Below are 144179 nucleotides of genomic sequence, written 5' to 3'. Positions count from 1 at the left end.
TCCTCTCTTACTGGTTTATCCCACTCTCAAACCTCACTAGAAGACAGAAGGCAAGGCGGCACCCAATATTCAGTCTTTAGAAAGCAGCACCTGAGAGCATGCCACTGCACTCCAGCCCAGGCGACAGAGTAAGACTCCATCTCCCAAAAAACAAACAAAAATACATCTGACAATAGCATCAGAACAGGACATACTCTGATTGTGGTAAGAGATACAAGCTAATAATGGGGTATAGAAAATGCTACCCCAAAATATGACACTTTGAAAATTGAGAAAACAGCAGAAGCAGGAAGAGTACTTTCACCTCCCCGCATCCTTCTTCCCTGAAGCAGGCCATATAACATAGCACAGTCACATGCAGATCCTCAATGCTTGAATCAAAATGGATGTATGTAAATCAGAATTCTCTTAAACTCCAGGTGAATTTTTTCTTCTACAAGACTATTCACCAAAATATTCCCTCCTTTCTCCCTAGTTGACCTTCATGTGACAGATGTCCTGCCCTATACTCAGAGGGAAGAAATGTAACACAGGGATGCCAAAAAGAATCTGAACAAATGAGCCTTGGTAAGTTCACCCCAGTTTATTACCTTTAGATCTTACCCTTTGTGATTCTCCAATCCTGTTTCTGCATCACTGTCCATAAAAATACAAAAATTTCCCTGTTCTTTTGAGTCTTCATTTCTGAAGACTCCTATGCTGTATAAAACTCATATATTAAGCACATGTATATGTTTTGGTCTTGTTAATCAGTCTTTTGTTACAGGTATCTCAGCCATGAACCTGGTAGTGATGGAGAAGACAGTACATTTTCTCCTTTGTAGTTTCCAGCATTCTGGGTGAGCTTTCCATTGCTCCCAGTATCGGCACTGAGGTGAGTAGATTTCTACATGGGCTTGTGTTGTCTAGAAGGATTCTTTCTCTCCATCCATCTTTCTCTCCCTGCCCACACATAACCTCCATTGCACTCCTTGTGTATTTCTCTATACCTTTAGGATGAGACACGTGGCCCTGTGTTCTAAATATTTACCTAGCTCTCTCTGCAATTAGAACATAAGCTTCTTGAAAGCACAGCCAATATCTTTTATTATCTTTGAATCTTTTGCCCTCGCACCCTATGTTATCTTTAGAAGGCAATTATTTCTTTAATTGGATTGTGGTGATTGATTACAACACTTTGAAAAATAAAAATCACTGTTCATATGTGGGTTATTATCTTTGTGACATTTAAAAGCAGAGTTGAACTCCTTCAACTTTCTTTCTGGAATGAATTTTTGTATGTCATATTATCATTTAAATGTAGAGGAGGAACTAGCTATTTCTTAAGAACATTTTGGTGAATAGTCTTGTAAAAGAAAAAATCACCCTGGAGTTGAAGAGAATTTTGATTTACATACATCAGTTTTGATTCAAGTAGTGAGGATCTGTATGTGGCAGGATGGGAAAGCTGGGAAGCACAGATTTTGAGACTGGAATGGAATTTACTATGTATTTTTAAAATACAAATTTCATCTTTACATGGTGAGGTCCATGTTGTGATGATGGAAAGCAAATCTGTATCTTTGTAACCAGGTTTCCATTACAATGATCTTAAAACCGCTGTAAAATAGAAGTGCCATGTGAAAAACATAGGAAGAAACAAAGTCACACATAACTTCTCATTGTATAATAATGACTTTCTTATTTTTCTGAATTTATTCAACATCAGCTTGCCTTGAATAATAACAAATACAAATGTTTCAGGGATGCAGCTTTTTTTCCTTCTTTTTCCCTGGCTACCCCTCATCAGACAATAGGAGTGAAGTGGTAGAAGGGAGAGAGATGGAGGGAAAAGTGATTAGAAATTGTGGGGCAGTTAAAAAGGAGGCCAAAAATAATAACATTCAAGTCTAGTGGAACAGATATACAACACTGGTGGAAGACAATGTTTGCATTATTTTTTTTTTCAGTAAAGACTGATACACAAGGCAATTATTCTCTGACTCATTCATTCAACACATAATTAGTTATTGAATAATCAGTTGTTTGGGGCATTAGGCATAAAGAAGTAGACAGCATTTGGCATGGTCTTGTGGAGTTTATTGTTAACCTGCTAAGAGGGACACCTCCATTCTGGTGGGTGCTGGAGGTAATTCTGCAACATTGTCTAATTCATTTATTCAGCCACTTTATCTGTGAGTCCTCCTACACATCTCATAAAGAATGATGGGGGACAAGAGCTAAGCTGTCACTAGGATTCATCCTGGAAGAGAGGGTCCATGTACCTAGTCAGGTGCCATAGCAGCAGTTCTCTAAATCCAAGACATGGCACGGGGATTTCTGGGGACACACATACGTGGAGAATGATGATGTTTCAGTTTAGTCTGCCTAGTCCTTCTCCTATTTGAGGGGTAGGGAAACAAAGTCACTATCTTCTTGTAAAGGCATTTTTATTTATTGTAATTTTTGAATATTAATGATTGTTATAAAATTTCTACTTGATTACAAAAGTTACAGTGTCCTATGTCTTTATCACAGTCCCATACACCTTTCTAAAGAAATAGGAAAAGCACAGTCTTTTACCCTCAGTATTTTCTCTTGTGACTGGACCTGCAGTCTCAGTCAAAAGAACATTTTCTAAAAGGACATCCACCTCCACGCTTTGAGAGTATCTGATGTGCTCACACTGACATGCTTTAGTTTGCTATTGTACTTTTTATACTTAGCTAAGCCCACTGCCCTCTCTTCCAGTGTTTGCCCCTGGTAGCATCCCGCTGAGTCCTTCCCCTTCTCCCACTCACAGCAGCAAGACTTCCTTCTTAAGCTTACTGACAAGCCGCTCAGACACTGGAGCCGATCCAACCCTTTCCTGCCCCCTTCCAGGATCTGTTTCCAAGTTTTTCCATAGTAGTCACTGTGAGCACATACTGAGCTGGTGCCACACCTGCAAACATTTCTTTCACAGTAATCAGAGGCTCCAGCCCTGCTTTCTCTCCAGCTGGTGACAAACATTATAATGATAAGACCCTTCTGTTCACTCTGTTTGACTTTACCTTGACTCTTAAAATATCCATCAAGAATTGCAGTTCTTTAAAATGAGAGTGGCTTGATGCCTCATTGTTCTTAAAGGTGAGTGGTTTCTAAACCAATGAAAATTGAGTAATGGCAAGGAGGAGGGGGTGCAGTCAGAGCTCACTAAAACTGTGATGCATTTGAAACATGCTTCTAAGAACAATTGGTTATCTCTGTTGACAAGGAGTCAGTGCAGGGTTAATTTTCTCGCTGTCTTTGTTCTGGCTGTTCCTAGTCTCTTGATACTTGTCCAATAGGATATAATTCCAAAGCTGTTATGCTTGATCATGTTTGTTCCCATATATATCCAATTCTTAAATTCCCCCAGAGAGGTTGATCTGAGTTTAAAGTGAAATATGGATGACTCCATCCTTTAGCCATATTCCCTATTGCTCTCAAATTAATGCTGCTAGCTGCCAAACAACACAGGCCTTGTCTGGTGGTATTCTAGAGTCATAGATTGTATTCTACGGGAGACTATGAGAGTCATAATGAGAAAACAAAGGCCTAGAGGTGCTGAAGTATCTGACCAAGGTGACACAGCTACTTAGTGATACCCCCAAGAAGGCAAGTCCTCTGATCCTTAGACCAGGGCTTGTCCTCTCTTATAGATTGCTCTTTCTTTCTAGGCATCTTATTTCACATTACTTTAAACTCAAACAGTCACATTCTCCCATAATGATGGCAGAGGGAAGGGCAAATGTCCACTTAAGACTCAATTGAGAAACATTCGCCTATGCCTGACTCACATATGGAAAGAGTATTTTATTACATGCCTAGTGCAATGCAATTAAGAGCAGAGTCTGCAGGACCACTGCCTGGGATTACAGACCATCTTCATCGTTTACTAAGTATGTAGAGCAAAGTGTTCAACTTTCCTATTTCCTCTGTAAAATGGGGGTAAGAATAGTACTTCTTCATGGTTATTATGAGAATTAAGTGAGTTAATCCATGAAAAGAGCTAAAACAATGCTTGGAAGATGGTGAGAGCTGCGTAACAATTTATTATGATTACTATCCAATGAAGACTTTTGCATTATGAAGGCCAAGTGGAAAAGGCAGAAGGAACTGGAACTCTTAAAACTTCACAAAATTTTTACCTCTACTCTTTCATTTATCTGCCTTGAGCTCTTCAACTGTTACTCTTTTTCAACTAGATTGGAATCCTGGAATGCATGTTTGTTTTATTTTTTTCTGTTTATGTACTTCAGGACCAAGAGCTGCTCTGCCCTAACATGCATGCTCAGGAGATGTGTGGTGAATCAGAAACTATGGCTGGGAGAAGCCAGAAACACTTAAGTGATTTAAAGTCAAAACAAAGCACTGAATAGAAAAGAGTGCACATATTTTGGGGGTACATTTCCTTTTTGTTAATTATAAAAATTCATTTATTCAGCAAATATTTATGTGTTTAGAAGGTGCTAGACACTATTCTGCATTGAAAATAATGAAGGCCACAATTTGTGCCCTCATAGTACGTATTTTAAGGACCTGGACACACAACAAAATAAATAAGTAAATTCAACATGTGTTACAAGGTGAAAGTGTGATGGAAGTAGGTAAAGAAGGAATTGTGGAGTACATTCGGAAGGGTTGGCTTAACCAAGATGGGGAGGGAAGCAGGATCTCACTGCAGACGGGCATTGGAACAAAGTCTTGAAGGGAGTTTACAGAATGGATTATGCAGGTTAAGGCGAGACCCAGTGGGGAGGCCTGGGTGAAAAACAGCTTGGTGTAGTGAAGGGACAGCAACCAATCAGCATGGCTGGGACTCAGTGACTGAGGGCAAGGGTGATCAGAGTGAGGTCCAAGGGATAATGGGGGCCTAGGCCATGTCAGGACCCAGGGGTCATTGCTAGGCAAGTGAACTATTTGGAGCAGGCAACAACATGACATGCATTTAAGAAACACTCTAGCAGCTACTTTGAGAATATATTGTGCTAAGGACTTTGCCCACAACTTCCCATTAAATGACCATAACAAGTTACAAGGTGGATTACGTTTTCTAAGAGAAAAACTGAGTTATGCCGAAAGCTTGTAGTGGCAGTTCGGGAACTCAAAACCAGATAAACTTATTTCCAAATTTGATAGTCTTAACAATAAGTTCTTGTTGCCTCCTAAATTCTTTTAAACCTTAGCTATATTATGGCTCTAGAAGAGCTTTTACTCCTTCTATATTTTACAGCAATCTCCTTCTCTTTTGTTTTCTTAGCATTTGCAAATTAGAGAAGATATGTTTACTCCTTGCACATTCTAACTGTATATGGAAGCCAGGCATCTGCTCTCCAGAAAAGCAGACTTGAATCACATGAATTGATCTGGGCTGTGCTGAGATTGTCCCAATGGTAATATGGGTCAAAATCACAATGACTGGCTGAGGGTTTAGGGACATATAACATCCACCTTTCCTAGAGAGGCAGTGCCATTTTAGAAATAGGTTGTACTCCAAAATAAGTTATTTGCTTGAAACTCAGAGGACAATTTTCCACTGATACAATGGTAGGTGCTTAGACTGGCACACAAAGCCTTTTTAAATAACAAGGTCCCTGTGCCGTAGTAGCTGGTGCCTTCATCGTTATTTCTTGAGACTCCAATTCTCTCTCATCCCTACAATCCATTGTCAAATAGTTTTTTTCTTCAACTATATTTCCAGTTTTTCCCTATATTTAAGATGCTATGGATGTTATTATGTTTACCTATGTTCTTCAAAAATTCCTCCATTTTTCTTCCAGTATCTTCCAGCTTTAATTCTTTTTCCTAAAATTTATCTCACAACAGATGATTATCTGTTGATAACAGGATTTGGTACAAATCCAATATTAACATTTTAATCTATCTTCTGTCTTATTATCTACTCCTCATTATATTCCAGTCAACATTAATTGTTCACTTTGTCCCCAATAAAAACCACACTTTTCCACTTTTATGGCTTTTTAATACTATTTTTTTCTTTTAAAAATATTCCTACTTCTATCAACTATCAAAATCACAACTGTTTTAGTCAAGGCAGGCTCATACTCCAGACAAAAAGTTCAGTACCTAAACACAGCAAAAAGTTTGTTTTTCAACCCATAAGAAGTGTGCTGTGTTCTGGGCCTCTCTGCAGGGCATTGGCCTTCTCCTGCTGGCACTGTGATGTCAAGTCCTTTCATACTTGCTTTGGCCAAAAGGGTCTGACAGGGGCAGCTACACACTGGCCTGGGAGTGACACACATCACTTCTACCTACAACCCACTGATCAGAGCTACCCACATGGTGCCACCCAAATAATATATGGGGTGGTCTCAGACATGAGTCCTGTTGTGTTTTTGGAAGAAGAGAACACCAAATAGAGATTAGCCCTAAGTTTCTATTCCGTGGAGGCCTACCATGTCTCCTTCAATAATACTAATAAATTCATTTGTGAATATATTTTCTACTAATAGAAAGGCAATGCCTTTTAACTGCATTTGAATGAATCTCAAGGAAGTTTATTCAGGATCATTAGAAAAGCTTCACTTTTTCATTTTTTCTCAGACCTGACCAGATATGCGGTAACAGCAAGAGAGTTAGGAGTCCTTGTTTCTAAACTTTCTTTAACAGCTATTACCTGGAGATGGTCATAGCCTTAGAAACTAATAAGGGAAATCTGATCCGGATTGGGTATTCCAGGAACTCTCAAAAATAGTTTGTTGTTAAGGAGAGACAGTTTCTCCCATGAGAACAAGAATACGGTTTTCCTAATTTTTGCCTTGATTATGGATTATAAAAGAGCCTAGCTTTCTACTACATAAGGGAAAGATAGCCTTTTCTAAAGTAGAATTCCAAATATTCCCTAAAATGTCATAGAAAATGGGAAAGGTACCAGAAATAACATCCCCAAGAACAGCATCTTTAATTAGAGTCCTGCCCTGTACGGAGGACACTAAGGAGAGGCATATTTTCTTTGCCTGTTCTGGAAGTTACACAACCAGCTAGGTTATTTTTGGAACCTGGCTGAAGGAATTTGGGGGAAAGTTTTTTTTTTTTTTTTTTTTTTTTAAATATATGAAAGGACAATGAGGACGATATGAGCCCAGATATTCCAAACAGAATTTCAAATGGAAGCTTCTTTGTCCTTCTAGCACTTTGAACAGAACTCTAGATAGGGCATTCAGGTTCCCAAAGCACAAGATATTTGAGATTTGTATCGAGTTTGGGACATTAGGCCCATGTTATAACCACCTGCCTTAATCCTCTTCCCAGTTAGCTGAACTATGAATTCTGAAGTCAATATGCATCTGGAGAGAAACATTCAGGTGCAATGTCAACACAGTATGCATAACAAATATTCCTTGATAAGAATTTGCCAATGTGCTCTAGAAACAGTAAAGGTGGTATTGGAGTCTACCCTCATTCCATAGTGCCCTGACGTGTTTAAAAAAAAAAAAGCATAATGGCCAGTGGAATAAAAGATGTGGTCACAAACTATTTAATACTAATACATTTATCTTTGCTTATCACTTTAACTCTGTTGTGTCTTATAAGGAAAAATGGATATGACCTCTGGCAACTCATGAGACATTTTATGTCTACTCCAGTGGATTTCAAACCTTTTTGCATCATAGACTTCCTTAAAGAGCTAATAAACTGGGCATGGTGGCTCACTCCTGTAATCACAACACTTGGGGAGGTGACAGCAGGCAAATCATTTGCAGTCATAAGTTTGAGACCAGCCTGGCCAACATGGTGAAATGCTGTCTCTACTAAAAATACAAAAAAATTAGCTGGGCATGGTGGTGCATGCCTGTAATCTCAGCTACTCAGGAGGCTGAGACAGGAGAATCACTTGAACCAGGGAAGTGCACGTTTCAGTGAGCCAAGATTATACTGACCAACAGAGAAAGACTTGTCAAAAAAAAAAGGTGATAAGATCTTAGATCTTGTGGATCTTCTGATAATATCGTAGGAGTCCTCTACCTAAAAAGATGCAAGCAATTTGAATACATTTTTAAGAGGTTCACAACCATCTAAATTGCCAACTGAGGTTAATGGAACTGAAATTAAAGACCTTAATATCTACCATTGCCAGTTACTGCAATCACTCTCACAATAATGTCTGAAGAAATAAAATCTAATACTGCAAATAAAGTTAGAAAAACAAGGTCTTTATATTTCTAAGGCTCCTGTAAAACTCCCAGAAAAATAGAAAGTATCATCCCCAAATGTATACCTTCCACAGCTTCTCACAACGGACACCTATCACCTGTGAACTCAGAGAAATTTCGAGTCGCTGATCCAAACTAAACCATCTCAGGAAATCCTCTAATGGGACGTAGTTAAGACCCCTCACTCTAGTTATAACTACTGGTCTCCTAGTTCTCTTTTCAAATCTGCTTTCTTGCCAGTCAGATCAGGGGCTTGTCCTAGGTGGACTTCAAATTCTAACTCTCACACCCCTTGTAAGCCATTGTTTTATTTTGGTGCAGCTCATAAGGTTACGTTTTTGCTTTGCTGTTAACATCTTTTATCATGCACCCTAAATTGAGCTTCAATTATTCTCTAGACCTGCAGTCCAGAAATAAGATTCAGCTGTCCAGCCCTATAACCAGGATATGCCAGCCAAGGCCTAATAATAACAAGCTTCTTGTTGTGCCTAAACACAGCTCCTGGCCTTTGCCTAGAACTCTGCCTGGAACGTCCTTCTCAGGATGTTTGGCTTCTTTCTCACTTTAATCACATTTGGGGGTAGTTGGAGGATTAAGTCCAAGAAAATTTCTGAGTTCATCTCATCCAAACCAAGTAGAGTCTACTTCTCTTTTCTTCTGTAATCTCTTTACACTCTGTCACAGCACTTGTTAAGTCATGTAAATGACTTGGTACGAGTCTTTCTTTCACCTCATGGTGACTTCTCATGTGCAAGACTCAACTTGTTCTTCCCTCTGTTCCCTGAACTTACCATAATACTTGGCACTTCTAGGCACTGACAGGCATCTGAACAATGAAACAGGCATGTTTCCTTCCAGACATGTTTCCCACAGCTTTTGTCCCCTATCCATTCATATATGCTCCCTGATGATGATGTCTTAATGGGTGATGGAGATGTGAGCCTTTATATACTGTACCTTTTGTGGTCACCTTATCATTTAGAGAACATCTCTACAACTTGAGAAGCTGCCATAACAATGAATAATTGAAAGTGGCTGCCTTGAGTGCGTGATAGAAAAGTCTCAGGAGAAAGAGGAGCTGTGATTGGTCAACAATGTCACCTGGAGTCTCTAAAGTATGAAATGGCAAACCACATGTCACCATTTATTTTTCCATAAAAATGAAAAAGTTTTATGATAATCTCAGCACAGTTTTTCTCTTCATCTACCTGTTGCATCTATGAGTCATCCAAACTATCCTGTTTAAGAACTATGTTGAGTCAGGACATGAGTGAAACAGCATCACTGATGGCAGAATCAAAAGCAGAACTTGGTTATGCCACATGGATGAGAAGAAATGTCTAGATCTCTATTATCCTGTCATCCTGTTACAAACAATAGGCTTGTCTCCATAAACTGTATATTTGACCATGATCAGAGAGTGCTATGGTTTGAATGTGTTCCCCAAAGTTCATGTGTTTAATACCCAATGCAACATTGTTGAGAGGTGTGACCTGTAAGAGGGGATTAGGCCATGCCCTCCTGAAGGAATTAATGCCATTATCATGTGAGTGGGTTTCTGATAAAAATATAGATGAGCCCTCTTTCCCCTCCTTGCTGTCTCTCCTGCATACGCTCTCTTGCTCCACCTTCTACAATGAAATGACAGCATGAAGGTTCTCACCAGATATGGGCCCCTTGATTATGAATTTTCTAACTTCCAGAATTGTATGAAATGAAGTTATTTTCTTTATAAGTTACTCAGTCTCAGGTATTCTGTTGAGCAACACAAAATTGACTAAGAAATGGAGGAATGCATGTTGACAGGGCTAGCTTTGCACTGTACAGTTGAGGGATGAAGTTTATGAATCCCTGACTCCCAGTGAATCCCTAGAACTGCACTGTGTAGTTTCAGGAGGTATCATTTATAAATGTGGTAGTTAGAGAGATTTTCCTGATTAGCTGCTTTAATATACAGCCTGTAAGGAAGAAGAATATCAGTTAGGGACTTCACAGATACCTCAAATAAGAAGCCTGTCATAGGAATTGTTTCTTATTTTTTTCATTTTCCCCCACACTCTTTGGGAAGCTAACCTCATCCCATTATATCTAACCAGCTATCAGAAAGTCAATAGGATTCACTCAGCGCATCCCTGGTGCTCTGAGTATATTTTCAAAGACAAGGTATGTGGTTCTTAGAAATAACCTATAGTCTTGTTAGAAAGTTGCTAGATCCAAATAAAACCATTACTATAACATATGGCAACAGAAAGTGAAATTATAATTTTTGTGGCACAGACTCTTAGTGCTATGGAAACTCCAAGTAAGAAAGAGACAATGTGATGGAAAATTCCAGAAAACAAAACAGAGCATTATCTGCAAGTAGAATACAGAGAGGATTTCTGTGAAATGGAGTCTTGCGCTCCATGGTGAGATTTCAAAGGCATATGGCCCTACATAACTGGTTCAAATTCAGGCTCTTCTCTGAAACTTTAAATGAAGAACAAAACTTTCTAAGTTCCATTTTTATCATCTGAAAAATGGTTCCACTAATAATGTATTCTAGATCTGCTGTGAAAATAAATGGTTTAGCAAATGCAGTTGTCCCTTGGTATCCATGGGGATTTGGTTGCAGATCCTCTCACAGACACCAAAATCTGCAAATACTCAAATGCCTGATATAAAATGGCATAGTATATGTAGATAACCTGTCCACATCCTCCCATATGCTTTAATTAATCCCTAGATTATTTATAATACCTAATACAATGTAAACACTTTGTAAATATTTGTTACACTGTATTGTTTAGGGAATAATGACCAGAAAAAGTCTACAAGCTCAGTATAGACATAATTTTTTTGAGTTTTTTTTTTATCCACAGTTGGTTGAATCCATGAATGCAGAGTTCACAAATAGGGGGAGTTGACTCTATGAAGTTTATAGCACAGTTTCTGATGAATAGATGATGTTTAATCAAATTAGTACAATTTCTCCTGTTTTCTAGTTTTCCTTTTCCCTCACTCCCTCCCTTCCTTCTTTCCCTCCTTTCTTTTTCTTTCTTTCTTTTTTTTGTTTTTTTGTTTTTTCTGTTTACCTGTGGAAGAAAATTCCCCATTAGTCTGGGGATACACAAGTGTGTAGAAAAACACTAACTTACACTGACAATGAAGTGCAATTGTTGATAGTATCATTTCTTCATAGCAGAAGAGATGGCAAGAGGGAAGAGTATGCTGCACTGAGCACCCAAAGGGTGGGACCCAATAGGGATTCAAAATGATGTGGACAAGTGGAGAATACTGACTTTCCAATCTTGTCTGTGGCCAGCAATTCTTAGAGGATGGATGGCAGTTGGGTAGAAGCCGAAGAAGTTGGAATCATTTCCACCAAAGCTTACAAGTAGACAGTTAGAAAAGTAGAGTTTCTGTTAAAAATCACACTGAGCCAAAATATAAACAATAGAAAGATAACTAAAAGCCCTAACTCTGGATAACACCCATAAGTTCCTAAAGTGAATGTTCAACTACTAGACACAAGGGTTGTTTTCACTCTAAGGTTGGGTAGCCTGCCCAATATATTTACCAAGCCAGCTCATGAATAATTCATTTATAATGGGAACCAAAAACTCTAGAAATCTCATCTTAGAAAAAAATTTAAAAGTATAATAGTCTTTAAAGAGAAAGAAAGGAAGGAATGAAGGAAGGAAGGGAGAGAGGGAAAAAGGGAGAGATGGAGGGAAGGAGGGAGAGAGGAAGGAAGAGAGAAATGTTATTCTAGGCAATAAAAATTCCAACATAGTTGTAAACTTTCCTCTCAAAATAACTCAATATAGTAATTCTAGAGAACTTTGTTTCCTTCTTCCAGTATCTAAGGATTGTGTGCAAGCCAATAATCATCTTCGACCATAGAAGGAATTCCTCTCCTCCTTCCAACAAATCACAGATTAATTTTACATACAATTAGAAACGCAAGCGAGGGGCAAGCATCTCCATCAGCCTATTGCAGTCTGTATGTGCTGCAGTCAGTGCTACAGTTGCCACAGTGGGAAACTCCCTCCCACGTATTGAACAAAACAATGATGTATAGACACATAAAGGAGAAACTGTTCTTGTTGGAAGATTTCATCTGTCCTAAACCAGTAAGAAACTGTGAGAATATGCTATTTCCCTCTACTGCTTTGGCAATAGTGAGACTTCTCAATCAGAAGTTAAAAATTCATGGCATTTTTGCAGCAATTACTTGGGAGATGATTTTGGATGGCACACTCATTGACAATATAAACAATGGCTCAAGAGAGAGGAGGAACAGCATCTGGGTTAGCCTGGATCTGCAAGTACGATAGAGGGTGAGAGGGCTGGAATGGGAAAGGGACCTTCTTGTCCTTACATAAGGTCAAGAGAATGAGGAATAGAGAAGAGGAGATTGATCTTATTGATACGCTTTTTTGAATTGTCTGTCTTTTGCTACTCTTTATGACTTATCCATCATCAGACTACCTACTTTGATGACCGTAATGCCAGGCTTTGGGACACAGAGTCTCTTTCAAGTAATCTGTTCTCTGATCTCCTTAAATATGTATATTTTTTAACCTGTTCCAGTGTATGGTTGAGAAAATGTAGAAATGGTTCTTGCTGCAGATGGTATTTTCCTTTCTGTACAAAAACTGACCAACTGCCTGCTACAGAAGTATCTTCAAATCATATTTTCAGAAACAGGAGGGCAGTTATAACAAACATGGCAAGTGTTGGAAGGGAGATTTTACATATAATATCTGATTAGTTAGGAACCAACTACTGCACTGGAGTAACTATAACTTTAGTCACTACTACTTTCAATTTTATGAATGGAGACAATGAAGCACTTGAGGGATATAGTTACTAAATCAGTTATTAAAATTCTATTTTTTCCCATAACATTAAAAGGTGACTGCACTTCCTTTAAAAATGTCCAAACTTCAGCGAACTAAAAACATGGCCATAGGACAAAACCGATTGCTACTATGGTCTTGATCCAAATCACATCAAAATACATTTAATTCCAGTCTCTAACAATTTGATTTAATTTGGCACATAAGTGGTTTTGTCACTTTTGTAATTTTAACAAACTCTAATTACAATTTTGTAGATAGTGAATGATAATGGAAAGTTATAATGTTTTATCATTTTATAAATATATTATGAAATTCCCTAGTTTTAAACTTCCCATTCTATTTCTGCAATCCTGGAAAATGATTTATGTTTTGTATTTCTACTTCCCATGACACAGAAATAAAACAACACATCTTGAGGTCAATATATCCTCAGAAAAATGTGAAATATAACTCAGATTTAGGTTGTAATTCACTATCATCCAGCCCACTTTATACATGAGACTTTTCTAATGTATATTAATATCCCAAGATCATTCAGCTATGTAAAAAAAAATTAACAGCTTAGACTTATACTGAGATTATGTGCCAGATAATATTATTAGAATTCTGCACATATTAGCTCATTTTACCATGTAATTCTCATAACACTGTTATGAAATACATACTGACATTATTGATATTTTCATGTATGAGGAAAGAGACACAGAATAGTTAAGTAACATCCCCAAGGTCACACAGCATCTAAGTTGCCAGTGCACAAACCCAGACCACCTGGCTCTGGAGTCTCTGTTTTACAATGGCTTCACTACCTCTCAAAATGAAAATGAATGTCATAATTAGCTACATTATCATACTCATTTTCAGTATAGTTTTCTTTAGGAAAGAATTTCTAAGAGCTAAATTAAGTCAGCTTTCAAATAACCTGTAAATTGAACTCCTTGGTTGATAAGCTAACCTGTCCAGTGCAATTGAGATAAATTCAGTTTATTGCTCCTTACTGCATTTTCCCATCCTCAAATCATCTATTTTATTTTGTAAAATATTGCCTTAATTTTTTTTTCCTAAAATTTTCTTAGGCTTCTTGCCTTCGTCAATGTCTCCTGGTATATATTCCAGAGGTGGGGATTGATTTCTACATTCGCCTACACAAACCATAACCTAGATGATAAACAAATTTAAGGGTGCATATGATTAAATTTCAAAAAGATCGGCACAATAACAGACTTTCCTGTTCAGAAACAGAATAGATGACCTAACCTGGTGTTCCTTAAGGATGCTTCTTGGTGAAATCCAGACTTACATGAAATCCTGAGAGGTAGGTAGTATCTAGAATTGAGAAGAGAGAATATGCTGGATTTAGAAGACCAATCCAAGGTTGTGCAGATCCTTCTGCCTGGATATTCATGTGCCACTTGGGCTGCAGAAGCTGAGATTTGCTGCTGAAAAGAAGTAGGTGACTGTTATCTATACTCTCTGCTTCCTTCTCTGAACACCCACTTCTCTCCACAACACAATCTAGAGTTGTATCATGCATGTTCTTCTCACCTACAGTTGGCTTGCATTTTAGCCCCAACAATGCTGTTAACCTACCCCTAGGCCTAGTTGTCAAAATTGACATAAATAAATACATAAGTCCTGGGCCACAGGAATTAGAGCTCGTTGGCACACTGAACAAAGCAAGGTAGTGATAACTTTTGATTTTGCTCTGGGCAGAGGCAGTAGGAATGGTGAATCCATCCTACTTGATTGCTCATATAGGCAATCAAAGCCCACATCTTCAAATGCTGAGACAATTGGATAACTGCAGCAGGTGGAAGCTGATGAAGTGTGGAATGTATGTGGGGAAATGCTGTGTTTTCTGTTACCAAGAGGCCTTGAACCGAGAGGCCCTTGAAGAGGGATCAACATATCAGATGATTTTTCTGAAACATTTCTATGATATGTGGGTGTTTCTGGTGGTCCAGTGTTTTTCATATTATCCCTTGATTCTGACCACGGTTCTTTTAGATACTCTGGGTGTTGTGAGTAAGAAATTTGGCAGCTTAATTTATTATAATAATGTATGTGTTTGATCTTTCTTCTTAAATGAGCCCTGTGGCTCTGCAACTGGTACATAGAGTATTTATAAATACGATTAATATAGTGTCCACTTTCTGGAGCGGGATCAAACAAAACAAGAAAAATAACATTACGTCAATGAAAAGCAACTGTCTGGACTGTGCATTCAGCCATTTATGAGAAATTGGGGCTTTGTTGCCCTTATTCCATGGATGTGTAGACCAGGTCTGTGAAGCTGTGGGAACTTTGAGTTTCAGTTGGCCCAGCTCTGCATTTTTAGGTAGTGGATGTCTATCTAAGAGGAATGCTCTGGAGTTCCAGCCATGTAGATAAACTCTTTAGCTGCAGCTGACATTTCTTTAGCTGCCAAAGTATATTTTGTACTCCATATCTTTATGGAAATGAGTGAGCACTGTGGTGGGTCAGTGAAATTATTTATGTATTATTGTCCTTACTTTTGAGTTGCTTGAAATTTAGAAGGTAAATGTGGTAGGAACAGAATGTGTACTCCCCTCTATGGCCAAAATCCAACAGGATAAAATAGCAATATTGGTTTTGCCAAGAAGGACTGGTAAAGTCATTTCACATGCTGAAAGGACTGCAGATACTCTCCTGCAGAAGAAGGCAAACAGCAGGTGAGGAAGACCTCTTATCAACAGTCTGTTTTAGTGCATTATAAATGAAGCTCAAGGCCCTGCTCAACCAGCTGCCCAAGTATGGATGGGCCTTTTCTAGGGGGAGCTTGAACTAGAAACATCTATTTCAAAATTACCAGGGTCAAAACAAGTTAAAAATGACCTGGGTTAACCCCATAAAGAGTACAGGGACCATTCTGTGACAGGTCAAGGGAAATAGGGAAAGAACAGAAGAAGGAGGGAGAAAGGACAGCATGGAGAGGCAGGGAAATAACACTCTTTATCTCCATCAATCTGATTTCCTATAACATCTGATCATCTTCAAGGGAGAAAACTTCGCAGAAAGCCTTGAAGTATGTATAATCAAATGTCAACATGCAGCTAATGTTTCACAAGCGTGTTTAGTAGATAAAAAGAACACTTATAATGCCATCTTGGATGACCATGAAAAGCACATTAGTAGTCTTCAAAAATATAAAAAGATACATAAATAACAAACAACATTTTATGAATAGCTGACACTGACAATTGTTAAGCAGATCTACCTACTTCAAACATAAAGAAACCTCTATATCTAATAGTTGAATTTTTTAGAAAGAGGATACACAGTGTTTTCACCTACAGATAATAAATATTGAGAGTTATAATGAATTACTAACACTGACTAGTTGAAAAGGCAGGTAGCACTTACTTTTCTTGGCCAATGAGCTTTCCACTACACCACAATGATCAACTAATAAGACATGCAGGAATAATTTAGTGAAACAAGAATAATTTGACCTGGCAAATGAAAAACAGTGGCACAGACTCATAAAGGGATATTGATTCATTTTCTATAAAATTATAAATAAATGACCCTCCATTACAGTAAGAAAATTTTGACCAGATAGGAGAAAGTAGTTTCCAGAATTGAGAATATACCCTTAGACTATGACACAGAAATATATTTTATGTAATAGAAATGGTTCTGCAATAGTCTATCTGGGGTAGTTAAATCTAATCTTGTTTAAAAACAAGGTAAAGAACTGGTTGATCTTGTAAGCTACTAACCAGCTCTGTGAGCTGGAAAAAGTGAAAACATGACCTTCATGAAAATCCCTGTTTCTTTTCCTACTTCTCATTGGCAATGGGACCCTGGGAGGCTGGGGCACATGTTGTTCCAGCAGAGGTCATGCTGATGACATTTCTATGGATTTTTTTCTCTTTCTCAAAGAATCAAAGATACAAGTGCTAGGAAAGACCTATTGCTCCCTTCTTTTGTTCTCTAGAGACTTTGCAGAATTGCTTCCAAAGTTCTTTCCTGCAATGTCCAGTCAGGTTTTAAATAAGACATGGACTATCCTTCAGTCCTCTGGAGAAGATTTTTGTAATTTATTCCATCTTTTATTTAGGATATTTTTTTCTCAACACAAGCTTATTACAAAAAAAAAAAAAAAAACAAAACAACAACAACAACAACAAAAAACCATCCCATTCCTCTAATTCCCCTTGAATTGGTCAGTAAACTGTTACTGCCACCAAAAGAACCTAATCATGTTGAAGGCTTTGTCAACTATCCAGGTGGCAAATGGAGTTTTGTCGACTTTGAATTTTCAACTGCTGGATTCAGATGGCTTATTTGCCATGATTTCTCTAAGACACATGGGTTCCCACAATTTAATAAATACCAAATAGTCACTCAGGCTACAACCTGGATGGAGTGTCTGAGGTAAGAGGAGAGATATACTACACTTAGCATCAACTCCATTCTCAGTTTTCAGGTAAATGCCACCCTGAAGAGTCCACCTTTTTCCTGCCCACAGGAACTAAGGTTGTTGATGAAAACCTGTGTCTCTTGAAATAAATATTTTGTTGTAAGTAAAAGGAACAAAATCTATCCTTTAATTTATTTGTGCTCAAATAAACCTAGCTGATCAGCACAACACATTTGGATGTCTGCGTGTGTGCCTGTGTACTTATATATAGTTATATATTTTGTTTCTTACTGAAGGAACGGTTGAATAGAACTATCTGGTTTAAAGGATGAGCTTGACTGATTACTGTAATTCATAGGGCCTTAATTAGCTGCACAAACCATTAGCTACAATTAGACTATTATAAAACACTTGATGCGCTATGTCAACCATGGGGCCTCATTTATTCTTGTGGCAGGGATCAGGAAGGGGGAGGGCAGGCACACTATCCCGCCAAGCATGCTAATAAAGAATGATTTTTGATTTAAGATGTTGCCGATAGTGCCTCAAAATTAATCTCAATAGCTGTCTAATTTGTGTCGGTGGATGGTATATTTATTGTAAAATGACACCAAAGCTAAATGAGTTACCTGAAGCAGGAGTGTTAATGTCAATGCCTGGAGATTGGAATCCATATGCTGGATTACAGCAAGATGCTGGTGCCGAGGGCTCCCAGCGGACGGCTTGGCCTCATCTGTCTCAGAAAGCTCAACAACCTGACTTCCACTTTATGATTCTTAAATACTAATAATAAAAGAGAAAGAGAGTAAAAAAGAGAGAGGCTATCTGGAACACAAAGAGACAGAGAAGAGAGGTGAGAAAGGAGAGAGAGAAAAAAGACTAAGAGAGGAATTGTTACAATATGAGCTTCCTAGTACCAAGCTTAGCTCTAGGTAATTATGGAAATGAAGATAGCAGAGCCCAAGCTGTCTTTTGGTAGGTTTTTTTGTTAAATAAGAAAGAAAAGGGACATACTAATGGGTTACAGTCTTCTAGGGGGCAGAAGTAAAGAAGAAAATATTGTCTTTCATTCTAAGATGTTTTGATAGTAATATTTCACATTTACGTAGAGTTTTGAACCTTCAAATTTCATTCAAGTTCATTGGAACTTCCCAGCCAGTGTGAGAGTCAGCAGTGGCTGATACAGAAGCTTTGATTCAAGGGGGCCAGGAGGATAAGTGCCTGGTCTAAGGTCACGTGGTCAATTATATACAGTGGTGGCACTGAAATTCAGATTTCCTAAGTTGGAACTCTACTCAAAACATGTATTTTCAAAGCGGTTCCCATAACTGGCAAACTTTTAGAATTCTTAAAGAAGGAGAAGGAGGGGAAGGAGGAGGAGAATGGCATTTCTTGATCTTCCCCACATTTTCTGTATTAGAAACTGGAAGTGATGGTGAAGGCAAGGAGTCCTTATTTTCAAAATTCTCCCCAGATAACTGTGATGAACCACCATATTTAGAAGTCACTGCCTATACTAGTGGTTCTTTTTTCAATGTGAGTATATGTCAGTTTCAATCCATTGCTAAGTCCCACCCTGAGCATTTCTGATTCAGCAGTTCTGGTGTCAGAGACTTTGAATTTTTAATCAGTTTCCATGTAATGCTCAAGATGCTGATGGCAGAATAACATTTTGAGAACCACTGGCCTAAACAAATGTTTCTGAACACTGGTTGCACATTCAGATCACTTAGGAGTATTTTAAACATTCAATGTCTAGACTGTGTCTTCATCCAATTGTGTCAACAACTCTGGGATAGGACTCAGGTATCTGTGGTTTCTAAAGCTCCTCAAATTATTTTAATATGCAGCCAGGGTTGAGGATGTCTTTATTCAAACCAGCTTTACTGAATTCAATTCAATTATCGTGTATTATAGGCAAGACATGTATTGATATACTCTATGTAGTGACTCATATTACAAATTAATACTTAAGTTTATAGGAGTTTTAAATGTTATTTTTGCTGATTAAGTATACTTTCTTTTCACAAAAATAAAATAAGAGAACTCAAAATGCCAGCCTAGTTCCTGAACTGGCCTTTTTAGCCAAAATAGTTTTTTTTTTTTTTTCTTATACTATGATCAATGAGATCATTGTATTCAAATATCTCATGGCAATTTAAAAAATGTAGAGTCATGTCTCAAACCATCTGAATCAGAATCTGTGGAGTTTGACTCGAAAGACTGCATTTTCAGAAGTTCCCGGAATCACAGTGTTGGTTTATATACCAACACTGCAATTTGATGAACTCAAGTTCTGAAAACATCTCTTCTTTTGTATATTAGAGATGCCTTATATCTTTAATACCTTTTTTCCATTTCTAGTCAAAGTTGTCCCCAAATATGCTCTTTTTTGTGTGTGGACCTTATGAATAATAATAATAAGGTGTGTAGACCTTATGAATAATGTAAACTGAAGTTATCTGTTGCCAGTATGTGTTGGGATGGGGTTAGCTGCAACATACATAACTCAAACTCTAAAATATTATAATAATTTAAATGTAATAAAGATTATTTCTTGCTATCTTAATAGTTCAAGCAGGCATTGCTAGCAGCCTGAAGTTTTCCTCCATTGATGACTGAGTAACTGAGTTTTTTGACAGGTCGTGGTATCCCCATCCCTCAGGGCTTCCCTATTACCTTCACCCAGGCAGAGCAGAGGAAGGTGCAAGGGAGCAGGAGTGTGGTGGGACCACATCCAATGCATACCTTGGCCCAGAAATAGCACCAACGCCTCTGTGGCCACAGTCAGCCATGTAGGATATCACCTGCAGGTACAAAGAATGAGTCAAACACACCAAAAGAAACTGAGGCTAAAGAAATAAAGATAAGGAACTCAAACATTATCTTTTTGACCTTTAGGAAAGAAATCAGGCCTGATGCTAGATTTACCTTCAAACTTCAGAGTCATGTGAACCATTATTATTATTTTTTTTTTGCAGAAGCCGAGTTGGATAACTTTTCTATCACTAAAAGAAGAGCTAATAAAACAAAATAAGAAATTTTAGTTTTCCAGGAAGATGACATAGATTAAGGATCAAAATATAAAATAATAATCAATTATTTAACATTTCCTTTTTTCTTATTTTGCTGCCAATAATGGTCTGTGCACATTATGGCAAAACTCTTGACTACAAAGTCAGGTTTCTCTGAAGTCCATGTCAATGTAAAGTCAACATTTCCTCTGCCCTTGGTGAGATGCTGACAAGAGAAACCACAAAGCTAAGATGAAGATATGCTGAATCTCCTTGCATTACACCTGCAGTTCTGGTCATAGTACTCAAAGTAAACATGGTGTAACTAGAGAGGTTTCAGGGAAAGGGCATTGAATGATCAGGAGAAGTTTGGGGCTGTCATGGCTCGATAATGACTGAGATATGCAAGGCATGCTTAGACAGGACAGAGAGAAACATGTGAAAAAGCGTAGTGTGTTTGTAGGCCATACTTAACTGACAACACTGTATGCCCAACATCAAACCACTAGAAGAAACACTGACTCTACCATGGCCCCGGCCTCAAAAGCCCCATATCTCCTACAGAAGATGATTCTATAATGTGTCAGATTGCAGAGTGTGAGGACATTTGGACCTGCATTTGAAATTTAGCTCTATTCCATTTTGGTTACTAAACTCAAGCAAGCCATTTAATTGCCATGAGAAGAGATATTTTTTTTTCATCTGTAAAATGGGAATAAAAGTAAACTTGTCATATGGGTAATCTCATTCGTATTAAAGATATTGATCCTTAAAATAAGATCAACTTCTATTAATAAGAATGGCAGTAATCCTTAAAGCTTGAGATCTAAGTTTTATATAAAGTAGAATCATTAAGATATGTAGTGATGAACTGATGAAATGTGGTATTCAAAATGGGGGATGTATTAGCCCATTTTCACATTGCTATCAAAAACTACCTGAGACTTGGTAATTTACGAAGAAAATAGGTTTAATTGACTGATAGTTCTGCAGACTGTATAGGAAGCATGACTGGGAGGCTCAGGAAACTTACAATCATGGCAGAATGCAAAGGGGAAACAAGCATGTCTTACCATGGTGGTGCAGGAGAGAGAGAAAGCAAGCAGGGAATTGCCACACACTTTTAAACCATCAGATCTCATGAGAACTCAGTCACTATCATGAGAACAGTAAGAGGGAAATCCACCCCCATGATCCAATCACCTCCCACCAGGCACCTCCCTTGGCATGTGGGGACTATAATTCGACAGCAGCTTTGGGTGGGGACACACACCCAAACCATACCCAGAGAGGACAGGAAGAATATCAGCATCAGTTTTAGCATTCTACAAATGGATGAGTTCCTTTAAAAAAGCAATTTTTTAAATCTTAACATAACACTTTAATGATCCTTCTGATAAAAGACACAATTCTGAGAATAATGGGCTATAGGGCTCATAAAATGGAATTAAGATTTTTAATAATGTGTGGGTAAAGCTTTGACATTTATGAAATTCATTAAATATATATACAGACTGCTTTTCCTCTTAAAAGTTGTTTAAAAAGTCTTTGAGGTAAGAGTAGATTGGCTTCTCTGATGTCTGTTAACCTCAGCGTGTCCAGTGAAGACTATTACCCTTAAACAGGAAGCTGTTTCTTCAAACCCAATTCACTTCACAGGTATAGAGGGTATAATCTGCTTCTTTTCTCTTTCCTCTGAATATATTTTGGTACATCACATAGTAGCATATGTTTATATAAGATATCATACATATGAAATGTGTAGTATGCATATTTTAACCTTTGTTCAATTTATATACTAGACAGCAGGAAAAATCACTGGAGCGCCACTCTGGGATTGGCAAACTGGCCTGTTTTGGAGGATTTCTATGCTGAAGAACAGCAGGATAGCTCCTTGCTCACACATCCTCTAAAGATGTTTTTTATAAGAGTCTATAACAGTGAGTCAAAGAAATAAAGCAAATTGTTAGAAATGATCTATATTTGATTACCTTGGTCATCATAAAGAAGAATGAATATCAGCCTGAGACACAGCACTGCTGCTTAATGTGATTGGAAAGTATCCTTGAGAAGATAATCCAAAGAAATCAAAACTAGAAAGGATTTTAGAGGTTATTAGTTTGCTACTCAACTGTAAAACTGAGTAAAGTAAGGCTTAGAATACTGAGAGGATGTAAGCCTCAGTTTCCTCAGTGGTAAAACAATAACACCGTATGAAGTCAGAGATGATTTGTAATGGCAAAGTGATGGCACCTTAGCTTCTAAACAACATACAGAAAGAAATTTCTGGATCTTTCCTTCCTTCCTTCCTTCTTCTTTCGTTCTTTTCTTTTTTCCTTTGCTTGCTTTTCTTTCTTGCTTGTTTTTCTTGCTTTCTTTCTTTTTTCAGAGTCTCATTCTGTCAACCAGGTTGGAGTGCAGTGGTGCGATCTCAGCTTAGTGCAACCTCCGCCTCATGGGTTCGAGTGACTCTCTTGCCTTAGCTTCATGAGTAGCTGGGACTGCAGATGCCCACCACCACGCCTGACTAATTTTTGCATTTTTTTTTTTTTTTTTTGTAGAGACGGGGTTTCACCATATTGGCCAGGCTGGTCTCAAACTCCTGACCTCAAGCAATCTGCCTGCCTCAGCTTCTTAAAGTGCTGGGATTACAGACATGAGCCACTGTGCCCAGCCCACTGATCTCCCATTCTTTCTATTGACCAATTTTAATATATAGCCAAGCAACTCGGTGACTCTTGTGTTAATCAAATCTAATATAAGTAAATCATAATTTATTTTTTAAAAATGGGTAATTTTTGTTTGCTTTACAAAAGGATACATGACATGATTTCTTTAAATTATAAACTCATCTCATGTATGCAAAATATTTAGTTACACAAAATCTTTTAGGAATATAGAGATTCTGTAAAATGCAGGTAGTCCTGGGAATGTGGGAAGCAATTTACATTCTGTGAGGGAAGGAAGAAGCAGCTCACGACAGGAAATTGTTACTCTCCTGGTAATCTTTTAAATATGAAAGTCACCATAAAGAAATCCATATTCTATAACATTTCTTTTCTCCTCTAACCTCTCCAAATTGGAAAAAAAAATACACTAAACAAGATAGTGGAACGTGTCAAATCAGCCTTAATTTTTAGCCTCTGCTCAGAAAGAATGGCACCACTCTATAATTACAGCTAAGAACATAATCCCAACTTCAAGAGATAACATTTAGAAATAATACTCCACTGGATGAGGACATCTCAGCTGTAAATCTAGGTTTATCGAAGGCCACCCCACAACCATCACACAACGTGGGAGCCTCTGTCGATGAACTACAGAGATATTGCCAAAGATGGGAATTATCAGGTTGTTCTGTGCAGAGCCAGTGGATCTGCCACTTTTTAAGTGCTGATACCTGCAGCCACTGAGAAAAGAAAGGGCAAGTAAAAAGGCTAGGTGAAGAAAATACCGTTCTTCTTTTCAAGGCTGTGCTCAGGCCTGCTAAGTTCCTTTAATGCAATATTTTTGCTTCTCCTTGTTCCGAAAGAAAAAAATCCCTTGGATCCAAATTTATCACAATTGAAATAAAAAATGTAAAAGATCAGTATAAAACATTTAACAGCAACAGTTAATAATGTATATGATAACATATTGCACTAATATATTGACAAATGTGGCAATAAAGTATTAATGTGATTATGTATCATCAAATATACCAGACGTTCATCCTTTATTCTGCTCCAGTTTAAAAACAAAGCAAATCCTAAGACTATAAAGTGGAGATAGAATCTCCAAGTGTGATTTCAATTAAGCACATCTCCGAGAAACTCTACCCACAAGCTCCTAAGGAGGCAGGTTGTCAGTTTGATTGTGACAAAGTGCTTTTAGGAGTGGTGACAAAAGCCACAGGAAAATGACTTCTATATTTCAATCCAAATCTAGAAATCAGATCTGGCCAGCCTTGGGCAAAACTGTAAAGTTTGTTTTTTCACAGTAGCCCCATTTTCCCTATTTGGGGTTTGTTTTCTCCATCCACAGAGTTATAATTTGTTATGGCATGTTTTATGTATTAACTTAGCTGGGCTACAGACTGCCTTATACAACTGAACACTAGGTGTTGCTGAGAAGGTATATTGAAGATATAATTAAAATTCCTAATTAGTTGACTTTAGAGGAGAGAGCCTGGGTGACCAGATTCCACCAGGGGTAAAACCTTAAGAGCAGAATGGCAGCTTCCCAGAAGAAGAGAAGGAGATGGGGGTCTTAGGAAGTGGAAGAGAAAGGGAGAGGGGAAGGGGAGAAGGAGAAAAAAGAGGAAGATGAGGAGGAAAAGAAAGACAAGGAGGAGAAAGGAGAAGGAGGAGGTAGAAGGAGGAAGAGGAATAAGGAGAAGTAGGAGAAGAAGAAAATTTGTCTGTGGTCTGCAGCTGCAGGTGATTTTTGAGTTCCAGCCTACCCTTCCTGACAGCTTGCTCTACAGATCCGAGCCTTGCTTAGCCAGCCCCCACAATTATATAATCCAATTCCTTGCAGCAAATCTCTTAATACCTAGCTCCTACTGGTTCTGGTTCTCTGTTTGAAACTCACTGACACACTGTTTCAAACACCCATTGTTACCCTTAATTGCCTACAGAACTTCAATTATCAGGGAATAATTTGTTCCCAGTTACCCTGACATTGGTACACTTATGAAATTTGTCCTGTGCAAAACACAATTGTAAGCAGCCATGAATAGGCAATGGGTTAAGGAAAGTAAAAACAAGCATTACATCACCCTACTTCAAATTTATATCATAGAGGCAAGTTGTTAATAAGTTAGGCTAGTCATGAAATACGATTTTTAAGAAAGTTGCAAATATGCTATTATTTTTCATTTTCCTTTCATTCTGGGATTTCTCCTTATAGAGGTAAATTACTGAGGATTATAAAAATGCATAATATAAAGTTATACTTTATATATGAAGTTATTTTACTCATATATTTATTTATATTTTAGCCAGGATAGCAAGGCATTAGTGGTAATGACCTTGACCTCCAAAATTGTTTATGTTAAATCATAATAAACTCCACAAAATAAAGCAATAAATACCAGGTAGTCCAGACATATGTTTAAAATCATTCCACATTTACTATTTATGGTAGATTAGTTTATTATTCCCAAGTTTTCAATCTCTTCCTGTTAAAGATTTAAGCATCTGCTTTCTTTGTCATGTGACCTGGACTTAACTCCTACCAGGTAGGCAGTGACTTGTATGAATAATTGGCATGTTTTTCCACCTACTGGTGATGAGTTGGCTTTGACAATGTGACTTACTTTGGCCTATGTAATGTTAGCAGATATGACAGGAACAGAGATGCTAAATTACCTTTTACGGTTTCCTCTGTTTTTTTGTGCTTCTGCAGTCCATTGTGAGAGCACATCTCAGCTTGCTTTTGGTGAAGGAAAAGGAAGAGACACCTATAGGAGTTCCACATCACCTCTGCAGCCTGCAGCAAAGCCTTTGTGAACATAGCTGAGCCCAGCCAAGCATAGTTGGAATCAGCTACCCATGAGCAAGAAGAACAAATACTGTCATTGTAAAAGGGCTTGTTATTTAGCTTTTCAGCAGCAATCCTGATTAATGGATTGTATATATTCTGCTTTCCTTCATGCCATCAATTAGGAAAAATATTAGTTTAGTTTTGTGTTCATTATTTTTGGGGATATCTGAATCAAGATTCAGCCCTTAAGACAATTTTAAAATAAGTTTTCAGAAAAATAGCAGATAAAACAATATAAATAACTATATTCATATATATGTATAGATAGTACATTGGCTCTTTATTTCGAGGAATTCAGAGGATGCTCATTTGCAGCTATTATTGGAGAGAAAAATGCTTTCTTTCATTTTTGTTTTTCTGTACTCAATTTCCTTCTTTTCTTTCTTCCTAATTTTCTTCTTCTTCCCTCCCTTTCTCCCCCTCCTTCCCTTTTTTTCTCTCTTTTTTCTTCCTTTCTTCCCCCTTTTTCTTTCTTTCTTTCTCCCATATATATGGGAGCTGTTTAGCAGAATGGGATACCAATTCTATTGTTCTTGTATCTCCTTACATCCTCCTGGATTATAAAAACATGAATAATAAAATAAAATTTCAACTTATTTAGAAGACTTCTTTCAAGCCATGTCTTCTGTGCAGAAAACTACCTAATAGTTGAAAGCACATAGTTCTCTTCTTCTTGTCCGTTTCTCTTACCATTTGCCAGCAATTACCACTGTGTCCCTATAATTCCGGTATGGTTGATGAGGCATAGTGGGGTTAATAGAACACCATTTGCAGGACTTAATTGAGAGTTAGTCCTGAATTAGCCAAAAACTGTCTATTTCACCTGGAAAATGTTATCTACCTCTCTAGGCCTTAATATTGTCACCTAAGAAAATAAAAATTATAACAATGCTAAGCAGAGTTTTAACACCATTATACAAAATCAAGGAAAGTAGGATTTACTAAACATTTACTCTATGTCACCATATAGTAGATACTTCCCCATATATTAACTTGTGCTATTAATAAATTGTCATCTACTATTTGTAGATAAGCAAATTGAAGCTTAATAAGTGTCGAGAGTCAATGAGAAAGCAAAATCTTGGGCCAGGGTTCAACCATGCATCTGTTTGAATCTCATGTCCATGCTTTTCAATCATATCCACCACCTTTTTAAAAACAATTCAACAAGCTTTGCCTCAGTTTAATGTGATTTAAGACATAAGTGTTTCTGGTAAAATTTTGAGGATAAGAATAGCAACCCCGGAAGACACTGGACATTAGAATATTATAGTAGCAGCCTCCTTTGGGCATTTACCATTAATATTCACTGAGGACAATAGTAATTTCTAGCCATTATCCTCAATGCACCTACCACTTTGAAGTATAATATGTGGCACAGGTATGGCATCTGGCTGATTCACCATCAATAAAATAAAAGAGTTGTTTGCTAACAGATCCATAGAATGGACATTCCTTTCCATTCACATTTTAAAATACTCTATATGAACAACTGAACAGTTAAATAGCCTTCTAACATAAGGCAAACCATCTTAAGCTGCTTTGTAAGTTCAGCCATTAAAGCTGCTTAGACTAGAAGAAGTAACTTAAAAGTTTCACCATATAAAAAAAGTCCTATGCTGAGCAGGGCATAGTGGTACATGCCTGTAGTCTAAGCTATTCAGGAGGAGAATAGCTTAAGCCCAAGGCTTTAAGTCCAGCTTGGGCAACATAGTGAGGTCCCTATCTCTAATACTGAAAATGGAAAGAAAACAAAAAAGTCCTATGTTTATTCCAGCAATTTTTATCTTAACTTGAAATTTTCAAGAGTCTGGTGAGAAATATTTGCATACGTCTGCAGCTATCATTTTTTTTTTCCTGGAAGATCTGAAATTTCAAATTTTAATTGAACCTAGGAAGCAAGAAAGTCTAAACCCCAAAAAGAAGGGGGAGAGCTAAAGAAATACACATTAATAATAAAAATCTCTTTCTCCCTATAGTACTCTTATCTTTGGAAAATGCTGGTGCAAATTATGGAAAAGGCAGTCAGAATATGGGAAAAAGAAAACTGGGCTTAGTGTCAGAAATAAAAAAGAAATTGTGAAGACAACATCACCTTTTTTTCTATTTGATATTGGATAAATAATCTCGCCATCTTCAATCTATGTCAATGATAGCTTCTCATTCTTCTAAAAAGTATTGCTTGGAGAATAAATAATATTTATCTGATTGCCTTTGTAAAGTGTTATTAGAAATACTGTTCCCACAGCAGCTCAAATTTTTTTGTTTTTATATCAGGAGAGCTGTGACTCATGGAGATTCAAGGTTTTGTCCAAATTCTAACCCAGTGTTAGTGATATAGGCAGAGCTAATCTCAAGCCTCATGGTTGGTGAGACCATACAGCCTGTACTTTTACTCACCCAACAGATCCTTTATTTTGAATATGCCCTTAGTAGATTCACGTTTCTGAGTTCTTCAATGAAAAGTGAATGAAGGAATATTTCAATCCAAGAGTTCCATAACATTAGTTAGTGTATATATATTTTATCAGTGTGCTTGCTCTTTGCCAGCATATAAAAATTGTTAAGCATGATGCAACTGATACAATGAGGCCAGGTGCCCCACCATTCATCTTCCCATAATCCTGGTTATTGCTGTTGTCCTTAAGACATGGATGCTTCCCTGAAAAGATATTAAAGCAATAGTTTATAGCTTTGAAGACATTTGTCCAGTTCTTTATTTTATTCCTGAAATGACCTGGAGATCATTGCTTAGTTGCAAGGAGCCAAGAGACCTCCAACTAACATAATTTGAAGAATTTGTGGTCTCTTTACTCTGTGCTTGGAAGACAAATAGAGCATCCCATTAGTTAAAAGAGAGAGACTGCTAGTCAAGACCAACTTATTTAGCATGGTAAGTGGAGGAGATAGGAATAACTTAAGCATACATTTTAAATATGTAAGCACATTATCAAAAGGAAAGAGGTATATTAACCAAATTTGTTAAAACTCATGTGCCTTTAATTTAACTTTCTATTTAACAGGACCAAAATTAGCATAAGCTTTTATTAGTAATAGGAAAATTATAATGTAATACACTAATATTGGTTATATAAAATACAAAGATGCAGATGTCTCACATGAGGGAGAGAGATGCCCCAACACATTCCATACCCTCTTTGTGTTTTACCTGGAAATGATATCTAGATATTCTTTGGTTGGTGTCATACTTTTATCATATGAGAAAATATAGGTCCTGAGAGGTTAGCTGATTTGCCCAAAATACTAGTTGGTAATTTTGTGACCAGTGCACCCTTGCCTCATTCCTCCAGGTAGCCTGACATTAGAGTTAGACAGATATGTTTTGATGTTCCCCATCATGGTCTCTTGATCAAGTTATTTTACATGTCTTTGCCTTGATTTTCTATAGCTGTAAAATTAGCATAATATGCCCTACCTCATAGGCAATAATAGAGCTTAAAGAAGGGATACTCTGTGACAAGTGCTTTTATTACTCTATGGCACATCATAAAGGTTTGTTCCATGGTAGCTCTTAGGAGTTTTCTTTGTTTCTCTTACTCTACTAGGCCAACTCAGACACTTGTAGACTCTCACGGCATTTAGAACAGACAACCATTTTATTGGCCATCTTTTCATATTGCCAGTGTCTGTGCCCTTGGTATCCATGGTAGTCACTTAGAGGCAGGTTCATCCTTTCTATTCTTTGCATGCTAAAATTAGTGATAGAGTTCTTGAGTTGGATGATGGAATGAATGAATGACTTTCAGTTTCAAATACATAGTAGGAGCTCAGTAAATGTTTTTGTATATAAATCAATAAATATAAAGTGGTGTATTTTCCTTGTCTTCCATACCTTAATATAATTTTACGTTATGTCTTTTTACCTCACAAGCTTAGCACATGGTAAGCCTTTAATTAATGTAGATGGCATGATAGAATGAGTGAGTAGATTAATTAAGGCATGACATCTGTAGTCCCATTTCTCTTATCTTTAGGAAAACACTGACAATAAATATTCTTAAGCCAAAAAAAAAAAAAAAAAAAATCAGGAGGCAAGTCAATGCATTCTATCAACTTAGTCAATTCTTAGACTGACTTACGAGAACTTCAAATGGGTAGCATATGAGGTTGAGACAAAAATAACTAGGCAGCCCTTTGTTTTAAAACATCCAGTTTAATTTAGTATTACTATATCTCTAGTTCTTAATCAGTGCATCTTAATTGGAGATGTTCAAGTGGTCCAAATACTGCTATGGGGAATATTTCTGAAATGTTTGACAGATTTCAGAGAGCCCTAGGTTATCATCATCCATAGAACATTTGATCCTAATGAGTGAATATGTTAGAAATATTATTTAAAATTATTAAACCTGTTCTACTTCATTATTGATGGCATTGCCACACAGATCCACTAAGACCCTTATCTTAGAACACAATATGCATCTGGGCATGGAGATTGAAGACATCTTTTCCTTTTTATTCATGGTTCTTAATACACTCTTTGTTCTCTTCTACCAAATTTTTGTCAGTATAATTAGAAATTGATTAAAACAATGGCATGATCTGGTCACAGTGATGAGTTGAATCAAAATACTTTGTATTTTAATTGTTTTTTTACATGTAATACCAATATCACTCATATTCAGAATAAACAGACGACTAGTGATAGAATTTAAATGAATTGAAAGGACTTCCTGCTCAAATATCTCCCTATTTCCAGGCACAGTGACTGACATTACTAAAAGTTAGAAAAAGTCCCTTCAGTTTTAAAGGCTTCCCAGGCAGGGAGATACCCCTGTTGAGAGGTGGCTGCTTTGAGGAGGGTTAACACCTCAAGCCATTATCAAGCATTAACAACCGAGCCAAAATTATTTCAGCCTGCACTTTCCATTGTGGGAACTGCCAGAGAAGAGCAAGGCCCCTTAGGAGAATAAGGCAGAATAAATATCACTGATAGGGATACCAGGGAGGGCAAACAGCATGTTGAATACTGGCTGGATGGAGGCATTCTGAAGCTTCTGTCTCCCTTGCAATTATGCTGGGATCTGGTCAGACTATCAAGGTTGTCCTTGGCCTCTCAGAGGAGGGTATATGAGTCACATCTTAAACATAAGTTTTAAAAACACAAAATCTTGTTTCCTAGGCTTGTGCTTTGCAGGTTTCTAAATGAGAACTTGGATTTCATCTACACAGCAAAATGAGAGAAAAGTCAGGCAAGTGACTAAAGGACACCAGGTCTATATTGCCTTCTGAATGAACAGGAGAATGAAATTTAAAAAAAAAAAAAAAAAAAAGAAATTCTGGCCAAAGAACATTTTGTTTTTTCCTTAGAATAAATAATTGATGTGAAATATGAGTTAGCCTGAATTATCTGGATAATTAATTCTCTCTGTTTTCCACTAATTTGTCAATGCATACAAAGCCTGAGCGTGGATATACTTAGCATTTCCATGCTTTAGTTTAGATATCTTCCTTATCAATCTCTGAATAGTTACTCAACTCCCCAACTCCTTCTGTCCTGCATGCACAGCCCATGCACTCCTGTGGGGAATAATTATCTCATTGAAGACCCTTTCTGTAGTTTCTATTCTTATCAAGGGGTAGTGTAAGATGAAATGTGTCTATCAATTTAAGGAAACTTTTTTCAGAGAATTTTAGGCCAAATGCTACTTATTTCTAGAAGCTTGTCTCAATTCCCCAAATCTACATCAATCCTTCCATCTTAGACAGGGAGGCTCTGCATTCTAATATGGAGACTACTGAGGTCAGTCTTGAAGAACAGATATCTTGTATATCTCTTAAGTGAGATATACAAGCTGAAGTCAGGAACTGGTAAGAGGATATCTTCCCTAAGATAAAAACAATTTTTAAACGTAATGAAGAAATTTTTTTTAAATAAAAGTGAGGTTGTTAGAGTTATTGAGTAATTTTGAGAACAAATATATTGAAAAGAGGTTTTATGAAATATTTGTTGTTGCTCCACCAGACTTTATACAAAACATCCATTTCCCCTCAGTGTGCCTTAGCCTTCATACTATTTTAGGGTTGAAACACCCAGCTCTGCTGCAAAAGCATCATGTAGCACGGAGGCTGCAGATGTAGGATGTGGTGACAACTGGGTGCCATGTGATATCTATTTAGCTCTGTTCTGGGTCACTCTCACCTCCTCCTCATGCCTCATGAATGGTTCATATTTTATACATGTTTACAGCCCCATTATGGTTTGTATATTTATTTCTAAACTGTGAATGTCCATGAGACTTTTGGCAAAAATTAATTTCTTAATGGAAAAAGGCTATACATGAGCTTCAATTGTATGGAAGCGATGGATTTGTGCTTTCTGAGCTGTATTCTGCATGCAGCGTGTGTTCAGGAACAATGACTTAACAAAGCTTATCCTATTTAGTGGGCCTTTCATGGCTTGGAAGACTCTTCAACTCCTGTATCATTTGCCAGTGCCACTATATAAACAAATCATGAAGGTCATTCACTGCACAATTCCAGGTGGTGCTATTCTCTTTTTTTTCTTTTTAGACAGAGCCTCACCCTGTTACCCAGGCTGCAGTGCAGTGGCGTGATCTCGGCTCACTGCAGGGTTCAAGCTATTCTCCTGCCTCAGCCTCCCAAGTAGCTGGGATTACAAGCACACACCATGACACCTGGCTAATTTTTTTGTATTTTTAGTAGAGACAGGATTTCACTGTGTTAGTCAGGATGGTCTTGATCTCCTGACCTCATAATCCACCCCCCTCGGCATCTCAAAGTGTTGGGATTACAGGTGTGAGCCACTGCACCTGGCTATTCTCTTAAACTATTAGGTGAGTGGTGCTGCCTGGAGCTAGTACTTACTATACACAGCATCACTGAAAGAGGTGGCTCTGCTGGAAGCTGTTCTCTTTATCAAGAGTGTGTGAGTACTGTTGCAAGGAGACAGAGAATGAAGAGATTTGTTAGAAATATACTTTTCTCTCTTTCTATTCATGCCTGTATTTGATTTATCAGTACTATTTACATCTACTACCTGCTTAATGCTGTGAAAGACATTCCAAGAATGTAAATGAATTATAATGTGCTAGCTCTCTACTCCAGGAATTAAATGATACTGAGGCAGTTCTTAAAAAGTAAGAGCTTCAATCTCCTGGTTTCTTAATCTAAGGCATCCCTGGAATTCCTTGAAGCTTCATTAATATATAGGATTTTCTGTTCCTTTTCAAGATGCTCCAAACATATGCAGGATTCTAAAACAGTGGTCTCCAAAATAAGACACATGCATGGCAGCAGGTACCCATCTCTATCCAGAGAGATGCAGAAAATAGAACCTCTCTCTGTAAGCATTTCAGTTGATAAAAACAAAGACAGTAAACTTCATAAATATTTACTATGCAAATTGCCACTTGTTCTCTCAGTCTATCCATACACTTGTCACATAGAGTAGGTAATGTGTTCTAAGAGAAAAATTGAACTTTTTCAATTCAAACGGGGTGATGAAGACCTCAGTGCTTCACTACTTTTCTCATACTCCAATGAATTATAATTTGTATCTGTCTGGTTATGTGTATTTAGAGAATTTACTTTTGATATTAATTAGACTAAATCTTAAACTGGACATGAGGCTTAAAGTAATTTCAGAAAAACTGCTGCAGTTTGAAGATAGTATCACTGATGTGTGTGCAAACAGAACTTGTCTTGCCTGGTGCCTGGCTTTTCTCAGACGCGTAAAAAAAAAAAAAAAAAAAAAAAAAAAAAAAACAGGAAGAGGCTAATCAAATATAATAAGAAATTGGCCTAAACTTTAAAGGGATCAATAACTCTTTAAAATATGGCTTTATTCTAGTAATATTAACAAGAACCTTACTCTAAGCATATATTGTCTCTTCAGAGACTAACCGATCATAAACATAAAAGCAAATTATCTATAATATAAAATCAAACCTCCATACTTTTTCAGCAGCAATTTAAATAAAGCCTCTTACCCATTTGTTCAAAGAACTTGCAAATAATGAATATAGAAATAAACAAATAATATAAACATAAATACAATAAATCTGTATATATTGGAACTGTATTCTCACAATTTAAAAAATACTCTATTTTGTTTTCAAATCAGTTTAATCTTTCTCTTTCCCATCTACGTGACAGGGCATGTTTAACAAATAGCATAACTGAGACCACTTCTAATCCTGGTTGCCCTCTCTACGATAATGTTCTGTTATGACTTTTTCATCTCGCACTAATGTGCAAGATTTAAAGACTTTCATTAATGTGAGCTCAGGTTAGCCTTTTTTAACCTGCTCTAAAAATGTTAACATGAGCCACAGTGGGCTACCAGCTCAATAATCTTCCAGTTGTCCCAAGCTCCAAATGGCCCATTGAGGCTCTATTTGTTCCAGTCTATTGGTTAAATATGTATTTGTGTATTTTTAAAAAACATTTAATTATTTACCTGAGAGGCTTGAACAGCTTTTCTGCTAGGTAAAGGCAATGGGAGACAGTTGAATGTTAGAACCATTTAATTTAAATACATTTTAAAAAATGAAAACAAATTAAAAGGAAAAATCTTTTACCTTTAATTTTGCTCTCCATTGTGTAAACCGATTGAAGGCACATGCTCTGCATATTAAAGTCTGTTATAAGAAGTACCTGTAGAAAATCGTATTTACTCGTGGGTCAGTGACCATATCCAAGTTCATTATTTTCTTCTCTTTTTTAATATCAAGAGTAGTGAGATCATATTAAGAAGTCATTCTAACATGCAGAAATTACTTTCTGAGTTCAGTATGTTTAATTAATTTCTATACATACTGAAAAAAACTAGGACAATCTAATAACAAATCTAAACTCTTACATATTTAAATGTATTTAGCCAATATACTCACTCTAGATATCTATTCCTCCAGCCATCACTTTTCAAACTCTTGAAAGAATTTAGATTTTTATGTTAATACATACACACACCCACACACAAACGTAACACTGCATATGCTAAAGACATCATGTTGAAATAATCCTGGAATAGCCTCAAAAGCAAATCAAGAAGAACCAGTCACCAGAACAAAGTATTCCTAAGGGACCTAAGCCCAGCTAGGAATGCTTTACCTATGTATAAAGAATTAAGATAAATGGGTTAATAGGCTAGGTTTGAAGAACTCTGATTTAATGTTCTGTAAGAATCACAACAAACATTTTTTTGTTCATCTTTGCTTTATTTCATCTCTTTAAATGTAAAATTCTTGTACAAATGATAATTCCACTAGTGCACCCTAAACATTTAATGGGCTCAAAGCAAGGGGGCCATGTATCCTACATCTACTATAAATTTAAAAGTTATAAATCAGGCTAACAAAATATTAAATAAAATATGCTATAATTCCTTATCTAGACAAGTGCACCTTCATAACAACCTGGAAGGCAAGATTAAATTTAAAATTCTCAGATTCCTTGAAGTTATGTGCCTAAACATGGAGGCATGAGGAAAGTGGCTCTTGGCTGTCCTCCTATCCCACCTGCCTTTTCTTCCCATGCCCAGTTAGTCTCACACTGCAAGAAAACTCTCCAATTTACATGCCCAACCTTTTGGAAATATCTCCCTTAAGTGCCCTATGGCTACCTTTCAGGTCTAGCAGTTTGCGCATCCAAGATACTATCCAACTTTGGGAGTGAAAGACCTGGGAAAAGGTTCTTCCACTTCCTAAAAGTAGACTGAGGACTATTTAGAAAGGGAATTCCATGGTCTCTAAAATTCAGAGCAGGGCCTAGAAGGGAGATTAGATTTCATGTTGGCATGTCATTCTAATCTTACAGCCTCCCTATCTTTGCCTGGGCCTAAGGTCTTTATCATTTATTTGTATCCTTCATGGTGCTTAGCACAGAGACTTGCATAGCACTGCTTGGTAAATATTGATTGATTGACGATTATTTGATTCATGTTAAGTGAACTTTAAAATTTATTTATTCACCAAAATCACCTGTCTAGAAAATGAAACCCATAAGATAAGTATTGTATGGATTAACCTCTTTGCAATCATCTAATAAAATGAATAACTTATTTTATTTTATTGTTACATGATCGTTTTATCTTTAACACATAATTGAAAGCTTTACGTAGGAAATGTGGAAAGTAACTCACAATCTTCCAAGTTTCAAGTTTATATGAAGCTTAGGCTTAATTCTTTGGGAACTTTTTAAGATGGTGTGGTCATTTAAACGACTGGAAGAATTAGAGGTGTCTCCACAACTCAGGGACTAATGGCTTCTCTGAAATATCTGTTACCATGTTGATTGCAATGCCACTGCTTTTCCATCTCTTTATAGAAAGAATCCTAAAAGAATGAAAATATTCATTTAACCACAAAATCACCATTGAAAAACTTACTGTATTTTATCATATGTTTTCCTAAAAAAAGAAAAAACTTAAAACTTGATCATCTATTTTCTCTGTTTGGTCTAGCATCTACCTTGGACATTTTGCAAAACATTTTTTAAAATGTGATTTTCAATTTTGGACACTGGATACTTCCTATAAGAAATCACAAACATTTTTTTTTGTCCAATTCTCTGTGCTCCTGCTTCTACTCAATCTTGGTCAAAGCCCAAAATGAGAGAGATGTGAGAAAATCTAAAACTCAAACTCCTTTACTGAGAAGTTAAAATGGATTATTCAAACAGCAAAAAAATATGTCTATTGGATTTCATGTCTTTAAATCAATGGTTGAATTTTAATGTTTCATATCATCAACACATAGATATATCATGGATAAATAATTAAAATTGATTAATATCCTATTTCCAGAAATCTCAAACAATCAGTAACATCTCGAATGGTGAATTATAATTCTCTTTACATTAACATTTCTAAGCCTGGTGCTAAGACACAGGGCAAATCAATAAACCACTAGCACACATTTGTGGAGCACCTATGTGATGCCAGCTAGTAAACCACACTATCACTATAAGGAATTTAAACAGAATAGGAACTTATACACTAGATAATAAAACATACATAAAATACCATATTTAATGGTTGCTGTGAGCCAATGAGGTTATATTAGTCTTTCACTAGAGTAAGTTTTATGTTTCAAGTTGATCCGTGGCATATGTGCATTTCAATTTAACAAAAAAGTCCTATTATAATATCATTTAAGTATATGTTAGTGTATCAATATTCTGCTTGAGTCTTGTTCCTGTGTGAGATGGAATACTTGTATGAATTAAAAATTACTTGAATTTTCTAATGGCTCTAATACGACTATAATCTCTTTCTTCAATACTTGTTAAAAACTTTTTGAAGTAGAATTTAGCATAAATGTGATGCATTTGCTATCTATTTTTCTCCACTAAAGAAGATTGGCAACATTCATGTCACATATAATATTGTTTAAGAGTCTCTAATGATATATAAGCTAAGATATCCTAAGGTTGAAAAAAAAAAAAAAAGACACTTCCAGGCTTTTAAAACAATGCATAAATGCTGCTGGTTTTTGATTCCTTAATGTACTGGTACATGTCAGTTCTCCCCTCTTTATGTGTCTTTGAGTGCATCTCACTTCCTCTACCACCTTTTGCAACATAATAATGGTTAAAGTGTTTCACACAGTCCCTGGCATCTGTAAGAAACATCTTTCTTTCTTTCTCTCATCAGCCCAAAAGTCAAACATTTGCCCATTTTCACACAGCTCCCCCAGGGATGCCGCAAGAAACAGAAGGATGAGATGATTTTCTCTTTTGTTTCCTAAGTGTGGCAAAACCCTTTCTGGCAAAGAAAAGGGGTGGAAAGATAAATGAAATGTCAGGAAAATTTGCTGCTTAGCTCAGGTCATCAGTTGAGAGAGAGACAACATATACATTCACATGCTCTGGGTCTTTGCTGAGGTTTACATAAAACTTTATGCAGCTATTCCATTGCTTAGTGAAGGCTATTAGTGATATGCATTTCCTGCACATGAATGGAAGGAATTTATATAATACCTCATTTGGCTTCAGTAAGGCAATGTTTTTTAGAGCTTTCCAAGTCTTACAGAGTTTACTTGTTAGTGCTGAAAGTGGTCCTGTCTTGGCCTGGAATCAAGAATGACTTTTTGTCTGCCTCTTGACCTACCCACAAATTAAGGTGGTGATGCCTCATTTAGATGGCATGATGTGGCTTCAAAAGAGGGCCAGACATGCAGCGCTGTACTCCAGCCCATTCCCACCCTCTTCCTATTATTGCAATTACATTCTGTGAAACCAAAATACCTCAACTTAAGTAATCCTCTGCTGGGGTGCTTTCCAAAACATCTTTTTCTAAGCACTAGTTCCAGGAAACACAAATATACCACAAGCTCTTAATAATTTAATCATTCTCTAGATAAAGTTTCTTTATTATGTATATGGCTTTAGAGTACTGACATTAAGCAAATTCAGAGCCTGGTTTTATTTGTTATATATAAAGAGGTAAAAATTAAAGCTCCATTTGTGACCCTGTGCATAAATTATGTGGAGACCACCAGGTGGGATTTCTGGGCTATCAAAGTTCTAATGCCAAAAACATCTCTACCAGCTGAAGTACAAAGTACATACCATTAAATTTTTGAGTTGTGTCATTAACTAGAGAAGACAGATCTTATTAAGATGTAATCTTGTTACTCAGCAATAAACTTATTACTGCTTTAAGCACACTTTGGTAAATTAACATAACTATATTACAAATATGAATATTTATCTTGGATGACCAATAAAATGAGGAGAGTTGGTCTGCCTATCTCACAGTGGACATATTGGGAGCCCCAGAAATTGCCAATCTTGAGGTGGACAGAAATGGTGAAATATAGAAGAAGGGATGACATCTCACATTGGAGGCGAACCATCTTGCTCTCTCTAGGAGAATAAAGGTGATTCAGTTACGCAGGGGTTCTGACCTAGGATCCAGTGTAGGTCTCCATAAATTTGTTGAGTTAATAATGATGCTTTCTGGGAACTTCTTGTTTTCAAGGATGGGCACTATGAAGGCACCAACTGTAGCAGAGGACATGCCAATAGACCAGAGGCAATAGCATCATCACACAAAGGTCAGGAGATAAGCCCCTCAATAATATGTATGCAGAGATTAAAGACTATTGGGAAATGCAGTCAAAAAAATATTAAGTGTTCTTCTACCCTCATCACTCTGTTAGAGAAAAAAAACAAAATCTTGAATGGGCTGAGCTAAGATTTTAGCAATTGTGTCAAGGTGGACCTCTCCAAATAGAAAGTAACTTTAAAAGAGATCTAGTATGTATCAGTATTTCATGCAAATTCAGACATAATTCTTTTCTGCTTCAAGCCTGTATTCTAATGAATGATACAGACCAAAAAACCAAATGCCTTCAAATTAAATCCCATATAGTTAAAAAGAAATACAGCTGGAAAAAAAAATGGAGTGATAGAGAATAATAGAAAATTGATTTTAGATGACATAGTCAAGAAAAATTTTATTGACAAGGTAACATTTAAGTTAAGAACCAAAGATTTGTGAATATCAGGAGAAGGACTCTGAAACCCTAAGACAGGCAACACATTAACATAATGGAGAAATGAAAAGAGCAAATTATCGGAGGGTAGCAAGAAAAAGGAAAAGTGCTGAAAGACAAAGTTGGAATGAGATATAGGACCCTATCACTAGTTAAGAGTGTTGGAGTCACAGAACATTCAAAGTCACTCTGGGTGTTTGAGGGGCATTGCCCAGTCAAATTTACATTTATAAATAAATACTTAGGAAAAGTCAGGGTAGGCAGAAAAGCAGAGGGATGCGGTTAGAGCTTTTGTTGTCATCCAAGGGAGTTGAGGTGTGTGGACTAACATAGTGTAAGTGAGGACATTCAAAATGATGGCAGATTTGTGATAGGTTTAGAAGTGACAGGATTGGCTGCTGTGTTAGGGAGGGTAAAGAAACGGAAGGAGTGCTTGAGAACAATGTTTCATCTCTGGTGAAAAACTAAATGGGAGGAGATGGGCAAGGAGTTTTTTGGGCGAAAGGAGGAGGTTTAATTTACATATGTTTAGACAGAGATGTAAGGGAGGCAGTTGTATGTAAAATTCTGTAGAAGGTCAATAATGAAGATAGTCTTTATTTGTTTAAATCTCCCTGGATTTTCTTCTGCATACTGGTGGCTATAAAGAGAGAGTTTTTGCTGGCAATGTTATTTATTTAAACATTCATTCATTCATTCATACAATCAAGACCACGTATTATTCAAGGCCTTGAGTAAGGTGCTGTGAGTGTAGGAAGATAAGAAATACACCCTTAGAGGTTAGGATGTACTAGGATGTGCCAGCTTCCAGCACTGCTTATGGGTTCCAGAATAACATGATCCTGGCTTTAGATCCTCATTTACTTTGGCCAGTAACTGAGCTTGGCCATTTGCTGAGCCCCATGTCCCTCATCTCTAAAAATAAGGACTCAAATAATTTAATTTAGGGCATTTTGAACAATGTTAATGTAGTAAACTTGGGCAAACAATGACCAACACAGGCATTTCTCACTGAAAAATGGTTGGTGGTGTTTGCAGAAACATTTGGTTATATTAATTTAGAGGTGTGTCAAATACAGACACTGGCAAACTGGAAATTATCCAGAAAAAAAAATCAGGGTATCAAAGGATCTCAATCATAGCATGGCAAAAAAACCAAAAGACACTAGACAATCTGCTTTGAAAAAAGAAAGTTCTAGGGATATTTTGTGGCAGCATTAAAATGACATTTTGTAATAAGCAGGAAGATGAGATGTTCTCATTCTAAAAGCAAAGTTAAGGCACCTGGATGATTTGCTTTATTGGCTAGTGAATTCCACAACAGGGCAGTGTTCAGGCAGAGCCTAATAGATATTTAAGTGAAGGTATAGGGCCAAAAATGCATATAAAAGGAGGCTGGAAAAAATGACCTCACAGTTTCTTTACTTTAATCCTAGTGCTATTTCTATCAAGGAGTTTACAAACAAGTAGAATCCTTGTTTAGGATAAATGAAATGAAATGCAAAGCAGCAAGAGATACAGTGTTTTCAAGAATTTTCCTTCAAATATAGCAAAAGTCTTCTTTGCAAGGAATTCTTAGAAAAACCTCATTAAATTTGAGCTCTTTTGATAAAGGCTGGTCCATCATACATCCTTTTTTTTTTTTTCCCTGCATTTTTCTTTTTCCTTCAGTTAGATCTTTAAAGCACTTTGGTGGAACAAAGACTTCTCTAGTTGAAATCTACAAGCATGATTTAAGGTTGTATTTTTATTTCCAGAAGAGAGTAAATCGCTTAAATTTGGGATAATCTTGGGAAAAGTACAATGATAATAATGCTCATCAAGCATCTAGATGACTTCTGAACATTTAGTAGGCATCTGAGTGGCCGTTTCCATCTTCTCTTCCTGCTTTTGAGCTCACGTTCCATGAAGTACATGCTAACGTTTACCTCCTTGGAATCCTCTGGTTTTACCTAGCTCATTAGATAAGTTAATAATATTTAATTGTCTTTTAGCTTTCAATGTTTTAGTATTGTCTCCCTTTTATATTTAAGAAGGATTAAATTATCCCAATAATTCAGTCAGCTGTGCTCTCCACATTTGATATTTGGACATGTGATCTGATAAATTACTTTGTGCCCCTTCCCATTACTGAAGACCACTCTTTAAAGTGAGTCATCCCAATTAAATTTACAGAACATATCATGGCTTATAGAATTCATAAAAAATAATGACATTAAGATAAATCAGGATATATGGCCCACACTTCATATCCATTACAGACAGACTGTATAAATGAATATAGTTGGGTATGTTTTCAACATGGATTCAAGCTATGAACTAAACTCACCATCAATTTTGCGAAAGGTTTTCCCAATTCCATGCTGCAGCAACTTACGGAAGGACCAACTTATAATGAAGTCCCGGTGCTGCTGCCTCTTGTCCACCAGGAATTCAGATCCTGGGCAGAGGCCATTATCTTCCTGAACTATCACCCAACATTCTGAGCAGAAGGTTCAGGGCACATGAATAATGCCACACTAGGAGAGGAGTGTCTGTGTTCCCAAGCTTACCAATTCCCATATGCCTCCCTGTCTACCTGTTGTGGCAGAGCTGCAGCAAGAAGCCAATTATTTCAGAAGGCTTTTGTTTTGCAGTAAGGCAAGTTCACTGACTGCTGCACATTAATTCCTGGTTGTGGATATAATGGCCACCTGGTTAGTTTTGCCTGCAAATGTCAGCCTACAGGAAAACAACTCTAATCCACAATCTCTAACACTATTAAGCAGAAAAGATATTAAGGCTTATATTGGACCTTATTTGAGAGGGATTATGATTCAATCTAGTAGAAGTTTTCATAACGAGACTATCTGACTTCCTTTCATGGTACAGCAGCATCTTGCATTGTGAGAACTCTAGCAACGAACAGTGTGCAATGGAGAAGACCCATAAGTGAGCTTGATGATGGAAGATAAAAGGCCTTTACTTAAATATCATCCCGTAGAAAGAATTCCTGTTGAAAAGAAGACAGAATCTCAGAATCCTGAAGAAGAACATAGGTCATTTGAAAATATTTTTAAGATTATACATGCTTCAATTTGTTTTTTTGCTATTGACTCTATCAAGCTCCAGTTAGGAAAACAGAAAGCACATCAGTTATTTTAACTAATAGCGTGTAATAGAGCAAGTTAATTTAAAAAATGCCAAAGTGGCTGGGCATGGTGGCTCATGCCTGCAATCCCAGCACTTTAGGAGGCTGAGGCAGGTAGATCACTTGAGGTCAGGAGTTCAAGACCAGTCTGATCAACATGGTGACTAAAAAAAAAAATAGCCAAGTGTGGTGGTACATCCCTGTAATCCTTAGCTACTTGGGAGGCTGAGGTAGGAGAATTGCTTGAACCTGGGAGTCTGGGAGGTAGAGGTTGCAGTGAGCCAAGATTACCACTGGACTCCAGCCTGGGTGACAGAGCAAGACCCCATCTAAATAAATAAATAAATAAATAAATAAATAAATAAATAAAGTGCTGAAGGAATGAAAAGACAGAAAGGGAACACTGACATAACACAGAAGTAGGCACTATATGGAGCAGCTTCTGCTCTTAGATCTTACGGAAAAAAAAGTTTGAGGTTGTTAGACTCTAGACAATGAGAGGAACTTACAGAACTGGAACCAGGCTTCTGAGGAGGAGATACTGCCTCACCGCTGCCTCAGAAGCTGGGAGAATGCCCCTGGCAATGCTGGGATACAAACCTCCCAGGAGCATGCTGGAATCTCTAAAGAATCACAGTGGGACTAGTCCCAGAAGTGAAGGCAAAAAATATGAATTTAAAATAAACCGCTATTGCAACCAAAAACTGGTGTCAGAGTATGATCCTAGAAACAACAGCAACAACAAAAAACAGCAAAAGCTTCTTCTCCTCCAGCCTTTATGTCTTTCTCTTGGTGCCACCTAGGATAGTAGGAAGCTGGGTATAGAGATGAGAGACAATAGTGTAAGAGCCGGCACAGGAACCTTGTTAAATTTACTGTGGAACTTCACTTAACAGAACCTCAAATATTTTTCGATACAGGCATTGCATTTTACCCATGTGGAAAACAAAGCAGAAATATGTAACCTGACTGGCTCAGGTATTCAAAACCACAGGCTCATTCTACTGTCATCAAGCCTATGGCTCTTTCTTCTTATCCAAGCTTCTGTACAGAACCCCTTTGTTTGGTGAGAATTCATGTGATAAGACTGACGAAGAAACAGTTCACTTTACATTTTGCAAGCAAGATGCCAAATCTCCAGACATCTGCCTCTTTTGCGGGTCCTCTACACTTGTAAATAGACTGTCTTACATATTGCAGTCAGTAAAAGCTTGCTTTCTATTTTGAGATATAAGAAAGAATTCTGAAATAGTCATCAATGTACTTTTATACCTATTACCATTTGGAGTGTTGAGGCAGAAGGGCTGAGAACTTCCTGCCCATTCAATTTGATAAGTGGGGAACTTGAGTCTTTAACACTCAGGCCACTTACATGAATCACTTAACAAGTACATGAGAGGGAGATGGAGAGTAAATGGCCTATCAGAGGATCAATCCATACATTTAGTTCTCGTGCCATTGTACTAAAATTATTCTTTTGTTTTTGACATTCTATTTAAAAAGTCCATTAAATCATAATGCCCAAAGTAGAGAAAAATATCCCTCTGTGCTCCTGTGTAAAGTACAGACAAGTATAAAGGATGTTTAGGAAGTTTGGCTGGAGTTTTTTCTTCCTTTTTTAGTAGAAAATAATATCAAAAAGTTTAGAGTTATTAAAAAAGAATATCCCTTTCTACCACCCAAAAAAAATGTGACAAATTGGAAAAGAAGCAAGTGGATCCAATAACAAGGACAGGGTTTTTTCTCTGTTTGTCCTTTCCTTCAAGTTAATACTATTTACAAATTCCCTGATTTTATGATAGAGACTTTTTAAAAATATCAGTAGGTCAATAAATCCATGCTGTTAATAGGGTAGTACTTAAGCCTTTATGGGAAGGTTTTCTTTGGATGGTATATTATTGCTATAAATGCTGCAACTGAAGAGATTTTACCCACGATTGGTACTTTTAACATGTTGATCTGTCAAACAAATAAGGGATTTTTAGACTTTTCTATTCAAAATAAGAATTAGTTGGGTTGAACTTTATGATTTCTTGAAATTCAAACCATCTTCCTTGCTATTTTCTGTTCCTCCCCATGTTTTCTGAGGTGTTGGTTTTCATATCTGGGCCTTGTTATTTACTTTATCTTTCCCTGGAATGTCTCCACCAACACTCTCTACCTAGCAAAAACTCCACCTTATAGCCCAGTTCCTTTATGATGTCCTTCCACATAATCCACTTTAGTTTCCCTAATCCATTGTCATCTCCCTTTTTAGAAATTCTCAGGAATGGTACGCCTTGTCATTCATTGCTACTATGACCTCATGGCTGTCTAATGTGGTTTGCTGCAGGAGCTCTGAGTGCCTCAATAACCAAAGGCAAGATTTTCTTTCCATCTCAATCTTCCATTTCTCTTTGTGCAGCCTGATCAGGTGGAAAGAGCCAGGTATATTCTGAATGCTTCTTTGCTTGAATTACCAGAGTGCAGATAACATAACATGAACAATTTCCTGCTTTTGTACAGCAATTTACAAATTCCAGAGCAGTTCTACAAACATTATTTTCTTGAATAGTATGGGAACCATGGACAGTAAAAACTCTTATTTTCCTATAATTAAAAAGAGATACTGGGACTCTGATTAAGGAAATATCCCATAGTTATAGTCAGCAAATGAAAACCTAGAAATAGATATTAGAGTCTCTAAAACTAAGTCCAAAAGTGTTTTGATTACACATTTTAAGATATATTCCTCGGTCCTTATTGGATTAATTCTAAATGAAAGAAGGAAAATAAGAAACAAGGCTATAATTATTTTAAAAGTTTCTACAGATTACCTTCGTCAGAACATTCTAGATTTTTTAATTTAAAATTGAGCTCCCCAATTCTCCACAGAAACCTGGTGAATTAGATCTGTTGGAACAGAGCCTAAGAATCAATAGTCTATATCAAAATTTACTGATATGGAAAACCTCAGCGATTGAGACAAAATGTCTGGGCGGTTATAATTTACTACTGTATGAGTCCAAAAAGTGAATGAATATTTTCCTTTGCAACTCTATCACTTAGAACAAACATTCTGAATTTCTATTTTCTCAATATTCCATCTCCTCCATCACTTGCAAGGATTATTTTCATGAAATGTATATAAAATAGATGTACAATGCCTCGTAAAACTTATCAATACATTTAATTGTAACCATCAATCCCTAAGGTATGATTAAACGTCATAAGTTAGAGGGCAAAGCATACAGCATAGAGCAGAAAGCCACAGGTGACAGAATATTATATTTTTCCAATGCAAGGGACATGTTATTTTAAGAGCACATATCCATTATTAATAAAAAGTTTTCTACTTTCTCTTTGTATATATATGTGCAAAGCCAAGTTGGACTAAAACTAGCACTGTTACTAGAAATGCAGCTCCTGAGACATGGGGAATCCTCATTTTGTGAACAAATTCAGAGAGAAGGTTCTACTACGATCATGGATGCATGGAAATGCCAATTTGATGGGAAATAGCTCGGGTGTGCGTGGAATGGGTTACACATAGAATGCAGAATGTCCAGGGTAGTTAACTGTAAAGCAAAGACAAGACAACACAGGAGAGAAGAAGACCAAGACTACAACAAAGGTCCAAGGGCATCCTGAATATCTCAGTGTAAGATAATTCATCAGTAACACCAACACTCATGAATGCATTTGTAATATTGTTAATATGTCACTTTTTAGGTGTCTGTATGTGTATACACACATAGATACACATAGAAATGTTTTTTGCTTGTTTCCAAAGTTATAATCCATTCAACTACTCTTTATCAAATGCCTATAGTGCCCCAAAATACAGTTTTAGCCCATTATTTTTCATTAATATCTTCTTTCCTGTTATGTGACCTGCATTGTGTAATATGCTGTATAGACGAAAGCAGGTTGTATTGGACTACATAATTCACTCCAGTTCCAATCATGTATACAATGCTTATTTGGGGGTTCCAACCCAGTAACAATCGTGGCTTCAGAATGTGTTGTTTCCAGAGTCTTCTGACATCATTCAGGCATGCTGATTGTACGTCAAATATGTCAGGGCTTAATAAGGCTAAATCACATATAAGCTCAAGTTCCTCTTTGCTAGTATGTTTAAACAAAAATAGCCACGTTATTTCCAGATCCAATCAGACCACAGGAAAATCTACCACTTCTTGCCAAGTAGCAAAGGACAGGTTGGTAAGAACAGAGTGGGAAAAAAGACAAAACTTACTTTCCCTCTTAAAACAAACAAAGCAAGGAGTCCAGTTGGAAGGCAAGTGGCAATGCTTTATGGACTGGGATAAGGCAGATGCCAACTTCCCCATGGCTTGATCCTGTCTAATCAGACAACAACACTTACTAATACTAGACAATACTGACTGTATTAGTTAGGATTCTCCAGAGGAAAAGAATAAATAAGGTGTGTGTATATATGCTTGCGGGTGTGTGTGTTTATGTGTGTGTGTGTATATATATAGAGAGAAACAGAGACAGAAACAGAGATCTATCAAAAGGAATTGACTGACACAATTATCAAGACTTCAAAGTCTCAAGATCTGTAGCTGGCAAACTAGAGACCCCTGAGAGCCTATTTGTAGCTCTGGTTTGAGCTCATAGGTCTGAGAACCAAGGGAGCGAATGATATAGTAAGGTCCAGTCCAAAAGCTGGCAGGCTTAAGAAGAGCTGATGTTTTAGTCCTAGTTTGAAAGCTGGAAAAGAGCATTGTCTTGGATAATGTAGTCAGATAGGAGAAGTCACCTCTGACTCAGTCTTTTTATTCCATTCAGGTCTTCAATTGATTGGATGAGGCCCACCTACTTTAGGGAGAGCAATCTGCTTTAGATTCGATAGATTCTAATCTATCTGTAAATTCAAATGTAATCTCATTCAGAAACTCAGAAACACCCTTGTAGACATACACAGAATAATTTTTGGTTAAACATCTGAGTACCTTATGGTCTAGTCAAGTTGGCACAAAAACTTAACCATCATACTGACCTGGAAGTCAAGGTTTCAAGCAAATTGGAGACTTAGTAATTTGCTATAAATCCCCACTCAGGACAGATATCCTTTTTTTTTTTTTTTTTCTTTTTCCTCTGCAAGTGAATGTCATCTAGATTTTGCATGTACATCTCACATTATACTTTCTCAGGTGGACCATTATGATTTGGAAATTTAGACAGAAATATATATTAACATTTGATCTAGTCATTTTCATATTTCTATACCTTTGTTCAAATGCTTCTTTAGCATGGAATGGTTCCCGAACTAAGTCTTTTCCTTTGAGTCTTCTGTCATCAGGCAGTTACCAAAGCCTCTGCCTTCAGGGAGCTCACTCTAGTAAGAAAGGCCAGCAATCACTGCACAAGGGAAGAGCCATTAAATAAAAATGTGCAAACAGGTAGCTAAAGAAGGCAGGAGTCATTGTGACCAGAGTTCCTACATTCCATTCTTGCTGTAAGCAGACTGACTTGATCTAATCACTCTATGAACTAGCACCCTGTGTGCATTTTATATTGCATTAGACACTGGATAGAAACATAAATTCTGAACTCGGATGATTATAACACAGGTGGAGAGATGAGAAAGACGGCATTGCAAATGCAGCAGGAGCTGCCTAAGATACATGAGAAGCAGTCAGTGGGTGGTCAGGCTGAAGGATCTGGGGAGGAGGAAGTCATCAGTGAATGCAAGTAGTTGAGAAGGACTTTGTGACTTCATCCTTAAAGGATGGGTATTGTTTAGCTTCTTTTGAAGGAGAAGTACAAATTTCTAAGAAGGAGAGTCTATGTAAAGGAATGAAGGTGGGAATGAGCAGTTCTCTTCAAGATCTTTGAATGGTCACACTCACTAGGATGCAGGCTTCTGAGCTTGGAAGGTAAATTACTCACAATTAAGAAAATGCCTCAGTCCAGACAAAATCAACCTCCAAAAAATTATAAGAAAATTCTGCAGAAGTTTCTTGGGTCTAGGGATTTAAAGTATTTATTTACCCAGACTGTAGGAGTTGTTCAGACAGATATGAAACTTGCCTTCACACAGCTGTCCCCCTAATGGGCTACATCAGGTCCCCAGTGGCTACCTCTTGGGATGAACAAAGATTTCAGTCTCTTTCTCCACACCAATTTTCACACTCCCACTGCCAAGGGGGGGGGGGCAATTAATGTTGCTGCTGACAGTTATTCTACTTTGGGGCAAGGCCCTTGGGATGAAAACTTTCACTGGGCTACCTAAGAGTCGGATCTGAATTTGCAGGAATGAGCTACTGGAAAGGAAAAAAAAAAGCTCTAAAGAGCTTTTGGCATCTTAGAAAATCTCTAGAATTAAAGGAAAATCTCTTTTTACCTTTTAAATTATTTAAAAGCAATTATTGAGTATACAGCAAGTGCCCATGTCCATTCTGGATGCTATAGTGTGGACATAAAAGAAAAGCAAAAACGTAAAAAGAAGATATGCAGCCTGCTTCCAGGAAATTAGAATTCCAATTTGAAGAAGAGGTTAGTGATTATAATGCTATGACTCAAACAGGGTAGGTGCCTTAAAAGTCTTTGTTAAATAAGTCATTGGGTAGAATACAAAACAAGCATGTAAGAGAATAGAACTATGTAAAAGATTTAAAAGATCCTCAACAGTTTACTTAATACCAAATTGTTAACACTGTCCCCACTTCTTCTCTTATATATTTTCTGGTACTGGTTCTCTCTTGTTATATGAACATTTAAGTGATGAAAATATTGCACACATTCTTTCTCCCCCCGCCCCTGCAGAAGCCGCCTGTACGAGTGTTCGCTATGAGAAGTAGATAAGGACAATTAGTTTGTGCCTCACGTCTAGTTATCATTCAGCTGAGCTGGCTGCTGAAGCTTCACGTTTGCACGTAACACTCCTGTACATATCTCCTTTTTTAATTATTTCTACAGGTTTTAATTTGTAAACTGTCATGTGAGATTTGGGGATGCATTTTGCCAGAATAACTGATATGATTGCAACAGCAAATTACAGCTATACCTGAAGCCTTTTTCAGACAAAAAATTATTACATATTTCTAGTGTTGGGGAGGAAAAGTCTCTAGACCAAGCTTCTAAGCAAACACAACAATTCTGTTCTCCTGGAAATTGATATATTCAATTAAATGCTCACAATCTGGTTAGCTTTCAATAAACACCATTTAAATCCGAGACCCTCACTGTTATAAGCATGACGCCAGGTAATGAAGCTTGTATCATTGTTGCTCTCAAGATTTTCATCCTGTAATATGCAGCTTTCAAAACTCTTATCTTTGAGCTCAGAAAGCAATTTGGCTAACATTAGAGGGCCCTTGCAATAAATATAATCATTATTTTAATTTGATACTCCTTGTAGTCAAACCTTTTTATTTATATTCCACTGAATTGAGAAGAGGTGGGACTAACATTTTTTAAAAAGTTTTAAAACTCCCTTTTCCTTATGGAAAGATTGAGAAATATGACATAGTTACAGCAGGTATGCTTAAAAGCACAAGAGAACAAACTATTTTTAGAAATGTTGATTGTTAATAAACTCTGAAATTTCAGACTGTCACAAGCACAAATGTAATTAGAATTACTTTTAGTAATAATTATAAAGATAGATCTGCTATACATTCAAATATATGTAGGTAGGTACATATACGTGTTTATGTGTGTGTATACATACATATACATGCTAATTATAAATAATTTTAAGCTAAAGAATATTACATGTACAAAATAATACTAATGATTTCTATGTCAGAAAGATTAAGGTCCAGTTATCATAAGTACTTGAAAGTAATGGAATTGAATCAAACTGTCCACAAGTCTGACTTCATTAATTCACGATGTCTTGCCCTCTAACTAGAGTGAATTGATGTTTTTGTTCTAGTGTATTTAATCAAATGCTGAAGAAGCAAGACAGAAGATAGGATGGAGAAGGAAAAGGGAATGCAGACAACTTTTACTTAATATTTTAAGTGTGAAGTCACAGCTGTCAGTTCTTATTGACATTTTCCCATATTCTGCTTAATTAGTGTCTTTATTGCCATAAACGGAGTCTGTTTCTTCTTGCTAAATAAAAACTGGGAGAGAAAGTTATTTAATCTGAAATTTTGTCTTCCTCAAAAAAGATGTTAACCAGTAAGTTTAGCATGCTCTCTTTTCTCATTGTGATCTGCTAAGCATTTTGGCATACACATGTTTATTCTAAGTAAGGAATCATGAACAACCTTGAGATTCACACCATGGAATTGTCACTAAAGGCACACCATTAGAAGTTTCAAGCAAGGTCATGGATTCATTTCATTGTCATTTTAACAAGGCATCTCTGACTTCATGACGGCAAGGAGAACAGCTAAAAGTCTGGGTGCACCTGGCATAGGTAAGTTATTTAATGCTTTGTAAAAAAACTGAGGGACTGAACCAATACTGAGAAAGTATTGGAAATGATGGTGAAGAAACATATTATATATATGCTTACGATTCATAACTAACAAGATTGTGACTCAGTGTATGCAGGGCATGAGATTTGAGTACTTATTTGTTAAGTTTCTGGTTGTTCTAACTTGAGACACTACGTAGACATCAATGCTTTACTCATATGAGAAATAAAGAAAGTCTTGTGTAAACCTACCATCAAGACTGAAAAAGTTTCCACTTAACCTCTGTGCCCTACCAAGATTGCCCAGGAGCCCAGAGGCATGTTCAAGTACTGATTTCAATCAGTGAGTACTTATTGTATGCTAGAGACTACATTATGGAATTACTTATAAAGCAATAGCGACCAACAAACGTAGACGGTTAGGTACTTTTAATTTTTCGTATGGATAAAACAAAAAGAATTGTAGAAATGTGTTCAGGGGGTACCAGGATCAGGAGGAGCTTCATGCAAGAGTTGAAATTTGAAATAATTTTCAATACGCTAAGAGGAACAGCCTCCTAAGTAAGCATAGGCCCACAAGCAAAGGCTGTGTGGTACTCCGGGCCAGAGCAGAACTTTAAATCAGGGGACACCTGGGCATGGCTTCTGGCCCTTTCTTTCTAAGCGTCCCTGTTCTGGTGTCTGTTATGAACAGAAGCTTCATAAATAAAAGCAGAACAACAGTGTCTTTAGTGTGATTGCTGCATAAAACACCCCACCAAACAGAAGCAAAGACGGGTTAGCCTATTCAAAAGAGAAGTCAATAAGTCCATGAATACAGAGGAGTAAAGGGCCTGAGGCTGTATAATTATGATATATGCACTTTTCAGTATGTATGTTATATTTCAATAGAAAGATGTAAAAAGTATTCCAGCGTGGATGATGAATTACATGGTCTCTAGGAAGGCAAGGACTGACACTTACAGATCACCATATAGTTTAGTACTTAATGGAAGAGGCTAATTTTCCTAACGAATTAGCCCATTTTCCTGTCATTCCTTCTCTTCTATCCACTACGGTTCAAACCATATTTTATGATCAGAGCTTAGTAAATGCCTATTGAATTGACTTTTACTACTTTAAACATTAAAAAAAAATCTGGAAAATAAGAAATATAGTAGGATAGTTAAATACTAAAATCAAATTATTTCAAACATTAATACATGGAGCTACTTTTCTTACCATGCTGTATTCTAAATTTTACTAAGGTGTCCATGAGGCAATGATTTGTTTCTTATTCCATCCATGTTCCTCTGCTTAGATCAACAATACTAGAAATGTCTCAAAAAAGTGCATTTTGTGAGTTTCCAGTGACTTACTTGCCCACTCATCTCATTATCTGGCAGGCTGTTTGTCTTTCCTTTTTTCTCTCATCTAACAAATGTAAAACCTCCAGGGTTTTCTATACATATCCTTTTTGAAAATGTTTGTTTCTATTAGTATGTGGGTGCATGTTTCTCTAAAATATAGCCAGAACCCATTAGAATATGCTGTCAGAGTCAGTGGTAGAATTTTGTGTCATTTCCCTTTCGACTTGAAAAATAGCATTTTGAAAAAAATATTTTTCATACATGACATTTTTCTCCCTATTCACTTTGATAGCACCACCTGCTTCGGGAAATATATATTTTCCACAAACCACTCAAATGAACTAATCCATTTTCACTATGTGTCCTTTTTGGCAAAATATCTACAGAATTTCCTTTCATAAAGATAAATTCTGTTGCTTTGCTTCTATCTTTTTTTTTTTCCTATCTCTTTCTTTATAAAAGCAAATGATTTTTTTTTCTCGTATGGAAATACACACAAAAATGGAATAGTAAAAACAATTAAAACCAATGAGTGAAATGCTAATTTTGGACAAATATATTTTAATCTCTCTCTCTTTTTATCACTTTTTAAAAAATTTGTAAATGAAAAGTTGAAGGCAAATGTCCCTCAAGTTTTATTTTCTAAAGATTCTGTGATTTTTTGCTCATGCTATTTTACCTGGAAACAGAGGTATAGGTAACGTGGGCTTCTTGATGTTCTAATGCTGGTATGGTCAGGTGTTATGTAATATGTGCAACTAGTGGTACCATCAAACTTGTAGGTAATTTTCCCATGTCAAAAAGAAGTTGGGATCCTCTTTTTGGAATTTTAGGTCTCCTAATTAAGGAGAAGGAATCAAGAGATGGGAGATAGGGTAGGAATCAAGTAGACTGTATTTCTTACAGACCGTGCAAAGGGGTTAGTCATTCATAAAGTCTTCTTTGATAAGGATGCGCAGATGGTCTCCCTGGGAGCCTACTCCCAGGCTGGATTCCAATAACTAAAAATTCGCCTAAAAGTTTTCTATTTAGAGTGGAAAAATGTCAAAGGAAAAGAAGCCTACACCTCATTGTGGACTTAAGGTTTCTGAGTTTTAAGTAATGTATTTAAGAAAAGGGCAAATCTCCATTTACCTTGAGATTTGAGAGGATTAATTTTAGTAAAACTACCCTACATTATGTACATATGTGTGTGTGTGTGTGCAGTTTGTGTATATGTATGTAGATGCACATGTGTATATACATATATACAAACATACATGTATACATATATATATATACACACATATGTATTTTTATGTATACACATACATTTTAATGCATTTTATCCATCAGTAAAGATGGATACAAGTGACACCTTCTTTGGGTATAGAGCAGAAATTGTAAGTTCTAGATGGATACAGAATGAGCACATAATATTACACTTGACAAGTCCATTTTTAGAATCATCTTGTGGTGCAGAGCCTACTATCTCATAGGCATTTGGACAATTTTAATTCTGGAATACCAACCAATGCTTGGAAAATAGCATAGAGGCTTATGTTTAAATCTAACATTGCTCAGGTATTTCCTGTTGTGGTGACATGAGCAGCATCACTTCTGATAATGTCCCAGCTTCCTGGTAAGGGCAGTGGAGAAGGAAAGAATGAGGGGGAAAGTGTCCACTGAGCATTTACCCATGAACATGCTAAGCCTTTTATATGCATTGCCATTTTTTAAATATCACTACCTCAGAATGTGGGTGTTATTATTAACTCCACTTCAGGAAGGAAGAGGTATAAAAGAGCTAAATGATAGTCTCAAGGTCACATGTTACTAAATGTCATACACTGGAATTAAACACATGCAGCTTGACCATAAGACTTGAGGGTATAGCAACTTCTCCAAACAGCTTTTCTTTTCCCTGTTTCCTAAGCCAAAATCAGTGTTAGGGAGATTGACTTCCAATCAGGATTTTGGAGCTAATTTCAACATGGGTACCATTAATCCCTCCATTGGACAACTTCATGCCCACTTGCTTATTCAATGCTATTGGCAGCTAGCGAAGTAGGGCCCCAGCTGTGGTACAACACAACTGTTCAGTGGCAGGCTTCTGTTAGAACTGTGATCATTGGTATATTTTAAAATGCACTGAACCACGCATTAGAAGTCCTGGGCCCTATTTTTTTTGCTACCGTGAACTACTTTGATGACATTAGATAAGGCATCTAATTTCTCTCATTTGGCTTTCTCATTCATAGAACATAGAAATAATATAACCCCCACTATTTTCAAATGAGATGTTTTAAACCAATGACAGAGAATGTGCATAATCAAAGATAGCAATTTCTATCAGTTATGATCTCTGTTTTACCAATGAGGTAATCAACCAGAGAGATAACTAATAAGGTAACAAAGCAAATTAGCAGTAAATATAAGGATGAAAGGTGGTGAGGGTTATGAAGAACAAATCTTTTAAACTTTTTTCTTTTTTTTTGAGACAGGATCCTGCTCTGTTACACAGGCTGAAGTGTAGTGGTGTAATGGCACATCATAGCTCCCTGCGGCCTCAAATTCCCAGGCTTCAAGCAATCCTGTCAGGCTAATTTTTTTTTTTTTAATTTTTGTAGAAATGGCATTTCCCTATGTTGCCTAGGCTGGTCTCGAACTCCTGGGCTCAAGCAATCCTCCCACCTCTGCCTCCCAAAGTGGTGGGATTACAGGCGTGACCCACAGTGCCCAGTTAATTCCTTTGAACTTTTAGTTCAGTGCGTCATCAACACATCATATTACTCACTGAAGCCTGTTCTATTTCTGTGGGTTTAAATGAGAAAACTGGCAAAACCTATGTTCTAATCAACTATTACCAGTCCAGTCACTTTTCAAAATATTTAACAAATGTTAGAAGATGTAATCCTCTATGGCTATCCAAAAGCAGAATTACTTTAATTCCTTTAGGTGGAAAGTTTGTGGTACTCTAACAAGACCTTAACCTGAATGATTTCCTGCAGTTTATACACCCCCACTTTTTTTTTTTTTTTTTTTTTTAGCTTAGACCGAGGTTAGTTCGGTTCTGGGATGAAGACACCACTGCCGCTTGCTGTTCTTGAATATGCCTCTAAGTGGGATTTTCCCAAGAGCTTTCCCTTAAAGAAAAGCAGAACAGAGGGCTGGTTTTAGAAGTGGCTGCTGCACCGCATGGGAGAATCACAGCCTCTGGGGACAGGTCTCACCACAGGCTATTATTAGAACTGAGCTGTGAGTTTGCAGATGGAAAGTGAGACTCTGCTTGCATATACATGCACACTGTGGATGCCCAGGTGTCAACGAGTGAAAGAACTCGCAGATGACTCCTTGAACAGCATCTGTCTTCCTCTGTTCACTGGGAAGGTGTGCTACCACACTTCTATCTGCTGAGCTTGAGGAAAAAAAAAATTGTTTCAGAGTAGGCAGTTGCTGTGGAGCTACAGTAAGACAGGAGCAGGGGAACATCTCAGGGTGAATTTCCACTGAGGCAAAGCAGAAGACTGGGGAGGCAGAAAAAGCATTAAACAGACTGACATGACAACTGGGTTCTTGTGTGCGTGACTGTGGCCAGATGACTACGTTTGTACATTCATCTGGAAAATGGACAAAACAGACTAGACCAACAGAATTCTAAGTTCCTTCCTAGAACTAAAGCTATAAATTCATATATCATCTTGCTATATATTAGAGTCTTTATATTGGTATTCAGACTTTTATCTACCAGTGGTGGCACAGACACCTCCTAATGCAATCCTTAGTCACCCAATATGTCTCTTTATCTTACCATTTTTGTCAGTTTGATGACTGCAAAGGTCCTTACCAAATTTAGGATTTTCCAACCCTTTGGTCTACAATTTAGCAATCGTGCATATGCTGTATGTCAATAAAGATAGTAACTATTTTCTTCTCCCATATTCCTTACTTCACAGCAGTTGAATCCCCTGGGTTCTTCCAATTAGTAGCTCAAACCTCTCTCCCTGAGTTTCCTCGTCCATATAAATACCCCCATTGTTACTCCCATGAATCACCTCCCTTGTATCAATTTAACTTACATGGACAAATTATATTATATAAGGGCTTTCTCTTTGTCTAAAAATGTGTATTACTACAATTTCAATAGCAACCATCATAGGCAAAATAATCTATATATCAAAAATATTGCAATAAGCTATTAAACCCCTTTTGGATCCTGTCTCTGACTCTTATTAACTGTGTGACCATAGCTAAGTCACCTAACCTCTCTGGACTTAAGTTTTCTATTATGTAAAATAAGAATCATGAAAGAATCTAGTCCATAGGGAATTTGAGGGTGCACATGTGCATGTGTGGGCAGACATACACACACACACACACACACACACACACACACACACACAAGTTCATCTCTAGTTGAGAGAAAAAGAGCATATGCCTCTTTTTTCCCATTATTTTTACACTTATGAGCATATGCACTTTCCTAGACACATTTGAGAATGGAATACTCTATCATGATAACTGTGAAGCACTGAGTAAACCACAAGCTATATCATCATCACTAATAATGCCTAATTATCATTAATCATGATGATACTGGTACAATTTATTGGCCTAAAAGTGAGAACTAATATTTTCTAAGTAATATTTCTTACTTAGGAAATTGGAAGACATTGGAAGAAAACAGAAAATAAAACACTAATCAAAATTTTTATTGAGTGATTATGAAACCAATAACCAGACAAAAGATCCATGTACTGAGAACCAAAGAAATAAGAAAGGCCAAACTGTGACATTGTTTATGTAGACTAGAAAAAGATTATTCATAGATTCCAGCACTAGATGGGGCTTCTCAGAAGGCATCTGGTTCAGGGTCCACTGATCATGAAGGAGATGACCGGGAATGACAGTGATCCAGGAATATTAATATTGGTAGTCAGGTTACTTATTTTACCTTTAAAAAACAAATTCTTGTTGATTTTCAACTTTTCAAGAAGACCAGCAGAAAAGCTTGATGGGAGAACAATACATTTAGTATTGTTATTAGTTTGAATATCACTGTGGTTTCAGGACTTCTCATTTCAGTGCTTCTGCACTGAAAGCAAAGTGATATTCAATACTGACCAGTAGAAGATATAAATAGAGTGGTCATTGATTATTTTTAAAGATGTAGATCAGACATGTATGTAGATGAGTGTTGTCCTTTAAGGTAGTCACATGGGGAGGACTTGTGTTTCATTCCAAAGATGTGGCTCTTTTCAAAATGTATTCAGTATCTCTATGAAAATGAATTTGAAACTGTGTTATGATCCACCAAAGAAACAGCTATCTTATTACTCAAAGTTACTTCTTCCTCAAATATTAGTTTTACCCAAGTTTTCCAGATTTGCCTCTAAAATGACTTCTGGGTATTTCTGAAAGAATAAATCCCTCCTACTGAATAATGATTGGTTAGCATAGAGAATATTCTAGCAAATGTGACACATTTTTTCCAGAGTAAATTTCTTTAAATATTTGGTGCAGAAACAGCATTTTTGGAAATTGCATATACATTTTCAAAGCAATTTTCTTAAGATTTTCTCTACTGAGAGAAAATATATGTAAGTACTAGTGTAAGTGATGCATATCAGCCCTGCCTTCTACTGGTCTCCTGTGAACATGCTAAGCCTTTTATATGCACCGCCATTTTTTAAAAATATTACTACCTCAGAAGGTAGGTATTATTATTAACCCCACTTCAGGAAGGAAGAGTAATAAAACCTAAATGACAGTCTCAAGGTCACATGCTAAATAAAATAATTTGGTAGTTTTTGTCTCAACAAGTAGAACAGGAGCTTTCCTATGAGGCAGATTGCCCACTGTATATCTACTACAGTATAAGATGTAAATAGATATTAAGCACTTATCAGTTGGCTGGTTGATAGCCAAGTTCCTCTAAATGAGTAGCTATCATTCCTGGCTCCACATAATTGGGGTCACCCAGATCCTGACTGCTTTGGTCTTGCATAGAGCCCTGGAATAAATATTTTTAAAAATCTTCCAAGTGATTTTAATATGCAATCAGGATAAATAATCCCTGAATTTCCATAGAAATTCAAGTTTCCATTCTGTGGCCCCTCAAATGATTTCTTTCTAAATCTCTCAAGGGGCCTCAATGACTTTTAAAATTGTAGAGATCAAAATGGTAGTAGCCAGTCATCATTATTTAAACATGAGAAGGTAGATAGATTGAACTATTCACTCAGTAGTTTTCGTGAAACAAATATCATAAAAACAAATGACAACCCTCACTGTTGCCACATCCAATAGATGAGCAAGCACTCTTGACTCTGCAGTGCAAACATATTCTAAATCTGCCCACTTCCCTGAACCTCTCCTACTTACCTATCTCCAACCCCAGATTGAAGCTCTCATGGTCTCCCACCAGGCTATCAAACTGGTTTTCTAACTAGTCCCCTTACATCTATTCTTGAACATATCAGTCCTTTCTTCATAGACCAACAAGTGATAATATTTGGACATACATCTGATCAACATGACCAGCTGATACCCAGTTTGAAGCTCTTAACACTAGCTGTGGGCTCTTCCTGAGACACCCTACTTTCATGCTCTTTCAAGGTTCCCTTTCTCTCGGAGTTAGTCACTCTTCAGATAACCAAAGCTGATATGGTTCTCTAAGACCCGTAACTTCTCTATGCCTTCACTCTATTTGTTTACTTAGCCCTGATTATAATTATTTATTGTTCTCTCCCACATCTTCCCCACATTACTAAAGTTTTTGAGGTCAGAAGCTTGTTTGATTTGATCTTCCAGAGATTCCATTGCTTAGTACAGGGCTTGGATCTTGGTAAGAACTGAAGAATATTTATTGAAGGAAATACGTAAGAAGGGATGAATGCATTTATATTTTGGAATTCAAGTAACTGAAGACACTTGACTTCCCTGGACACAGGTCACCCCTAGAAACATCACAGACAAATATAAATGGAAATGGGAATAAGAGATACTCCAGGGATATGACCTGGCCACTTGCCTGGTCTTTCCTGCCAATTTCCTCATCTCTAAACCTATCTCTTTCTTGCTTCCACATCTATAAAAAATTTCATTTTTACTCTGTCATTTGCATTGGTATTTGGTCTCTCAGCAGTGGTTTTCAGTTTCTCCACACAGATATAACTCATTTACAATGAACTGCATGGGGTAGGATTACAAATCTCTATTATAGCCTAGGACAAAAACCAACAAGGCTTCCTTGTTTTTCCATTATGAGGGGATTCCACCACTAAAAAATTTTAGGCAAATTGAGCAAATTTCCTTAATGGAAACTGAATATTCATAATATTAACATATTCCTAGTGCATTCCAGAATCAGAGGCTACAGGGAAACAACTTGGGTAATCCTAACAGTTCAGAGAATGGCCAAATTACCTCTCTGATATTGCCTTACATTTAGTGTTTTCCTTCCATGTTCAATTTCCTTATTATAAAGGAATAAAAGGAAAATGTGTGCTATAGAAACAGGAGGAGTTTAGTCTATTCCTAGACTACAAAGACAAAATAATATTAACTGCAGATTTGTGTAATTAATCACATTTTCCAGCACATTAAAAGTATTCACTCATCTAAATTTATTTTGACACTATGGACACCTTGGGCCCTTATTAATCTATATATAGCCTCTCTTTTTACTTGTAGGATATAGCCAGAGCTGATACTGAGCCAGTCCGCCTACCTATAACTTTATCAGATCTTTATGGCCAATATCCATTCTGAGTGGTTGAGCAGCCCTTATGATTGTTAAATATTTTGACTATCACCCCTTGATACATCAATCAAGAGGTATTTGTGAAATAATACTATGGACAGCATACTGAGGCAGCCACAGAAGTTAATATAAAATAAGGCCTGGCAGCTGACCTTGATGAGATTATAAATTAGAGCTGGACACAGGATATAAACGTGTGCTTTTGCACATGTACATGTGTGTGCATACACACAGTTCAGTGGAAGGCATGAAGTAGCACATATATCAGTCAAGTGACTATGGGAAGAGAGCAAATTCAGTGCTCTTCTATTCTAAAAGTACTTTCTGAGCCCCTGTAAAGTGCAAGGCACTTGGGACAGTGTTCTAGGGACACCTGGATGGTGAGACAGTCTTTCTCACTCTAGAGCTCTGGGTTTAATAAGACAATAAGGGCACAGAGGCTTCAGAATGAGCATAGGCAGGTATGTCAAGGACAGCTGAGTGAAGGGCTGAGGACTTTAGGTGGGTCCTGAAGAATGAGTGGGGATTTCATAAAAAGAGTATTCTGCCAAGAGACTTACAGACAAAGAACAACTTAACCAAAGGAGTCAAAATAAGGAAGTACAAAGCTTGACTGGAGAAAGTGATTATTTAGACAAGAGTAAGGAAGCTTGTTTGAGATCAAGTAGGACATAATATATAGATTTCAGAAGCTCCTAGAAATTAGGCTGAGTTTAGACCTACAAAGGGAAACCTCTAAAAGATAGAAAAGTGAGAAACAGGGCCAGACTTGAGATAAAAGATCATTTCTAAAAGCTTATGCAAAAGTTAGTTTTAGCATCTTTTTCACTAGAATAGAGTCCCAGAACTCTTCACAGAATGATCACTGACGTCGGCATGATGAGCTCCAGATGGCAAAAGTGGAGAGATAGCAATAACTGCTGTGAGACTTTCAAGTCTGGTTTTAGGATATTTGGCACATCGTGGAACGTGCTAATGTATAACTCAATGTTTAAATTGTCATTTGCTATCCTTAATTTTTAAGGACAAAATAGGGGTCTGAAGCAGGAGATTTTAGAAGTAATATGGGAGTTGACAGACAAAGAAAGAGAACATTAGCCTGGCATGGATAACTTATGTATCACAAGTTACATATTTTAAGTAAATGTTCACTGGATCATTTAACTTGGCATTTATAACTTGCGTCAAAAATAGAAATTTTGTTCAGTGTGTAAGGTACAAGGCTTATCATCTTCTACAGAGAGATAGAGAAAAACCTCATCTAGGCAAGAGCAGGAATCTGCCAAAATTCTTTGACTTTGAGAAGGTTATAGGCAAGGTTGACAGTGTCAATGCATGCAGCATGATTTATCATGAGCTCCAGAAGGCCCTCAATAAAGTTCCACATGACAGCCGTCCACTGAAGGCAAGAGCTAAGGAGATCTAGGGTTGAGCATGGAAGTGAATAAAGAACTAGTTTTTTTTAAAAAAAAAAGAAGATTAAAAAAAAAGCTGAGGACAGAGATGCCGCTGACATGATGAGCTACATTGCCTTCCAGATAAGTTTGATAATAGCTAAGCTTTTTTATATAATTGTGTTAGTTTTTGGAGTTGAGAGTGGCATCTCAAAATGTTTATTGTGATAGAATTGCAGAAACTGGAGGAACTAGGTGCTTAATAGCCTAGATAAGATTAATTTCAAGTTAAACTGCCCCTAGCCTGGTTACGTTTTTACAGATTGAGGCAGTATTTGATCAGAAAGGAGGCAGAAAATAAACACAGTGAATCAGTAAGTTGGCTATTTAAATGGTAGAAACAGTTTCAACAGCTAAGATGGGGCTAATGAACCTAAAGAAATGGGGAAAATGTGTATTAGGCTAGGAAGCAGGATACCTGAGTTCCATTCACCTGTGAGTGTTCAAACAAGCCACTTAACCGTAGTCTATAAATGAACAAGTTGGAGCTAATGATTTCTGAGGTCTCTTTTAATAACAACACTATATAAGACAGTGTTGTAATTGTGACATAAGAGATTAAGTATTTACCTTGAATGACCAGAAGACTGAGGGATAAATAATTTAATTTCACAGTTAGAGCAGAAAGAGACCGGCTTCCAGCCCCAAATCCACATAAATAGTACATAATGGATATAATAATGAAATAAATGTCAAGCATTTTCTGTAAATTAAAGTTGTTTTTACTAAATTATGAGCCATATTTTTTGGATGTGTGCTCTGAAACAAATTAATACTGCTTGAAAGGAGAAAAAAAACAGAGATGCAAGTGTCTCAAATATATTGGATACATAAAAGCTGGAGTAGGCATAATCGTCTTGCAAGAGTTCTTAAATCTCTGTATATAAACTGTTTAAAAGTAAATTAAAATTATTCCTTAACGAAATACAAATCTGAAGTCACTTGAATAACTAATCATTTTATGACCCATGCAGTGAATTTTTAATGCCTACTTCTACCTGATTATTTTAGATATGTCTGTGTTGTAAATTAAAAGCTACATAAATCATTAATGTGTTGATACAGATCAGTGAACTGCTTACACTATATGTGATTCCTTAGGACATACAATGTTTGATTCAACTCCCTCCCTTTCAATTATATGGCTGCCAGGCTCTTTTTCTCTATTCATTTTTTGCAAGGTCTTATTTGGTAGGGCTGCATTCCAGAGTCTTTATCACTTTCCCAAAAGAAACAATGTTTTCAATCAAAAGGGGCTCTCCCAGCAAAAAATGAAAGGGTCCTAAACCTAAGAGTGTGAACGCAGAATCTATGAGGGAGAAGCTTGCTTTTATTTTTGTTTTTGTTTTAGTAATCTATGCTCCCAAGAAACTGTAGCAACAAAACATAACCTCTGCACCTTTCTTTAGGTCACTGCAGGCTTTTTACCTTGAAAATGTCATGCCCTTTCTGTACCTCGAGTTATGAGGTTCCTATTGCCTAGTAGGAGGGCCTTCATTTTCCTCTTCCATCAACCCAATGATTATATCTTTTACATACACTAGTTCTAGATTTGCATCTTGTATGATGCTGATTAATCCCACCTATAATTTAAAAGAAACTGCAATTCAATCAGAGCAAGTTTTGGATTAAGTTGATAAAGCTACTGCTATGAGAAATATTTTTTTCTAGATGCTATAGAGACATAAAGATCAGTAAGACATGCTCCCTACAGCATGATGGCAAATAGAAAAATACAAAAAAGTAGTCAAAAAATGGCACATGCCAAAAAAGAACATCAAACAAAGTGCTACAGATACTTAATTGAGGAAAAGTTAATGAATTCAGACGATGAGTAAGAAACTGCCTTGGATACAAGAGGCAAACAAACAAGAAAAGGCAAAGGCAGGTGTTAAATGTGACTCCAGCACAGGGTATAAATTCAAAAATAGTGAGAGTTTAATTTACAAAAAGTCACATTGAAATATACTGAAATGTCTCAGATGTTGGGGGTTACCAAAAGTAAAAAGAAAGTTTTTAAAAAATGTTCTTGCATTAATAAAGCTTACATTCAAGTAGATAGTGACAAGCAATCTAAACAACTAATAAGTAGAGATAATTTATCTTGTGTTGGCAAAAATAAAGGGTGAAGGGATCATAATGCCCCAGATTTTCTATTTTAGGTATTTGATTTGAGCAAAGGCATAATTGAAGTGAGGAACCAAGTTATGAAGAAACTTAGTTTTTGGTTCTTGTTTAAGAGGTATATGAGTTATCTCTCTAGTATACTTTTAATTTTTGTTTAGATGGCATTGTATGCTCCCTTGCCTCCCTCCCTCCCTTTCTCCTTCCCCTCCCTCAATCCATCCTTCCATCTCTCCCTCCCTCCCTCCTTCCTTTCCTTCCTCCATCCTGTCCTTCCTTCTTCCCTCCCTTCCTTCTTCCCTCCCTTCCTTCTTTCCTTCCTTTCTTCTTCCTTCCCTTCCTTCTTTCCTTTCTTCCTTCTTCCCTCCCTTCCTTCTTTCCTTCCTTCCTTCTTACCTCCCTTTTTCTTTCCTTCCTTCCTTCTTCCCTTCTTTCCTTCTTTCCTTCATCATTTCCCCTTCATCCTTCATTCTTTCTTGCTCATTGTTTGTCATGTAACAGGAAGCATATTATGGTAGACAGACAGCATAATCTACCATGAATTCTGAAAGATTGATGTGAAAATGGGAAGCACTCTAAAGCTCCTTTCAGCCATTGTTTTAATCAGAATTGTATATGAAAATTTAGCTGTTTTGGAAAGCTGTCAGCTACCTTAAATAAAGGAACCCTATGATGAACTGATAAACTAAGAGATGAGAAATATTGACAGAGAAATAAAAATGATAAAAACAAACTATGTTAATATCATAGACATTAAACTTACAGTGTTTGAAATAAAAATTGCACTGATGGACTTGACACTGTACTGAAGATAGCATAAGAAAAGATCATTGATTTTTAGTGTATATATATATATATATATATATATATATATATATACACACACACACATATATATATCTCAACATAAATTATATTTCTCAAAATAGAGAAAAGCAAATTAAAAAAAAAAAGTTAATACTGTTTCAAAGACCTATGAGACAATAGCACACAGTTTAATATGGATGAATTTGAAGTCCCAGAAATAAATGAGAGAAAATGGGCCAATGATATTATTACTTTCCCATATTCTGACTCAAAACTTTAAGCCCTGCAGTTCCCTATCAAGTCTTGGAGACGTCTCTCTCACCCACCCTTCCTCTTTACACTCTCTGCTTGCCCCAGTCATATTTTAACAAAAGATGTTGATTCATATTATATTAAAAAACTCCTGGAACTCAAAAATTAAAAGAAAAAGAATCCCATAAAATGATGAAAGATAGAGATACTTCAGAAATAAAATATATAAATGGTTAAGAAATACATTAAAAATTCTTGGTGCTATTACTTATTAGGGAAATAGAAAATAAAACTACAAGTAGACACTAAAATAATCTCATATAATGACTAAGACTAAAAAAATAATAATTGACAACATCAAAAGGCGTCAAAGTTGTAAAACAAAATAAAGACCTATACTTTACTGTTTGGAATTTAGAATTGTACAAGAACTTTACTAAAAGTCTTGTGGCTTTAGTTAGGTTCAACATGTATATATTACAAAAAAATTCTGCTCTAAGGTATTTACCCAAAACAAATGAAACGTGTCGATTAAATGACATATAGCTGAATATTTACAGCAACTATATATAGAAAAAGGAAAAAAGGAATTAAAATAGCACACTAGAAAATATCTACCCAACACAAAACGGAATTATGAAAGAACAAATGTAACATAAGAAAAATAGAAAACTAACAGGAAATTTACCAACATACATCCTATTTTATTAGTAATCACATTTTACACCAATAGACTAAACATGCCAGTTAAAAAGCAGTGATTGGCAGAAGGGATAAATATATATGACTTAAATATATATTGACTACAGCAGACACCATTTTAGATTCAGAGACACAGATAAGTTGAAAGTAAAAAAAGAAAAAATATATCTTGCAAACAATAAAAGAGAGCTTCAGTGGTTATATTAATACCAGAAAAAATTGAGTTTTGGGCAAATATTGTTGATAGAAATAAAGAAAGACCATTTATAATGATAAAAGAAGAATTCATCTGGAGGAGATAATAATTATAAATAAATAAATTATACGTAATCCAACGTAATATACCCAGAAAGACACACACAGTCATCTTAATGGAAACAATAAAAGCATCTGACAAAATCCAACACCTTTTCTTGAAAAAGGTATTTAACAAACTAATAGAATAAGGGGGCCTCCTAAATTTGATAAAGGCCGTCTATGAAAATCTCACAGCTACAATCATGTTTGTTGATAAAAGACTTAAATATTTCTTTTTAGATCAGGAACAAGACCAAGATGCCCACCCTACTTACTTGTATTTAACACTGTATTGAAAGCTTTGCCCAGGGTAATTATGCAAGAAAAAGAAACTGAAGGCATTCAGAGTAGAAGGCAAGAAGCAAAATTATCTTTATTTTCGAATGACATGAACTTTTTCATAGAAAATCTTAAGTACCTTATAAATAAACTACTGAAACTAGTAAGCTAGTTTAGCAAGGTTAAAAGATAAAACAGCAATATATAAAAATCAGTTGTTCTTTGTATCATAGCAATGGCTCTCTAAATAAAAAGGAAAGGATTTTATTTAAAATAAAATGAATAAAATATTTACTAATAAATTTAACAAAAGAGGAAAATGACGTATATTGAACACCACAAAACACTGTTAAAAGAAATTAAATAAAAGCTAAATAAATCAAAAGACATCCTGTTTTCATGAACTGAAAGGCTTAAATTATTAATATGAAAATGTTTTTCCAAATAAATCCCTATCACTATCCCTGCTGTTTTTTTTTAAAGAAATTGATAGGCTAATTATAAAATTAATATGGAAATGCAAAGATCCCAGAATAGTCATAACAATCTTGAATAAAGAAAAAAGTCCTTCTCAGTTGGAAAATATACTACAAAGCTACAATAATCAAGACAGTATGATACTGGAATAAGGACAGATATTTATGTTAATAGGACAGAACTGAACTTTAAGAAATAAATTCTCACATTAATGTCAACTAATTTTTGATGAGTGTACCAAGTTTATTTAATGGAGAAGAATATTCCTTTTGACAACTGATGTTGGAAATCTGGATATCCAAATGCAAAATCTTAAGTTGGATCTCACATCATATACAAAAAGTAACTCAAAATGGATCATAGACCTAAATATAACAGCTAAAATGATTAAATTCTTAAAAGAAAAATACAGTAGTATGTCATTGCTCCCTTTGATTTTGCAAGCCTTCTTAGACATAACACCAAAAGCACATGCAACAAAAGAAAAAAAAATGTACTTCATCTAAATTTAAAGTGTTTATAATTCTCCTAAACAAAATATATGATTCAAACAAATCAAAAAAGTGGTTTCCTCTTGGTGAGTGTTTCAACAAAAATAGCGTGAAGGAAATTTCTAAGGTGATAGAGATGCTTTCCATTTTGTTAGGGGTATGTATTATACTGGTGGATGTATTCACTGAAACATCAAATTGTACACTTAAGTTTGTGCTTTCCTCTGATTGTAAATTTTGTATAAAAACAAAGCTGTACACACACACACACACACACACACACAAATATAGACAGTCTCCAATTCACAATGATTTTATTTAGTTTTCTTTGACATTAGAATGGTGCTAAAGCAGTATAGTCTTCAATTTACAATAGGGTTACATCTTAATGAAGTCATTATAAGTTAAGGATCTCACAGCAAAACATTTGTAACATCTGTATTGGGTCTAGTTGATAAGTTGGCTTTTTGCTGTGAGATTTAAAAAATTTATAATCTACTTTCTGTGTTCTAGAATTGAGAAACAAAATATCTTGAAGTAATGGAAGAGGAGCGAATATGGGAAGAGCAAAAGAATGCAATTTGTAATGATAGATTGGAATTAGAGGTATCAGTATAAATTTATGTTTTAATGTATGCATGTAAAAATACAATTATGCAGATAAAAAGAGAAATAGATGTGTATGTGTATGTGTGCCTTCATGTATGTGCATCATACACATAGCTTTAAGCTTTAGCTATGTCCGTTGAAAAGCCAGGGTCTAGAAGCAATGACATTTCAGTAGTAACAAGCACACTTAGCACTAGATTTGGGTTTCTAAATTCCATTCTCCATTAAATAAAAAAATATCTAATGGGAGAAAAATTATAATACCAAGGCTGGGTCAGGAAAAATACAAGATAAAACTTGAATATTGTATTGCATCAGACAATAAGGACATACTCAAAACACAATGAAAACGTTTCAAAATGACATGAACGTGATGTTGAAGAGGCTCACAATGGCCAGATCTCAGAGAATATGAGTCAAAATGTAAACTAATCATGAATTTGATTAAAAACATATATAAGTTCCTTGTACTATTCTTATAACATTTTTACAAGTTTAAAATTATATCAAAATAAAACTTTATTTAAAAAATAGGCAAGTTTGAGGTTTGATGATGAGTATAATCACAGGTAAAGGATATTCAGAAGAAAGAAGTTACTAGGAGGAGAGGACAGCTGTGTATGAGACTTACATAATTAATTAAATGTTTATTATTTCACTCAGTCATTCCACATGTTTAACACTTATTAATGCTCCTGGTTTTGTTCAATAAGAATGCAAATTTAGGAAGATCTAAAGGCATAGAATACCCATCTTTCACCCCTTCCAATTCCCCTTCATCCCTAACCAAAAAACAGGCGGATTGGCCTTCAAAGAAAAGAAAGCTAGTGGAGCAAAACTATGAGCAGACAAAAGCCACTAGTCTAGTGGGAAAATTTATGTAGGATTATTCAACGAAGATTTATTGAGCACGTACAATTAGCCAGACTCTGTGTTAAGCACTGGTTGAAAAGCAGTTAACAAAGTCCCTGCTCATGATACTAGGTCACATCTAAACGTATCTTCTTTCATTCTGTCTCCCAAACTCTGGCAATATATCTTCATTCTCTTCTCCAAGGGCAGAGTAAAGCTGGGCTTGGAGAGGGCTGGCTGTGTGGCATCTCAGCTCCCCCACCCACCTGACTTTAGTCTGCCAGGCTAATTGGCAAGTCCTTGTCTTCTGGAGGTCGATGCTAAAGACACACCAGGGTGTTTTGGGCACACAGGAGCAGCAGCCAGGTTGCATTCTTTTGAAGGGTCTGACTTTGAGGACAGGTTTAATTAAAGTGAGAAATAATACAGAATTTAAGGCAGGATGAAAGACTACCACATGGAACAGAAAAGAGAATGGAGGGTGCAAATCAGACTTCCTTTTTGAGTTTCCCAGACTGGCAGACATGTTTCTGGAGAGAGGACAAGATCAGCTACTTTCAAAGGATAGCAATGTTTCCTTCATGGCTTCTTTCCCAGGAAGGAGCAGATGCAAACAACCACACTGACGTCTTCCTCGCCCTGCCTTTCACTATGGAGCACCTGCCCTTCATATTCTACCCTGTGTTGAGAGGAAACTAGATGATATTTGCCGAAAATATGGTTCTCATGGCTCCCCTTTAAGTTGTACACATGCACACACACACATTCATACTCATATTCTATTTAGATAAGTTTTGCTTTTGTGTGAAGAAGCTCTGAGTCTTTATTTCAAAATAGTGCCAGTCTCATTTTCATCAAAAGTATAATATGAACAAAGTTTGCCCTAGATGGTTTTTCACCTCTGTTTATTTTTTGTTTCCATTTTGTTTTATTTTTCCTCTTCTATCTTTTTAGATCCAAAAAATGCATTAGCAGTATGTTTTCTGTTGTTACCACAAAAGCAAAAGCAAACTCACTAAGGCATTACTCAGAGCCAGCTCAATCTAAACGTGAATTATTAACAAGGCATCCAAGGTTGCACTTCAAGAATTCTGTGATCCCCCTAAAATTGGGTCAACCTGTTATATTTATTTGTCTGATGGGGAAACCTGTAGCTTATCCCTGTGATGGTAATTGAGTGGTTGAGATGGGTTTGCGAGGTGAATGCATAGTTTAAATCGCAGCCCCACACTTTACCAGCTGGGTGACCTTGGGCTGGTGACTTACCCGGTGCTTTGTTCAGTTTTCTCAACTGTAAAATGGGAATAGTAGATTTGCTATGACGATTCATATGAGTTAATATATGGAAGGTAATTAAAATAGTGCCTAGCAAATAGTAATCTATAAATAAATGTTAGTTTTAATTATATTTTCATTTTATAACTGTCTCATAGGGATGCAAAACTAATAAATAGTTAAGAGCCACTGATGTGAACAGAAAGATAATTTATTCATTGCCCAAATGTGCCTTCAGTCCCTAACAGATGCAAAGATTGAGACTGAAGAAAGAACTTGTACATTTCTTTTAAGGCACATTCCAGTCTATCATTTCATTTTATTCCAAAAACCTCTAGAGAGATGGTGGTATTTAACCATTTAAAGGAGAGTGTCCCAAGAACAATGCATTAATTTCCTTCCCTCCTGGCAGCCAGTTATTTAAGGAAAAGGCTTGGGGATTGTTCTCCCTGCAAAAGATTTGTATGGTACCACTTGGCTGCAAAGGCAACAAAACAAACCCCTTCTAACATAGTAATTTAAGAAGAGAATGGAAAATGATTAATAGGAAAAATAGATCACTTAACAAGTATTTTTGTGTATCGATTACAGGTTAACTTTCTCAGGGTTAAAGAGAGGAATGCCCTGGAAACAAATCATTTTAGTTATGTCAACACAGTCACATTACACATGTGTGCACACACATATGTACACACACTTATGCATGTACACACACACACCTACTCTCTTAAACACACACTCATGACAATTGGCAAAGAGAATTAAAAACAGTTGAATGTCAGCAAAGTTAAAATTAGATTGCTGAGGACATTGTCTACAGAAAAAAATAGCTTTTTATATTTATTTTCTAAACTGGTGAAGTCCTCTTTAAACTCATGTGGGCTCATAGGCATAGAGTTGGCAGATGAGATGGAAAAATTACAAAAAAGAGCCATGAAAGGAGTTATTTATCTGTTGTCCATTCTAGGTCATTCACATTGTGAGCTCTCCAAGAATCAAGGGAAAGGAAGAGATGAAGGAAGAAAACAAGAAAGGGGAAAATAGGAAGAAAAGGTGGATATGAAGGAAGATAGGAGAGGAGAAGGGAAGGGAAGACGGAGAGAGAGTGGAATAAATAAAAAGGCAAATAATGGAGAGAAAAAATATAAATACCAGTCAACTACAAGAAAACCAAACAAACATTTTTAGGTTATTCTGTTTTGGTCTTGGTGCAAAATAAACAAATTATGAAGTATACTGTTTGCCCAGGTTTCACAGGAATAAGCAAATGAGCTGGCCACAGATTCAACAAAGTCTGGGCAAAGCTAGAAAGTGCTTGAGAGTGAGCAAGAGGGTGCAGAGCTTTTGTTCATTTGAGGAAATAGTTGATTCTTTCTTTTGTTTCAAAACCATCATGGATTCTACTACCTGTTTTGTCCTGGCAGGTCCATAATGCTTCTAGGAGGCTCTGGTCAACCTCTGGTCAAATGGGGCCAGTAGGTCACCTATAACCTCCTTTACTCTCCACTCCCTTCCAATCAGTTCCTCTCACCACAGGAACTGAATGTTTCCCCATTAATCTTCTCCCCACACTGCTCCCCTATTAACCTTTCCCCCCACCTTATCTCCTTAACACTCAGGCAGTGTCTCTGAGCCCACCTCAAGCAAATGGAGCAAGGCACTCAGTACAGGCTGGCCTCCTCCATGTGCTTTCCGGGAGGAAGGGCCCTAGCAGCGCCCACCAGTGCTGTGGCGAATCTGCCCTCCCAGAATGTTGCAGTGGTGGCCTGGCTGCCTCGTCAGAGGTTGGTTTCTGTCCCAACATGGAGTATTTACATTTTCCAAGGAACTTGGTGTTTCTCCAATGCATGGATGGCAGTGAGGCACAGGGGTATCTCACTCTTCACAGAGGAACACTGAGCTTTTCTTCACACTGGGAAACAGAGGCCAGGTCACCTCGCCTTTGAGGTGCTACAACCTAGGAAGGGCATGAGGGTTTCACACGGGAAGGGAAATGGCCTGGTTAGAAGGGAAGAACCACTGTCCAGATTCTGCCACTAACTGAGGGGCATGGGCCCTGGAGAGAGTTGGACTCACCCTCCTCTGTGTCTCAGCTTCATGTTGCTACAAGAGCTCCCGTGGCCTCCCCCTGCACAGGTTCTATAGGTAGCATGGACAGGTGTGATTACCTGTTTAATGAAATCTTTATCAGAAACAGAAAAAATGAGTTAAATCTGTCATAGAAATAACACAAGTACTACCATTTTCTAGCTTTCTTTGTTTCTCATTGTTTCCTTTATTGCTTGTTGTGGAATTAATTATTTTTTTTCTGGCATTTGTTTATACAAAGTAAGGACTAAGATAGATAGTGTATTAGAAACTAAGTATTGACACTTAAAAGACACATGAGTTTCTCTAAGTCCAAAACCAATGGATAGAGCCAGAAAATCTGTTTCATTAAGGAAGATGTGAGCACCTACAGAGGATGCCTGGGCAGCCTGGGGCATCTGGGCATAAGTAACCATACGATATGACATTTTTAATTCTATTTCTGTTCCATCTCTGCTTCAGTTTTCTGAGTTATCAGTCTACAAAGTAATTCCTGTTTATGTTATATAGTGTCCCATTGATAGGTGCTGATTTTGTTCAATTTTTCTTAATTAAAAACACGTATAAATCTTTAGAAACACACCTAGCACAGTGGAAGTTTAGAGATGACAGGAATGCACGTGTAGCTCTTCTGAGACAGAAGTCCTAATAGAATAGTCCCAGACATGTTTTTTTATTACAGAGATATGTGAATCACAAGTCTTTACAGATTATAGTACGATATGAGCACTTGCTTTCATGGTGGATTTGCACCCATATCTTCTATATAACAGCATTGTCTTAAATGAGATTAATGCCATCATAAACATAGCACAGTAGGCCTCAAACTGGTCAAAGTGTTTTAGAATAGCACAAACCCAATGAAATGATTGTGTGGAGCTGGAGGTATTCTAGCCTCAGGCATCCTAAATAAGGGAGTAGAATGTTTAATGGTTTTGATAGAATAGAATTTTTCAGAGATGATGAAGGGAAACAAAATAATTTCTTAAACAGGAGTACAGAAGGCAATTAAAATACCTAATAAACCGGGCACATTGGCTCATGCCTGTAATCCCAGCATTTTGGGAGGTCAAGGCTGACAGATCATGAGGTCAGCAGTTTGAGACTAGCCTGGCCAACATGATGAAATCCTGTCTCTACTAAAAATACAAAAAAAAGAAAAAAGAAAAATTATTTGGGCATGGTGGCACGTGTCTGTAATCCCAGCTACTCATGAGGCTGAGGCAGGAAAAATACTTGAACCTGGGCAGCATAGGTTGCAGTGAGCCAAGATTGTGCCATTGCACTCCAGCATGGACAACAGAGGGAGACTCCATCTCCAAAAAAAAAAAAAAAAAAAAAAAAAAAAAAATCTAATAAAAAGGGAGGTGGTGTTGTGCATTACTTTGTGAGTACTTACGTGTAGGCCAACCTGACCTTTTCTGCAGATATCTCTTATTCCTCTGGGGGCTAAAGCTGAAGACACAGGAGCTGCCTACTCGGCCTGGCTGCTAGCCCACCTCCTTGCTGGGAATGCTGCAGAACCACATGTGGGAATGATTGGAAAGCTCAAACTTATTATTAATACTTCTTAGTCTAATGATGTAAAAATATGAAAGAAAGACTTCAATTTCAGAAAATCCTCTGGACAATGTATATTATTTAAATGTGTATGAATACACTAATTCTGAAAGTCAACTGCGTAAGACAGGTTATATTGTTTCCATTTCTCATCTGAGGAATATGATAACCCTTCTTGGTCACAGAAGACCAAGACCTGAGGAGCCAAGGGGAAATGGTTGTAAATGTCAATGCTCCATGAAAGAACTCAGTGAGTTAAGAATTTTCTAAGCTTCAGTTTCCTGATCTGCAAAATGAGGATATTGTCTGCCTTTCTTGCAATGCGGTTTTGAGTTTTAAATGCCATGGTGTGTGTTGAAGGCCTAACATTTCACCCAGCAGATATGAAGTGCTTAATAAATGCTGCATTGCCCTCATGTTGAGCTGTTATCTAACCTAAGGAGTCCACGTTATGTGTTATCTATTCTCTAAATATCATCTTCATATGCTAGCCTCTCATACAATGTTTCTTCATAAAGAAAATGGCCAGCGAAAAGAGCCAAGTAGTTCTGGCTTCTCAAAGTAAACCATATTTCCTACACAAGAAAGCGAAGCAGAAAAATGAACATAATTTCCTGATATTCTAAGCCCAAAGTTCTGTTTGAAGGATAGTAGGATTTTGATTCACTTTGATTCATGTATGTGTTTATCCAGCTCAAAATGGCTAGTTAATAGCTTATATGTGTATCTGTGTATACATAGGTTATGCAAAATACTAGAAGTAAATTAGATGAAGATAGATTAAAATTAGAAAAGTGTTTTAAGTTATTGGTATTACTGACAAAACATAAACTCTCCTTTATATATTTAAAGTCTTCTCTGATTTTCTCACTTCCAGTCTTTCAAAATTCAAAATTGGATCATATTTTATGCTTATAGAGGATTTTTTTAAAATAAGTACAGTACAGCTTTTCACATTGATTTCCTTTTCTGTTTCTGCACATCTGGTTGGCTATGTCTTCAACTGAATTGCATTCCATTTGTCTTATAATAGTAATAATAATAAATTTTGAAGATCAAATAAAGCCTCTACAAGGAGTTGTTTCTTTTACATCCATCTTGGCTGGAATTCAGCACATTCTGAATGGTCAATAATAATTTGTAACTACTATATTTTACTCACAAGAACCAAAGCTCCTTTTATTAAAGAAAGGGATAATACTGGCAAAATACTGCACCATTCCAAGGTTGCATTACTTTTTCTTTATTCATTTATGTATTTGTTCAGTGAACAAGCACTGAAACACCTACTGTGCATCCAGTCCTTTTTGTTCTATTTGGAATAAGAATTTGGATCATATGGTAATATAATGCTTTTAATATAGTGAATTTTGTTGTTGTTTCTTTTTAACACCCACACAAGCACACACAAGAACTCCTTCACCCATGAAGAAGAAAGAAAAGAATACTTTTTTTTCAAATCAGTCTTTACTTTGGAAGGCATGTGTTCCAAACCCCTTATCTACTCCTCACCCTAATTTTTTTTTAATCTTAGAAGAAGTCAACTCTCAGGAATTACCTGGTGCCAAGCAGAGAGATACTAAGTTTTAGGTCTGTAAGCAACCATGGAAATCATGTTGGTAAAATTCTTGATCATGCTGTGGGTAAATGATATGTTTGGCCAAAAATAGATACTGTATAACTAGATGTCTTGAACAACAATCTTTCAAAATAAGCTCCTAAAATTATTTCAATGATATAAAATGAATCAGTAGAATATGTAACTAGCTTCAAAGAGAGGAATGACACTATATTAGTTTGGATGTTTCAGTCCTTGTCCAATCCTTTAAAAGAGAGTAATTGTGTTTCATAACCTTTATTTGTAAATTTATCAGAAGATACATGTAGCACATGGGTTCCTGTTAAGTTGCTTAAAATTGTCATGGTTAGAAAAGGTGCACATCTAAATATATACAATACCAAATGAAGTAACTTTTAAGGAAACAGTTTGAGGTTTAGAGCCAATATCACACCTTAGTGGCACTGTATTCATGCCATTTGCCCATTTACTCCAAAAAGTAAGTGTTTATTATTATTTTGGTTTATTTTTTTACTAAGTTCTTATATATCTCAGACATTAGAATTTCCTGACCATTAAGCAAATCATATAGTCATTTTAATAGTATTTTAATGAGTTTCTATTGACTAGAGATGTCTTACAATATTTAATGAATAAGAATCTGCCTTGCATTTTCTGCAGAGAGAACCTGATCATTTGATGTTGTAAACTCTTAAAATGTATATTATAGGTAAAGATGGATAGGTATGATAAAATTATAAATTTAGCTTGTATAACTCAGAGATAGAGTTTATTCAGAATGCTTCTATTAATTACAACCAGCTAAAGAGTTACTAAGAGTTCTGGAGATGGGACTAATCTCAATTTCTACCAGATTAATCTTCAAACCATTGCTGGTTTTGCATATTTGAGATACTCCAATATCTTTGTGTGGAAAAGAGAGAAGTAAACCACAATCTCATAGAGCAAAACCAACCTTAGAATGTATCTCATATAATCCTTTCATTTTATTAATGAGGAAACTAAAAATCACTTCAAATGACATCTCCCAAGTCATTCATCAAATCAATGCAGCCATGAGTTCAGCCATCAAGTAATACAAGAAAAGGCGGCATACATTTCTAAAATCATAAGCAGGAAGGAGAACTTTTGAGCAAAGGGAGACACCTATAGTAGTTAATGAGTAAAGAGAGTTATTCAGGTACCATGTCGAGTTCCCAGGGGCATGACAAGGAAAAATATAATCCATGCTGCATAAGCTTTGTGTTCAAAGACTACAGGATGTTCATGGGAAGAAGCATTTAGATGCATTAAATAATAGTACATTCCAATACAATGTCTAATAATGTCTAATCCGAAGTGAGCATGAGTGGTATGAAGAAAATAAAGGGATAAGGTCTAGAGGGTCATTTTAAAAGAATGGACTTGAAGTAGGCTTTGAAATGTGACAAAGACTAAGAAGTAGAAAGAGACTAAGTGAGCAGGGCTTTGCAAGGTGGCAGGGGAGTAACAGGCAGAAGGGACTAAAATCGGCAAGTATTAAGGAATGAAGAGACTTGATGGCTCTTCTTGCTGAATTATATTTCAACCACTACCATGGGCAGCAGCTGTGCCAGCCCCTGGAGTGGAAGCTACCCACCATCCGTTGCAGAAGTGCACCCTCAATGGAGAATGGGGGGGCTATAATTCTAGCCTCCTTTTATGGAGAATAGGAGGTGCTTTTCTGCAAAGGATCGTGGGCAGATTCACATTTCCGATGGTGACATGTGCATCTACCATTCCCTAGAATTCCTAGGGAGAGGAATGTGTCACATCTGAGGGCTCTGGTGGAGTTGCAGCAAGAGCAGACGCAGGGCTGGAAGAAGCAGTGGACAGCAATGCTGCCTGGCAGCCAGCCTAGAGCAGCTGGCTTTCTCTCTAGAGTTACAGACCTCTTACAGTTGGCCAGTCCCCCTAGCCATCTCATTGGAGGACAAAGCTTGCCCTCATCCTTTATCCTTCAGTGAGGAGCATCCTATGCCTGGCTGGAGGGCAGAGCATTAGCCCAGATCTCTGTGTCCTTCCCTGGTCCAGCATTCCTTGAGAAGTGCCTCAGTCTATTATCTACCTGGATACTCATTTTTTCTTATTTGTGATTCCTCTCTAACCTTCCCCTCATTGAATTAAAAACCCATTTCCATGTAAGCTACTGACTGTTGTTTCAGTTGTTAGAAAAGTTCTGTTAGAAAAATAGAAGAATTTTATTTAAGATAGCCAGGATAAATGGAGAGAAAGAGGGTGCAAAGACATGGGGGAATCTGAGACAACGTGAAGATGTTTACCAAGAAAAAACTCCTCACCCAGGGGAATTAGTAGGGTTAATGAGATAGCGGAGGCTACTGGTTGGAGAACTTTCTTCCTGTGCTAAGCGTGTGTTAGCAAAGGGCTTCCTCACCCAGGATTTAGACATCTGCGGCTTCAGGTCAGTGGGCTGGAGAACTGACTTGCATGTTGCAAAAGAAAAGAGGAAGTTTGAGATGTTTTGTTTGATTGTGTATGAAGGGTAATAAAGGAAAAAAAAAGAGCTGAAAAGCTGGCCTTTGTTAACAGTAGCAGTAATAGCAAAACTGTATAAAACTTAGGATAAGAGGATGAACAGAAGATGTCCCAGGTAATGGTCTGTACACTTCAGGCTCATCATCAAACAAAGCAGCTGAGAGACCCTCAAAAATTAGTTTGCTGGTTGTAGAATGACTTTATTTTTTTTACATGCCACCTTATGATTTGTCCTTAGTCACAAATTGATAGTGGAAATGCACTTATCAAGTAAGTTCATTATTCACTCAATAATGAGAACCTATTATAAAACATTATTTGTTTTAAAATTCTAAAATATGATATTTTTCTAGTCTGCAGACATCATCCTGCACACTTTTCATGCTAGTTGGAGTCAATATTTAGCATTCAAAAGATCTTTAATGGATTTTTATATATTTGAGATCTCTGATTATATAATATTTATTCATTCATTCATTCACTTATCTATCAAACATTGAGTGAGTATTTGCTGCATGTCCCAAGCACTCTGTTAGGTGCTAAGGATTAATGTCTGGTTGGGTGTATGCCATTATGTGAGCATAAAAACTTTCCCTAGTGAGCATGCTCCTGAAAACTGATGTACAAATTGAGTCATGTTTAAATCAACTAACAGAGCCTGATATTTAGGGGGATCCCTAAGGAAAATACTTTTGTTACATGAAGAATATTTTTTAATGAGAATTATCATATTTAATTTATGTCTTCTCTATAAACCTGAATTTCCATATGCTAGCTTTTTCTAAATAGAAATACCACCTGTATTTTGTTCTCAGTTTGTGGGGTACTAACATGTCAATTGCCTACAGAGTCTCAAACTAATCATTTCTTTCTCAACATTAGAAAATGTTGAATGGCCAAACACTAATCAAAAACGTCAAAAATGTTTTCGTTTTTGAAAATCTACTCTAAATGCTGAAGTGCCTTGATTAGGTTAGAGAGGTTTTTATATCATTTTCTATAACCACTTAACTTAAGGGTAACTTTTAATGACATCCTACCAAGAGCTTATAGAATTTTAAAGCAATCAGGGTTTTTTACTTCCAATATAGTGAGAAGAAAATTAAACGAATTTATGCTACATATAAGGCTTTATACTATGTTCTATATTTATGTTTTTAAGTTAAGAATATATGATATAATATTTTTAACAATATGATGTTACTTTATATTGGTAAGTCACCTTATATTTTTTCAGTGTTTTAATAGGTTTCTATTTTGAAACTTGTAAGAACTTGGCATAAAATTTAGTTCCCTGGACTGAAAACTAAGCTATATAGTTACTCAAAGCCATTAAACTAGAACTCATTTTGGTTTTCATTTCATGTTTGAGGTTCTGTTCTCCTCTTTGCTTCACAGGAAAAAATCGTTTCTGGTACCAGAATGTAGGAGAGAAGTCTTGCTCCACTCTTTAAGTATTTGATATTTTTCAGTTCAAGGAGAAATTTGGAGTGGTTACTCTTTCATAATATTATGCATGTAATAAGTCCTATATGACACTTTTCTTTTGAGGCAGTGACTCATAAATGAATCACTCTGAGTATCAGAGTAATGGCATGATAATGTATAAGACTTCCTTTTTCTCCATATCCTCACTAATGATTTTTATTGTTTTATGGATTATAGCTATTCTAGTAAGTGTAAGGTGGTTTCTCATTGGGGTTTTAATGTGCATTTCCCTAATGGCTAGTAATGTCGAACAACTTTTCATGTGTTTATTGGCCATTCATATATCTTATTTGGTAATATAAATAGAGCATTCTCTGAAATGCTCAATGAAACATGTAATTATTTTTCAGAATACAGAACGTACTACCTAATCTAAGAGAGTCTTTATTCTGGCAAAGTGATGTAACCTCAGCTTCTCATCTACTTCTTGAGCCATTAAAAAGAACTGGTAAAAGTAGCAATGGGCCTATTGGAGCGGAGACAAGAGAAGTCATCCTTTTAATATACTAGTAATTCTCTCTAACTCCTTTTGTTTTTAAAGGTGAGAAAGAAAGTTTGTCCAACCCTGAGGAGCATCATAAAAACCTGTGAATTTCTATCAGTATGTATAGGGATCTACCTCTGACTTCTAGCCTCTTCTGGCTTCTCAACCACAAAGGACCACAGTGAATAAAATAACATTTACCTGGAGTTTCATTCATCAGCATTCTGTCCCCAAGAACCTCTTTACATGTTGGGAAGAAAATAATACTTTCCTCTTTAATTATGGGTAACATTCATATTCATCTAAGAAAGGATCTCATCTCAAGCAAAGCCAAAACATAAGTTTCCCCGGAGTACTTTGTATAAAGAAAGAGACCAACATATCAGCTATCTGATTATGCAGGACCCACTCTGGCCTGGCTGGTCAGTTTTGTTTAATATTAAATAAGGCCACAGGCTCTGCAGAAAAATTCTCTGCAAGTTCATCTAGCAGTCAATGCCATCTCCTGTAATCTGGCAAATCTTGAGATAACCAGAACTTTCTGAATAAACTTTGCTTTAAAAATTGCATAGTCCACTTTAAAAATCTAATTCCAAAAAAAGATACTGCCATCATCCTAACCAGCTTGTAGGCAAATAGTGTGATTGAAAACACATTCATAATTCAACATGGTTAAATGCCAAGGGCCAAAGAGATAGCACTTTGCTGGCCAGTGTGGAGTGGGATGACATTTATGGTTGATTCAGCTCCTCAAAACAAGCTGTGTAATTGGAGAAACAGAGAGAAGTGACCTCAGCTATGTGTCCTAGTGGTGTCAAAATGCATTCCCATCAGTCTGACTAGTAGCCAGTCTGGAGGGTTCTTTTGAATAAAAGCAAAATGGTAAGTCACAATTTTTAAGATTACTGAAAACACTAGACATAAAATGAGCAGATTAGAAATGAACATACGTCAATAATAATCATAACAATAACTAGCATCTCTTTATAGCTCACAAAGCTCTTTCCTCTATATAATTTTATTTGAGCCACATACTATGGGGGTTGAGGTCATTATTTGCATTTTCAGATGAGGAAGCTAAGGCAAGAAGCGTTTAAGTGAGAAGCAGTTTAGTTTGGTAGTTTGAAAGAGAGTATTTGGTGTCTGACCTATTAGGTATAAGTCTTATCTCTACTGCAACTTAGAAGGGAAAACTGGGACAAATTACCCAGGAGACTGAACAGTGACAAATCACCTAATGTCTCTGTTTTTTAATCTGCAAAATGTTGATTAAAAATGGTCACTCTGCCATCAGGCTGTGGTGGGGATTAAATAAAACACTGCCTGTAATTCACTTACCTCAGTAGATGGCAAGGTACATTTTAGCCTGTAGGTGCAAGGAACATTTTAGCTGGTTCTACCAACTGTTAAGGTCACACAAGCCAAAGGCAAAAACTTCAAAAGGACCCAAATTAAAGAACTCACACTTATTGATTTCACATTTTAGTCTCTTCTCTGAACATCATTCTTCATTTTAAGTTGTATAATACTATTCATTTAAATAATAAATATTCAATTAACGCAAATGCAGTGATCCCCTGGTATGCCCACAAAATTATTATGAACGGTTAGGATGATTTTAAATGTGTAATATTTATTGCACAAAACCTTGCAACTTTGTATGCAGGTAAGTCATATGCATATGAAACAAATTTAATCATATGGCACATTAAAGCTTTAGGTGAGTCATACTCAGAATAGATACCACTGAGTTTCAGGAAAAGAAGACCTATGCACTGAAATAGGAATAAAAGCTTTTTCTCATAGCTCTCTCTATATATATTACTGTTTTTTGGATTGATTTGTAAGGATATAGATAGACTAAACTAAGACTTAAAGTTCCAACTTTGATGATGGAAGACAGGAAAAGCAGGTAGGATAAAGGAAGGGACAAGCCAGAAAAGAACTTGGGAAGAAAGGTAAGAAAAAGAGAATTCACTGGGACTCGGGTTAGTGACGTTTTGGAAGGGATGTGAGACCAGACTGGCATGGGTGGGATCAGTGGGTTGGAGGCTTTGATTGTAGTGGCAGTATACTCTCCCCAAGTCTCCTTGGTGAGTTGCCATACATCTGTGAGTGGACTGGTTCAGGGCTAAGTGATTTCTGTGGGACTGGAAGAGGCTTTATTTCATTCATTGTTAATTGATATATAAGGCCATAAAATCCATGTCCATACCTAGCTCAGTACCATACTCTAATTTGATCTTTAGCTCAAAATAAAACTTTATGGGCATGTGTGTGGGTGGGAGGAATGTATGTTTCTTTCTAGGAACAGTTTTAACTCTGATCCTCCCATTTCCTGCAATTCATTGCTTATGGAGCTGGCCCTAGTTTAGAGAACAGCTGGGAAGCTGGCTGCCTAGCCTTCAGGCCACTATTGACTACAAGTCTTCCAGCACAAGCAGATTAATGAAATTAGGGACAACTATAGTTGGTTGCACTAATTAATCAATTTTATTTTACTTTATATACTTGCATTTGAGGCGTTTGTATTTAGTATGCAAATTTATGCAAATTAAATTCAAATACATGCAAACTGATATGCAAATATGTGTCCCTAGATTTGCTAGGGAAAAAAATCTGGTAGCCCTACTGTAAATTCCTAAAATGCAGTTGGGGGAAGGGAGAAAGAAAGAACTCGAACTACTCTTGCAGCTTGATCTGCCTTTCATTTGTTAATATATGCAAGTTGAAAATGAAAATAAAAACATGTTTTACTTCAGCTGCTCCCTATGTTATAAAATAGAAAGCTGAAAATCTGCAACAATAACAGGAACAAAATCTGTGAGTCTCCTCCTTGAGATAAGAATTCCAAAGTTTTATTTATTACAAAATCATCTGCCTTTAGGCATCGTGTCTCATAAGTGCAGGTTTCTTACTTTTAATTGATCAGATTGAAGCTATAACTAAACCCAGAGGAAATACTCTTAGAGCCCTGAAACACAAGACTGTATAATGTAAGCTTTGAGTTTTAGATAAACTGCTCAGAAATCCATAATAGATGGTGAAGAGAGTGGGAAGAAAATTAACTAATGAAAAAATTATAATTTGATTAATTCATATAGAACAAATGTTTTCTTTAAAAGATTATTATTTCTAAGTGAGCTCACATTAAGGGAAAGGAACATAGTCTAAGAGCATCAAAATGGAAACTTTCTAAAGAAAAACACAGGCCAGAAACTTAATTTAGAATATATTGCAGTGGAGGAGATAATATCTGGTACTTGCAATGTCGTGTATGACAGATATTTGCAAGCAGGTCTAATCATTGGGAAAACAGTAAATGAATGAGCAATAAATACTAGAATAAGCACTGGCCCAGGCATTTGAAGTACTGGATTTACTGCTGGCCCTGCTATGACATTTGTCCACATAAGGAAAGTAGGCCTTAATTTTCTCATTGGTAAAATAAGATAATAATAATTGCCTGACCTTCTCCAAAGATTGCTATGCCTTTCAAATGAAAAATAGCAAAGGACTAAATAGATGTTAATTACTTTTACAGAAGTTTATCTGTGGTCATTGCCAAGTTTTCCTTTCTGAGAAGCCTTCAAGCACTAGGGACTTGGTTATGGATCCAATCTGATCAACTAATGATTAAAAAAACCTACATAAGAAACCCGATTTCTCAAGACAGATGATTTTGAAGTAAGTACAACTTGAAATTATGTCGGTAAGGAGACTCACAGTGTAATGATAGTAAAAGGAGACCATTTTCCAAATTTGTGATCACGTTCTCCTCTGTACAATGAGACTACCTGGTATGTGAATTAAACGGTCCTTCAGGCTCTCTGTGATTCTAGTGCCTACAAGCCTCCTATCTTGTTACACAAAAGCCTCCCTTTTGTATCTCAGGTCAGCTTACACAGGGGGCCTTTTCGTGCCCTTGCCATGTATCACTTTTTGGTTGCCACCAATTCTTGGCACAGTGTTATTCCTGTCAATTATTGGATGAAGGCATTTGTGATGAGAAATGCCAATTTCTTAAAGTCATTTTAAAATTTTTATATTGATTGATTAAGTATTGACTCTATAAATACAGTTGAATATTTCATATAACTAAGACACAATCCTTGAACATCAAAATTTAAAATCTTTAAATTGTAAATTTAAAGTGGGGGAAATGAGACATAATTTATATCCACCAAATCTAAAGTTGCTCTCTGTTACTGGGTGACAGTAGAAATGTATTCTGAGATCAGTAATAAAATATTTCCAATGGATGGCCAGACATGGTGGCTTACACCTGTAATCTTAGCACTTTGAGAGGTCAAGGCAGGAGTATCACTTGAGATCAGGAATTTCAGATCAGCCTGGACATTACAGTGAGACTCCATCTGTATAAAAAAATTAAGAATTTAGTTAGGGGTATTGTGGCATGTGCTTATGGTCACAGCTCTTAGGAGGCTGAGATGAGAAGATCACCGGAGCCTGGGAGGTCAAAGCCGCAGTGAGCCATAACTGCGCCACTGCACTATAGCCATATAGCCTGAAGCCTGTGCAACAGAGCAACATGTTGTATAAACAAACAAAAAGAAAAGAAAGGAAAAGAAAAACAAAAAGAACATATATCCAGTCATTTCATACCTTCTCATACAAGTCAGAATGGCAATTATTAAACAGTCAAAAAGTAACAGATGGTGGTGAGGCTGCAAAGAAAAGGGAGCATTTATACACTATTGGTGGGAGTGCAAACCAGTATAGCCACTGTTGAAAGTAGTTTGGAAATTTCTCAAAGAATTTAAAAAAGAACTACGATTTGGCCCAGCAATCCCACTACTGGCTATATACCTGAAGGAAAATAATTTATTCCATTAAAAAGATAATTGCACTCACATGCTCCTTGCAGCACTATTCACAATAGCAAAGTCATGGAATCAACATAAATGCCTCTCAACCATGAATTGGAATAAGGAAATGTGGTACATACACACCATGGAATACTACACAGCCATAAAAAAGAAAGAAATAATGTCCTTTGAAGCAACATGGATGCAGCTAGAGGCCATTATCCTAAGTGAACTAATCCAAGAACAGAAAATCAAATACTACATGGCCTCACTTATAAGTGGTAGCTAAACATTAAATACACATAGACATAAAAATGGAAAAAAATGCCTATTTTTTTCACTACTAGCCAGGGGAGGGGGATATGGGGAAGCAGCTGAATAATCACTTGTTGGGTTCCATGCTCACTTCCTGGGTGATGGGATCATTTGTCCCCCAAACCTCAGTGTCATGTAATATATCTATGTAACAAACATGCACCACATGTACCTCTTAATCTATTATATAAGTTGAAAGTATTTTTAAAAAAGAAAACTCAAATAAAACCATACCTAGGCAAGCACAACAACAACAACAATAAACAAAATCAAAAAATATAGGGACTTTTGTGATAAGGAGGTGCTGGGGCAGAGAAAAATGAACCCAGTTTAGAATACGGCTTCTTGCCGAGGTGAATTAGTAGACATGTTTTGTGGGGTATAGGAAAAGTCAAGCTAGAACCTGGAAGAAAAGGATGGCTTTCTTAGCATAGCAGTATTAGCTGAAATCCCAGATGTAGGTGAGTTTAAGAGTGGCAGGGAGAAAAGAGGCGGGCTGCTTTTACCTCCAGGAATGCCTTACATGCAGGATTCCAGGAAGAGGCAGGCACTTAGCAACTGGAAAGTAGATGAGACTGAGTACACTAAGGTGCTCAGAAATCAGAAAAATGAGTTTCAAGAAGGATGGGTAGAAAGGCAGGGAGCAGTATTTTCATCAGTATGTAATACAACAGAGATATCAAGAATGACGAAGAATATTCAGCAGTGAGATCCAATGCTGACACTGGAGATACGTCCTGGATCTGATATGATACAATCACTAACAGTAATCCTATGGAAAATATGAAAAAAGTGAAATTTTTTATAATGCTACATTAAGTGGAAAAAGTAGGTACACTTGTTTTAAAAGATGCCAATTTAAAGATAGAAGTAGAATCTTCAACAGTAATTATGCATGATTAGTAGAGGTCTGAGTGATTTCAGCCCCCTCTTTTGCATTTATATTTTTTGATCACATTGGCACTGCAATTGAGTACTGTTGCTGTTATGTATTGGTTCTTTGATTTTTGTTAATGAGAAGAGAACAGAGACTTTAAATAAGAAATTCATTTTAAGAAAAGCCTGAAGAACTTCTAGCATATTCCTGGGGGAAGGAAAATTTGCAGTAGGTCAAACGTAAACTTCCCATTTTATTTTGCACAGAGGTAATTTAGTTTCAGCAAAATATCATCTACCATGTTGAATTAATGTTGTTAATTTGTATTTTGCTTTGTATTTATTTAAACTTCCTTTTATTTTACAATTGTATATGAGCTAGACATATGAAATTTGTACCTAGCTTGATGATACTGAGAGTCTATGACATATATATGTACATTTATGATATAATATTTATATATTTTATTACATATATGTATTATTTTTTCTTTAATAGAAGACCTTGACTTGCTTAAGTTTGATAAAACACTGCTATGTTCCCTAGCTACTAAGGATTTGAAATGTGGCTAGTTACAATTGAGATGTGGTTATGTATTGGTTCTTTGATTTTTGTTAATGAGAAGAAAAGAAATGTGATATAAGTAAGAATAGACTCTGGATTCTGAGGAATTTTTATGAAAAAAATATAAAATATTAATTTTATATTAATTACACATTGAAATAACACATTATTTGAATATAATGGGCTGGATTATGTATGTATGCCAATTTCTGAGGAATGCCAATTTCTTAAAATCATTTTATTACAAATGTATACATATGTATATGTGTATATATTTATATATATATACAGGTCTATCAGCCAGGCTGGAGTTCAGTGGCACAATCTTGGCCCATGGTGACCTCCCCCTTCGGGATTCAAATGATTTTCATGCCTCAGCCTCCTTCATAGCTGGAACTACAGATGTGTACCACCAAGCCCAGCTAATTTTTTTTATTTTTGGTAGAGACATGGGGTTTCACCATGTTGGTCAGGCTGATCTCAAACTCCTGGCCTCAAGTGATCCACCTGCCTCAGCCTCCCAAAGTGCTGCAATTACAGGTGTGAGCCAAGGCACCCAGCTGTAAATTGCATATATATATATATATTTTTTTTTTATAAGATGAATTTTACCTATTTAAAACACATTTTTAAATATGACTACTAAAACTGAAACTAAAATTCCATGTGTGGCACTATGACTTTTGCACTGGCTATGCTGGTCTGTAGTATATACTGCCTGGCAGCTGGGCCTGCCTGCCACTGATAACCACTCTGTGTTTGCTGCCAGAAGCTGCCCCTGTTTCCTTGAGATTCAGAGGCCAAGAAGCAAAATAGTCCTGGGACTGAGACATGGATGGAAAACAGCTTACAGGAAAAACACAATCTCTGAGAAGATACTTCGGTGCACACATCAAGCAGGACTAGTTTGGATAGCACACTCAATACCACATGGCCAGCAAAAGTACCTGACAATGTAATATTTGTGAATAAACACAATTCATATTAGCTTAAAAGTTTACTAAGGGTATTTGGTTAATGGAAGGGAGAAATTAGACCCTTTTCACAAAGCTTCGAAGAGCACTTGCAAGAGAGCTTTGTGAACAGGGTCTAATATTCTCCCTTCCTTTTAACATTCAGATGACTGGTCACTGCCCAACTAAATCTAACCAGTACTCTAAGGCCTCATCCAGTCTCATCCAGCCCCAAAAGACTTTACTTCCAGAAGTCCCACACAATTCAGGGGCTCACTTATCTTCTATACCAGAAATTCTGCCCTAGTATTGTATTGAAACCATGTATGTCTTAGCTTACCCAACAACCTACCCATTAAGAGGAGGGAAGCCTGATGTCCTGGGGCCTTCAGCACAGTATTGATTTTCTGCTTGTAGTGGGCACTGAATCAGGTGTATTCTTTAAATAAAATAAACGTTTATAGATACACACACACACACACACACACACACACACTTTACAAGGAAGAATATATGTGCATATGTAATATCAATTGATATGCAAATGTGTATTAAGATAATGTACTTGAGAAGCAGAAATATTTTACATCACTATAATCACTCAGATTAATTCTTTCACAGGCACAATAAATATTCTATTTCCTATCAGACATAAAAAGTGCTGGTAAAACAAACTATCTTAAACGAGTCTTCTTTGGCTGAGAGGGAGGTGATTACTCACTATGTACAACGTCCTTAGTTTCATCATCCAGAATCACCCCAGTTCACTTCAGTAAAAATTCTGGTTTGGACAAAGGCCAAGGGTACTTAAAAATAACAAAACAAAACAAAACAAAAACATAATGGCAAGCTAAAGAAAAAAGAATTATAGCATAACATAATATTAAAGACTGTCAATTTCCTCAAATATGTTATATTATTTATTTGCTTTACAAATGAGATATGACCACAGACATTTTTTTATTAAGTTAACTGTTAGCACTTTCTTTAGGAAAGCAAATATCAAATAATAAAATTCTGAAAATGTCCCTGCATATAAATGCCTAATGTTTTCTATAAATTCTAGAGTAAAGGGCACCAGGGTCCCACCCTCACGACCTCATTTAACTTTTCTCACCTACTTACAGATCTGTCTCCAAATATGGTTACCTTGAGGGCTGAGATTTCAACATATGATTTTTTTCTCAGGATACAAACATTCAGTCCACAAAACTTTGTCTTACAAAAACCCTGCCTAAAAAATTTCCAATAATGAGAAAGACGTGAATGGGCATTCACGTATTAAAGGCAACTTGGGTTGCTCCTCTGAGTGGCACATTTCCTGAAGATACCATGGGATAGAAATATGAGCAATCAATTATAACCTGGGAGCCACAGGGCAGCTTAGCCACAAACTGCTATGGGACCCTAAGAATATCGTCAGCTTCTCTGGTCTTAATTTCCTTGTTAGAAAGAAGGAGGCTTTTTTTTTTTTTTTTTTCTTTTAAGACAGAGTCTCACTATGTCACTCAAATTTCCTTATTAGAAACAAGGAGGCTTTTTTTTTTTTTTTCTTTTGAGACAGAGTCTCACTATGTCACTCAGGCTGAGTGGAGTGCAGTAGCTTGATCATGGCTCACTGCATCCTCAAACTCCTGGACTCAAGTGACTGTTCCACTTCAGCCTCTTGAGTACCTGGGACCACATGTGCATATCACCACACCCAGCTAATTTTTTTTTTGTATCTTTTCCAGAGAGTTTTCTTCATATTGTCCAGGCTGGTCTCAAACTCCTGGGCTCAAGTGATCCATCCACTTCCACCTCCCAAAGTTCTGGGATTACAGGCATCGGTCACTGTGCTCAGCCCATTTTTGCTTTTTAACTGGTAGGTAAGGAGAACGAGAAGAGGCAGGAAATAAAGGAAAAGTAGAATCTTCTTTATTTTTTCTGTGTCAGTGTGCATAGTTGGCCAGGGGGTGTGAGCATGTTTTAGTGGATACATTTCATGCTTATGTTTGTAATATTTGCATGCCAGATTTGCAGGCAGAAAACATGGTGTTCCTCGAGGCTTTTGCCCTCGTATCATGATCAAATGGCTATCTTCAGGAGATGTTCAGGGGCCTAGTGTCTAGTTTTCTCACCACAGCTTGGAAAGACAACACAAGATTTGACAAAGTATCCACAGAGCAGTTCATCACCTAGTTAATTTACTTGACTAATAATGGAGACAACATAAAAGAAAATGGAAAGAGAAGATTAAGAAGTAAACAATAGGGCTACTGGATGGGGTAGACTTTGTAGACATCAATATTTCTAACTTTTTTATTGGCTTGGAAAAAACACAAATTGAGAACAAATTTCAACAAAGTTTGCTTCCAAAACACAACCTGATTTTCCTTAGTTGTAAGGAAGAGAGCTGCTACATATGTTTTAACTAAATGAATTTTAAATGCGAAAGGGATAACTTCTGAAAAGCCTCCTAACATTACATGGGAAGAAACTGCTTTGAGTCTTTTCACACAATTAAAGGTGGACAATATATTCTCTAATCTCTGTAGATACATTTAATTTCCTTGTGGGATAGCCCATGGTCTTCGGTGTTCCTTGGGATGTGCACTGACGACCTAGGCAAAATCCAGTAAGTGTGGCAAGGATGGTTGGTCTTGCTCAAATAAAATATAATTGGGTCATTTATCGCATGTTATTTGAGGCTCAGTATGACATTTGTCCCAGATTGACTCCATGGAAAGCAACCTTCCCTCCTATGGAGATGCTAATGAAGAACAGCCTAAAGTTAGGGGCGTTCTCCCTAAAATTAAGAGTGATCCCCTTTTTTTGAGAATGGTAAAGCCATTTTCAGTTATTCAGAAGTATAAATCCATCGGTCAGTTTAACTTCTGTGTGTGAATGGATCATATGCACTGTCTTACTATAACTTTAGAATGTAGCATAATGACTGGTAACTATGTGGTAAATGACAGATGTTTGGAGTCCAGCCCAGCTCAGTTTCTTTAAGTTTTACTGGGAACTCTGGGTTTTGTTAATCATCTCTAGTGATATAGAAGTGTGCTGTTTTGTGGTTAATAGGTATCCAGTACCTGTTTCTTCTTTCTGTTGTGCCCTCTATGTTATAGAGTCCAAAAACTTAACTATGATATATCCCAGATTTCCTTGAAGCTAAATGTCCAGGGAAAACTAAGTTATTTGAATGCGAGGCACTGGAGAGCGATTTGGCAGGGAGAAGTGAGGTCCTGCTGCTTTGGCTGCCTTTCTCAGTTAGTATGGCTGGGAAATTGAAGTTTACTTGAAACAGCATGTAAGTGTTATGTCTCTAACATCATGGGCGCCAAGAAACAGATACACTAATGAACATTGAGGGTGTGCAATCACCAGCTTTTCCAGTGTTCAATCATCAGCTTTCTGGTTAATAAGAACCAATTGGAGCTGCAGTGGCTTCCTTCTTCTGACTTTCTGACTCCTTGATCACATCTGTGGAATAATGTTCTTGAACTCAATCATGCCCTTCTCTGGCACTTATCTTTGCTCTCTTTCTTTCAGCTTTATTTATCTAAGCTCAACCCTACTTCCTGATTAAGACTCACAGGTGAATAATAATGCAACTCTTTTGATCCCAGATCAGAGTGGTCCAAATTGCTGAACTATGATCATGGAAAGTGCTATTCAGGCATGATCCAATTCCATAGGTCATTTTAATCAAAAATAAATTCACTGAGTAGCACATTTAGGGTAGCTCTTATTAATATGGTTTTAAAAGAGATAAACAAGGCCCTCACTCTCATGCAATTGAATTTTAGTAAAGGAAACATACAGTAAAGTAGATTTATAAATAAATAGAATAATTTTAGAGAGCAATTGCAAAATAAAAATTGAGCACAATAAGATAATAGATATAGAGGAAGGGATTAATTCAATTGGTGGTGATATCTGACCTGAGACATGGTGGACAAGAAAGAATCAGATCTGCAAAGCTCTGAGTAAAACACATGTCAATTGAAGGAATAGTAAGTACAAGATTCTAGAACATGAACAGGCTTTGCATGTTTGAGAAACTGAGAGGAAGCAGTGAAACTAGAAAGCATTGAATCAAGAAGAGAGTATTACAAGATGAAATTGGAGGAATAGTAAGGCCAGGCTACGGAGTGTCTTAAAGGCCATGGCCAAGAGGTGAGTTATTACTTCTAGATGGAAAACTTCATTTATCACTGAAGAAAGTGATGTTATACGATTCACTTTTTAAGAAGAGTAGTCTAGCTGCTTGGTGAAAATGTACTGTAAATGTTCAGTAGTGGAAGAAGGGATACATGTAATGGTGCTCTTGCAGGAGTCTAGGCAATCTGTGGTGGTGGCCTGGACCAGACAGATAGCTATAGTTGCTGATTAAAAAAAAAACAAAAACAAGAATGATTACAGTTTGAGCCTAAGCAACTGGATGAAGAGTGGCGGTGTGGTTTATTGAGATAAGAAAAGGCTTATGATCAGGAAGTTTAGGGAAGTAAAGAAAACACATTTTGGAGGGGGACAAAAATAGAAAGTATAGGTGGTAAAATTACCTAAGTGTTGCAATGACTTAATACCTAACCTACAATTGTTACAGACATAAGCTGGAAGGTAAGCAGCTGTGAGCTCAAATATGAAGTAATAGAAACTAATAATTCTATTGCTTTGGATAATTACTTATTTCTTCAAACCTCAGGCTCCTTTTCTGGAAACGATAAAATCATCTACTACAGTCGATGCTTTATAAGATCATGGATGTAAATCACATAGCAAATGTTTGGAAAATAGTCAATAACAAGTAAAATATCACAGTTTTTTTTCTGTCCCCATGACAGATATAGCACTCTGAACAACTACCCCATCTAAAACAACTAAAAATTCAGAATACAATATAACCATAGATATTTTAAAGTTCATTTTCAAATGTATTACTTAGCTAGTGGGAAATTTAGATAAGTCCAGAAGCCAAAAATCAAATGAAAGTTGGACTCCAGGGAAGTAAGTTTGCTTGCAAATGCCATGGTCTGACCAAAGCAAACTTGGTAATGTGAACTTTCATTTTGACCTTGTGAGGAAAGGATTAAAGAGGAGACATTACCTCGAGCCTGTGGATCAAGGGTGGCCTAAAAGGAGTCTTCAGTATAAAACTAGGACTCCCAAAGGATTATAAATAGACCCAGCCTACAGAAAGGTATATAAAAACCAACCAACCAGACAAACAAAAAATACTTTCCCAGTTTCATTTTGATGCTAGATTGAAGACAGAGAAAAATCTCTCCCAAGGATTTGTAACATCAAGTTAACTCTTACAGGAGTTTGTGAATTATGGTCAAAATTTTGTGTGCCTGGGTCATCTAAAACACTTCAAGTTAGACTTTATGTTCAAGTAGCGCAAAGTTGGTCTTGGTCAGCCAGTAGAAGCAAAAGTGAATACTCTGTGAGACCATGAAAGTTCAGCCAAAGTCAGAGACTCCTACAGGTAAATTCAGTGGATATGAGCTCCCAGGCAAAAATTAAAATAAATGGTAGCTATTGGCATTATCATAAGAGTGAAAAAAATCTGGCCAGACATAACTACCAATTTCCAACCCATCCACAGAACTGTTCTCTTGTTCCCACCTTTAAATATTTCTTAAGTAGCTCGATAGAAATGATTACAGCATTGACCCATGAGCATGATTAAAACTTGACTCGTGAGTCTTCTTTCTAACTTTGTCTACTTGCTCTGCCTCTCAGTGAGTCCTGCCTGCAACCATTACATTCTGCAACTCAGAATGCTCAGCCTCAGTTAATGCAGCACCTCTGCCCTACTCTCTTACAGCAGACATTATCAAATTCTTTCCAAAATATATTTTTTTATACCTATTTTAGTTTCCATTGTACACCAATCATGTGGTTCTCAGTCCATAAGTAATGTTAAGGAAATATTTTTCAAGGAAATGTAAGAAATTCCTGAGTTGTGCATGGTGGAAAACTAAGCAATCCAAAACATGAAGTAAGAATCAGCTAGTCACTATCCAGAAGTTATTAACAGGTTCAATTAATGGTGTAAACTGAAGTTTCTTTATAGAACTGTGTTAGCTCTAGAGTTCAGAGAAGCTTCATTTATTTGTCTGTAGGTATTCATAAAACCCACGTCAATGACTGAACTAATCCTTTAGTTAGACTCTCTAGAGAAACACATTTCAGCTCTTTCTCTTGCAGAGAATTTGCCATTGATACTCTCTTAGTTTGGAAGTAGCAATTCTGCCAGCTACAGCTTGGGTTATAAACTGTCTTTTACTGATTCATTTATAGAAGGAATGCACCTTGGGGCAAGAACTTTGTTGTTATTCAGCACTGTTCAAGCTACACCATTCGTGCTGGGTATACTGGTGGCACCTTACAAAGAACAAAAAATAAATAAATATCAGTTCACCTTAGCTAATTCATCTAATTGTTTCCATTAATAATTAATTTTAATTTTGTTTAATTAAAGTTATAAAGTGGGCTGAGCTGAAGACACAGTGTAATTGGTTTAAATCAAAGAAGCTTCCAGCACCACAGTCACTCGAGGTGCTCAGTTATCTCCTTACAAGTGGGGTCCCCAAATGTGCTCTTCTTGTATGAATTTCTTTGGTAATTTTGTTAAGCCATGCTTCATTTTATGACTAAATCACAAAATTTCAAAGATTTTTGAACTTCGAGAAGTTCAAAAATAAAATATTGATTTGAATGAAAGATGAAAAGACTTCTACTGACACGCAGATTTGGACCTTTGTCAGTATTCTCTAATGTCTGCATCTAATTAGAAAGAGGGTCACTCCAAAGTCAAATTGGGCAGAGTGAGAGCCAGGGCTTGAATAGATGTCCAACCATTACTAACAGTTCACATTTTTAATGAGATATGCATGTTCTTAAGTATTCCCTATTTCTCATTACATGGTTTTCTGTGTGGTCTATTTTTGGACCAATCTATACTAGTTCTTGCTAGATTTATACATGGAGAAATACTTTTACATTATGAAGGTGTTATCCTTGAAGTCACAATAGCTGACATCTTATATTTAACTATCCAAAGGTCTTCTCTTACATGTTTTCCAAAGGACTTTTCTCATATGATCAATTGTTTTAAGAGTATCTATATTTTACTGGTTCCAGTTTACATTCTTGAACAAAAAAATCACAAACAAGGTAAGTGGAACACAGCAGGCAGTTGCATTAGTAATTTGACTGATGTGCTGGCTCTGTGAATCCTGATCTTAGCGGCAGCATTACCTCTTGCTCTTCCCCAGGAGTGTCAGTCTAGGGACATTACTTTCCAAGAATGATTCTGTGTCCCTTCCTTAGTTCCAGAGTTTGAGGTTACCTTTCTCTTCTGCCAACTTGCCTGAAATCAGTGGATACTAGGTTGCCTTCTTAGTTGAATGTTAAGTTCATTTCTCTTCCTCATCAATACATTACATTTTACCTCATCAATCCCACATAAGCAACCCAATAACCATTTGCGGTTATAACACAAACACACACATACACGCACAGGCATGGATGCACAAACATGGAATTTTAAGTATTCTTCAACTTTGTTATCCTCCATATATGCAAATGGAATAAAGAAATCCCAGAGCTTCTATTTACACAACACTTTTTTTTTTGAAGTAGCTTAGACACACTATCATATAGCATTTTGCCTTAATAACACTAACTGAGTAGATATTGGTTTGCAGTTGTATAGAAATAAATACTGGCAGAGGCTCTGAGGTATGGCAGAAATGAACTTAACTTGATATTTCAGTCTTCCGTCTATAATAAAGGACTGTGTTTTGTTTTGGACTTTCTTTCTCATGGTTTTCTTTTGAAAAAAAAAAAGGGAAGGAAAGAAAATAAAGAAAAAGGACAAAGATGAAAAGACATTTAAACTAGATTACCTCTAAGGTCTTTTCCAGCCCTAATATTCTTTGATCCAATGAGGAAACATTTTTGGTTCTCTAGGGAATGGGAGACACATTCTTTGAGATGCTCTAAATGGGTCTGAAAGCAGTCTTCTCTAAAATAGTGTCAGTATATTTGAAGTCTTGCCTGAGGGCAGAATAGGTCTTTTATGTCTGAAAAAGGTGATTTTGGTCTAAGCAATTCCAGAGGCTGGTGCAGCCACCTTATGGAGCATTCTGTGCAGCTGGAAACTCACCTTGTTTCAAGAGAGAATGATTCCTGAAGTGTTCTCTTTGTACTGAAATTCTTTTTATAAATTCCCTGATTTTTTCAAGCTTGCCCTTTAAAGGAAGCAAAAATAAAACAATAGAACCATAACAGCTGCTTGCCAGAGTTGCACACTTTGGACAGCAAGGCCCTTTTCAAATGCTCTCCAACTCTCTGCTGATTTCCCGGTAGACTTGATCTTAATCACAAGCCTGATTTGGCACAGTGGGTCCTGGAAAAAGAGCAAATCTAACGCAATGTATGAAAAGAAGCAGCACCCTGTACATACGAGCCACTCCAACTTCTTCACTCCCGGACCCATTTCAACCCATTTAATCCTTTTCTTTCAGAGTTCTACTCTTTTAATTAATTTACATTCAAAAGGTTGATGGAGCAACTTATCAATTATTAGGTATCGAGGCCCTGGGGGGACAAGGTGAGTGAGTGAGACCCCTGCCTTCAAGAAGTTCATAGTCTATTTGGAGAAAATAGCTTTATGACAATAACTGGACTGTAGAATTGTATCTGCAGTGGTAGATATACAACATACAACACTGTGGGGATCACAGGAGAAATATTCAGATCATTGAAGGCTACAGAATAGAAATGCTATTTAATTTCAAGACATTGATTTGGATTTGATGAATCAATCAATTAGGTAAAAGGTATTGAATACTTGTTGAACACTCAGCCTAGTTTCTGAAATAGGGGTTAACACATTTCCTCAAATTATACATCATAGAGGCAATTTACAGTAAAGAATAGTAAAATACTAAACAGCATGGCAACAATTATGGCAGTGATATAAGCAGAAAGAGAGTATTCTGGGCTGAAGAAGTTAGAGTGGATTTACCTAAAGAGCTGAAAAGAGGAAGAGACAAGAACAAATATTTACTATCTACTACCAACTCTCTGCTACCTCGTACGTGTGCATGTGTATGTGTGTGTGTGTGTGTATGTGTGTGTTTACATACAGTGGGAAAGCCTAAAGAACAGGTATGAGGGTGACTATGTTCAGAATACTGTGATAAGATTTATGTATCTGAGACAGAGGAATACATTGGGGAAGGGTTTGGATAGGGCAAGGTAAAGTACAGGAGTTTGAAATCAGATCGCTTTGACAGAAGGGGTGCATTTAAGGTTCTTGACAAGGCATGGTGGCTCATGACTGTCGTACCAGCACTTCAGGATGCTGAGGCAGGAGGATTGCTTGAGTCATTTGAAACCAGCTTGAAAACAGGGAGATATCTCGTCACTACAAAAATAAAAATAAAAAAAGAGGAACCATTACCCAGGTATGGTGGCATGTACCTATGATCCCACATACCCAGGAGGCTGAGGCGGGAGGATTGCTTCAGCCTAGAAAATTGAGGTTGCTATGATCTATGTTCGAACCACTGCACACCAGCTTGAGCAGAAGAATGAGACCACATCTCAAAAACAAACAAACACACACACAGAAGAAAGAACACAAAAAGATGTTTGTACTAACAGTGGTAATGTCTTATAGAAAGGCTTTTCTGGCTGGCAGCAGTGTTGTGAAGGTCTTAAGGTAACGGAGTCTGTGGGTGCGTAGGATATGTGGCAATAATTCAGAAATGGAGGATCAGGATCTGACTAGGCTGTTGGGCACAAATGAGGTAAGAAGAGAAGGGAGGTATTTTTGCTTGTTTCCTATTTGCCTCAAATGAAATGTAGGTGACTTTTGGCTAGAAATGTGAATACTAAAATATTTTTATCCTCACCACCTGCTTCACTTTGCGAGTTTATAGCAATGAAAGATGGCATACAAAAGACAACTCTGAAAGAGATGAACAGCTCAATTTTTACCAAGGTCTTTTCCTAGGCTTTAACATGGTGAAAGAGAGAGTTGTAAAAGTTGAAGTTATCACAGGGAGAAAAGAGCAGTAGCTTAAAACAATATGCTTAAAATTAACAATGTAAGCTAAAATGTTGACCTTCAGGAACAAATTGCTTCATACACCTTAAACCTGAATATATCCTTCAGTGAAAAACATGCCTGTCCTAGTCACTTGCAGAGGAACTGGGTGCTCAACAGAAGGAGCTGTCGGTTAGGAATTAAGTCCACAAACCAGCTACCTGCATTCAAATCCCACCTCTGACAAGCTGAGTGACCTTCAGCAAGCCCTTCTGTTAATACAGGAGGGTATTACTGATTCCTAATTTGTAGAATTGTCGCAAGAGTTAATATATGAACTGAGCTGGTAAACGGTGCCAGGCATATATAGGTCTATTAAATGACAACTGCTGCAATGTTCTTCTTATTTACTGGAAGTATTATGAAATATTGTCCTGATTCACCGTAAGCCTTTTACTTCCTATGTATGCTTCCCACTCCTCTACTCCTTGTAGGATCACATCTTCTTAAAAATGAGGTAATGTTATTGAGCCCTTAGTAAGTGCTGGGAAATTTTGTATGTCATTTGCTTTGCTTAATTACAATACTCAAAGTTTTTTTGTCACCATAAGTAAACCAAGTCTTGGGGCTTTTAAACAACTTTCTCAGTCACACCACTGTTAAGAGTTGGAGTGTGGTTTGAAGTCGCTTAAAGAACATTCCAAAACATCCCATCCCACTACTGTCTGAGAAGAAAATCTGCTCTAAAAGAAGTCATATGGCAGCTCACTTCATTGTTGTTAGACAAGTGGGAAGGCTGCACCAAACACTGCTGGAGTATACTGTTTAATTTTTATGGGAAGGACTGAAGGGTAAGAGCTATTAAGAGACAGTGTCCATATGTTCCTTAGAAGTTACATAACTGGAAATACAATATTTTCATGCCATTGGACATGCAACTAAATGCACAAATGTACTTCCAGCCAAACCAAACCTGTAACATCAAATTCTAATATTATTCATTTATTTGATTATAGAAAGTATACCTCTTTCCTAAGAGAGGTGATGAAATCAGCTTCTAATGCCATAGTGTAAATCATGTGATTAAGTGAAAGACTGGGTGTTTTCAAGAGGAGAAAAACTGTGTGATATTCTCTATTAACAATATATATCCATCAACTGATGAATGGATAAACAAAACGTGGCATATCCATACGATAAAATGTTATCTGGCCATAAAAAGGAAGGACATGTTTTATGCTATAACACAGATAAACTTTCAAAACATTATGCTAATTTAAAGCAGCCAATCACAGGGGACCACATATTATATAATTCCACATTTATGAAATGGACAGAATAGGCATTTCTACAGAGACAGAAAATTACTGTTTGCTATGGTTAATACTGAGTGTCAACTTGATTGGCTTGAAGGATACAAAGTATTGATCCTGGGTGTGACTATGAGGGTGTTGCCAAAAGACATTAACATTTGAGTCGGTGGGCTGGGGAAGGCAAACCCACCCTTAATCTCATGGGCACAATCTAATCAGCTTCCACGGACTATAAAGCAGGTGGAAATACGTGGAGAGGAGAGATTGGCCTAGCCTCTCAGCCTGCATCTTTCTCCCATGTTGTATGCTTCCTGCCTTCAAACATTGGACTCTGGGTTCTTCAGTTTTGAGATTCAGACTTGTTCCTCAGCTTGCAGACAGCCTAATGGAGGATTTTGTGATCATGTAAGTTAATACTTAAGAAACTCCCCAAATATATATATGAGGGTATTATCAAATATTGTCCTGATTCACTGTAAACCTTTTCCTGCCTCCATATGCCATATATATAGAGCATATGTGTATGTGTATATAGCATGTGAAAAACAATTCACCCATATATACGTATACATATATGTACATGTATATATATGTATATATACGTATATACACACATATATATGCATATATACATGTATACATATATACATGTATATATGCATATATACATGTATACATATATACATGCATATATATATGTATGTATATATACAATATATACAATATATACAATATGTAAATATATAATATATATGTACATATATATATATATGGGTGAATTGTTTTTGCTCCCTATTTGAATGCCTCAGAGCCTCCATTGCACAACAAATTCACAATCTCAATCCTTTCATTCTTCAGCCATAGAAAAACAGTGTAACAGTCGGGTTCTCTAGAGGGACAGAACTAATAGGATATATATAAAATTCAAATATGGAGAAAAATATTCACCCATATTTATAAGCTACCTTCTAGATTCTTATCAAATTATTAATTGCATGGTTATCATTTTTGCATAATCTTTTTAAATTTTTAAATGGACTTTGACAAGGTCTATGTTGATAGACTTACTTCTTTTGTGAGGATTAGGGGATGATGGCTAAGGGATATGATATTTCTTTTTAAAGTAATTAAAGTATTACAAAATTAATAGCAATAAGTGTGCAATGCTATGATATACTAAAAGTTATGGAATTATACACTTTAAATGAGTGAATTCTGTGATACATTATATATAAATTATGTTTTAATAAAGTTGTTAACAAATTTACAGTTTACTGTCTATATAGCACTCACTATGCATCAATCATTCCACTTTTGAAAAGTCAGGAATGATAAAGTGTTGGAGGGAGAAGGCACAAGGAAAGGGTTGATCTTTGGTCCACTAGTTGTTGTGATATGGCTTGAGAACTCTGGATAGTTGGTAGGAGTTAAGAGGCATTTCCTTAGTAATCATGGCCCCATAGGGGAAGAAAGGGGGAAGTCATACTTTGTTTCTTATGCCTCATGTCCCAGGCCCAACTGGCATGTTTTCATGTTCTTTTCATCTCCTTTTTAACTATGAGCCTTCTACACATGATGCTGTAAAATGCTCTCATTTTAAATCAGCATACTCTTAAAACATTTTGATGACAACTGGAGTCAGGCCTTTGTTCTTATTTCCTGCTCCTCCTTTTCCCCAAGCTTCAGTATTTCCTCTGGCTCCCATGCCACTGATTCCTCATACGGACTTGTCGACACTTTAAATTATCCCCCAGCTCCACTGCCTCCCATATATTGCTTAGCCAATGTATACACACTTAGTTCTCTTAATCTCCCTCATAAGTAAATTCCTCAGCCCCTTAATCACCCCCGCCACTCTTCTCTGAATCCTTTCCAATGTGTTGACATCTTTCTGGCGCAATGGTGCCCACAGCCATATGCCTTTGGCACTTGTTCCCCTTGGCCTCCCACCAGAAATGGAACTTGGCCGATGTCAGAACAGAGAGTAAGACATATTTATTTGATTTAGCTTCTGATTATGTTCGCTTCTTGGGATGATGGTTGATTACTAGTGAAGGGGTTGGCCAAGCATTGGGATTCAGGGCACACTGGTTGTGGAGATGGTTTATGTGGGAAGAGCAATACCATGTAACTTGTATTTCTCCCAGGAATGGTCTCTTTATAAAATAGATGAAATCAGGAATTTTGGAACATGGTTATACCTTAGTTTAGCATCCCAAAGATTGTTTTTATTTCTGTAGCCTGAATTTAAAATTACAATACAACTTTTCTTCGTCTAGAATTTGGGGGTTAGACAGCCTTAAGATTTCAATAGGGAGAAGTCTGTTACAGCACAATCACCTGGGATATCAGCTCTGAATGTTAACCATCATTTCTTGATTACAGATCTTTACTCCATGCAATAGAAATTGTGAGAAATTAAAAGGTGGAAAGAATCAATTTATTGGTATTTAAAAACCATCTTCTGGATCCCCACCTCAATAATGATTGTGTGAACCTTCACTTTAGCAGAATCTTTCTATTTTTCAGACTTTAACAGTGTCTAATAGTTTGTGGAGTCAGATTTACATTTTGGAATCTAGAAATATAATTTCTCTAATGATAAATTAAGTCATATTCTAAAATTCTTTGAGAAAAAAATTTGTAAATAAGGTTTGTGGTAGAGTAACTGTAACTTATTTAAGATGTAAGATGTCTCTTACAAGGTTACTTTATGCATTCAACCATTACCCATTGCCAGGGCCTATAATTTCCCTGGCACTGTGTTAGACACTGGGGCTATGATATGTACAAGATATATTCTGAGTATGAAATCACATATTATAAAAATATCCACAGATAATTATAAGGGAAATAAGGATGGAAAAATTTTCTTTGTCTTACAAAGGCAATTATTCATAATTATTATTTTTTTACATTAATAGTGTGTCACTTCTAGTGTGTCATTGACAGTGGTCAGATTGCATGATATCTAGATCAGTATGGAATATGCATCTTCTTAGTATAATATTGCACAATTATCACCATTGGCAAGTTAAATCCTATCTCTAAGAGTGACACCAAGAGAGCATATTGCATTTGCTCAAGTGGGATATATTAATCTTGCCAGTGTATAAAGCAGATGTTCAGTCTAGGGTTGGGGAAAGTAAGGAAAAAGAACTTATTAGTGACAAACTTATGTGAAATCCAACTAGAAGTGATGGAGTGCAGGCAGATGGGCATTTCTATGAGTAGGAGTTATGAAAACATCTTTCAGCAGTCATCAGAAAATCTGAGGTTGTACATTAAAGCTATAGAAGGAAATCAATAAAGTAGCCGGCTACAGGGGATGCTACTGTCCCTTTCTCCTTTAAGAACAGATAATAGATGCTCAGAAGTCAGCAGCATGCCAGCAGCAAACTGTGATCAGAGAGTAACTTCTACAGCTGTTTGAATATCACTTCAGTGTTCTGAGCTCTATCAAAAGGAACCCTTAATTAGCCTGGAAGTTGAGTTTCATTTTCTCTTCCTATGAGCCATATCCTGTGCTCCCAAGTGTAGGATTTTTCAATGGATATGTAAGATCTCCTGTGGTTCTCTCTTAAGGTCTACCAGAAGCTCAGCACCACTTTCTTTCCTGGAAATGAAGCAAGGGTGGCTCAGTGCCCCTTGCCTGTGCTTTCTCCTTCCATCTGTCTTGCCTGTCAGATATCAAGGCACATCTTTACTGAAGGTTCAGAGTGCTCTCAGAAGAGAATTACAGCATAGGAGGGACAAAGGTAGAAATAAAAGTACTTAACTTGGTCTTTTTCTTAGTCCTCCTCAGGGAAGTTATTTCAAGGTTTACTCTTCTGGAAAGTGGGTGAGTGCTGTGTGCCCCCTTCACTCTTGATCTGGTTTCCTTCCTCTAATTTATAGACCAGCTCATATGAACAACCTACTCAGATGGTTACTCCACCAGAAGAAACTCCCCTCCCACCTTCCACCATCAGAAAAACTACACACACTTCATAAGAGTACACAGTCATCCAGTTTCCTCCATGAGTCCCAGAATGAAGCGCTAGAATGTGGTGCCGTAAAGCAGGGCTTGTGTTCAAGTCCCACTCTACCACTATCTGGAATCCTCAATTTTTTCATCAGTAAAATGGAAATAATACTACTTACTGATTGTGGTTGAATCGAAGCTTAAATAAGCTCATAAATGGAAAGCAGTTAGCACAGAGTCTGGCACACAATTAGCCTTCAATAAAGCATAGTTATTCTATTATTAAAACAGTTCTCTGACATTCATTTCTGTCTAACAAGATTCTCGGAGAAAAAAGAATGCTGAATATAAAAATTGCACCTCAAATTTTAGTTCATAAATGGATATGTGGACCCAATGTCCATATCATGTTCTTACATGATCATCTGTTAAGCAATTACGCCATCCAAACATTACTTTTGCTCTTAGTGATATTCTCCATACAGTGTTGTACTAGAGAAATAAGTTTTCCTACTAGCAATTCCCTGCCTTGCTCTTCAGGAGCAATGACTAGGGCGACTTTATGTTCTTTTGCTCTATCTGGGGCCTGAATCAATAGCACCAACAAACAAAACATTCAAGCATATTATCAGAATACCACTTCAGCATTTACTGTTTTTTCTCAGCATTCAATGAATGACTCTGCTTGTCACTATTTTTATTTGGAATCTCCTCACGATGAAAGAAAATGTAAGGAGATGACATTTGCCATGTGACTGGTTTGTATTTCTTCCTCTACCAGTTCTTAGCTACTGATTCTTCATCTCATCCCCTAGTCTTTGAGTCTTCATGGCTTCTACCTCCTATATCACTCATAGATGTTTTTACCAAATGATATCTGGGTTTAACTTTCAGATTGTGGCTCTATACCCTCCTACACCAGCCTAAGTTTTTACAGGAGCAATTAGGCCTCCAGATTCCTCCTAAAAAGGATGTTTAGGTATAGGGCATTGGGTTAGCCTTGCCCAGTTTCTGGAAAATAAAATCGTTCTGAGTTCCTGTTAGACCTCAAGAGAGAGCCCCAGAGGTTTTCCACATCCGCAGGGTTAATACCGATTTCTTAAATCTACACAAGAACATGGCTCCAGTCTCATCCTAGATTGGCTCTTCAACAGTCTCTTTCCACCCTTAGAGTGATCCACTGTTGGGGTTGAGAGAACAGAACTGAATAGGAAGCATAAGGGTGGCTGATTTGGCAGGTTGGGCACAGGATAGCCATCATGAGTTTTGAGAACTTGTTTGTTATTATGTCTACCGCCAAGAATCTCCTTCTTTAAGAATCTAACGAACACACATACTGACAAGAATTGGTAAAATATTCTAGGATAGTATAATTTATTACAAAGGCCATCACTCTGAGATGTGAAATTTATGTACATCTGTATTTTTCAGGGTCAGGTTTGAGTCATTGGATGAATAAAGTCACCTTAGAATTCCACTGTTCTTTCATCCCTAATACATCAAAAGACTCCCAGTAATAATAATTGGAAGTGAAAAATGTCTTTAAATTTATAATTTCTTTATATGTGCAGAGTATTTTACAGTTTACAAATTGCTTCTATGCACAATACCTTATCTGAGCCACACAAAAATCCCTATGTGTGGGTTTTAATGTCCCCCATTTTTCAGGTGAAGACAGTTTTAAATTGATTTTTGTGATTTACCCAAGATCATTCAAAAATGGAAAATTCATCCCTTGTCTCTGATTATATATCTACTGCTTACAGTTGGCTTTTAGCTAGGCATATTAAATATATGGTTTTTTAATTAAGAAGTGGAATCAATTAAAAGAATATCAGTTAGTGAGATCAGTTTTTCCATTCTTATATGTCAGTACTACAGTTTTGGGGTTTTTTTTATTACTTGATTTCTTCTTCATTATTTCATACCTATAAGGTTGTTCAGTACTCTCATTAGTATCTTATCCAAGTCCAATGATTTGTGAATATTGAACTTAAAAGAAATATCCCCTTACCTGACTTTAAATCAATAGCGTGCTGTCTCCCTTTTTTTATTATTTCCCAAGTGTCCATATTCTATCTCCTTATTTTTCTAGTTAAAAACCAATTTAAAAAGCATTTCAGTAACTCTGCTGTTACAGAACTCTCGTTGTAATAAAATTAATAATTTATATTTGTTGGCATCTAATGCTGGAAGTCCTCCGGGCACCTTAATGTAAATAGAAAATGATACCAATGCTGCATCATGCCCTCATGACTACCCCACAGCAAGATTGGGCAAACTCTCCAAATGATTGCAAAAAGCATAATTCCAAATTAAAATTAAAAACAGCAAGAACATAGGAAAGGCATTAGATTTACCCTGAAGAATAATGGATTTCAGGCCTCTAGCTACAGATGACAGATGCAAGGGAAGGGAAAATATCATCAGGTACTCTAAGACTATATGCTGTTAAAATGTTAAGCCTTCACTGGGCCTTAGAAAATATCTAGTTTGGCCTCTTCAAATTTATCACCAAGAAACCGAGACACTTTTAGGTGAAATGACACTATTAAAGCTCCACAACTAATTAAGAGAGGACTTGACTGGTACCCAAGCCACCTGATATCAAGCCAGGCAGTTTCCCACTGCTCTGTGCTACCCATAGTCTGCTTCCAGCATACTTTTGATCTACTAATTTCAGAAAGCTAGAAATAACAGTCCTGAGCAACTAGTAGGAAGAGAGTGGGGTATGGCGAGGGTGGTGAAAACAAACGAAGTGAGGTATTCGCCTCAAGTGCAAACTGTAAGCGGGGATGTGTAAAAAGCTCAGTAATGAAGATAAATAATATTCTAATGTAATATTTTTTTAATCAGGCAAAATTAATACAGAACAACCATTTTGAATTTTTACCCCTTAATTTGCATCTGAGGCAAGTGTCTCCTTTATGTTTCCTGCTTCACTCCAGTATCAGTTTTGGAAATTATTTTCATTTCTTTTTATGGTCCCCACATGCCAATGCCTTGGTGAAATCAATGCTTTACTACAGAAACAGTACAGGGTAAGCAGCCCTTCCCTGTTTTTTGTTTGTTTGTTTGTTTACAAGGACCAGAAATTTACTGAGGTTTGAAGGCAGCCATTCTGTGCCAATAATGAAATATGTCCACACATTTCTTTTACATTCTTCTCTTCAAAAAGTGCAACCTAACATCTTTCACCTGTAGTGTAGGCTGTACTTACTGACTACCTTCTAGTTAATAGAATGTGGCAGAAGTGACAGTGTATGATTTCTGGGACAAAGCCATAAAAGGCATTGAGGCTTCTTTCTTGCTCTGTCTTGGATAACTTGCTCAGAAGAAAGCCAGCTGCCTTGTCATGAGGACACCCAAGGAGCACCATGGAGAGGTTCATATGGCGAGAAACTGAGGCCTCCTACCAACAGCCACGTGAATGGGCCATCATAGAAGAAAATTCTCTAGCCCTAGTCAAGATTTCAGTTTATGACAATGCTTGCAAACCTTGGCTGCAGCATCACAAGAGACCCTGAATCATTCCATCCAACTGAAATATTTCTGAATTATTGATCCACAGAATCTGTAAGGGAATAAATGTTTGTTGCTTTACATAACAAAATTTGGGTGTAACTTCTTATGACACAATAGATAACTAATACAGTGTGTTCCACACAATGATCATGACTTTCATCTGGGGAAAAGGTAGACCCATAGGGTACTGAAATTGAGATATCTGGGCAATACTTGGAAATCTTGTCTAATATTTCCCAAGTACTGCAGTAAAATAATGGTTTTGACACAGATGTAAATTTCATTCCAATCCTGATTTAATCCAGAAAGTAAATACCATAATGGAGTAATAGTTAATCCAGCTTTTCACTTAAAAATAATTGGCTGTATACTACTACCAATAGGAGTTTGTGGGCCACAAGAGCTCACAAATGGTGCTAATATGAGTTGATAAAACTTCATCCCAAAACAAGGAGACATGCGTAAAATCAGAAAGAACCACTCCAACAGCTCAAACATCATATGGTAATTGCATACTATTTCTAGGCTTTTTAACATTCAACTTATCTTAAATACTTCTATCAGTGTATATCTGGTTCCATAGTCACAGTTTAGAAGCCACTTCTTTAAACCTACCTAAAGAGAATAATTTCATTCAGCGAGTCTTGGTTTCAAGAAGAGCAGTATTATGTTGCTTCACTTAATTTTATCTTCCTAAATTATTTTAATTCCAAAATACCATTTACCCTACAGGATGATTAAGGAAACTTCATAAGTACTGATCTGAAGGTTGAAATATTGATGTACATGTAAGTCACTAACAGTTGTTAACATCTTGGTATACATTATCTGTGGTCTCTCCTCTCTTCCCTTGACCCATGAGACTAAGTACTGAAATCTAACCACATACTAAGTTGTTAGAATCTACTAACATTTTAGTTTAAATTAAGTCATCACGTAAACACAGTTATAAGAACATTGGACTAATTCTTGATAAAGAGGGAAAAGTGGCAAAAAACTGACCCTCCTACTGTCACTGGGGAATGCAGCCTGAGGAGTGACTTCTGATGTGTGCAGGCAGGGTCAAAGCAGTCTTGGATGAAAGGAAAGTACTTAGTTTAGGAGGTCAGGTGAGAACTGTTGCATTTTCTTTCTAATAAACAGGATACCTAGAGAAAACATTCTAGAGTACTTAAATCTAACTTATAATTCTGTATCTCTCTATCAGAACAACGTTCCTTTTAATATTCTTATTCACCTAAAACCTATGTTATAGTATTACCTTTGATTACTCTAAATGATAACTAATATGCCTAGCTTTTATTCCTATTATCTGGTTTTAGCTTGCTTAAATTATTTTAGATTTTGGTATAATTTTATAAACAACAATATTAAATTACCCTGATGATTTTTTTCCTTTCTTTCCTTTTCAGAGCTTTTTTTCTAAAGATTCCATATATTTTATATGATGAATAAGTCACTCTTTCAAAAAATTTATGTATAGTTTACATACAGTGAAAAGCAAGGGTTTTCAGTGTAGAGGTAGATGAGATTTGATAAATCTTGTAAGTTAGATAAACTGGTAAGACCAATATCCTTGATATGGTTTGGCTCTGTGTCCCCACCCAAATCTCATCTTGAATTGTAATCACCATGTGTCAGAGGAGGGGCCAGGTGGGAGGTGATTGGATCCTGGGGGAAGATTTCCACATGCTGTTCTCATGAGAGAGTGAATTCTCATGAAATCTGGTTGTTAAAAAGTGCAGCACTTCCCCTTTGCTCTCTCTCCCTTTCTCCTGCTGCCATGTAATACATGTCTTGCTGCCTTTCCCTTCCTCTGCCATGATTGTTAAAAGGTTTAACTGTGAATCAATTAAACCTTTTCTCTTTATAAATTACCCAGTCTCAGGTTGTTCTTACAGCAGTGTGAAAATGGACCAATACAGCTGTTATGAAGATAGAAAACATTTTTATTATCCTAGAATATTTGCTACTGCTTCCTTCTCATTCAGTTCCTGCATCTCAACTCCATCCTGAGACAACTCTTATTCTAATTTCTAACATCAATTAGCTGCACCTATTCTGTAACTTTATGTAAAGCAAAAATGCAGTATGTAATTATTTGCATCTTATTTTCTTCCTCATGCTTTTGAGATTCACCTATGTAATTGTAACAGTCGTTCAGTCTTTTTGTAGCCAGGTTAATATTCCATTGAATGAATATGCCACCATTTATATATACATTTTCTGTTGCTAGACATATTAATTGTTTGCAGTTTGGCACTATTCTGAATAAAGCTGCTATGAATATTTTGACACAATTTTTTGCATGGACACATATTTTCACTTATCTTTCATATTTATAATACAACTAGAAGTATTATTGATGCTTCATAGAGTATATATAAATATACCTTTATAAGATACTGTCAAACACGCTATTTCTAACTAGTTGTGCTGTTTTCCATTCTCACCACCAACATGTAAGTGTTATAGTTGCTTTGCAAAACAGAAAGCTGTTATTTTTTAAATGTTTAAATTAGTATTGTAAAAAGTGTCATAGCAGTTTGGAAAATCTCATAGAAAGAGAAAACACAATTACAGCTTTTGAGAGACTAGTCACTTTATTAGGGAAATTATTATTTTGTAATTTGAAGCAACTGGAGAGGGGAAACAATATAGGATAGAATAATAGGCAAATTGTGTTCTGTAAAAAAGACTAGAGAGAAAACATTTGACCTAAGTGGTTTAAAATCTCTAAATAAGTCAGTGCATCTTATTTTCTCTTGAAAAATTATGGAGAATGGCTGTAAGTAAAATTTGCTATTGACTCAATTAGTCACATAATTTTAGATGTATTTCAGTTATAAAAATATGAAAAGTTAAAGAAAAAGAGATGGTAGAGATTTGAAGAAAATAGGGCTCTAGCCCTTAATACTCACTCTGAAAGCATGCAGAAAGTCAATTAATTAATCATTCAAACACTCTAGCTATTTGTAGTATGTGTTCTATTTATATGCTCAGGAAACTAAGTAAAATATATTTATTGTCCTCCTACTCTGTACTTTAAGAAATATGCAAGGTTCAATAGACATTTGATTACCTGCTACTGCTTCTGGGTTTGAGTTACAAAAGTCTTGCCTTCTTTCTTGTTCAGATAATTGTGATTATATGATTTTAAACAATGTGATGCTTGGGAAGTGCTTTATTATTGAAGAAAGGTCACATTCTTAAAAATGGGATTGGTTGCAGTTCTTATTAATAATAGGGTACTCCAAGAGTACTTGGCTGCTCTGTAGCTAAGAACATGCAAGTTTCTGTATATAGATAGCTTTCCCTCTTTTTTTAATTTAAAAAAAAAAGCATAGAATTGAAAAAAAAAGGTTTATAGAGAAACAGCCCTTATATGAACACTTTAATTATTGAGCATTGAAAGGTAAATGTTAAAGTATTACATCTATTTTTCATTTGCCCTTGCAATATTAGACACTGATTAATGTGTTAAAACAAGACAAAAGGAAAACTAGAGATAAATATAGAAAGTGACAGAGGCTTTGCAGCTGCAGGAGTTTGCAAAATATGGGCATTCATGAACTGTGATGATCAAGTAGAAGAAATGAATAAAGCCAAGAAGAAATGAGAATGATGGATATTAAAGTAGATTAAACTAATTGGGCCATTCATTGGGTTTAGCAAAAGGTGTCAAGAAAAAGGATTGAAGAGCAACTATATTCATCCTGTAAGCAGGTAAATCAGAAATGTGTGGGATTAAGGTGACCTGCAAATAAAGAGGGCGCAAGCATCAGGCAGACCTGGGAGGGGACTACTCAGTCACTGTGCGCCTTTAACACTAATTTCTGGTAGTCATAGGAGCACACCAAAGGCAGGCATATCATAACTCCCAAAGTAGCAGTTTGGCTTGCCTGAAACTGGAAAACTAAAAATAAATGGTTAGTAAGGAGGGGAGAATACAAGACTGATTACTAGTACATAAGCATTTTATCATAGGCACAAGAGAAGACAGACCAGATAGACATTTTGTAGTGACAGAGATGAAGAGGCGGAAGTTTGAAACGTAGAAGTTTAACCACTGAGCTTATTTATGGCCTTGTATGTTCAAAGACACCACAATTTTGAGAAAGCAGCATTACATTTTATTGGTGTCATCTCTGAAGTGTCTATACACGGTGAAAGCAAAATAAACTGAAGTGCAAATTGGGAGGAAAAAATTCAAATAGCAATAGCATGGGGTAGAATTAATTTCAAGTGTATGTCTCCTCAGATGAAAGTTCATGGCCTGGGATCAGAAAAATGAGTGAAAGTTGTGGTGTGAGTGAGCCTATACAGAAAGATGTATTATCCTTGGACTTTTCTCCATCCTACACCAAGAAAGTCTCCATTATATGAAGCTAAATATTACTATATCTAATCAATAAAATTAATGTGACCTCTACTGAGATCAAAACATTGATTTATAGCATGAGTTCTCTTAGTATGCAATGAGGATTCATTAGGAAACTGAGGGCTCACAATATTTTCAAGTCCAGAACTCTTTGGGAGGCCCAACACTGACCATCGGTGGACAATAGTAGGACAAGCAGGCTTGCTGCTTTGGAATATGTCCCTGGTCTTGCCAAAAACCTTCATCTAGCTTATAAGTAAAATTATACTGGGAAGGCAATGTTTTCCATTAATCTATATTCAGAACACAATCTACAGAAATTGTTTCTGTTGAAGAAAAACAGTTAAACATTTATCAGTGTAGAGAACATGCAGAAACTCAGAATCCAACTCTTTTAAATGTCTTCTTTGTGCATGGTCAGATGAGAAAGAAATTTTCAGCGGAAACAAGTCTAGTTGAATCAGGCTGTGTAGTGAGGGTCCTAGATAGGGAGAGGGTGACTTGAAGGCCATGTGTGACTTGTGAGGCCAGCCAGAGATGTCACTAAGTCACAGGGAGCTCTGTCTGATCCCCCCAGCTAAGAATCAGAACCTTTCATCTGCCGGTTGGTTGGCCCATTTAGACTTCTATTTGCACAGCAGTTACACATAAAAATTTTTTCTTGTTGACTGACTAAGGGGAAAGAAGTACAATTGAGAGCATGAGATAATATCTTGCCATTACCCAGACTCTGGGCTTGGAGACATTGACCTGATATGGAGAGATATGTTGGTAGATGGTCCTGAAACTCTTAGAGAGTTTCTCAGTTTTGAGATGCACTCAGAGAGTTCACAGGTGGGAGCAAAAGCAACAACAGGGTAGCACAGTGTCTAGTAACCAGGACTGATCTTGGGAACCTGCCACCCTAGAGACAGAGGGCCAATTTAGGAGCATATTTACAGTTTTCTTGAGTTCTTGAGAAATGTTTGGGAACAGGAAAAGAGAGACATGTTTGTTCCACAGTTACGTAGGTTCGGGTACACCAGAGCAGAGACATTTGTCAATTAATGGCAAATTATTTCCGGCAATGAGCCTACCTACACTAATGGCCTATTTCCAAAATAAATTGTTGATAGTTTTGGTATGGTCTGTAGTATCCATAGAATGGATATGAGAGTCAGTGGTTTGGGTTTTAGACTAACTCTTGGTGCAACTCTGAGCAAGGCATTTCAGTTCTCTGGGCACCATGTAGAAACATGGTTAGAATAGAGGAACTCTGAGGTCCACTTCATTTTTACATTTACTCAGCTTTTACTGTCTGCCAATTTAGTGTGCACTATATATACAAACCAACTCAGCTTATGGGACAATTTCCTAGAGAATGGTCCCTTCTATAAATAACTTTTTATCCATGTCATATATTACATTAAACCATATTCAGCCAGACATATATCTTTAAAAATATGTTGAAGTGGGCAACATACTGCAGGCCAAATTTGCTATAAGGTCTCAAGCTACAGAATCACTTTAGATCCCTTTTGAGACTGTTGCTCAGAGAAGAGGCAGCAGGCATTACATTCCCTTCCCTCACTTACCACTTTGTTTTTTAAATTTTTATGTTATTATCTTTATGGATTTCATAAAGAAAATACATAATATATAATATATATTTATATTATAAAATAATATGAAAATATAATGATTTATTTTTATTTTATTATTTTGGGACTAGGCAGGGTTTTTCCTCTCCTTTCTAGTACTCTAGTGTCACCCAGACCCCTGGAAAATCCAAAATCAGATGACACTCACTTCCCAAATTTCAGAGCATTAGCTGAATTATCATGGATGAGATATCCACACGATACAAAGTAAGGTTTCACTTAACATAGATATTTACATTAAATACGTTCAGAATAATTATTTTCACTGGAGGATTGATAGATCAGCCAATGGCAATTTAATGAGAATATTGTCTGTCCTTGTAAGGGATATTCCCTCTTGGCAGCAAAGGTGGGGCTGGAACATACTGTATCACTCAGTCTTGTCAGAGGAGATGTTCTGTCACTGATTAAAGAGCTGCATGTCTTCTTTAGTCACAAAAACATTTTATACGGAAACCTTGTTTCTGTCTTAATGGATTCAGGCAGTGTAATGAGAGCTACCAAAGTGGACATGAAGAAACCCTTTGAGAGACAGAACATGTCACTTCTCACTTACTCACTAATGGCAGTCCCTCCCCGGCTGAGCGAGCCCTTCTTGGCAGAGCAGAAGAGTCATTTAAAATGCACCTGTATTTCTTTCTTCTTTCAAATACAGCAAAAGGTGCCCCCCAGAAAGACATTTTTTCTTTGTTAGAAACACTAAATATGGCATATGTATCTTAGTTTCATCAGTGGTATCTGAAGGCAGAAAAATAATACTCCCTTAAATGTGCAGCGCATACTCTACCTTTTCAAAGTCTATTTCTATTTCTAAGTTGCTCAAACCTCACAACACACGTGGAAGTTGATTGGCCAAAAATAAGTGTTTTGCTTGTTTCTGTTACAGAGTAGGTATCCAAGGCTTAAGGGACTTACCTGACATCTTTAAGACACACAATGAAAGAATGAATAAAGTAGAATCAGAGTTGGAGGTTCTCCAACTCTTCATTTACTTCTGTGTGTGTGTGTGTGTGTGTGTGTGTGCGTGTGTGTGTCTTTGTGTCTGTGTGTATACACAGGCATGCACACATATACATATATGCCAGTGACAAGTTAGTACCGCCATGACCAAGCTGCAATGCATGCAGGGCAAATAATTGTACCGTTTGGGGAGAATCAGGAAAGTGCAGTTTTATTCTATATCTTTTGCCTATTTGAAGAAACAACTAATTTATAAACTATATGGTAAGAACATGTAACTGTTTTAGGATTTTTCTCATGCTTCATGAAAACAGATCATAACTGGGAAACCAACTGTAAAATTAAAAGAACTAGATGTTGCCAATAAAGACCATCATTTCAGGAAAATAAATTTGTTTCTTGGAAGCTGTTCTTGAATGCATGCTTGAGGTGACCACAAAAAAACTAATTCAACCGAGAAACAAATTGATCTTGCTTCATTGGTTTATATGAACAGAGTAAAATACACACCATCAGGTTATGTCACTTAATAACTACTTGTTCCCTATAATGAATCAATGGCAAGATCACCTTGAATTATTATATTTTGAAATCATATGTACAAAGTAACCTAGGACCACTATTCATGCACCAAACAATGGGTTTCATTGAGGACATCATCAGAGATAACAGCATCAAAGTAATCAATGTTTATGTAGTACTTTATCCATTATTTTTGGGAATTTTGTTTCTTCAAGAATTTTTGTTAAGATGTTTGTAACTGTGTGGAGATGAAATAAAATTGTACAATTTGATAATGCAGTTTGTGTCTGGAAATGTGTCATTTTACTTAGTGAAGGCATTTTATGGGATCTTATAGTGGAAAAAGGGACATGCATATGCAAAATCAATTCTCTTAAGCTTTAAATATTTCATGATATGCTTTCAAAATTACATGCAACTTTTGTAATTAAATAATGGGAGTAGAAATTTGCAGGTTATATTTTCTGTTCTTCCAACTTGTAAAAGCTACCATTTAGTGCAGTTTCATCATGTAATTTGGGGCCGTAAAAGGAGGCAGTGGCATAAAGCCTGAAAATCTTCCTGCCAAGGGTTTGTCTAAAGTTCTTGCCCTTTTATGCTCCAGGGCCTGTAACAGATGTCCTTTAACCATGCTAAGTGGTCAAACAGACCCCTATCCAGAAAAGAGAATGATTTTTCAATCTTGAGTGAAGTGGAGGGATGGTCATAGATTATCCCTATGCATTTTAAAAGTGAAAAATTTAATGAGTACACTGACTAGAAAAATTCAGCCCAAGAGTGATGTTTAAACATTAGGGGGTGACAATTCATAAGCTCTTTAAAGCAACCATATAATGCAAAACCGCAAAACAAAAAAACAAACAAACAAAAACCTTAAATACTTTGATGGTTAAACTGAGTGTCAATTTGGTTGCATTGAAAGATGCAAAGTACTGATCTTGGGTGTGTCTGTGAGGGTGCTGCCAAAGGAGATTATCATTTGAATCAGTGGGCTGGGAAAGGCAGACCAACCCTTAATCTGAGTGGGCACCATCTAATCAGCTGCCAGTGAAGGTAGAATATAAAGCAGGCAGAAAAATGTGAAAAGACTAGACTGTCCTATCCTCCCAGCCTACATCTTTCTCCTGTGCTGAATGCTCCTGCCCTTAAACATCAGGCTCCAAGTTCTTCAGTTTTGGTACTGGGACTGTCTCTCCTTGCTCCTCAGCTTGCAGATGACCTATTGTGGGACCTTGTGATGGAGTGAGTTAATACTTAATAAACTCTTCTTTATATGTATCCTATTACTCTGTCCTTCTAGAGAACCCTGACTAACACAAATACTCATTAAAATAAATAATGAAAATTAGTTGAAAAATATGTGTATATACCCAATAATGGAATTGTTGGGTCAAATGGTATGTCTAGTTCTAGATCCTTGAGGAATTGCCATACTGTCTTCCCCAATTGTTGAACTAATTTACATTCCCACAAACAATATAAAAGCATCCCTATTTCTCCACAGCCTCACCAGCATGGATGCAAAGAGGGGAGCAACACACACCAGGGCCTGTTTCGGGGTAGGGGAAGAGGGGAGAGAACTTAAGGGATTGGTAAATAAGTGCAGGAAACCACCATGACACACATATACCTATGTAACAAACCTGTACGTTCTGCATATGTATCCTGATTTTTTTAGAAGAAATAAAGAAAAAAATATATATATATAATTTTACTTTATAAAAAACATTTTGTTATAACTTATTTTAATGTTTATTTTATACTACTGTTTTTTCCTTTGAAAATACATTTTAATTCATATTTGTTAGAAATTCAAATTTTAAAAATTCAAATTCAAATTTATATGTTTGGTTTGACAGCATTTCTTTAGTTATAACTGTATTTACTAGTTACATTAAACAAGTTCCACTAAAAATTATTCTTTTTGTCATTTTTTTCCCAAAAAATTTTTACCACAAGTCTGCTATAAGCATAAAATCATAGAATCAGAAGGGACCCAAAACTTCATTAGTCACGTGGGTTTTCACTATTTTACTATACAATAGTAAGTATATTCTCTACCTCCTGGAGACACATTACTTTGAAATAGTTTGTATGTTCCACATATATTATGAAGAATTATATTTTAACTAGTATTTAAAGACATATCATCATGTACAAGAAAAATTATGGTATGTAATATTTTGTTAATCTTTGTAATCTCATTGTAGCATTTATGTTCTTTAAGCCACATGGAATACTGAAAATAACTAACGAGTTTCCAACAGTTTTTATAGAGTAGGAATGTAACACTATTGATCTTTTCCAAATTTATTTACAAATTCAACAATGTTGTATTAAAAGACTTGGGAAAGTTCCTGATTTAAGTAATATGTTATGTAACTGAAGCCGTGAAGGACTTCTCTATCACAACATTGTCATTAATACAGGTCAAAAGATCTTTATACTTCTCTAGGGCTTCTTGAGACCTTTCCGTAAATACCATGCCCTAAGCAAAGAGAAAGGGGATGATTGTGGATGACTCCAGTTCGACTTTAATTTTGAAATATGTTTTAGCTGAATGGGACTTTAGTTACATAAAAAGGGTGAGTACAGGTTATTGATTCTATCCTTCTTTTATTACTTTCTCACATGAGGTTAGCACAGAAAAGTATACCTGGGTCTGTGTCTTGGTTTGGAAGTAATTTTGAACAGATAAACTCTAGACTACTGAGGCCTTACTCTCTTTGCCACTGAAAACTGAATATACAAAGAGGCAATCACCAGATCACATAATGGAAAAAGAACTCTGGCCCACAACTTGCAGCAATTAGCCTAGGAAACCAACCTAGAAAGTCAACAATTAACTCTATAACAACTGGCCCAACGTGACCAGGACTTGATTAATAACTGACAACTTTCATAATCTGTGTCCCTACTTCCAATTTAGAACCAGCAAAGGCAAATCAAATATGCACCCCTAATCAACCACATAGATGTCCTGCTGCTAGTTTGCTTGCCAGCCGCTTTCTTCATGCAAACAGCCTTCAGTCAGAGAATATCTGAACCCTTCCCTTTGTCAACTGTGAGGTTTTCCCGTTTTTCTGCCTACCCTTACGTTTCTGCCAAAATGCTAGTAATGCAGTGGGATGGAGGATTCCTTTGCTATCCCAAGCTCTGAATAATAGCCTTTTCTTATTCTCATTTGGCTGTTCATTTATCTCCACACCTTTGAATTAAAATGCAGTAGTTTGATTCCACTTAGAATTAGATTTTGAATCTATTTTTATTTAGTGCCTTGAATTAGAGACAAAAAAATATTCCCAGGATAGATGATGGTTCAGTTAGGTTCATCAGAATTGTAACAAGCTTTATTTTACACACAAACACACACACACACACAAACATACACACACACACATTCTAAGAGGAATATTACCTATATGACATATACAAAAGCACTCATCTTTTTTGTGTGTAATTGCTCAATCTTAAAGTGCTAGTATATAATAAAATAATAATAGTCATGCATAGCTTAAAGATAGTGATACATTCTGAAAAATGCATCATTAGGTGATTGAATTATTATATGAACATCATAGATTATACTTATGTAAACCTAGATGGTATAGCCTACTACACACCTAGACTATTAGATGTAGTCTAATGTTTTTAGGCTGCAAACCTTTATAGCATGTTATTATACTAAATACTGTAGGCAAGTGCAACACATTGGTAAGCATTTGTGCATCTAAGCATATCTAAACATAGAAAGGACACAATAAAAACATGGTATTATCATCTTCTGGGGCCACCATCCTATACATACATATAGAGATTACATATAACCTATCATTGATCTAAATGTCATTATGTAGCACATTACTGTATGTGATAAATGAGACATAATACTTTGGTGAATACACAGGTAAATAAGGAAGATAGTCTACCTTCTAGCTTACAATATAACTGGAAGAGTAGTTGTGCTGCATACAAAAATATAAAATTAGAGAACATATGAAATATGAAGTAAAGATAGTAAGTACTTCAGTTGTTTAGACATGAAAACAATTATTTTATTTTGGTTATGTAAGAAAAATCTTCCTGAAAGAATTTACATTTGAACTGAGCTAAACCAGTAAGTTTGGGATGGAGGACAAGTAACATTTTTCTTGTTATTATTGCTGCTGCCTTTCTATTGTTGTCTAATTGTTGGAATGTGAAATCTCATTATTCCAGAATAAACATTTTAATTGATCTAATCCTAAACTGGTTCCTATATTTAGTTTTCATCCTACATGTAGAAAAACATCATATCTTTGTGTGGTGGCTAATACCGAGTATCAACTTGATTGGATTGAAGGATACAAAGTATTGATCCTGGGTGTGTCTGTGAGGGTGTGGTCAAAGGAGATTAACATTTGAGTCAGTGGGCTAGGAAAGGCAGACCCACACTTAATCTGGGTGGGCAAAATCTAATCAGATTAACCAATGGCAATTTAATGAGAATATTGTCTGTCCTTATCAAGTGAATAGGATAACCTGTTTTGTGGACACCACTCAGCCTCTTTCCCCAGCCACTCCTGTCATCGCTAAATGGGCCCATAAACAACGTGGCCATAGTGGCAGAGATGGAGGTGACAGAGGCAGAAGTTCAGCAAAATGGACTTCCACTCACCGAGACTGACCTGGCAATGGCCACTACTGAGTACCCAATTTGCAAGCAGCAGAGACCAACATTGATCCCTGTATGGCATCATTCCTTGGAGTGATCAGCCAGCTACCTGGTGGCAGGTTAATTATATTTGACTTCTTCCATCATGGAAAGGGCAGATATTTGTTCTCACTGGAATAGACATTTACACTGGATATGGGTTTTTCTACCCTGCATGCAATGCTTCTGCCAAGACTACCACCCATGGACTCATGAAGTGCCTTATCCACTGTCATGGTATTTCTGACAGCATTGCCTCTGACCAAGGCACTCACTTATGGCTAAAGAAGTGCAGCAGTGGGCTCATGTTAATGGAATTCACTGGTTTTACCATGTTCCCCATCATCCTGAAGCAGCTGGATTGATAGAATAGTCAAATGGCCTTTTGAAGACACAAGTACAATGCCAAATAGGTGACAATACTTTACAAGGCTGGGACAAAATTCTCCAGGAGGCAGTGTAGGCTTTGAATCAGGGTCCTGACCAGACCCTTCAGGAATGAAGCTTTGAGTCACTCCACCAAGAAAATATCATGACCTGCTGAGGTGCTTGCTGAAGACAAAGGGAATAGAGAATGGGTAGTAGAAGAAAGTAGTCATCAATACCAGCTATGACCACATGACTAGCTGCAGAAACAAGGACTGTAGTTGTCATGAGTGTTTCCTCCTTCTTCTGTTAAAAACAGTTTTTGCATGTATACCCTTGTACTAAGAAAATATCTTTATTTTATTTCCTTCTTCCTTTATCATGTGACATAAGATTTATTGACTTCACATGAACATTTAAGTATTGTTAACTTTATGTAATAGTATTTGGGTTGGGGATTGGTGCATTTCCAGTTGTACAAAGGATAGTTGTATTATGTTAGGCATAATTAGGACCTTATTATTGCCTTTATTTGAAGATTATGTCTGATCACAGGAGATGTGTATATGGGTTCAAGTGGGACTTGTGATGGATAATGCTGAGTGTCAACTTGATTGGATTGAATGATACAAAGTATTGATCCTGGGTGAGTCTGTGAGAGTACTGCCAAAGGAGATTAACATGAGTCAGTGGGTTGGGAAAGACACACTCACCCTTAATCTGGGTGTGTACCATCTAATCAGCTGCCAGCCATGGCTGGAATATAAGCAGGCAGAAAAATGTGAAAAGAGAGACTGCCTTAGCCCCCAAGCCTACATCTTTCTCCCATGCTGTATACTTCCTGCCCTTGAACATCAGACTCCACATTCTTCAGTTTTGGAACTTGGACTGGCTCTCCTTGCTCCACAGCCTGCAGACAGCCTACTGCGGGACCCCGTGATCATATGAATTAATACATAATAAACCCCTTTTATATACACATGCATTCCATTAGTTCTTTCCCTTTAGAGAACCCTGACTAATACACTTTGTATGATCCACTTTGAGGTGGTTTTTGTGTTGAGTGATTATTTTTAGGGGGGGTTCTTGGGTTATGAATATTCCTATTAAAACTAGTTGTTCAAATGCCCATGAGTTCTCTTAAAATGAGGACTATCTTAAGCTTTTATTTTATTTTTCCCACTCATTGTCCATCTGTCAAAGTTTATCAAAGCCAAGAACTCATACTCCAGCAATGGATTTCTCGAAAGGGAAGTCCAAGAAAAATGATCTGGAGAGAATAAAACATTCAAACCTGTTATTTTAAAAGCTAATATTCAGCATATAGTCATAGATATGTCACTATATATATATATATATATATATATACATATATATAGGCATATATCTATATGGCTATAGATAGATATATGGTGGTGGTGAAGAGCATTAATTTTCAATTAGTTGAAGTAAAAGTACAATCTTGGGGACTTTTGGGTTCATCTCACAGACATAAAAAGCTGCAAAATAGCACCATTCTCACCTTTGTAAAAAGGAAAAAGCTGGACAAACAGTACATTAATGCCTTTTATTAGGATCATCAGAGAACTGAGGTTATAGGGTAAATAGCAAACATGTGATAGAGACAGGCCCCTGAGAGGAGTAGGAACATCTGGGCATTTTTTTTTTTTTACCTGAGTCAGATTCCACCTAACAATATACAAGCTTGTAAGTCAATTTAAGTAGACATTTGGAAAGGAGAGCTAAAGGTAAATCTTGTCCTACTGTGGGAGTAGGGAGCCTCACATGGGCATATGGGGGTTCACACACTCCTGCAGAGTTTTACTCCAGAAATCCCATCAGGTGCCAGTGGAAAAGATTTAAGAAAATTCTGAGAAAATCCTCTCACTGCCACAACCCCTCGCCTACATCTCTTAAAGAATAAAAGTGTTAATTTGGATAGAAAACAGCATAAAAAATTGTAGGTTAATGGCACTGGTGGAACCCCATAGCAGCTACAATTGAGTTGAAGAGTGGAGCCAACCAATGAAAATTCCCATGCACACATATCCTCTATTGTCATGAAGAAAAAAATTGCCTAAACCTTCTTGGGGATGGGGAATGCAGCACAATTGTAATCTGGGGGTACCGTAGGAAAAACATTGCAGCTGGGACAAGGAGATGGGAAAACACAGGAATAAAAGATATTTTTCCTTGTGAGTGGAGCAGAATAAATGCTATATTCAACATTACATGTGGAAAAGAGGCAGCAATATTTATGAAGACCACACCCTCAAGGGCAGGTTCACAGTGCCTGCCTAAGATGAAGGCTCAAACAGAATATCAGATAACATACTCACTCCCATACCCCAACGGTTATGCTAACAAGCATAAAGTAAAAATCACAGTGTAATATATCTAAGAGAAATGGAAGAAGCAGACTCTTTCTGATGAACAGTACAAAGGGAAGACCCCAAACCAGGTGGCCGAAAATAAGGAAAGTATCACTATAGGGATTTCAAGATTCTGGTATACTGAATGTACCCAGGGCAAAAATAAATGTCAAATAAAGCCCACTTCTGATTATATTATTACAAACACCCATACTAAAGATCTAACAGAAGGAAAAATAAAATAAAATGAATTCCAAGCATTATGAAATATATGAAAAGGCAAGAAAAACATTCTAAAGAGACAAGGCAAACATTAGAATAAGACTCAGATATGGCAAGATATTGGAACTATAAAGCAGGACATTTAAAATAACTAAGATTACTTAGTTAGAAATAATAATAATAAGTTGTAACATTATAACAACATTCAAGATCAGATAACCAGTTTCAGCAGAGATAGAACCTATAAGGAAACATCAAATAGAAATGTTAGAATTCAAAATGTACAATAAGATAAGTAAAAAAATTTCTTCAATGTTATCAGTACATTTGACAAAACTGAGGAAACGATCTGAGACCAGAAAGACAGGGTAAAAGAAATTACTGATACAAATGCAAAACTATACAAAAGGAGGGAAAAAAAAGGAACAGAATCTCTCAAAAGTGTGGGATAAGGGCTTGAGTTCTTGATTTGAGTTTCAGCTTGCTTGCTGTTGATGTAAAGCAGAGCTACTAATTCGTGTACTAATAGAATGATTTAGGGAGAATTCCTTCTTTCCTTATTTTTTGGAACAGTGTCAACAGAATTTGTAGCAATTCTTTGAATGTCTGATAGAATTTCTCAACTTTTCTTCTTTGGCAATTTTTTTTTATTAGCATTTCAATCTCACTGCTTGCTATTGGTCTGTTCAGAGATTTGATACCTTCCTGGTTTAATCTAGGAGGGTTGCATATTTTCAGGAATTTATTCATCTTCTCTAAGTTTGCTAGTTTATGGCCTGTAAAGATGTTCATAGTCGCCTTAAATAATCTTTTGTACTTCTGTGGTATCAATTGTAAAATCTGTTTCATTTCTAATTGAGCTTATCTGGATCTTCTCTCTTCTTTCCTTGGTTAATCTCGCTAATGTTCTATCAATTTATCATTTCAAATAATGAGCTTTTTGTTTCATTTATCATTTGTATTGTTTCCTTTGTTTCAATTTCATTAATTCTGCCCTGATCTTTATTTCTTTACTTCTGCTAGTTTGGAGTTTGAATTGTTCTTCTTTCTCCAGTTCTGTGAGAAGGAGCCTTAGATTGTCTATTTGTGCTCTTTCAGACTTTTTGATGTAGGCATTTGATGCTATAAACTTTCCTCTTAGCACTGCTTTTGCTGTATTCCAGAGGTTTTGATAGGTTTTGTCATTATAACTCAGTTCAAATAATTTTTAAATTTTCATTTTGATTTTTATCATTGAACCGACAATCATTCAGAAACAGGTTATTTAATTTTCATTTATTTGCATGGTTGTGAGGTTTCCTTTCATAGTTGATTTCCAATTTTATTCCACTGTGGTCTGAGAAATTTTCATAAAATTTCAATTTTCTTAAATTTACTGAGACATGTTTTGTGGCCCATGATATGATCGGTCTTGGAGAATGCTCCATGTGCTGATGAAAAGAATATATAGTCTGCAGTTGTTGGGTAGAATGGTCTGTAAATATCCATTAAGTGCATTTATTGTAGGATATAGTTTAAGTCCATTGTTTCTTTGCTTCCTGTCTTGATGAACTGTCTAGTGCTGTCAGTGGAGTATCACAGTCCCCCACCATTATTATCTTGACATATGCCTCATTTCTTACCTCTAGTATTAATTTGTGAGCTCCAATGTTAAATGCATATATATTTAGAATAGTGATATTTTCCTTTTGGACTAATCCTTTCATCAATATATAATGTCCTTCTTTGTCTGTTTTAATTGTTGTTGCTTTGAAGTTTGTTTTGTCTGATATAAGAAAAGCTACTCCTGCTTGCTTTTAGTGTTCATTTGCATGGAACATCTTTTTCTACCCCTTTACCTTAAGTTTATGTGAGTTCTTATGTATTAGCTGAGTCTCCTGAAGACAGCAGAAACTTGGTTGGTAAATTCTTATCCATTCTGCCATTTTGTATCTTTTAAGTGGAGCATTTAGGCCATTTATATTTAATGTTAGTATTGAGATGTGAGGTACTATTCTACTCACTCTGCGACGTATTGCCAGAATACCTTGTTTTGTTTGCATTGTGTTATTGTTATATAGCTCCTGTGAGATTTATGCTTTAAGGAGATTCTATTTTGTTGTATTTTGAAGATTTGTTTAAAAATTTAGAGCTTCTTTTACCAGTTCTTATAGTGCTGGCTTGGTAGTTGTTAATTCTCTCAGCGCCTGTTTATCTGGTAAAAATTGTATCTTTCCTTCATTTATGGAGCTTAATCTTACCGGATACAAAATTCTTGGCTGATAATTATTTTCTTTAAGGAGGCTGAAGGTAGGTCCCCAATCCCTTCTAGCTTGTAAGGTTCTGCTGACAAATCTCCTGTTAATCTTATAGGTTTTCCTTTATAGGTTACCTGATGCTTTTGTCTCACAGCCTTAAGATCCTTTTCTTCATCTTGACTTTAGATAATCTGGTGACTACATGCCTAGGTGATGATATTTTTGCAATAATTTTCCCAGGTGCTCTTTAAGCTTTTTGTATATGGATGACCAGATCTCTAGCAAGTCCAATTAAGTTTTCCATGATTATTTTCTTAAATATGTTTTCCATACTTTTAGCTTTATTTTCTTTCTTGGGAACACCAGTTATTCTTAGGTTTGGACGTTTAACATGGTCCCAAACTTCTTGGAGGCTTTGTTCATATTTTAAAATTATTTTTTCTTTGTCTTTGATGAATTATGTTAATTTGAAAGCTTGTCTTTGAGCTCTGAGGTTCTTTCTTCTGTTTCTTCAATTCTATTGCTGAGACTTCCCGGTGCATTTTGTATTTCTTTAAGTGTGTCCTTGAGTTCCAGAAGTTGCTATTGTTTTTTGATTTCTGCTATCTATTTCACTGAATAATTTTCCTTTCATATTCTATATCATGTTTTTGATTTCTATAAGTTGGACTTCATGTTTCTCTGGTGCCTCTTTGATTAGCTTAATGATCGACCTTCAGAACTCTTGTTCTGGCAATTCATAGATTTCATCTTCGTTTGGATTCCTTCTGGTGAGCTGGTATGCTCTTTTGGAGGTGTTAAAGAACTTTGTTTTGTCATAGTATCAGAATTGGTTTTCTGGTTCTTTCTCATTTGGGTAGACTTTGTCAGAGAGAAGATCTGGGATTCAAGGGCTGCTGTTCAGATTATCTGGTCTAACAGGGTGTTCCCTTGATGTGGTGCTCTCGCCCTTCCCCCTAGGAATCGGGCTTCCTGAGAGCTGAACTGTAGTGATTGTTTTTGCTCTTCTGGGTCTAGTCACCTAGCGGAGTTATTGGGCTCTGGACTGGTATAGAGGAGTGCCTGCAGAGTCCTGTAATGTGAGCCATCTTCAGTTCTTACAGCTGTAGATACCAGCATCTGGTCTGGTGAGGTAGCAGGAGAATGAAGAGGACTCTGTGAAGGTTCTTGGTTGTGTTTTTGTTTAGCGTGCTGGCTTTTTATTGGTTGGCTTCCAGCCAGGAGATGGTGCTTTCATGAGTGCATCATCAATGGTCCTATAGGGAGGATGCAAATTTGCCCTAGGGACACTTGGTTAATTGGTTGGGTTGTGGGAAGAGCCATAGAGCTCCAAAGAGATTAAGATCATTATCTTTGGCTACCAGAGTGGGTAGAGAAAGACCACCAGGTGGGGACAGGTATATGCATGTCTGAATTCAGCCTCTCCTTGGGCAGGGCTTGCCATGGCCTTTGTGGGGGAAGGGGTGTGGTTCCCAGTTCAATGGAGTTATATTCCTAGGGGGATTATAGATGCCTCTGCTAAGTCATACAGGTTGCCAAACAAGTTGGGGAAAGCCAGCAGTTGCAGACTTCACCTGGCTCCCATGAAGCCATCAGTTCTAATGGCTGATTTTTCTCCCACCATGCCACCACAAAAGTACTGAGGCTATTTCCAGGTAGCTGGTGACCAGGGCTGAGAACTTGTCCCACACCATGACCCTCCTCATTGAGAAAGCAGGCTGACTCAGGTTTTTGAAATCTCAGGGAGCTTTTAGTGGTGATCCAGTTCCTTCAAAGGGTCTACGGATTATCTTGGCTTTCTTGGTATGTTCCTGCAGTAGAACTTTCACACATTGCTCTGTCTGTGCAAGTGGCAGTTGCAAGCTAGTCCTGCCTCCTATTCACCATCTTAGTCAGTAACCCCTGCAGTGAGCTTCAGCCTGGACATCCAGGCATTTCCTTACATCCTCTGAAATCTAGGTGGAGAATCCCAAGCCTCAATTCTTGACTACTGTGCACCCACAGTTTCAAAACCACATGGAAGCCACAAGGCTTGGGGATTGCACCCTCTGAAGCAATGGCCCAATTATACCATGGCCCCGTTTGGCAATGACTGGAGCTGAAGCAGCTAAGACACAGGGTACCCTGTCTGAAGCCTGCACAGAGCAAGGGAACCCTAGATCAGGCTCAGGAAGCCATTTTCCCTTGTAGGAATCTGGGCCTGAGATGAGAGGGCTGCCAGGAAGGTCTCTGACATGCCCTGGAGACATTTTCCCCATTGTCTTGGGAATTAACATTTGGCTGGCTCCTCACTACTTAGGCAAATTCCTTCGCTTGGCTTGAATTTCTCCCCCAAAAATGGGTTTTATTTTCTATTGCATCATCCTGCTGCAAATTTTCCAAACTTTTATTCTCTTCTTCCCCTTGAATGCTTTGCTACTTAGAAATTTCTTCTGCCAGATACCTTAAATCATCTATCTCAAGTTCAAAGTTCCACTGATCTCTATGGCAGAGGGTGCAAATTGCTGTCAGTCTCTTTGCTAAAACACAGCAAGAGTGACCTTTACTCTAGTTCACAACAAGTTCCTTATCTCCATATGACACCACCTCAGCCTGGACTTTATTGACCATATCACTATCAGCATTTTGGTCACAGCCATTCAACAAGTTTCTAGAAAGTTCCAAACTTTGCCACATCTCCCTGTCTTCTTCTGAGTCCCTCAAGCTGTTCCAACCTCTGCCTATTAACTAGTTCCAAAGTTGCTTCCACATTCTCAGGTATCTTATAGCAATGCCCCACTACCTCAGTACCAATTTACTTTATTGGTCTGTTTTCATATTGCTATAAGGAAATGCCCAAGGCTGGACAATTTATAAACAAAAGAGGTTTAATGAATCACAGTTAAGTATGGCTGAGGAGGCCTTAGGAAACTTACATGCATAATGGAAGGCAAGGGGGAAGCAAGACACCTTCTTCTCAAGGTGGCAGGAAAAAGAAGTGCAAACAAGGGAAATGTCAGACATTTATAAAATCTTCAGATCTTGTGAGAACTCACTTACTATCATGAAAGCAGCATGTGGGAAACTGCCCCCAATATCTAATCACTTCCCACTGGGTCCCACCCACAACATATGGGGATTACGGGAACCATAATTCAAGATGAGATTTGGGTGGGGACACAGCCAAACCATATCAAACTCCAATATTATTTACATAAAAACTATAAAAATACAAGTATTTAGATATAAATTTAACAAAATACTTGCAGCATCTTTATGCTAAAATCTATTAAGCACTAATGAAAGATATACTGTGTTCATAGATTTGAAGATCCAATATTAATAAGATGTTCCCAGTTGATCTATAGATTCACCACTACTCCAGCCAAAATCACAGAAAGTTTTTATATAAATATTGACAAGCTGATTCTAAAATTTGTATAGAATGCTGAAGTGAGTAAAGTAGCCAAAGCTATTGTAAAAAAGAAGAAGAAAAATTGGAGCATTCATACTATATTTTTCAGTTCTTATGATAAAGTTGCAAAAATCAACAGTGTAGAAAGGATAGATATAGATTAATGGAACAGGATAGAAAGTCCAGCAATATATTTACACAGGGAGAGTCAACTGATTTTTGACAAAGGTTCAAAAGAAATTCAGTGAGAGACAGAATAGTCTTTACAAGAAATGGTGCTAGAATAATAGAACTTCCATATGCAAAAGAATGAACCTTAATATTTACCTCATACCTTACCAAAAAATTATCTCAAAATGCAACTACTGACCAAAATATTAAATACAAAACTATAAAACAGATAAAACATAGGTAAAATATGTTTTATCTTGAATTTAGGATTAAGTTTTTAGATATGTCACCAAAAGTACTGTTTACAAAGTTGAAAAAAATAAAAAGCACACAATAAATCTGGAATTCATCTAAATTTGAGAAGAATAATACAAGAAAAGCACTATAAAGGAATAAAATTACAAGCTAGGGTCTTGAAGGAATATCTATATATTACATATTGAATAAAGAACTTGTATCCAGAATATAGTAAGGAGTCCTAAACTCACCAATAAGAAAACAACTTAATAAAAATGGGAAACTATATGAATAGACAGTCCACTGAGGAAGATATATGAATGCCCAATAAGCCTATGGAACATTGTACAGCATCATTTGTCATTAGAGAAATCCAAGTTAAAACTGGGTAATATACAATTTACTATTTTTTTTTTTTAATGCTCATTCCAGCCAATAAGGCTAACAAGTACTGAGAATGGTCCTTTGTTGATGATGAGAAGCTGAAATGGTATACTCACTTGGAAGACAGTTTAGAATTTTTTTGAAAAAATTAACCATACACTTACCGTAAGATTCAGCAATCTTACCTCTTAGGCATTTACCTAAATGAACCGAAAACACATGTTCATACAAAAACTTAAACACAAATGTTAAGAGTAGTCTTATTAATAATTACCAAAAACCTGAAACAACCAAGATTTTCTTTAAGAGCTGAATGGATAGTAAACTGTGATACATATATAAATGGAAATAATACTCAGCAATAAAAAGGAATGAGCTATTGATTCACACAACACAAATGCAACTTAAATGGATTTTGTGAAGTGAAAAAAGCTTACACCAAATCATACATGTTATATGCTTAAATTTATATGACATTATGAAAAGAACATAGCTGTAGGTATAGAAAATAGATAGGTATTTGTGAGGAGTTTTGAAACTTGAAAGTGATTACGTACTAAAGGGCTATACAGGTGAGCTTTTAGTGTAGTATAACCATTCCATTTGGTCCTAGACTGGTAGATACATAGCTGTATGCATTTGTCAAAGCCCATAAAAATATACATCTCAAAAAAAAGAAACTTTATCATATACCAAACAATACCATAAAAATAAGTCAACCAAAATCTTACAGGAATCTCAAGATAGATCTAACTATATAACAAATTTGTGACTTAATTTTACAAAACATGGTATAGAATAACAAAGCTGATCTAAATAACATTAGAAACATTCCTTTTGATGTAAGGCTTAGGTCAAAGAAACTGTGGATAAACACAGTACTCTAGTGTAAATTTATTTCTTACAGGGGTTCAGTTAGCATATATGCATATATATGTATTTACATATATGTATACATATATATATTTGTAGAGTTGAATAAAGAAGTAAATAAATTGTAGATGATGGAAGCCAGGTTTCTTTTGTGACAGACAAAGAAGTGACAAATAAGAGAGGGAGAAGGCTAGAATGAATTTTGTGGTGCTGAAGTGCAGATGTCAGTATGAAATAGTTTCTATTTTAAGAGATGTTCAGATACATTCAGCAATAAATATTGATATGTATATATAGTGAATACAACATACACATGCATATTACCTGTACATGTTTATATAAATATATATGCAAATATGTATATACATATATACAGGCACATACATATATGAACATACGTATTTGTACATGCATATATAAACACATTTATCTACAGACATACAAACACATAAAAAGTTTAATTATATATAATAAATTTTATTTATTTTACTGATATATATGGCAAATTATGTAATTTACCTATATATAATTTTATATATTTTATTATTTTATAATTTATACATTATACATTAGATGTGTAAATGATATATTTCTATATTTATAATATATAGTATTATTTAAAGTGTACTATCTCTCTTTAATGAGTGAGTCTGAAAAACTAAAACTCTAATAGTCTTGATTTCAAAATAGCAGTCTCCTGTGAAAAGAACATTGGGGCTCCTAGAAAAAACGTCTTATTCCAGGGTGTGCTGATATGCAAAGAAAAGGCAAAATGAGTCCAAAGTATCTTGTGGTATTAGAAAGTAACAAACTACTAAAAGAAATAAAAAAATTAGAGAATGGATATTGTCAACAGGACACATGACATGAGCCAACAATGGCCAAAGTTGGAATGATTTGAGCGATAAAATGAGTAATGACACAATATTGAGTTATAACCCAAAGTATGAAATAAATATTCTGGAGTTCAAATTTGCAAATGATACCGTGAAACAGTAAATGAGGAAGAAGGGACAAAACATCCTTATGGAATAATTGCAAATAATATATGTAGTTACTCTCCCCTGGGGTAGGGATATGGCTTAATTCCCCTCTTCTGACATGTGGACTTGATTTAGGGACTTGTTAAAAGGAATAAGTGTGAAAAGGGAAAAGCAATAACTTTATGGAGAAGAAACCTGGAAGATACCACCTTAAACTGGTATTTCTGTTGTATTTCAAAAAACTGTAACCCTAGCCATAAGAAAGCACCAAACTCAAATTGAAAGATCATCTGCAAAATAACTGGCCAATGTTAAAACTGTCAGTCATAAAAATAAGAAAAGGTTAAGAAAATATCAGATAGGTGAAGACTAAGGAAACTAGACTACTAAATAAAATTTGGGACTCTGGAGCAGAAAATAGACATTAGTGAAAAAAGTGGTAAATCCCGAATAAAGTCTTCAGTTAATATATTGCACCAAGGTTAATTACTCAGTTTGGCAAATTTGTCATGGTTATATAAGATGCTCACATTAGGTGAAAATTAAGGCAGAGTGTACAGAAACACTCTTTATTATGTTTGTAACTTTACAGCTATTTTTAAAGTATTTCAAAATAAAAAGGTTTTCAAAATCCATAATCATGTACTATTACTTTAAAAAGATCTGTAAATACTATTTTGATATGAGAATTTCTATATATGGTATCTGGCTACCAGATTTTCAAGTTTTACATAAAATCCAAAAAGAAAACTAGAGACATTTGCACTAACTTAACCAAATCAATAAATTTTAAGAGCAATCGAAGAATAAGTGAAAGGAAACAGAGATACTATTCACAATAGCAAAAATAAGAAAGAAGAACCCCTGAAATAAAAATTTAGCAAGAAAAATTTGTAATCTATACATTAAAAGCTATAAAATCCCCTGGAAAAGAAAAAGAGAGACAGAGAAGAGAAAAATTTAGAGGCATACCATTTTTTACATGGAAACGTTTAATAGTATAATCATGCTAATTCACCAAAAACCAATTTACAAATTTATTAAAAACAAACTAAAAACCCTAAAGTGTTAAAGCTTGGCAAATAGACTTTAAAATTTACAATAATAAAGAAACAACTGACAATATTTAAGTATATTTAGAAAAAAAGAGGGATATAAATGGTGAATGGCACCACTGAATATCAAAACATAAAGATTCCATACTTAAAGAGTATAATACTTGTCAAAAAGGGACAATAAGGAAAAAGAATGGACAAAGAGTCAAGTTCAGAATTAGATACAATAATATTATATATGAAAATCATTTTGAAGAAAGGAGATGAAATGCAGCAATGGTGCTAGGACAATGAGATCCCAGTTGGTATATAAAGTTCTATGCGCATTATATTTTTTATGTTTCTGTCAATATATTATACTTCAATAAGACCAATTTTTAAGACCAATTTTCACTTACAAAAATGTCAAATTTAAAAGTTGATTTTTATCTCATACTAACAAAATGGGGGTATGGGAATTATTATGTAATACTGCAAATTGACAGCATTTTTAGAATACATTTGCAATATTTATTTAATAAATATCCTGATAGCAGTCACACCCAAATAAAGTTTGGAAAGACTATAAATTTAAATTTTTAAATGTAGATAAATATTACACACACATGTTTATAAAAATTTAAATTTTTAAATGTAGATAAAATTAAATGTTACATACACACGTTTACTATATACCAATAAAAATTTTAATATTAAATGTGTATATGCACATGTTATGTACAAAATTTTTCTCTCACATATATGCAAGTGAATTAAAATGAAAAAGCAATATACTAAAAAAAAATTTTGTGACATTAAGATAACAAAGCCACTGTACATTATATTTACATGCTTACCGTTTTGGTTGGTTATTTTTTGCAAATATACACAGTAAAATATAAAAATAAATATTAATAAAATAATGAAAAACAAGAAGTGTAGTTGTTAATATGCAAGACAGGTTTAATGTCTTAAAAGTATTTATTAATCAAAAAAAACCTCTAGCTGAAAATGGAGAAAAGTATGAATTAATAATTCATAAAAGAATTGTGATCAAAATGAAAAATGAATATAACACACCAGTAAGTAAATGCATACTAAATTAGCAGTGAGTACTAAAGCTCAGTGTATTTCACCCTGGCATATATAACACAGAATATACACATTTTAGCTAAAAGACATGTGTTAGAATATTCATAATATCACTATTTATTATGGCCAAAAATTATAATCAACACAAATGTCAATCAACAGAAAAACAGATTAACATAAGTATATACATTTAATAAAATAAGAAATTGCATATTTTATATGCAAAAGCATAGGTGAGATTCATAAACATCACTTTGAGCATAAGAAATATTGTGTCACTCACTTTTTATAAATCTAAGAAACAGAAATCAAGGTAATTACCTTGGTAAGATACTGACTGAAAGGTACAAAAGAGGGACTTATGGGGTACTGGTGATATTCTATTTATTTTTTGTAAGAGATGACTAGATGTGTCTACTTACTTAGTTAAAATTCATCAACCAGTACACTCATGATTTGTGTGACTTTCTGTAGGTATACCATACTTCAATAAAACCAATTATGGGAAAAAATAGCACTGATATTCTTTATATTCTTTTTTTTTTAGATAGAGTCTCACTCTGTCACCAGGCTGGTGTGCAGTGGCTCGATCTTGGCTCACTGCAACCTTTGCCTCCCAGGTTCAAGCAATTTTCCTGCCTCAGCCTCCCAAGTAGCTGGGACTACAGGCCTGTGCTACCACGCCCAGCAAATTTTTGTATTTTTAGTAGAGATGGGGTTTCACCATGTTGGCCAGGATGGTCTCGATTTATTGACCTCTTAAATCTGCCCATCTCAGCCTCCCAAAGTGCTGGGATTATAGTCGTAAGCCATCATGCCTGGCAGATATTCTATTTTTATGGAGAGAAAAGTTGGCAGCACTGAGTAAAGTCCCATAGAGACTAACCTCTAAACTAAGGCCGATGAAAGATCTTCTTATAGGTGTTGGTGAGATTTAGTGGGAAACAAAAGTGTTTGTGAGACAAGGAGAATTTGGAAGACCAAGCTTGTAATGGGTGGAGTGGGGAGAAGAGGAGTACTCACCTAGGAGGGCAATTCCCTACAGCTACCTTCAGTTTTTAGCTACACAGGTCTTCTTGGTCTCAGGTGGTTTTCCCACTGCTTCATAATGAACTTAGGGATATGATTCTCAATTTTCAGTGTGCATAAGTACCATCTGGGACTCTTGTTACTAATGCAGATTGCTTGGCCTTATCCAGGATGCATCCAGCTATCTCTGGTGGTTAGAGACTGTGAATCCTATTTGTAACAAAATCCCTAAGCCATTCTGATGCTCACAGTCCACTAATAGCACTTTGAGAAACATTGGCCAAGGCTGGAATACATGAATAGCCATGAGCATGGGTATTACAATAAAGTTGGCACAAAAAGTGTGAAGTTAGAAAATAAAACCACATAATTTATTGAAGTACTTTGTGACAAAGCTGGAGCTCGATAAATAGTAACATTTGTTATTGATTATTAACAGCCATAATTTAATATTAAAGTTTCACAGTTACCTAAATTGAAACTTGAACTTGATCAAGAAATGTAATGTTCGGGTTGAAAATAGTGAGCTGTTCTTTTGAAAGAGAAAAAAGAAAGTACCTATGGATAGTGGTTACATGTGTTCAAAGCCAGATTATATCATGAGCTCAGGGAAATGAACACACTCTTCCAAGTACCCAGCTGAAGAACACTGCAAAAGAACCATGTAACAACATTGCATTCTACTTTTTAGCACACTGTGTTGGACTTTGCTCTGTGGTCTGATTATACTTTTGATTACCCCAGGGCTAAGTATTTCTCAAGTGCTAAGGATAGGGACATTTGGTTCTCAAACCTATCCTCTGTAATAGCATTTGTCAGGAATCCTCTAAAGAGAAAGTGACATTGCCAGGATAATTTTGAAGAACATTTTATTTAGCTACAATTCTGCTGTCATTTTCTATGTGTTTGGTATTTCTCTCCCCTTTTGATTAATAGAGACATTCTCATAAATAAAAGATCTTGGTCTCTTCAAATTGTCTGTCTTGCTCTCCTATTTCCCCTGTGAAGTCATAATCCCCTATTTGTGACATCACAGTCTTTCCACTGCAATCAACAGTGATATTTCAAGCTGGGGATTAAATGCTTCAGAAGAGGAAGACTTTACAAGAGCAGAGGGACTCTCAAGGAATAAAGATCCAATTAGCATGTAAATGTCTGTTTTAATTAAAAAAAAGAAGGAAAAAAAAGCAAGGAATGAGTAGATAGTCCCACTGATTGGAGTAGTTTTCTTTGAGATAATGAACCTGGTTTTCCTTTTCACTCCCCTCTTCTACTCTCAGCTCCCTGCCTCCGCCCTCCACCTTTCAGTGAATGAATATTTAAATGTTTTTTTTTTAACCACTAAAAGTGGAGAAAGGCTGTAAACTATAAATGAGTATTTTTCCTCTGTGCATAGTTTCTAGGTCTAGGATCTTAACCAGGATTGAGACAAAATTAAAGAGTGGCTGGTACAAGAAAGAGTGATCTCAAATCTACATAATTTGGTTTTGTTTTCCCTCTCCCAAAATTGCTTTGCGTCAACTTCCATCTCCCTCACTAACTTTGACTATGTTTGACTAGCCAACCTTCAGATTCTAAAAATCTCAGTGCTCTTTTCAAGTTCAGAAATTCACTAAATGCTATTCCTACATTTAGGAACACCCTTCCTCCACACTCTGCAAACGTTGCCTTACTCACATTCAGGTTGAAGCATCATTGCTACTTTCCCTGAGAGGCCTTAATTGACCCTTTGCCACCTTCATTTAGGTTAGACCTTGATATTTGATTTTATGAGACCTTAACACTTTTCCATTAAGTATTACAATTCCATTAGGTGTTTATGTGTTTGATGTTTCTGGGAAATGTCTGCCTCCTTCACCAAGTTATATACTTTATACATGCAAGCAACACAACTGTGCTAGTCATCACTGCATTTCAGCACTTAGGACAATGCCTGGCAGGTGCATGCAATTGTATTAAATTCATAAACAAAGTGTGTGTGTGTGCATGTGTGTGTGTGTGTGTGTGTGTGTGTGTGTGTGTGTATCTTTGGGGGATTATGTAGCAGAATCCCTGCTTTGAATAAAAAACCTTTTCAAATTCACATCAAACTTGAAATGTTTATAATTCCTAAAGTAATTCCTGGCCACTCTCATCAGAGACTTCTGCTCTCTGGAGCTGTGTGATTACCTTATAAAGTAGAAGATGATTATTGACACATAATTCAGTCAAGAGAGAGTGTCTTACACTGAGGGTTCATCATTTACAACTGTTTATTAGGCACATATATGTATAAGCAGGTTGAACAAATAATTTATCATCCAATGGGAGTTCTTTTATGAATGAAAGATTTTGCTGTTTCTAATCATGCTAGGACCATGGCCATAAATCAGAACTGTCTTAGGCAAATCAAGACATAAGGTCATCTTTGTGTCAGATACTATGGTAGATCTTAGAGAATACACAGACAAAATAATAAATGCTACATATCCTGAAAGTTCATATAGTGTAGTATGCTGGGGAGGTAGTATATAGAAACCCATAACTATAAAGTAAAGTAATAAAGATTTTTTCTTAAAGGAGTTACAGAGTAAGTGCTGCAGATGTTTAGAGTAAATATCTATAAAGAGATTGACGATTATTTGCAAAGAATCCAAAAATACGTTAACTGTGTGCTAGTACACCAGTTCTTCAAATGACCTCACTATAACATAATACAAAAACGTCAGACTATTTTATACCAATGCCCTAAGCTAACATAACTTATGATTATAAGATCTACTTGCAATGTGAAGAGAAGGGAGGTAAGTACTGTGTATATTTTCTATATGTGAATTCTTTCCTGTCCAATGACACACTCTCTGAGGAAGCCTGTATCCTTCTTCCCCTGTTGCTCTTATGCACAATCAATAATTTGTAGGCTTCCTGTAAGTTGTCAGCCACATCATGTTGATGAACTAATTGTTTAACTGGAGCAGGCACACAAGATTGCTTAGTCATGCTCTATAGATATAGAGTGGGGCCACTAAGATTCTATATATTTCCTCCTTATTTTTTTGCAAAATTTGATATCATGGAATTTTAATTCTGACCCTGGGTTGATACTACAGAAATACTGGTCCATTAATGGAAACACCTACAGTATTAAGCAATGTAAAGTTGGCCCAAATTGGGTTGGAAATTTATCTGCTAACCTTATCCAAATTTCATTGTTTTGTCAGAAGTTTAAATTCCTAAGCCAAGTTGGACTTAGGAATATTAAAGATGAAAAAAATGCAGCTTAGAAAGAAGAAATGATTCATCTGCCACATACTCCGAAGCAAAGCTATAAAAAAATTTGATATCCTGAATTTTAGTTGAGAATACTTTTTATGCCGTCTTTTATTGGTGGGCACCCCCCATAATGACAAGATACATGATTTGTGGCTGCCATGTTAGTGTTTAAAGTTTAGAGACGTTCTAGGTACAAGGAAAGATATCTCTGGCACCAATGTGCTCTCAGATGGCAAAAGAAGGCTGTATACTCCCTCTATTGTTGAAAAATTTTAAGAGATCCAGAAATGTCATCCATTGTCAAGTCTTATTATCTATGAATCAACGTTATAAGAAACTAGAGCCACAAGGTAAAGAAATAAAGGCTTAGTTGTTCTAGAAAGTTATATTATATTGTATTTTTAATTTGGCATCAAGAAACACAGGCAATCTTAAGCATTCATGGAATTAAAAAACAGGATTTTTTTTTAAATAAGGATGAAGGAGCCCTTACCTTAATTAGTGCTTTACTTTCTAGTAAGTCCCTTTAGGAATAGCGTTTGGAGATTTGATCAGCACTCATCCAGAAGACAAATTTTTATCACCCAAAGGTATCATCACCATTGTCATCATAATCATCATCAACAATCACAAATAATATAGTAATTATCAAGATTAACATACAATGTACTATGGGTCAAGCACTGCTCTATGTTGAAATACAAAACAAAATTTGTATAAAATTTAATCTTTACAAAAGTCCTATGAAATAAGCACTATTATTTTTCCACTTTCACATATAGGGAAATTGGGACTTACACAATTTTAGTTGCTGAGGACATAAATCAATGTGAGTCAGGATCCTCTGTTATGACTAAGTTATATGTATTATTCATTGTATTTGTAGATTGATGACTTAAGCATCAATAAATATTGGATCTATTAGGTGCTATGAGGCTCAGGAGGAGAAGACACCTATGTTTGCAAGGATGGTCAAGGAAGGTTGCGGGGATGAGGATGTCTTTCCTGTGCTCATGAAGCAGAGTAGATATTATTGAGATATGTGAGGGTATTCTAAGATGGTGGCCAGTTGTGGGAAAATAGAAGAGCCAGGGTATTTGTGGTTGGGGTGGAGATGAGTGGACTAGATTTATAGACATGGAAGATTTATGTGAAGCAAAAAGGAAGATAATAATAGTGGGTAAAGCAAACATCAATAATTAGGACATCTGAGTGATTATTATGAACATGCTACCAACCGTGTGAATTGGTAACTTTCTGATCTGTAAAATAATAACTACATGAACTCTAAAATTCTTCAGATTTTAACTGATTCTGTGAATTTACGTTACTAGAAAAACAGATCTTTTTTTTGAGATGGAATCTCACCCTACTGCCTAGGCTGAAGTGTAGTGGTGCAATCTTGGCTCACTGCAACCTCCACCTCCTGGGTTCAGGCAATTCTCCTGGCTTAGCCTCCTGAGTAGCTGGAATTACAGGCACCCACCACCACGCCTGGCTAATTTTTGTATTTTTAGTAGAGATGGGTTTTCACCATCTTGGCCAGGCTGGTCTTGAACTCCTGACCTCATGATCCACCCACTTTGGCTTCCCAAAGTGCTGGGATTACAGGCATGAGCCACCATGCCAGGCTGAAGAACAGATATTTTAATCCTCACTTTGTGCATCAAGAAATTGAAGTCCTGGAGAAAGCAAATGATGTGCCAGAATAACACAAGCAGTAAACAACAGAACTAGGTCTAGTATTCAGGTCTTCTGACATTTAGCTTTCACATGGAGAACACAGGAGAAGGAATAGTTTGAGGACATTATTTACCACTGCACTATTCTAAAGTTAATATGGCTAAACTTTAAAATATTTTTAATAAACCTTTTAATTATTTTTGATAATTTTTTTATAAAACCATTCATTTAAAAGTTTTTTTTTTTTAAGTAAGTGTATTATATCAGCAGCTATTTATAGGATGTTTCTCTGTCCTGTTCTCAGCTTTTTTGTTTGTTTCTTTCTCTCTGAGACAGAATTTGGGACTGGCTAAATCATTGGGATAACCCAGGCTCAGAATTTGTTATTATTTATCTTAAATTGCATTTCCCTTTCCTGCTATTTCTTCCATACTATGTGAAAAAAAATTATATTTCTCAAAGATGATGTGGCATGGTCTGTGTTTGAAAAAAAAATAAGGAAAATGAAAGAAAGGGAAAAAACAACACTGATCCTGCAGTTGTTCACAGTGAGGTTCACCTATCAGAACTGAAAATAACCTATATTTTATTTCCCTTATTTTCAGAAAACTGCCGTGGACACAGGGGTGGCCGAGTGGCCAGCTGTGCCCTGAAATGCCTGAATCCATTGCAATCAGTGCTCTACTGTCTGAGGCTCCCAAAATGAAACACTTTGAACACTCATTCAAAGGTGTGAAAGCATGAAATTGGCACAATGGCCAGCCACCGCAGCACTTCCCATTTTTTTGTACTGCCTTCTGCTTCCCTCGTCTGCCCTTTCTGCTCTTTGTCCCTTGATTCTGACAGTTCTTCAAATGTCTGCTTAAAGAGCTGTGGCAGCCTGAGAGAGAGAACTGGAACATGTTCTGAGGGAAATCTCTATCTTGAAGTAAAGAAAGCTGAGGAAAAACAACTGCATTCAAAAACCCTGAAAAAGCTGGCTTAGATATGGGCCATGATGCAAGAGAAGGTATTTCTCAGGTATGGAACCTGAGAAGGAGGGTGCATACATTTAGATATGTTAGTGGTCTGGTCCATTTTTTATTAAAATCTGAAAACTTCAGTCATAAAACAAAACTGCCTTTTTAGAGAACAACTGTGTCCTTCCGATCTTGCCTTTCATCTCTATCCTCTTAAGTGGATTCTGTTAGATCATTCTGCTTAGGGCTTTGGGATGGTCTCATATGACCCTTGCTTATATACTAGAATCTAGCACAATTTCTGCTAAGTTGACTTCCCAGTATTTTTTCTGATGTATTGTTGAATGAAACAAAGGCGCAGCAAGTTCATATTTCACTCAGCAACTGTTTTGGAGAAAGCTGCCTAAAATGAGCCTGTATATTACTGATACATCCCAGATTGTCACAGAAAATTCACTCCTCCCCTTCTGTGACTTTACTCATTTTTCTTTAGAATTCCTTCTGTCTCTAGTGTTTTTTTTTTCATTTGTAGAGAGATGGTATTTGTATTATCCTATGTGATTTTCATTCCATGAAATTTCTTTTCTGTCCATAATACTTCCCAGCCCTCTTCCATTTCTTGTAGTAGGCAAGGCAGTCTAGATTTTCAGCCTCAGGGACGGGAGGTCACAACAGAGCAATAAATAACAACAAAAAAAGTCAATCCTCAATTTCTTAGTTTTAAAATAGATTTTTAAAACTCAAAGTGGAAAGAAAAGGTTTTTGAATCTCAAACTCAGTCTGTGCCATAAACAATAGATATAAAAAGAACGTCTGGTGATGGAAGCTGGTATTTCTATTCTGGAATTGACAACTATTAAATGGACTTCAAGAAAGATGAGCGTCAGAGAGGAAATAAGAGTTAGATGTTCGTGACCATCCCAAGAAGGGGCAACATTTTTTTTTTTAGAATAGAGGTACTAATTATAATGCCAATCAAATGGAACATAAACGCATAGTGTTTGTGATGCAAATGGTGCCTCCTTGGTCAGAGATCATGAGCCATTCCTTGCAATCTTTCCTTTCTCAATCTTATACCTCTCCTTAGATACAGACTGTACACAGCTTGCATGATAGTTGCTTATACGCTTCTGCTCTATGCTTGATTATAAGTCATTTGAGAGAAAAGACTGTCTTTTTCATCTCTGTGAAACCCATGATTATTTACCATGTAAGACTCTTAGTCAATCCCAGCTAAATTAAATAAAACAGATATTTATTAGTACACTTACCATTTAGTAGGGCCAGATATTTTGGCATGCTGTTCTGTATAGCAGCCTTTTTCTTTTGTGTGTACTCATTTATATACATGTCTACATATGTCTGCTTGTATGATAGAATGGTTGGGGCCTGGAGGAAAATGAAATATAGTATTTATTTAATAATGTATCAGTTAGGATGCTTTAAGATTCAAAATGCTGAAAATATGCCTTAACTTAGCTTACACAATAAAGAAAATGAAGTATCTCAATAATAGTTCAGCGCTGAGGTCCATTACTAGGTTAATTCAGTGGCTTCATGATGACATTTGCTTCTGTCCTTTAGTTCTATCTCTCTCTACATGTTGTCTTTCTCTTTGCCTAGTGTCCTTCATTGTTACACATGGTGATCTCACTTTTAGGTGCCCTATACAGGAACATAACATCCAAAAGAGCAAGTATTTCTTCCTCATATTCTTTTGTGGAGTAAGGGAAACTTTCAAAGAAGCTCCAAGGAGACTACCCTTCATTTCTTCATTGGTCAGAGACAGTCCATTGGCAAACTCTAAGTTAGTCTTTTGCAAATCTCTGGGACTCCAAGTTGCTTAAATTATAGAGAATTATTCAGGTCACATTGGAGAGAACTGGACACTCCAGAGAAATGGAGTTTTCCCTGCAAGGAAGAAAAATGCAATGGTAATAATGTCTGATAAAATAATAAAAATGATACTCGAAATTAACATTTGTTGAGAGGTTACCCTATTTGACGCACTGTGCTAAATAGGTAAGTACAAAACTGCACTTGATAAACATGGCAACCCTGCAACAGATACGCATTCTGAAACTAACACAATTGAATAGACATGTCAAGGTTACATAGATAATAAATGACAAAGAGGAAAGTAGAGATTTAAAATGATGACTGTCTCTCTTCAGAGCCATTACTGGATTTGGTGTTCCACAGTGAAGTCTATGAACAAGCATATGCTTTTGAAGCCTGTGAGTTTGGATAGAGATGTGTTTTGTTAGTTCAGTGAACTCTTTGCTGGAACCACCATGACCACTTCCTTTAACATGTAACAGGCTTATCTAAACATAGTACTAGCTGATTGTAAACTCTCTTATAATAGGAATGTAAAAGCTGCTTTCAAATCTCTCTCTCAACCTTCCCATTAATGATCTGTTTTAGAGTCACTCAAAATCTGAATTTCTTTTCAATTAAACTGACTTAGAGAAGGCTAGAAACTGGGCATAGATGATGATTCAATCAGTCTAAGGGGCACAGACTTGTGAAATTTGACCATGACTCATTTCTTCTCCTTAAAGACAAATATTATTAAGAAATAGCAAAGTTGTATCCTCAGACAGTTCTTTGCAAGTTGCCAAAGGCAGCTTCCACTGAATTACCCATCACTGGAGCTTCAAACTGTCACTCAGATCTCATTTTAAGAGGAGACAATCATTATATGTGAGTGTTATTTTAATAATCGCCAAACTCATATGTCTTCATAAAGCATCTGGGAGAGTTTCAAGCTAAACTTCCCTCTACATTCCTCATTTCAAATCCAAATGCGAAGGTTACTCTACTTTTCCTGCCTAGCCACAGCCTCTCCAGTCACTCAGCAGTTGAGAAGTAACTTTCTCTACATGTTGACAACCTCCTTGCTTCTATATTTAAGTCCTCTACAATTCTAGGGTTTATGTAAAGATCCAAGGCAGTTCTTGTCTCCACACTGACATTGTTTTACAGCTGTTTAATGTGCAGGGTGCTGGGTGGGGGGGGAGGCGGGTGGGGGGTGGGGATAGTGCTTATCTAAATCCCAAGAGCACTGAGGGGAAGAACCAGGATTCCTGGTGAGGATGAGGATTCTCTTCCAGTTATTGTCAACTATGGTGTCTGCAAATGGCCGGCCCATATTAGGTGTTCTGAATAAATCTTTTCTAATTTCTCTTAATTTACCTTTTACTTAGTTTAGCTGTCTCCACCTCAGTTTGAGAATATATTCTGAGGTAGAAACATATAGCAATATGAACAGGGAGGACATTATGAATAGGTTAGATACATTCCACACTGCTAGAGAAGAAATGATCTGGAAATGTTTATTTACCAGTCATCTTCTATGCAAAAAAATTTACTCATTATTTTTACTTGCCTAATTATTTTCTCTTTATTTTTCTTTCATAATTTATTTTGGCCCAATGACAGACATTACGCCCATTTAGAAGGGGAATTACTAGATATTCCTAAAACCCAAGCATCCCTGCTAAAATATCAGCTCTTCTTTACTCAACTGAAATGCTGAAAATGCAAGACCATATCCATCAGCTTCTTAGATGCATTGATAAAATAAAAAATTCAACATGTTCATCTGCCTCCATCTACTCTTTTTTTTGTGGTTCTGTGGCCTCAAGCTGCTTACTGCAAATTAGATTTTGCCTTAATATGCTAATGTTGAATAAGGGAATTGGGCTCTAAATAATTAAGTTGTGAGAACTAAAAAAACTAAAGCAATCTATTAATACAATATGAACATCCCTTGATTATATTTGCAGAGTGAATTTACCTGATTTAAATGGTGAATTAAAATTGAAAGGTAAATTGAAATTTAGAAGAAAATGCAATAATAAGCCACCACCATTCTTTTTTTATTTTATTTTTCCATTTTTCTTGTTCAGATGTTAGAGCCTCCCCTTGGTTGTACTATTCAGATAAAGGCACATCTTGATCCTGAGGCCACAAGAGGTATCTCTTAATTGACAGATTGGCTTTTACAACAATTACTCATACTCTTCTTCGTACCCTCAATCCCAGAGGAAATAATTCCATTGAATTTAATAGGCACTGCTTTATATAATTGTTCTTGTAAATATGTGGACTAGCATTTTATTGCATGACATTTGAAATCATGTAAAAGGTATTGTGGCTTGCTTTCTTCACTTGCTGATCTTCTTGATAAAACCAAGAGTCTTAGGGTCAATATCTCTTCCCTTTGCAGATCTTTAATGGACATTTAATGTGTGTGCAGTGTCTTGTTCATTGTGCCAATGAGGAGTTTCATGAGACATTTTCCAGTCCCCAAGAAAAGAGTTTGGAAAAAACAAAGATCTAAATTCTTTTCTCAAATAATAGACATGAACTAAACCAAAAGGTCAGTCCACAAATGAGGACCACAGAGGACATCAGGCCTTGGTGATTAAGGTCAGGAGCTCCATTCTCAGATCTAGGACACTGTAGGGTAAGGTTTAGCTGGGACCTGAGGAATCTTGTGAAAATAAAGAGGTTATATTTTAGCCCACTAGGTTGACCCTGTTGTGATGATGATATTATCTTGAAGATCACCCATCAGGGGAGGGGGAGGCCCTGAGGCTCATGCCTCCTGTCCTGGGTGGGGCTGAAACTGTAGCTGAGAGACTAATAAGGTTAGATTTGAGGTAGGGAGTGGATCTGAGGAAATCGGGGCCTGAAACAAAGAGAACAAAAGACAGACAGGGAAGCACCCAATACAGGGGACATCAAAGACTTGTTAGAACAAAGGCCTGCCCTTGGGAGGGAAAGTCAGGCCTCCTTTGGTGAGCATATGAGTATACATACACTGAAAATCCCTGACTGTAAGAAGGTTAAGGGAGGAGACAGCAAAGTGAAAAACAACCAAATAAATAAAAGTCAACCAAATAAAGAGTCATAAATATTTTCTGAATTTCTCATAAAGTCCACGCTATCTATTCTGTTTCCTTGAAAAATTGAATTATGATTCTTGAAAATCACAGCCTTATTGTATTTTTCCACGGTCTTGCCTTAATAGATGATGAATAGTTAAGTAGCACCTGCCACAGACAAGAACCTTTTGCAGTCACAGTGCATTTTCACCCTGTGAACTGCAATTAAGTCCATATTTTTGCTTCCCAATCTATCTCATTAGCACAGATTTGAAAAATAACTAACTACAAAAGTTTCACATTTGCATGTAGAGACTTAATAAATTTCCCTTTCCTGACTTGTAGCCTGGAAGTTGTGAGTGGAAAAGATAAAATATACGGAGTCAGAAGGCCTGGGTTTGAGTACTATTTCTGTCACTTCGGTTTTTTTTTTATTTTATTTTATTTATTTGACTTGAACAAATGGATCCCAGTATCCACATTTTTAAAATGAGGTTAATATTAACCACTTGACAGACTTGTAAGGGTAAAATAAAATGAAATAAAATTATGAAAGTTATCATAGTGTCAGATTTATACACAGACACACATTAAGTGTTTACATATACCATTCATTCATCACGTGCACTTTAATGTTTCAAAAAGTTTCTAATGATGGACACTCAGAGTGCTTCCTACATCTCTTTGAAGCGCTCACTCTTAGATCTCAACATATATTAATTTTATTATTTCAGACTTAACTATTCCCATGATCCAAAGAACACCATATAACCCTACACTACTAAGATGAAAACCTTTCATAGCAGGTAACCTACCAGCAGGCTCCCTTTATTTTCCTATTTCCTCTCCTATTCAAACAATGACTCCATATTAATATGACTAAATCACTATGTCTCACATAGTATGACCCAACTTAAAAACTTCCATTAGTTTCTCATTTTCTACAAAATAAGGTCTGAATAAAGATCTCACTTCTTTCAGGAGAACATTTTTGAATATCTTATGCATGTGATATTTTATTCTTCTCTGAATTCTT

The sequence above is a fragment of the Sapajus apella genome, unplaced genomic scaffold, assembly GCF_009761245.1.
Source record: "Sapajus apella isolate SASKATOON/1434 unplaced genomic scaffold, GSC_monkey_1.0 scaffold57, whole genome shotgun sequence".
NCBI lineage: Eukaryota > Metazoa > Chordata > Mammalia > Primates > Cebidae > Sapajus > Sapajus apella.
This window is presented reverse-complemented; position numbering follows the sequence as displayed.